Source organism: Pipistrellus kuhlii, unplaced genomic scaffold (assembly GCF_014108245.1).
Source record: "Pipistrellus kuhlii isolate mPipKuh1 unplaced genomic scaffold, mPipKuh1.p scaffold_m20_p_8, whole genome shotgun sequence".
NCBI classification, from domain to species: domain Eukaryota; kingdom Metazoa; phylum Chordata; class Mammalia; order Chiroptera; family Vespertilionidae; genus Pipistrellus; species Pipistrellus kuhlii.
Genome location: NW_023425584.1, coordinates 29193871 through 29338049, shown reverse-complemented (window position 1 = coordinate 29338049; position 144179 = coordinate 29193871). Strand labels below are relative to the sequence as shown.

At 46.5% G+C, this 144179-nt stretch overlaps 1 protein-coding gene across 26 annotated transcripts; it reads right to left on the bottom strand.

Annotated features, from left to right (window-relative positions):
- Nucleotides 1-51292: 51292 nt before the first annotated feature.
- Nucleotides 51293-117673, bottom strand: LOC118710716 (core histone macro-H2A.1). Of its 26 annotated transcripts, none has more exons than XM_045576728.1 (9): nucleotides 117490-117673; nucleotides 109021-109225; nucleotides 90372-90478; nucleotides 89744-89941; nucleotides 73223-73330; nucleotides 67809-67908; nucleotides 61354-61443; nucleotides 58957-59131; nucleotides 51293-52053 (listed from the first exon to the last, which is right to left on the bottom strand). In XM_045576728.1, the coding sequence occupies exons 2-9, from the start codon at nucleotides 109190-109192 to the stop codon at nucleotides 51888-51890; spliced, it is 1116 nt and encodes a 371-aa protein (XP_045432684.1). In that variant the 5' UTR covers nucleotides 109193-109225; nucleotides 117490-117673; the 3' UTR covers nucleotides 51293-51887. The 26 variants fall into 26 exon arrangements, 24 of the variants coding, with proteins under 24 accessions (XP_045432684.1, XP_045432682.1, XP_045432686.1 ...); XM_045576726.1 differs by having other exon boundaries at nucleotides 73223-73333; nucleotides 117490-117666; XM_045576730.1 differs by lacking the exon at nucleotides 67809-67908 and adding an exon at nucleotides 66029-66119 and having other exon boundaries at nucleotides 73223-73333; nucleotides 117490-117666.
- Nucleotides 117674-144179: the final 26506 nt, after the last annotated feature.

Here is a 144179-nt window from a genome sequence, read left to right as displayed (position 1 = left end):
TTTCGCCTAGGGTTTTAAGAGTTGCAAGATAACTTTGGTTAATAATAAGTCAAAGGGACAAAATTGGCAAAGGAAGTAAACAAAAACAAAGAACAATTACAAAACACAAACCAGAGAGTTTTAAGAATCATGTATTTTAAGTCTGCCAGAGAGCTGAGAATACACGACAGCGTGATGAATTAAAATTCAGAGTGCTAGCCCCTCTAAAGAGAGAGGGCACACATGATTGTTTCACCTGGGGCAGAGTGGCAGGAAGAAGCGGTAGGCATTGTGAAGCAAGCACCAAAAACAACAAACAAAACACCAGAAAAACTAACAGATGAAATTATATTGAATTTTTAAGAGTCCAGAATAAGCTAGAACAGTGGTCGGCAAACTCATTAGTCCACAGAGCCAAATATCAACAGTACAACGATAGAAATTTCTTTTGAGAGCCAAATTTTTTAAACTTCTTCTAACGCCACCTCTTCAAAATAGACTCGCCCAGGCCGTGGTATTTTGTGGAAGAGCCACACTCAAGGGGCCAAAGAGTGCATGTGGCTCGCGAGCCACAGTTTGCCGACCACGGGGCTAGCATAACAGTTTAAAATTCTTGAAAGCCCCAGATTCAAGAGGTGTCTGAATGCTCACTTTTGTCCATGAGCCTCCACCAAGAATTCACAAGGAAGACTGAGGACAGGGCAGGAGAATAGGGGGGGGGCGGGGGGGGGACTCTCAGTGGTCTGAGTATGCAGGATCTGTCCGAGTCTAGACTTAAGTAGGAGAACCTCTCATGCTCTGACCTTTCAAGAGTAAGAGGCACTGAAACCTGTTTGGCTCAGTGGATAGAGCATCGGTCTGTGGACTGAAAGGTCCCAGGTTCGATTCCGGTCAAGGGCATGTACCTTGGTTGTGGGCACATCCCCAGCAGGGGGTGTGCAAGAGGCAACTGGTGGATGTTTCTCATCGACATTTCTAACTCTCTATCCCTCTCCCTTCCTCTCTGTGAAAAATCAATAAAATATATTTTTAAAAATAAAAAATAAATAAAAAAGTAAGAGGCAATGGTTATTGCCACTGGAGGAGGATAGAAGTACTGAGAGAGCACTAACCCTGAGGCAGAGGCACACAGGCCTTCTTAGCTCTGAAATTAGAGCAGAAGAACCATGAGAAAATGACCATTGACTTCTTGGGGAAAAGTCAGTGGTCATTTGCTGCTGGATGAGGGCCAAAATCCTGCCCAAACTCTGGATTCTGTACGGAGAATGAGACAGTGTTCATCTGCTACGGGGAAAAGCATGAGAGCCGAGAGGGATTCTCTGAGGCACAGGTAGGTAGAGCTGCCTAGATAAATCCTCCCGGACATTGGGCTTTGCAGTGAGCACCAGGCAGCAGTGTGACACTAGGAGACGGGCAGGATGCTGAGAGAGCCTCTTCTGTAGCACAAAGCCCTCTGAAGCCATAGGTGGTGCAGGATCATTCAGAGAATCTCTATTATCTTAGGCTTCTCTCTACATATAGGGAATGACAATCCACCACTAAGAGGATTTGAAGCATGTAGTGCACAGACTATAAGTAAAGCAATAATGAAGTTCAAAGCCAGCTCGAATATAGACTCGATTGCAACTCCCCTTGTTAACAGACTGATAGAAGAAGAGAATTCTCCAAGTGTTGGAATATTTTCTTTTAGTATATACTATATTTTCACACACTGTCATATTCACTATAAACTTATGATACATACATACCCCAAACAGTGATAGATCACTTGCCAAAAGGTAAAATAATCAATAGACCCAGATCAAAGTTGGAATTATCCCAATCACTATGACAGGAATTTTTAAATCACTATGATGAATACATTAAAGGATCTAGTGGAAAAGGTGGGCAATATATATAAACAGATAGAGAAGTTCAGCAGAGTATGGAAACTATAAAAAGAGATCTTCATGTAAATGCTAGAAATGAAAACAGGATGTCATGCATGAAAAATATGTTGGTGGGCTTATCCAGAGATTGTACACAACCAGGAAAACAATCAATAAACTTAAAGACATGTCATTAGAAATTATGCAAACTGAAACAAAAAGGGAATAAAGAGTAAAAAAAAGAAATAAATCATCTGAGATCTATGGGACATACCAAAAGGTCTAACACACATTTAATTGGAGTCCTATAAGAAGATGGGAGTGAAAAGGGCAAAAAAAAAAAAAAAAAAAAAAAAAAAAAAAAAATATATATATATATATATATATATATATATATATATTTGAAGAAATAGGAACCAAACATTTTCTAAAATGAATAAAGGCAAAACAAACAAACAAAAATGACCACAAATTCAAGAAGCCCAGAGAACCACAAGCAGGATCATCATCAAATTGCTGAAAACAAAGTATAAAAAGCAAAACAGCTCTTGCTGGTTTGGCTCAGTGGATAGTGTCGGCTTGGGGACTGAGGGTCCTGGGTTTAACTGTGGTCAGGTGTACATGCCCGGTTGCAGGCTTGATCCCTAGTGGAGGGTGTGCAGGAGGCAACAGATCAATGATTCTCATTATTGATGTTTCTATTTCTCTCTCCCTCTCCTTTCCTCTCTGAAATAAATAAAAATATATTTTAAAAAACACACAAAGAAAAATAAACAAACAAAAACTAACTTGAAAATAGCCAGAAAGAAAAGAGAAATTACACAGAAAGGAAGAAATGATAAAGAATGACAATTGATTTCTCATCAGAAATAATAGTGATCAGAAGATAATAAAATGCCATCTTTAGAGTACTGAAAGGAAAAACAACCCCCCCCCCAACTTCGTCAACTTAGAATTCTGTAGCCAGTGAAAATATACTTCCAAAATAAAGATAGTTTCATACAGACAAAAACTGAAAAAAATCAACCTCCAGGAGAGCAGGAAATGCTAAAAGGAGCTCTATAGGCTGGGGGTGGGGGGGAGGTTTCAGATGGTAACTTGGTCCTATAGGAAGGACTTGTATAATGAAGAACACCAGAAAGAGTGAGTAGGTCTATAAATAAAAAGCACCTTTACAACTCTTTAAAGAAAATAAGTTATTTAAAGTGAAAATAATTACAAAAGAACATGGGAGTTTATAGTCTTTTTCTAAAAAAATATATTTTATTGATTTTTTACAGAGAGGAAGAGAGAGGGATAGAGAGTTAGAAACATCAATGAGAGAGAATCATCAAACAGCTGTCTTTTGCACACCCCCTACTGGGGATGTGCCTGCAACCAAGGTACATGCCCTTGACCGGAATCAAACCTGGGACCTTTCAGTCCACAGGCTGACGCTCTATCCACTGAGCCAGACCTGTTTCGGCGGGAGTTTATAGTCTTTAGAAAAAAACTGATGGCAACAAGAACACAAAGAATGGGAAATGTAGTGTCATGAAGCTCTTAAATTGTTCATGAGGTTAAAAAATATATTTTGAAAGTTAGCTATGATGAATTAAAGGTAAACATGTAATCTATAGAGAAATTGCTAAAAAATAATACAAAAACACATATCTAAAATGTCAGTAAAGGAGATGAAATGAAATACAACAAATATTTGTTTCATCCCCAAAATTTGGGATAGGACTAACAGTCGGAGAGGAGGGGAGGCGTAAGGACAAATAACCCCAAATTTGGTATGTTTAAAATAAAAAATATACAAATGATTGAATTAAATGTAAATGGATCCATCTTCCAATGAAAAGGCAGAGATTATCAGACTGAATAAAAATGTAAGACACAACTCTATGTAGTTTATTAATACAATAAATACACTTGAAACTTAGTCACAACAGGTTGACAAATGCTTATTAGTGATGCAGTGCTTCCCTCCAGAGATTGGAGGCAAAGTGAGGATGTCTGTCTCACACCTTTTATTCAGCATTTTACTGAAAGTCTTAGACAAGGCAATAATGTAAGAAAAATAAATAAAGGATATATCAATTGGAAAGGAAGAAATAAAATTGTCTTCACTTATAGGCTACATGATTTTATACAAAGCAATTCCAAAGGAGTTTTTGTTGTTGTTATTGTTTTGTGTGTGTGTTTTGCTGTTGTTAATACCCAAGGATATTTTTTACATTGATTTAGAGCACATGTGTCAAACACAAGGCCCGCGGGCCAAATCCGTACCGCCAGGCCTTGCAATGTGGCCCGCACTGCGCTGTCATCACTGCACTCCGCTGCGTTTCCATCACAATGACAGTTTATGACTGTTCAGTAAACCATTCGGCCTGCGATTTAGGCTGGATTTTAGATTTTGGCCCCTTCTCTGATTGAGTTCGACACCCCTAATTTAAAGAGAGAGAGAGAGAGAGAGAGAGAGAGAGAGAGAGAGAGAGAGAGAGAGAATATCATCAATGTGAGAGAGACACATTGTCTGGTTGCCTCCCTGCCTGGGACTGGGGAATGGAGCCTGCAACCAAGGTACATGCCCTTAACCAGAATGGAACGCAAGACCCTCTAGTCCCTGGGCCAATGCTCTGAACACTGAGCAAAGCCAGCTAGGGCTTAAGGAGTTTTAAAAAAAAGTAGAAATAATTTTTTTGCAGTACTGGAGGATATACCAAAGTTATGATCCATATACTAGCAATCAACAATCAACAATGAAAATTTTAAAATAACATTATAGTATAAAAATTAAATACGGATACATTTAATGGAAGAGGCATAAAACTGAAACTATGAAACATTGCTGACAGAAATTTAAGATCTAAATAAAAACATACTATATTTATGGATCTGAAGAGTCATTAGTAAAGTGTCAATTCTCTTTTCTTTTTTTTAAATATATTTTATTGATTTTTCACAGAGAGGAGAGAGGGATAGAGAGTTAGAAACATCGATGCGAGAGAATCATGGATCAGCTGCCTCTTGCACACCCCCTACTGGGGATGTGCCCGCAACCAAGGTACATGCCCTTGACCGGAATCAAACCTGGGACCTTTCAGTCCGCAGGCCAACGCTCTATCCACTGAGCCAAACCAGTCCCGGCTTAAAGTGTCAATTTTCCCAAATTGATCAATCTTAGTTGAGCCCAGCAAACCTTTTTTCTTTGATAAAATGATTTAAAAATTTATACGGAAAGACAAAGGGCCTAGAATACCCAAAACAATATTGAAAAGTAGAACAAATTTAGACTTACCCTACCTTATTACAAGGGTGACTACATAGCTACATTAGTCAAGACACTGTGGTAATTATAAAAGGATGGATAAATAGATAAATAGAACAGAATAGAGTCAATACTTAGACCCACAGATATATACATAATCCAATAATTTTTGACAAAAGTCTCAGAGAAATTAAATAGGAAAAAAAATATCTTCAACAAATGATATGGGAACAATTGGATATACATTTGGGAGAAAAAAACCTTGGCTCCTACTTCTAACCATATATAAAAATCAATTTAGTGTGGGTCATTGACCTAAATATAAAAGCTAAAGCAATAAAATTACTAGAAAAAACATAGAATATTTTTTCAACCTTGGGGTAGGCAAAGATTTCTTAGAGAGGTCAGAGAGCCCGGGCCATGAAAACAAAACTTGATAAATTGGATTTCATGAAAATTAAAAATTTATGCTCATCAAAAGACACTGTTAAGAAAATGAATAGGCTAACACATGTGTTAACCTATTGCTAACACATGTTTGACAAGGGACTCTCATAAAGAACATGTTAAAACTCTTTCAACTCAATAGTAAAAAGACAAACCTATTAAAAATGGGCAAAACAGCCCCAACTGGTTTGGCTCGGTGGATAGAGCGTCGGCCTGTGGACTGAAGGGTCCCAGGTTTGATTCCTGTCAAGGGTATGCATCTTGATTGCTGGAACATCCCCAGTAGGGGGTATGCAGGAGGCAGCTGATCGAAATCATTGATGTTTCTATCTATCTCCCTTCCTCTCTGTAAAAAAATTTAAAAAAAATTTTTTTTTAAATGGGCCCATGGACTGAAGAGTTTAAGGTTCTATTCCAGTCAAGGGCACATAACCTCAGTTGCAGTCTTGATACCTGGTCCTGGTCATGGCGCATGTGGAGGTAACCAATAGCTATGTCTCTCTCACGTCAATTTTTCCCTGTCTCTCCCCCCTCCCTTCCATTCTCTCTAAAAATCAATGGGACAATATCCTTGGATGAGAATTAATAACAACAGCAACAAAAAAGAATGGGCAAGACAAGATCACTATAGAAGATATACAAATGACCAGTAGACAAGAATATTCAACTTTATTAGGCATCAGGGAGATACAAATTAAAATTACAGAGCATTACTACTCGTTATCCACTACGAGTTATTTACTGGAAGGGTTAAAGTGCAAAACTTAGCAATGTGACATGTGGGAGAGGCATGGAGGAGCTGGGACTCTCATGCATTGCTGGTGAAAATGACATAACCACTTTGGAAAACTGGCAGTTTCTTAAAAAGTTAAACATATGTTTACCCTATGACCCAGCAATTCTGTTCTTTGGGTGTCTACCTGAGAGAAATGAAAATATCTTCACAAAAATTATTGCATGAGAATGTTCATAGCAGCCTGATTCATAAAATTCTGAAACGAGAGAGCAGTCCAGGTGTCCATCAGTAAAGGATGAATGGAAAGACACTGTGCTTTAGTCATACAACAGGATACCCGCTAATACACACAATGTCATGGGTGAACCTCAAAAACACTGAGTGAATGAGGCTAGATACTAACATGTGCACCATGTGGTCCGTCTACAAGAAATTCTAGAGTAGGAAAAACTAACCTATAGGAAAAACTAATCTGATAGACATCAGGTCCGAGGTTGATTCCGGGGGTAGGAAATTGAGTAGAGCGTGGGGGAATTTTGAGGGGGAAAGAAATGCTCTGTGTCTTCACCAAACTGAACCGAACACTTAAGACCTGAGCATTTCAATTTATGCAAATTATGCCTTAATAAAAAATGTGGAATAAAAAAATCATTTCTTTCACTGGACTTCAAATCACCATGAACAGAAATGAAGATGCTGTATTTAAATTATCCAGTGGCATACCTATTACATTATGATAGGAAAAGGAAACGATGAAACTATTGGAAAACTAACTTAAAATATTTAATGAATGGATGTTGAAATTTGTCCATTACTTTTTCTGTACCTATGGAAATATGCCTTTCTCCTTTAGTTAATGTGATGAATTATATTGATTTAATGGTATATCAATTTTACTGGGATAAACTCTATCCCTTTTTATAGATTGTTTCTATAGAATGAGTGCGACATACTTTAAACCTGTTCTCCGGCAGCATATGTTCTAAACTCATATCTGCCCATCCAGACTAAACTTTGGGGGAGTGCATGGGGCAGGTGAGAGGCGGGGCCCGCCTGCCTGGTGGTGACTGGGCAGAGTGTCCGCAGATAGGAGCACCAGTGGGATCTGCTTTTTATCTGCTTCTGAAGCTGGACTTTATGAAATGCTGTGCACCAGACTTCAAACGCCGAGCGTCATCTTGGTTATCTCTTTGAGGAACCCAGTTTATCCTTCTCTCCCAATCTGTGTCATCAAAGACTCGGCTTCATTGCAAAGTCTCCTGGTACAAGGGTGTCGGGCCGGCTCCCTGGGGGCAGAGTTTGGGAAGGGTGGTGACTCAGCTCCTCTGAGGGGCATCTCACCCACCTCTCTCCTCCACATGCCTCAGCCCCCAGGGACCTGGCTCCCCTGGGGAGGGGGCCCAAGGGCCATACTGGTAGGGAAGTGGGATCCTACTGAGACTTGGGGCTACACCGCTGCCTGTGGGAACAACCCCTCACATAGGCCAGAGAGAGGGGAGGGCTATTTGCTGGCTCGCTCCCTTTTAAACGTATGTGCACTGGTTAGTGGTAATAGGTTTGATTGACTGGGGAGTAAAACTTTCCTGAACTGAAGAGAACTGGCTGGTGGAGGCCAGCTGTGCTTCTGGTCTTTCCTTTTCCATCCTCTCCTTCTCTCCCAGGTCCTTAGCTGGCAGTCTGTTTCTGTTTGTTCTGCACCCCTGATTTTCCTAGAATAAATTTTGTTTTCCTAAAATAATAGAAATACTAATGTGTATACAGGTTTTTAAAACTAAAGATGTTTGTTGAATTGATTTAGAGACAAAACTGGAATGAAGGGTTGCTTCCCCTCTGGTTCCTCTACGCCCATATGAATTCTGGAAGTTAAAAATCTGGGTTGTTGCTTCCTGTGCTAGCAATTCCCTTCCCACGGAATCATGCCACAGATGCAACGTTTCCGTTTAATTTGGACCCTGGTATTATGCTCACAGAGGTACATAAAGACCCTGGCTTTATAAATCTTTTTTTTGTTGTTTTTCCACGTTTATTTTTAAATGTAGCTAGGCCCAAAGTTTATGTCCATTTCGCTGACCTTTTCAATAGTAAGAGCTGTTTTATAAGGCAGGAGAAGTGAAAGTCACCAGCGAGGCTGGGTAATGTAAAGTATTTATGAATGAATGTGCAAAAACCATTCTGGGGGTGTAAAATGTGGGGCTATACCCAGTCAGAACTGCTTGTGACTTGAGCCTTCTTTGCAGTAAAGCATAATTCATGCTGCTGTTAGCCCTTAAAACAGGAAATAATATACCCATTTAACTTAATCACAATTTATATTACATGTGCATATTTCTAAACAAACGTTGTAGATGGAGAGTTTGGTAGCAATAATATTTATGAATTACACTTTTAGTTAGCAAAGGAAATGTGTGACCTCTTACATTTGGTTTGACATTTGAATTTGGTGTTCAGTGTATTTGACAGGAGTGATGGATTCTCATTAGCTCAACGTATAAACAGGAAATGCTTCCTCGGGAACGGTTATTAATGTGGGACATCCCTGCTTTTGAATTTTTCGTTTCTGTTTCTGGCCCAGGCTGAAACTTACTTAATTTCTCTCTTTAAAAAAATAAATGGTCAAAAGCCAGGTTCTAATTGTGTGTCTAGCAAATCTGAACAACACGAAGACAACGCTCTGAGAAGGGGGGCGAAGGGTGGCAAGCGAGGCTGCAGACACGGGTCTCCGGTGCAAGGAGCAGGCCTGGCTGACACGGCCCCCACGTGGACGCTGCGTGCCTTCGTTTCTAAATAAGATAACCTACAGGAATTAGAACGTGACGTGGGGGCAGATTGGAGTAAGCTCATACTTAACCTTTAGCCATTCCAGGATTAAAGCTCTTCGTACAAAACGGGGATCATAACATACTTGCACCGCGGCTTAAGGCAGCAGTTTCATTTTGAGTTTCCAGCATTAGCTGGGTGCTGTGCTGTAATACCACACACCAGGAGCTGGGGGGAAGGGTTTGGGAAAGCTAGGGAGAGGCACCTGATGAACGATGGGGGGAGGGGAGAAGGAGGACCCCAGGCCCTCGGACCAGCGCCCACCTCGGCCTGGCCTGGGCTCTGCCACTTTAGAGTAATGCTTAGAATTTAATTAGAAGTCAGTTAGGAACCCGGAAACTGAAGCTGGCAGGTCCCTAATCTGAATTTCAGGTCTTCAGAGAGGGAAAGTAGCATTTTTATTGTTGGAGGTCAGAGTTTAAATTTAGTTTATATCAGATTACCAAAATATGCTTTGGGTAAGGTTAGATTCTCATGCTCAGAGGGAGTCGGACTGTAATGAAAGCAAACAGGGCGAGAGATAATCCCATTACAGATGAACTCTTCCCTGGAACCTCGAACATTTGGGAACCATAACAACACCACTCAGCTGGAAGATAAAGGCTGAGTCGGCAGGGGTGGGGAGGACTCTGCTCACCAAGCCCCCTCCCCACCCTGAAGCCCCGCCCTGCTGTATCTTCAGCACTTTGATAAATGACCTTTCAATTAATTAGTTTTGTTCTGCCCCCCCCCCCACCCCCCTAAAACTTAAGCCCCAAGAGGGTAGGGAGTTTTACTTGGTTTGTTCACTGGGGTATTCTCACCATGTAGATCACAGACTGTTAATAAAAAGCTGATTCATATGCCTTTCAGCATAACCATTATTGCTTATCTCATTTTCGATTCTTATATTTCCAGTAGGACATGATCTGATTCATCTGGGGGAAATGGTGAACAACATAGACTGATGAACAAGAACAGACCCAGAGATAAGGAGCCATGGGTCAGACTGTTGGACCTCAAAGGGAGGGTGGGAATAAAAGGGAGAGATCAACCAAAGGACTTGTGTGCATACATATGAGCACACAGTAGGGGGACAACAGAGGGTGGGGACATGCCTGGGGAGGTGTGGAGGATTGGAATGGGGGGTTGATGAGAAATATGTGATACCTTAAAAAATAAACAAAAACACAAAGCAAACAAAAAAACCCCTCTTACTAAACATTTCTTGAATGAATGAAGGAACCTCAGTTCCTCTGAGCAGAAAGCAAATATTTTTTAAAAATTGATTAAACTAGAGGCCTGGAGCAAGGATTTGTGCACTGGTGGGGTCCCTTGGCCTGGCCTGCACCCTCTCCCAATCCAGGACCCTTCAGGGGATGTCAGAGGCCTGATGCACAGATTCGACCCAATCCCTGCAGGTCAGGCTGAGGAACTTCACTGATGCACAGATCCAAGCACTGAGCCTCTAGTATTCATATAAGATCTGTGGTTAATCTTTTCCTGCCCTCCTTCTTCGCCCTTTCCTCTGAGATTCATCAGTCTGTTCCATGTTTCCATGCCTGTGCATTGAGCATCTGCCCCCTGGTGGTCAGTGCGTGTCATAGCTACAGGTTGAATGGTTGTGTAGGCTTTTATATATATAGATGTATGGGGTTACATTGGTTAAAAAGATTATGTAAACTTTAAGTGTACAGTTCTATAATACAACATCTGTATTCTGCCTTGTGTTCACCACCGAAACAAACAACTCGTAGATAGAAAGAGCAAATGCTTTTAAAACCAAGGCTTTTGAAGTGGAGACAGGGAGCCAGCCCCTTTGGGTGCTGGGAGAAGCAGTGATTGTTCCAGGAGGAAGGTGCCATCATTCCTGTGGGTTCTGGGAGGAAAGCCACAAGTCCTAGATTAGGGGCAGCCAAGCTCGGGGTGCCAAGGGTCTTGCCTGGGCTTAATGCCGAGCGGATGCTCAGTGGCCAGGGGTTGAGCTGGATAGAATTGATAAGGGGCTGGGTTGGAAGAGCCTTCAGTTGTGTGTCTGGGAGACAATGTCCTTTCCCCATGCTCTGGGGACAGTGCGCCAGTGTAGGTGGAGCAGGACCAAGTGAACAGCTCCAGGTACAGACAGAAATGGGTGAGGGACATGGTTCTGCAAGGTCCCAGGCTGCACCACGCAGGTCTGTGTCCCCCTGGATGGTCTGAGGGTGAGAGAAGGGACTGGCAGGAAGGGGTGCGTCTCTCTGAGCTGGCTTTGCTATTCCTGAGCTGTCCAGGAGTTTAAGCCTTAGACTTAAAACAAAGTGCCATCTACCCTTTTTTGTTTGTTTGTTTTTTTACTAAGGATGTGCTGTGGTTAAATTATTCTTTATTCCTTATTCCTCCTTTAGAAATCACATCAATTAAACCAGTTACTTATGTCTGCAATGAAAATAATGGAAAGAATTTGCAAACTGTCCCATCCTTTATTCAAATACATTAAGAATGTTGGTGTGGCCCCTATTTTCTTTTGGCCTCTGGTAACCCTCAGATCCAGCTCTTACCTCCCAGGCCTTGATGGTATTATGGCTCTGCCAGACACCAGGGTGAAAACTCAGAGCTTGTGCAGCAATGACCAGTCCTGTGAGCCAGGAGATGGGCCTGGTCCCTGCCCTGGATCAGCTTAGATACCAGCTGGGAAGAGAGCGTCTGGTTGCATGCCTCCGCGTTGACCTGGGGTGGGCTGCTAAGGTGGGGTGGTTAAGGAGCGGACCTGGGCTGGGCCCTACATGAAAGCTGCTCTGTGACCCCAGAGCTGAGCCTGCCTTGCAGGCCTGTGCTCCCTGGTGGTGCTCCCGGATTGAAGAGCCCGCTGTGGGCAGAGAGCCATCCAGCTGTGAGCCATTCCCCAGAGCACCAGACACTGGAAGGCGGACAGTGTTCAGATGGCTGTGCCGCCTTCTGAGGAGCAGGAGATGCCCAGGCGGAGCTCAGGAAGTGTCACTGAGCCTCTCCAGCATGCCAGCCCCTTTCCCAGACCCCGGCCTCTCATTATCAGGCTCAGGGGCAACCAGGAACCTTTGGTCCATGTTGTTCTACCTCTTGTACTTCCCCAAACCTCCATTCATCCAAGTCCTTCCATTTGCAAAGCCTCCACCATGAAGCCCTCCCTGAACACCCCGATTCTGTCCGCCTCCGAATGCCGGTGGTTTTCCGTTGTTCTCTGAGGGCTGAAGGCATGTTGTCTCCCCACTTGGCTGTGATGCTGTGAGTGCAGGGGCGCTGCCACTTCCCTGGCCTCTCTGTAGCGTTAATTAGGAACGCCATACTGTTTATCAAGCATGTCTTGAGGTTCAGCTACCACTTTGTTTTGTCAGTGAGCTTTGTTTTCTGGAGTGATAAAACCTTTTCTGCTTAGAAATATTACAAAACTAATGTATGTTGGCTGTAAAAACCCTCACCCAAACAACATAGAGGCATATAAAGAAAAAGTTAATACTTTGTGGTCCCCCTATCAATCCCGTTCCCCTGAGATTATCAATGTCCGTGGTATAGAGTAATTTCATCTACACCTTTCTCCATGTGCAAACTTAAAAATGTAGATACATATGTTGTGATTTTACCTTTTCCTCTTATTTAAAAAATAAAAATAAAAATTGGCACATACTAAACCCAGTACTCTACATCTTAACATTGCTTTTCAATTAACACCACGTCGTGGGATTGCATTCTGCAGTAGATTTGCTGAAAAGGAGCTCCCCTGTGAGAAGGGGCATAGGCAAATTCAAACCTTCTGATGTGCGTGGGGAACGTTTTTTAAAATGTTAAGCAGCATAAAGGAGAAATAAAGGAAAAGAGACTCATTAATAAAACCATAGATGTTAAAGGAGAACGCATTGTAACTGGTGAGTAATTAAAAAGAAAGAAAAAGGCCTTGTCTGGGTAGCTCAATTGGTTAGAACATCATCCTGATATGCCAGTCGGGGCACATCAAGAATCAACCTATGAATGCATAAATAAGTGGAATAAATTGATGTGTTCCCCCACTCCCCGTCCTCTCTCCCTTCTTCTCTCAAAAAACAAAACAAAACAAACAAACGAAAAAAACACCCAAAACAAACAAAAAAAAACCCCACAATAAAATAAGAAAAATAATTTAAAATAAAAAAAATCCATCTTGGCTTTTTTTCTGTGTTAGTAAAAGTAAACTGTTACTTAGCTGCATAACTTATATTCAAAACTTTAACTGGTAGACATTGGTTTTGATGTTAACTTTTTGCCCTAACAAACATTGCTATCATGCATGCTCTGTAGGTATGGCCTATAGGACGTATTTCTAGAAGTGAGGCTGCAGGTATTTCGGATGTTAATAGATGCTGCCACCGTCTTTTCTAGAGATTGCCGCAGTTCGCCGCGCCCTGGTGCTCCTGTTTCCCACGTGCACATCGCTCCGGCTTACTGTTTTCAGTTTGTCCATCCGGGGTTAGATTTGGCGTTTTAGTTTGTATTTCCCCGACTACCAGCAAAGCTGCATCATTGTTTGCTGGCAACTTACATTTCTTCCTCTTTAAATTGCCTTTTCATATCCTTAGTCTCTCTCTCTCTCTCTCTCTCTCTCTCTCTCTGCTGTTTTTTTCTTGTTCTTATTAATTTGCAGGAGTCCTTTATTAAGACAGCCTATAAACCCTTTGCCATATGTGTTGCAAATTCTTTCTCCCATCTATTCTCTTAATTTTGTCTGTGACAAAACCTGGCTACCTAAAAATTTTAAACTTTGTGTTGCCACGTAGTAAAACCTCTCTCTCTTTATAGCTTCTGGTTTTTATGACTGACTTAAGAAGACCTCCCCACGCTGAATTTATATCCCTGTTGTCTTAAATTTTCTTCTAATATTTTTTATAGTTTTTTCTTCCATTTAAGTCTTTAATCCACCAGGAAGCCACCTATATATGTGATGTGCAGAGGGGTCTAGCTTTTTTAAATAGAGGATGTCGAACTGACTCTTCACAGATGAGAAAAAAAAAAAAGAAAAAAAAAAAAAAAACCAAAACATCCTCCCCACTGGCTAGACCCGTGTCCTATGTGGAGTTATTCTGCCCTTGTGATAATATTTGGTTCCCAGGCTTTGCTTTCCAAGCTTTACCTTTGGGATGAAAGACAGCACGCATTGTCCACAGCGAACAAGCAGCCAACGTGAGCACTGGTCCGCTGCCCAGATAAATCTCTGCACTTGACATTGAGCTGTCAGCGGGGAAAGGAGAGGGTTTGGATTACACACTCTCCGGCTCAGGCCTATGCAGCCTCTCTGAAAGCAGCAAATATCCTTTCTTTTGGCTTTGGGGGGAAGAAAAAAAAAAAAAAAAGAACCAAATTTTGAGTTATGACAACCCCAGCGGTGTCTTAAATCACCCGGCTTCGTATGTGCTGGTGACAACAGGGCCTGGTGTAAGGGGTCCTGGTCAGAGGCACCCTTGTCCTTGGGCGGCTGGGGGGCGGGGTCTGTCTGGCCTTTTTGTCAGTATCTACTCCTGTGCCGAGATTTTCTTTAGGCCAAGTTTCAGCCCGGAGCAAATTTTTTATGACTGTGAGCTAATCCCCCAGCAAACCCTGGTTTATATAGAAACGCTGACACAGAGCTAGCTCTGGTGACTCAACGGGGGCGGCTAGGCTATTTACGGCTCCCTGATGCCAATAGGGGATAATTCTCGTTTAATAGTTGGAGTTTCTGTTGGGAGAGGGATCCCACTTTTTCTCCCCAGTAGAGGGGTGGAACTCTGTGCCCTAAGACCTGAGTGATGGGGCGGCTGCCCAAGGGCCTTTCCTGGAAGCGGCTCGAGCTGCAGTCAGTTACAGCTAGGGGGGAGCTTTTCATTCTGGGATTGCAAGAATCTTAGAAACAAATAAATATTTTCATCTCCTATTTTGTCTCTGGGCAGTGGGCCCAAAAAGCGTCTCAGTGAAACTTGGGAGAAAAGCTGAGGATGGCTTAATTCCTTTTTCCTCTTCCCCCTTTCTGCGCTCATGTCTTCCTAAGGAGGGTCTGGAGCAAAGGTCCTGAGCAGCCACTGTGCGTGGCGTGAGCCAAGCAGAGTTGGCCTGGAGGGCCTCCGGGGGAGGCAGTGGGCTTGGCAGGCCCTCCCGAGACCTCGCTGGCCTGTGCCCAGGCTGGCAGCTCCAGATGGGGGGCTGCTGGGAAGGTGGCTAGCTCTTGGGGTGGATTTCATGTCCCCTATCAGCAGGTAAGAATCTTGGATTTTGGTTTGAGCCCTCGGAAGAGCTAGGAAGCATTTTGTTATTCCTCTTGACTGTTTTCTCTACTTGAGAGTCAGACCAAAAAAAAAATGTGGCAATCTGTTTATAACATAAAATTGATCGCTTTAACCATTTTGAGGTGTACAGTTTGGTGGGCATTCAGTAAATTTATGTTTCTGTGCAACCATCACCACCATCCCATCCCAGAACTGTTCATCTTCCCGGACTGAAACCCTGGACCATTCAACACCGACTCCCTTTCTCTCTGGACAGATTCCTGCCGCCACAGGATGAGGGCGTCCTGATGGGTCTGAGGTCGGGGAGTTGGGAATGGAGCCTCCAGGAGCCATAGAACCTGGCTCCTTTCCTCACTCCTCTGTCCCGGTGCCACCCAATGCCCCAAGAGGCTCTCTCGGCCCCACGAAGCCACCGCCTACACCCAGGAGGGCACGCTCCTCGCCATGTCAGGCCTGTCCCAGTGACATGCGGAGGACTAGGAGGGCACATTCCACTATCCCCACTTGTCAGAAATGACACCGAGAACAGCATGTGTTATTACCAAGTGGTCGAGCTGGGACTTGAAGGAGGGCCGATTGGCTCCAGAGCCTGTGCCCTGACCCAGTTCCGCGTGTGTATTGATAAGCACTGGGGCTCCTGGAACGATCCCCACAGCAGCAGGGTCATCCCAGGAGCACCACAAATTGCCCTTAGCTCAGCAGGGCATGCAGATCAGCCCTGCCTAATTCGTGGTCTTTGAAGTCCGTGATGTCAGAAGTGGGGCAGCCTTGTCTCTCGCCAGCTTTTACAGGCCCGTCCTGGATGGAAGCACTTAGAGATGGCAGGCAGATAAAGGACGGGCTGGGCCTGCCCTGATAAGGTGGCCCAGGACAGGGAGACGCTGAAGCTGCCAGGGCTGTGGTTTCTGCATACGAGTAAGTGCGATTTCTGGCAGAGCGGGGACGCTGTGAAGACAGCCTGGCGGCCATGGGATTTAGTGGTTTAGCTTTGTTGAAATCCTCAACTTCAAGGACTTCCCCTGGTGACTGAATTTTGTCAGGCTAATTAAGAGCGAGCTCGGCCTGGTGTTGCAGCCAGCCAAGGAAGAGAGGAAAGAGAGAGAAAAGTGGGTGAGGGCCGCCCAGATGTCTGGGGAGGAAGGGCCTGGTGTCACCCTTAATGGCAGGGGCCTACCTGTGGCCAACAAGGTAGATGGTGGGGGGAAGTCTTTTGTGTCTTTCACAGTTCCTCTTCCGGGGTCCCCCTTCTCAAAGGCCCTGCCAGGCCAGGGAGCCCACTTGGGGCTGGGAGGAGTCTGGGATGGGATTCAGGGGTCATCCATCATGTCACCTCACAGGTGAGCCTGGCTGGAGACTAGAACTTGGGAGGTGTCTTGTGGGGGATCAGGGGCCGGCTCTGAGGGGAGGCACTCCTCAAGGCTCTCTGAGGGCCAGCTCGAGGCATCTGGCCAGGGCTGCCTGCAGCACAGGCTTAGGAAATAGGGTGTTTATTAACTAGTTTAATTGTCCCAGACCCCTGTGGTAAGAGGTGGGTACTATTATTATCCCCAATTTACAGATGAAGAAACCTAGGCTCGGAGAGATTGAACAACTTGTCCAACGTTACTCAGAATGCATTTGAACCATGTCTGGCTCCAGAGTCTAAGCTCTTAAACACAGATTACAGATCGGGCAGAAATGGCTGCCTGGCCCTCTGTCCAGATGGAAAGAGGTCTGAGACCCGGCTCACCTGTGGCCTGACTTCCATTCCCTTAGCATATGAGCCTATCTGGACACATACTGAATCCCTCAGCCAGACACATGGCAGGAAAGATGGCAGGACTTATAGATGCTCACTGGGGGACAGCTCTCCTCTAGTCTGGAGGGACCTCCAGGAACCCATTGCCCACCATACAGTGCGGGGTGCTGGGAGCAGAACAGAGGAAGCCATTCCCAGAAGCAGGGACAATGTGGGGAATCTGCTCAGACCCTACTTCCTGCCACGCCAAGAGCAGGAGCAAAGGCAGGGCCACTGAGGGGCTAAGGAAAGGAGTGAGAGCTGGGAGCCCTGGCCTGGGCAAGAGGGCAGAAAGCTGGGCGTGGGAGGTTGATTGGGACTTGGAGGGCAACCCTAGTTAAAGAACCTTGCTTTGGACAGAAGAGCCCAGTGGTCTAGTGGTGGGGGAGGGGGAAGAGTAAAAATCCTGGCTCTGCTGTTTATGACCTTGAACACCTTAATCTCTCTGTGCCTTTTCTCATCTATGGGGGATAATAATAGTACACGTGGCAGGCGGTTGTTTTGAAGACCAGATGAGTTAACACAGGTAGAAAGCCAGGACTATACTCAATAAACGATGAGGTGACTGCACGGGTTCTGGGCTGCTGCTGTTCTCCCATCTGAGAAATATTAGCAGCCACAACCTTGGGGCAGAGGTGGAGGAAGAGGGCCAGCTGCTCAGCCTGGGAGTGGGCAGGCCACCCTGGTCTTCCTGGCCTGGCTCCCTCGCCTCCTGCTCTTTCGCATGGGTCTTCCGAGTGTGACGTGTCAAGTGCTGTCAAATAGAACATTTCCCAGAATTGCTGGTGTGGCTCCAGCTTGACTAATAGTTGAAGCTTGTGGGGAACGTCACCAAACAGTGGAGAGGCTTACTTCATTCAACACGTGTTCTCTGATTGGCCTTTGTCCTCCCCGTGCAAGGCACGGAGATAGGCTCTGGGAGAACAGGCCAGCCATGGTCCTTGTCCCAAGGAGCTCATGGTCCAGTGAGGAGACATTCATTCATGTATTCACTCAGCCACCACTTACCGAGTACCTAATTGTGCCAGGGACCTTTCGAGACACCGAGAACCTAGCTGAGAACAGGAAGTCGACTCCTGCTAGGGTGGTGGCTTGCATTTCCAAGGTGGCATCAAGGTGCACACAGTCTGGAGTGACCAGCTTGATCCTCAGTCGAGGCCCTGGCAATCACATGGTAGATGGTATGGCAGAGCCAGCCGTTCATGGCTGGGGTCTTTGGGGTCACACAGTCTGTGTTTGTATCTTAGCTCTGCTCTTTACTGGCTGTGAGACCCTAGGCAAGTGACTTGACCTCTCTAAACCTGCTCGTGTGTGTGAAGTGGGGATACTAATGATACCTTACTCACAGGTGATGGTCGGGATAAATGAGGAGATGTATGAGAAGCACTCAGAGTCTGGCACACCAGCAGAACTTAGGAAATGTCAACCGGATAGGACCACGGTCATTACTGCTCTTCCGGCTTTTAGGTGCTCACAAGATATTCTGGGGGTGGGGGTGGGGGACTCTCCTCTGACTTGATTTTAGGATTGGCTACTCCAGTACCATTAGAAAAGTCAGGTGCAGAATTCTGGTTCAGAGTTAACGAATTTCCTTACTTTATAAGTACCCTTTAAAAATAAATTAGAAAAAGGAAGACAACCCAATGGAAAGATGGGTCAAGACTTGAGCAAGCAGCTCACAGAAAAAAATTTGAATAGCAATTATGAGCAAATGAAAAGAAGCTCAACCTTACTTGTACAGGCATACCTCGGAGATATTGTGGGTTTGGTTCCAGTGCATATAAAAGTTATGTTTGCACTATATTGTAGTCTATTAAGTGTGCAATAACATTATGTCTAAAAAAAAACAATGTACATACCTTAATCAAAAATACTTTATTGCTAAAATATGATAACCATCATCTGAGCCTTCAGCAAGTCATAATTCTTTTGCTGGTAGAGGATCTTGCCTTGATGTTGATGAAAATGCAGTATCAGTGAAGAACAATAAAACAAAGCATAATAAAACGAGTTTGCCTGTGTTTTAGAAAATGCCTATTAACACAGCAAGATGCAATTTTCACCTTGCAGATTGGTTGAAGGTTTTAAAAAAAATTGCTAATGTCTTTTGTTGGAAAGGGTGTGGGGAAACAGGCACAGTCTCACACATGGGTGAGGAGAGTGAATTGGTATAAGATTTTTGGAGGAAACTTGGGCAGTTTCTATTATAAATGCACCACCCTTCCAATTTAGCTTTCCACATTAGGAATATATCATATGGGTATATTCATAAATGAATGTACTGATTTGCATTAAGGACACTTATTACATGCCTATTTATTATAGAGAAAAATTGGAAAGAAACATAAAAGTTCACAGATAGAGGATAGATGACACAAAAATAACTTATACAGTGGACCTTTATAGAGAGTTATAGAGAACATGGTGGGTTTATAAAATATTTTAGAGGTTGTAGTATATCACCAAGATATATTAAGTAAGTACAGAAAAAGGAAAGTGCATATTAATATGCACAGAGTACTCTCATTTTGATTAAGATAAATAAAAGCTATATGCTGGCATATATGTTGTATGAATAGAATATAATAGGAATGCATAAGAAACTCTCACAGCGATTTCCATAGAGGTCCTGGGAACCTGAAGAAGGAAGGAGACTTACTGTTTATTATCCTGCCTTTTTGTATTGCCAGAATTTTTTATTATCTGCATTATAATTGCAAAGAAAAATCAGTCTAATTGAAGCTACTCATATGTAGTTAAAATGTTTGTATTTAAGAGAGGAGTTCCTGTTCCAAGTTGTGTGTGTGTGTGTGTGTGTGTGTGTGTGTGTGTGTGTGCGTGTGCGCGCGCGCGCGCTCGTGTGCGTGTGCACACGCACGCGTTTGGACTGATAGTGCTTTTCTTCTGAAATCCTACTAACTACCCAAGAAATGGCCTCCAGACATAGTCCTTTATTAGATATTTCAAGTATAAACTAGGGTCTTGTCACCCTTTGATCCAGGCAAAGCAGGCATCCAGGGCTCGGGTCTGAGCCAGCCAGAGGGTCAGGGGGCCCTGAGTGGGTGAAGAATAGGTGATCTGGCCCCATGTTCCTATCGTCCCTGTGGAGTCAGGATATTGAGGTTGATAGTGCACCCTCAGAAGCAGCTGCACCCTGTGCTGGTTAGCAGGTGCTCTCCAGGACAGAGGCCACACTGGGGTCCTGGGAGAGGTGTGACAAAATGAGTCTCCCAGTGGGCAAATACATCTGCGTATTTCCTAACGGTGAGGGACATTAGGACAGCTTTCATGTGTATGGAATGTGGGGCCCAATCTATCCTATCTGCCCCTTCATCCTTGATAGCTTCGGGGGCTCGGAAGGAGTGGGGGGGCACTTTGGAACAAGCAGCATGTGCAGCTGACCTGTGGTCTCTGATAAGTGGGCCTCAGAAATCAAGATGGCCATATTTTTTTCTCTCTCATTCCCTCTCGCCCCTTTCTCTTCTTTTCCTTCTCCTCTTTTTTCCTTTTTGTTCCCATTTAGAGTTTTTATTGCTTTTTTGTTTTAAGTTTCATTTTAAAATAAAAGTTATATTTGCATATAGTTTAAAGAGTCAAATAGTTCATATTCTCTCTCTCTTCTCGCTCTCTCTCTCTCTCTTCTGCCTGCCTCATTTTCTGCTTCCCACAGGGAACTCTATCTAGTAATTTAGCAGATTCTTTTCACATTTACCTTTGTATCTCAAAATAAGCTGCTTATATTTAATCTGAGGATTATAATATAAAAACATCTTTTAGCTGTTAAGTGGGTTTTGGAGGGAGTAGAGGTAAATGTATGTTTGTTTAATTCTCTATCTTTCTGTGAAAGCCAATGGAAACCCATCTGCTTTGTTAGCTTTGATTTCACGTTCACTTCTCCCTCAAATTTGGTGCTTTCACAAAATGTCTATCGCATCCAAATATGTTTGATTTTGATGCGTTGATTGTTTTTTTGAGGACTAATGGTATGACATCACTTGACCAAAGGATGGGGAGAACATTCGGAGCTTATCACAAATATGCAAAGCTTTTAAATAAACTCAGGAATTGATGTGTGCTTTAAGTTGAACAAAGCCTCCCCATTTTCCTGAACACCGTTTCCTTGCATTTTAAAACATGATATATTTCCAGGAGAACCTAATCCATATGTTTCTTATTTTTTATTTTTTATTTTTTTGCTTTTAATGCATCATAATATTGCTTCAAAAAGCTCTATTTAAGTCAGTATTCTTTATTAGCTTTTTCCTTAAGTAAGCCTTTCTCCTTAGCTTTTTATTTGGAACCATATTTTTTCAAAACTTCTCAACCACAAAGTTGAATTGAAGTCCCAAAGATCTGCGTTTCGTTTGAAATTTTGACTTTTGTTGAGTTCTAATTAGGGCAAGCTCCGGTTTTCTGTAATCTTGCGGATTCTATGTTTGGCCGTGGAGCATATCTGCACCCAGAACCCACTTCACAAAGCATCTCACTCCGTGGCACTTTGGGCCAGAAAGAACGCACGTACCTGCAGGTACTTCTCGTTATGGTCTCCTGTGCCACTGGGTAGACAGGGGCAGGATGTATGCCCCTGACCTGGGGAGTTCACAGCCTCATTAGGGAGACTGGGAGGGAAGGAGAGGGCCCATGGTTTCTTCACTACCAACTATGTGCCAGGCGATGAACTAGTCACTTTGCCATGATTGTTCTGTTAACCTAAGGATGAGCATGTATTTTACCTAAATTTAATCCTCATAATAAGCCTTCAGAATAAATACATTGATTATCTTCACTTATACAATAGGGTATGGGACTTGAAAGGTTACTTAATTTACCCAAGGTTGCACAACTAGTATGTGTTTGAGAGGCTGGCTTTGCACACAGGCAGGGCCCCAGCGTATAAAAAGCAGGAAAATGATTAGGTACCTGGCATGGAGTGAGTATCCGGTGATGACTGGGATTAATGTAATGGGGCCAACGGTACATACGGTGAGATTGGGAGGAGATGCATGGGAACTGCCACTGTTAGGACGATGTCTAGAGGAGGCTGTTACCTCAGATCTGCCTCAGCCTTCACTGCTGTCACATCAGTACGAGTCACTGCCGTCTCTTCCCTGAATACCTGCTAGATCCTGCCAGCCGTGCTCGCCACTTTCCTTCTGGCCCCATCACTGCCCATTCCTCACACAGCAGCTAGCATACTTCTTCAAAATTCAGAGTACCCTAGCCAGGTTTGCTCACTGGGTAGAGAGTTCGCCTGAAGAGTTGCAGGTTTGATTTCAGTCAAGGGCTTGTACCTCAGTTACAGGCTCGATCCCTGGCCCCAGTCAGGGCACATGCAGGAGGCAACTAATCTTTGTACCGTATCTCTCTCACATCGACGTTTCTCTCCCTGTCTCTCCACCTTCATTCCACTCTCTCTAAAAATCAAGAAAAAAAAATCCTTGGGTCTTAGGGGCTAGGCTGGCTCTTTGGAACTAGTGTCAGTCCTTTGGGACTAGATTCGGCTCTTAGTTCTTGGTGGGGCTCTTCGGGGCTAGGTTCCACCCTTTGGGGCTTACTTCAGCTGTTCAGGTCTGGAGGGGAATCGTTGGGTGAGGATTAATTAAAAAAAAAAAAAAAGTAAGTTTCAGACTAAAATTTACCTTCAGTGAAATGCACAGAACTTGAGTGCATAATCTGATGAATTTGACAAATGTATATACTAGAACCTGTATAACCATCACCACAACCAATACATAGAACATTTTCATCACCTCAAAGAGTTCCCTTACATTTTCTTATGGTCAACCCCCACCTCTGATAGGCAATTATTCTTATTATTATAACCATGGATTAACTTTGTATGTTCTTGAGTTTTGTATAAATGAAATCACACAATATGTGCTCTTTTCTGTCTGGTTTCTTTCATTCAGTATGTTTCATGATTGATCCATGCTGTTGTGTGCATTAGTAGTTCACTTTTGAGATTGCTGAATATTATTTCCATTGTATAAAAATACCACAGTTTATTGACTTTCTTGTTGAAAGCGATTGGGTTATTATAGTTTGGGGCTATTTGGAATGAAGCTGATACAAACATTCTTGAGCAAGAGATTTTGTGGACATGCATTTTTTATTCTTTTGGGTAAGTAATCAAGAGTGAAGTTGCTGGTCATAAAGAGATACATGTTTAATATTTCAAAAAAATGCCAAAATCTTTCCAAAGTTTTTTTTGTTGTTGTTTTTTGTTTGTTTGTTTGTTTGTTTTTACCATTTTATATGCCCACCATCAATATATGGAGGTTCTTGTTTGTTCTTCTTCCACTAGGTAATCTAACAGGTAAAAATGAAGAAGTCTGAGAATACCCAATGTTGGAGGGGCAGAGTAGGTAGAATAATTAGATAGGGATATGGGAAAAGTAAAGTATAACCCTATTATTCATTTCAAATTAATATGTGCATATGGTGAGAGGTAGGAGTCAAAGTTTTTTTTTTTTGCCCATGTCAATATTCAGTTGTTCTAGCCTTATTATAACTTCTTGTTATCTAGCACTATGGGTTTCTTTTTAAATATTTTTCAATTACAGTTTATATCCAACACTATCCTGTATTAGTTTCATATGTACAGTAAAGTGGCCAGAAAATCATACACTTTACACAGTGCCCCCACCCCCCAGGATTCAAATACCCACTTGGCCTCATACATAGTTAGCACAATATTATAGGAAATAGTATATTTTCTATACTGCAATCTACATCTCTGTGACTATTCTGTATCTATCAATTTACACTGCTTAATCTCTTCCCCTTTCCACCCAGCCCCTCTGCCCCCATCTCTCCTCTGACACAGCACTGTTTCTTTTTTTTTTCTTTTCTTTTTTAAGATTTTTTTTTTCTGGTTGAATTGCCTTGGCTCTTTTGTCAAAAATCACATATGTAGAGTCTATTTCTAGCACTATACTGTCATAATTATTCTAGCTTTATAACAAGTCTTAAAATCAGATGACGGAGTCTTCTGAATTTGTTCTTTGTTATGACTATTTTGTTTATCTACGTCCTTTGAATTTTTAGAATCAGCTTGCCAATATCTATGAAAGAGCTCGAGGGAATTTTTATTGGGATGGTGTTAATTTATAAAATAGTTTGAGGAAAATTCATAGCTTTACTCCATTGAGTCTTCCAATCCATTAACATGTTATAGCTTTTCATTTAAGATCTATACCATTTTATTTCTTTCACTTCTCTCCTTTCTGATAGTTTTCAGTGTAAAGGTCGTGCACATCTTTTATTAATTTACTAGTGGCCTGGTGTATGAAATTTGTGCACAGAAGGGGGGTTCCCTCAGCCCAGCCTGCACTCTCTCCAATTGGGGACCCCTTGGGATTGAGCCTAAACCAGCAGTTTTAGGACATCCCTCTTGCAATCTGGAACCGCTGGCTTCTAACCACTTACCTGCCTGCCTGATTGCCCCTAACTCATCTGCCTGCCTGCCTGATCACCCCTAACTGCCTCTGCCTGCCTGCCTGCTTGATCGCCCCTAATTGCCCTCCCCTACCGACTTGATCTCACCCCCAACTGCCCTCCCCTGACAGCCTAATCTCACCCCCAACTGCCCTTCCCTGCTGGCCTGATCTTGCCCCCCGACTGCTCTCCCCTACTAGCCTGATCACCCCTATCTACCTCTTCCTGCCTGATCACTCCTAACTGCCCTCCCCTGCCAGCCAATTTGGTTCTGATTGGTTGGTTTCTATGCAAGTCAGCATCTCCGGGCCTATCTCCAGGCCTGATCAGAGAGGCTGGGCTGATCAGCAGCCCCTAGGAGGCTGGGAGAGAAATAGAGGCACGGCTGCTGGCGAAGCGTGGGGAGAGAGAGAGAGGCAATGGCTGATCAACAGCTGCCACAGGGGCTGCAGACCAGACCCTGCCTCTCTTTCAGGCCTCTCACTGGGCCTGCTCCGCAGCCCCCTGGGCATCAGTGCTGGGTTGCCATGGCTGACTGCAGAACTGACTTCTGGTGTTTGGTCAAGCCTTTGGTCAGTCATTACAGACCCTGGATTTTTATATATTAGGATTCATAAGTGGGTTGTTTTTTGTTGTTGTTGTTTATTTCTGACTCTATTGCAAGTAGTATTGTGTTTTAAATATTTTTTTAAATGTTACTGTTGAAAGTATTACAAGTATTACATAAGTCTCCTTTTCCTCCCCATTGACCTCTTCTAACCTGTCCCTGCTCCCTGCCCCAGGCCTTCACCACCTATTGTCTGTGTCCATATGTTATCCATTATGCAAACAATTGCCTGGTACCAGGTTATAGCAATGCAATTGGTTTTGCATTCCTTATCTTACCCTATGGCTTTGTAAAATTTCTGAATGATTCTATTAGTATGAGGTTTTCCAGGGGGACATATTTCTTACAGTTTACCAGATAAACAATTATATCATCTTTATCTTACTATTGATCCTATCCAGTGATTTTGAAATATTCAGATGTTGTCTTTATCACTTTTAAATTTTCCATTTGGTTCTATTTGTTTGCTGAGCATGTCTATTTTTCCATTCATTTCAAGAATATTTATCTTTACCTTATCATGGATGATGACCTAGCTGCTTTAAAGACTGATCATTCTAACATCTGATCTGTCTTAGGGTTGACATCTATTGATTGTCTTACCCTTGAGATTGGTCAGATTTTCCTGGTTCTTGGTATATTTCCTGTTAAAATGTTCTTAGAGAACATAGATTTTATTTAGCAGGCCATTACCTGGCTACATTCAAATGGCAAGTTCTGTCTCGCCTCCTGTGGGCAGCGTTTCTGTTCTCTTTTTAAAAAAATATATTTTATTGATTTTTTTACAGAGAGGAAGGGAGAGAGATAGAGGGCTAGAAACGTTGATGAGAGAACATCGACCAGCTGCCTCTTGCACACCCCCTACTGGGGATGTGCCCCCAACCTACGTACATGCCCTTGACCGGAATCGAACCTGGGACCTTTCAGTCCACAGACAGACGCTCCAACACTGAGTCAAACCGGTTTCAGCCGTTTCTGTGCTCTTTGAGTGTGTTCTGCACGTGTGCAGCTCGAGGAAGTGCACTTGGGATTTGTGTTGGTTTATACATGGAATTCCGCCTTTCCTGATCTCTCCTCCATAGGATTTCCCTCACATTCTCCAGCTCTAGGGATCTATTTCCTGATCCTCTGGCTACAAAGCTGGGCTCTGTCAGTGCTTTAGCCACTGGCACTGTTGCAGTTTTGGATGATTTGGGTCATAGAATAGCGGTCACCAACCTTTCGGACCTCACAGACCACCAGAGGTCTGAGGACCACCAGTTGGTAACTGCTGTCATAGAAAATGGTAAAGTGGGTTTAGGAAAGAGGAAAAATACTGTGTTTTATACAATAAGACACCCCTTCCCAAACGGACAGGTTTCTTTCAGGGAGTTAGCTGCCTGCGTTGCCACCACTGGCATGTACTACATTTTTCAGACCAAAGCTGGCCTTGGGCAGAGCTGGGAGAGAAAAAGGAGATTCAGAGCCATGAGTACTCCTCCACATGCTGACTTTCAGGGGCCACAGTGGCTCACAAGAGGACGTTCCTTTGAGTGTTTACTCCTGTAACTACGTTAAAGTCCCCCAATTGGACTCATCCTTGCGTTAAAGCCAACTCATACAGGGAGAAAAGACAAAAAGCATATAACTCATCAGCACCATCCTGATTGTGCTTGAAGTTTTGCCTTCTCCAGTAATTCCCTTGATGTTACTTACTTTTGAGGATCCCAGGCAGCTGCCTCTCTGCATTCTGTCCAGCACTGTCAGGCTGATCCCTGGGATGGGCTGATCCCTGGGATGGGGAGGCACTTTGGGGACTTACCTTATGGTTGCTGCACCTCACCGCTCCCATATGGGTCCTTACACCTGCGTGGTTCCTGCAGACCCAGCACACTCGGGCTGGTGGGAAGGAAGATTCCACTGCCATACAATAAGCAATATATTCTTGCCTCCAGATTCCCACAAGCTTGGTTCTCTGTCTCACAAGCTGCCGGTTGCTTTGGTTCCTATTTGTGGTAGGGCACTAGAGGTTAGTCAGCATGGATCTCTTTGTTTTCTGGGTCAGATAGAGCCAGAGAGAGTAAGTATAAGCTAGTCTCTGGCACTTACTGGCTGTTTGGCATTCACAGAGCTACTTGACTTCTCTGAGCCTGAATTTCCACATCTATAAAGTGTTATGTAAAAATGCCTGGCTTGAAGGCTGTTAATTCATTTAAGAATGATTTATGTAGTATCTGCCATGTGATAGGCATTATTTTAAGCACCAGGCCTATGGTAATGAAGGAAAAAAAAGAAAGCAGGCAAAAACTCCTGTCTTTGTGCATCTCATATTCCAATGATGGATGGCGAATGATAAAAAATATGAGTGTGGGAATTAGGTATAATTTATTAAAAGCAAGACTAGTAAACGCTCAGTGTATGTGCCTCAGCGAGCTGTGAAGCAGTGACTGGCCTCTCCTCATTGTGCAGGTGCCAGCCAGTCTTCTTAGGGTCAGTCGTAAGAGTTACAATGAGCTCATCTAGATTCAACTTAAATCAAGTCCTGGGTTCACTTCGCTGACCATCTAGTATGCGTGTACCTCCTGTTTATGTCCAGATAGAGGCCTGGAATGAAATCAGAGATCACTGGGGATAATGAGGTTTGGTTTTGTTTGATTGTTTGTTTTTATCTTGTGGCTGCTGTGGTGAAGGATAGGTAACCTGTGTCCACTGACGGCTCAGGGTGGCAAAGTCACAGTAAGTTAGTCATTTGCTATGTGTACAGCAGTTTTAAAGCACTTTCCTGTTCATGGTCTTGTTTAACGCTCACAATATCTCTGGAAGAAGAAGGTGAGAAGGGAGGAGAGAGGGGAGAAGGAGGGAGAAGATGATGATGAAGCTGACGTGTATGGGGCACTCGCTATGAACTAAGCACTGTACGGGCCCTGCCTCATTTCACAGATGGGCAGGACCAAGATCATTATCTTCATTTTATTGCAAAGGAGACGGAGGCCCAGGCAGTCAGCAGCTGGGATGGGCCCAGATCAGGCCCAGTCCAGCTCTCTCTCCACCGTCCCCTGAGTTTGCCCAGAGGACAGGCAGAGTCAGGGTCCTGTTAGTCCTGTGACTACAACCACCTCCCAGAGCATCCCTAGCCTCCCTCCCACTCTCCCCACCCCAGGGGTGGCCCCCTCGTCCCCATTGCAGGAGCATGGCTGTGGGTGGATTAGTGTGTCCATCATACTGGCTGGTTAGCACTCTGGTTAGTGTTAGGCTGGCATTTTGACATGGCTAATTCAATGGTGCCATTCAAAGGCGTGACATGTTGACTTGGCTGTTTTGATACCGGGACATTTTGACAGAATCTAAAGAAAAAACATTTAAAATATGTTAACATTTCAGCTTACAGTGTTTGTTTTATTACCTAACTAGAGGCCCTATGTACGAAATTCATGCAAGAGTAGGCCTTCACAGCCCCGGCTTTGTTCAGAAGGTCATCCAGTTAGTCGTTCTGCTGTTTGGATATTCGGTTGATTTGCATATTATGCTTTTATTATTATAGATGACGTGAACAGTCTATGTCCTTGACTACACTCCCATCCTCTGAATATGAGGTTCTAAAATGGGGAGGCTCTGGGTTGGGATTAGGGGAGGAGTGAGGAGGAAGTGATTGAAGCAATACATAGATGATATATTATAGAACTAACTGTGCACTTGAAATTTATATACTCATATTAATCACTGTCACTCCAATAAGTTGAATAAGATTCTACGAAATTATTTCTTGGTGATAGGCAGATGTGAAAACTTGGCTGGTGTCTTTTTGGATGTCGCAGCAAAAGGCTTCACCTGCTTAGGAGAGTCCGTTTTCACTGAGTCACCAAAGGGCAGGCCTGGGGTCCAGGCACCAGAGGGAAGCAAGGCCAGAGTGGTCCCTGACACACCACTTGCTTTGTCCTTCTAGCCCCGACCTGTCCTTGTTCCCATCACCCTCGTTCCATGATCTCTGCCACCTCGTACTCCCAGGGCCTTCCCATAGGGTGCTGGGATGTGGTGTGTGGACAAGATACCGCGCTTTGTTGCAACTGCTTCTGTGGTGTCTCAAGGTTTTGCTTGCTCTTCTTTGGCTTTCTTGGTACATGAGCTCCATTAGTAAAAGGAGGAGCTCAAATCAAAAGGCCATTTCAAATCCCACCTTTATTAATGGGAGATTCTTTCTAATGAAAACGTGAGCTTTCAGGTCAGGTGAACTAGGGTTTAGCCTGGCCTCTACCACTTACTTAACTGATCAGGTTAACTTCTCTGAATCTCTTTGCTACAAACTGCATTATGTCAACCCTCCTCCCCACCCCCCCACCCCCAATTCATATGGTGAAGACTTCACCTCCAATTTGATGATATTTGGAGGTGGAGTCTTTGGGTGATAATTAGGTTTAAATGAGGTCATCAGGGTGGGGCCCTCATAGCAGACTAAGACACTTGGTTTCTTCATCTGTAAAGTGGAGATTATACTATCTACTTTGCAGACTTTAAAGAATTTGAACTAATTGTACATATCATCATTATGATCATTACTAGAGGCCCAATGCATGAAATTTGTGCAAGGGGCTTAGCCCTTACAGCCCAGCTTCATCCAGAAGGTCATTCGGCTGTCTGGTCTAATTAGCATATTAAGCTTTTATTATTATAGATAAGCAACAATAATTTTAAGGACTGGGATGTTCCACTGAAATAGATTATCGAGATAATACAAGTTTACTTTGTTAGGCAACAAACTCTAAAAACACATTTCTAGACAAAATAATGCATTTCACATCTTTCCTGCCTTTGTATCATGAAGATAATACCTCATAGTGCCTAACAATAGTAGGAGTATGATTTTATGTAAGTTTTGTTTTATGTATTTATACATAAAACACATGAGTACAGTGAAATGTATGGGAAATGAGGACTTCACATGACTACTATTTTGACATGAATTTTGTGCCACTCTGGGCACTCTCTTTAATCTGGTTGGTTCCCTGTTCTGAGCGGTGCTTCTGGAACAGGGAATTGCATGTTTAGTTTTAAGGACTCATCTTGCTTCCTGCAAAGGCAAGGTTGTCTTTCCGACTCCTGGAAATACGACCAGGGGCTGGCTTTTCATCCTGGGCCACTAAGTCCCTTGTTTATCAGTCTATGTCTCTTGCACACACAAGAAACTTGAAGCCATTTAGATAATTTCCATGGGGAAAAATTCTTTGTTTTAATGATCTAGTGAATGTAATTAAAAAAAAAAATGTTTTGCTTCATCCAGGTACTTGATCCTCTGGCCCACTTTGAGGGTGAGGGGATGTAGGTGTGCTATATTCCGAAGTGGACACTGTTGTTGAGAGTGGGGGACAGATACTTACGAAGTGCCAGTGATGTGCCAGGCACAGGGCTCAGTGCTTCATGGGCATCTTATTTAATTTTACCTTCTCAACCGTCATGTCAGGCAGCTCCCATAATCTCCATCTTTCACCTGTGGCTGAGAGTCAGCTCGGATAAGCAATGTGGCTTTTATTTATTTTAAAAATATATTTTTATTGGTTTCAGAAAGGAAAGGAGAGGGCGAGAGAGATAGAAACATTAGCAATGAGAGGGAATCATTCCAACACGGGCATGTGCCCTGACCGGGAACCAAACCATGATCTCCTGGTTCATAGGTCAACGCTCAACCACTGAGCCACACCAGTCGGCAGCAATGTGGCTTTTAAATTGTGAAATTGGGTTCAAACCTGGGGGCTTACTTACCCCCAAACACCTGGTCTTTCTGCTACATGCCACTATAGAAAATAATTATGATCCAAAGGTGGCCAAGGAAACAGTCCCCCTTTGATGAGATCTGAAATGCCCTCTTGCCTGCATTTGTCTGCAGCAAATCGGCTGCATTTTCCATGACACGTGAGTGGCTGAGGACCACAACTGGAGACAGGCCACTGCCACATCGCCGTCCTCCAACAGCCAGCAGGACTTGTCCCCGGAGTCCCTGAGAATCTGGCCTGATCTGGCTCCTCCTCATTTTGCAGAATGTGCGCCTCCCAACCTTCAGCCCCACCTGGAAGATGCTGCAAGTTTCTTGTGAATAGGCCAACCGAAAAGTTCTCAGGGGTTCCAGAGCTGGTGTTGTCCCTCCTCTGCCAGGCACATTCTACACCGGATAGAATTCCTGCTGTTTAGGCGGAAACTCAGCCCTGTGCACCAGAATAGCACCAGAGGCATGAATATTAGAAAATTTGTCTTTCATTTTTTCCCCTGCTGCCCCAGTGACAGTAACAGGCGGCAAAACCAGGCAGGTGTGTGATTCTGCACGGATCCCCTTGGGCTCCCCGTGGGCAGGGTGTGCGGCCTGGGTGGTGCTTGTTGCCGAGCAAAAGAAATGCTTTTGTGTGCGCTTGAGGCTGGGGGAGAGTTCATGGCCAGGTCACCGCGCCAGCATTCGTTTCTGGGCCACGGGCAGAGGCCCCAGTGGGAGAAGCCCAGGCGGGCAGGTCTTGGAGGCAGAGCTGCAGCTGCTGTGTTTGGTTTCCCTTCAGTCCCAGGGATTTAGATAAAAGGGCTGCTTTTATTGATTGGGGGCACTGGCGGACGAAAGCAGCTCTAGAAGTCAGCCTTCGCTTTTCTGGGTTTTCTTTTCTTTTTTCTTTTCTTTCTGAGCAAACATTTATTGAGCAGTTACTTTGTTCCAGGCATCGTGCTAAATGCTTTTCATGCATTATTCGGTCCACATGACAGCTCTTTGAGGAGGAGAGAAAGGCTCAGAAAGGTTAAGACATCTGCCGAGGTCATACAGCTTGTAAACGGTAAAGCCTGGGGGCCCTGGAGCCCTCTCGCACTGGACTGTTGCAGTAGCCCCCTCCTCTCCTCTTTCTGTCTGCACCCTTCTAATGCATCACTACTCTGCCACCAGAGTGGTCTTTTTGGAACCCAGCCCCACTCTGCTGGTGCCAGTGGCTTCCCTTTTCCCACAGGGCCAAGTTTAAGTTGATCTGAGCTCCACTTTTCCTTCCTGCAAGAGTCCCATGGAGCCGGGCCCTTTCCACCCTGGGCTCCCCTCTCTCACACCTTCCCATCCCCCTCTCTCCTTCCCATACCCCTCTCACACCTTCCCATCCCCCTCTCTCACACCTTCCCATCCCCCTCTCTCACACCTTCCCATCCCCCTCTCTCACTCCTTCCCATCCCCCTCTCTCACTCCTTCCCATCCCCCTCTCACACCTTCCCATCCCCCTCTCTCACACCTTCCCATCACCCCTGAGCTCAGGCCTCCTGCTCATCTCTAGGAGGCTCCGCCAATCACAAGTCCTCTGCCAGTTGCTCTGGCCCCTGGCATGATCAGACAGTGTTCAAAGGTCAGGGGGTATATCTTGTGTGTCTTCCCACCCTGCTGCCCGCACGGGAACTGGCACATAGTGGGTGTTCTGCTGATGCTTGTCGGTATGGGCCTCATCCTGAGAGAGGGCTGGACTGAGGGCCTTTTCCTAGAAGTAAAGTCACAGGAAAAAATCGGTGGGTGGTTTGTGATGAAGGCACTGCCTCTGGGCCATTGGGCTGGCAGGCTGAAGCGAAAAAAGAAAGATGAACCAAGGGGCCACCTTCCAGAAGGTCCTGGGCTGAGGGTCGGGCTGGCTCTGGGCAGACCTGGGAGGTGCCGGGGTAACACATGGGGATGGCTAGGCCAGGGGCTCAGCGAGAGGACAGGGGAGGGACCTCTGGGAGCACAGGTGTTACCTGGCCGGCAGGAAACCGGAGGGGCAGGGATTATGCAATGCGAGATCACAGAGACAGAAATGCATTGGATGTCATTTGCTAAAATGAATTGGGACCCAGCTGGGTATTCAGGTTGCAAAAGGCCTCAAAGAGGCATTACTGGGGATCAGTGTCACCCACTCTAGTTAATGAGCTGACAGTGCTTCCATGGGAACCTTTCACCGGGTCCTAAGGGGAATCTCTGGGCCTCAGTTTCCTCGCCTGAGGTGTGAGGCCCCGGCATTGCGGCTTTGCTGCCACAGGCGGTGCTGCCCAGGGAGAGAGGCTGTGCCTCCCTGTGGGCAGTGAGGAAGGGCTGCCCGAATGTGCATTGTTCTTGGGTCGGTGGCATCGGCAGCCACTCTGGACAGGATGGAGCATGACTATCAGACAGTTGCATCTTATTGCAGGTTATGTCAACTCTGAGTGTTAAGGAGAGTGTTTTTTTTTGGGGGGAAGCAAGTGCCTAACCTACATGCAGGGCACGGATGGCACAGAGCAGGCCAGGGGTGGAGGTTGGTAGTCTCATCTGTGAGCTGGAGTCCACGTGGCTCAGACAGGGCAGGTGACTGTTCCACGGTCACGTCGGCGAGTGGCAGAGGGAGGGTAGACACCAGGCGTGGCTCACTTAAGCCCTCCTTCCCTGGCTGTTGGGCCAGCAGGCCCTGCTCTGACCACTTGGGACAGAGTCAGGAGTCTTGCAGGTGTGTATCCTGGGACAATGGGCTGCGGCTCGCCCATCCATCCTCTCTCCCAGCCCCTCTTGGCACACACGGTCACAGAATGCACCAACCATGTTTCTTTGCATCCAGCCCTTGGTGAGGACTGGCAGTGTGTGGTGGGGATGAGCCTTCTGTTCTTCACCTTCTACCTGATGGCCCCCGGCGGGCCTGGGATGACCGATGGCCTTGCCCTCTGCACGTCACTCTTACTCCGTACGGCCTTGGTGGAGGCAGCTCAGGGCAGCATTGCTTTGTCTACAGTCAGCTCCCCAGTGGATGGTTCAGTAAAGACAAAAGCGAATGAGCCCTTTGGTAATGACACTGGCTCATGGGTGCAGGCTGCTGCTGACACCGCCTGTCCACACCCCTGGGTACACTGAGGAGCCCATCGGCCTGGCCTCCTCACTGAAGGACAGCGGGAGGTCATCTGGAACAAGGACCGGGGCCAGTGGCTTGCTGGCCGTGGCTCTGTGAGTGCCCAGAGGGAGGACTGGAGTGAGGCCAAGAGCTGAGAGTCCAGCTCTATCTCCTGGGTGAGCCCGAGGCAGGGCTCAGGCTCGGTGCCTTCACCTGTGAAGCAGGGAAGACGATGCTGTGATCGACCCTTAGCGTGGCCCCGGCAGGGACGCTGGGTCATGGACAGCAGCCGCTGAGGGCTGGGAGTGGTTGTGGGCTACTCTTCCGGTCCTGGGAGAAGTGGGTCCTCCCAGCCCCCTCCTCCCGCGGGCAGGGAGGAGGCCCGCTGGCCCGCTGACCCCGCTGGACAGGTTCCTCCGAGCCCCTCTGGGCGGCGGACACACGGAGATTGTGTGAAGGCCAGGCGTCCATTGTTCAATCAATCAGGCTAATCTGCTTGCACCTCGATAAGGGCCGGGATCGGGTTTCAGGGAGATTTTCCCGGGATTACTTCCAGTAGCCGCTCAGTCTAGACAGACCTCTCAGTTACAGGGGTGCAGACAAAGGCGAGGGCCGGGAGCGCTGGCCACGAGGCGGGCCCAGAGCCCTGCTGACAGCGCCTCCCTGCCCGCCAGCCCCCGCTCTCTTCCTGGAGCCCCTGCCGGGTGCCAGGCAGGGCACCGAGGCCCCAGCACAAAACAAGTGGTTGACGTCTGTAGAGCATTCACAGGTGCCATGAGGAGCACAGCCATTGGGTGCCTGCAGAGATACCAAGAGGCAGCAACCGTTGTGCCCATTTTAAAGACGAGGACAGTCGGGCACAGGAGGGAGAGGCTGGAAGTGGTGGAGCTGGGCATGCGTCCAGGCCTATCGTCAGGGTTGTTCTGGGAACGTGGGAGGGACTGGCTGGTGAGAGAAGGGCCGTCCCAGCACCGAGGGGATGGACAGGGAAGTCCACCTACGTGCCTCCCTCCTCATTTTCCCAGCCTGAGCCTGGCTTTGCTACTTCTTGCTCTGAGACCCGGGCAGGTTGCTTTTGGACATCAGTTTTCTCATCTGTAAAACGGGCATGATATCTACTCTGCCAAACAGGGGTGCCCGTGTGAGTCACCCGAGAGAATGTCTGTGAAATGGTTTTGGGAACCGTGAAGTGTTGTGCTAATGCTAGTCATTGGCACTTAGCATGCTGTCGGCCAGAGGTGGCCATGAATAAATGGATGGATGGATGGATAGATGAATTAATCAATTAATCTGAATAACCCTTCTTCTAAGATGGAATTAGTGAGTCTTGTTTGCTTACCTTCTCCACCTCCTTAATGCCCCCTGCCCTGGTTAATGCGGGGAGCTGCCCCTGTGGGCAGGGCTCTCAGTGGAACTGTGGGAGCAGCCCAAGGCCACAGGGGGCAGCATTGTGGTTATGCATCCTGTATGCTGTGCTCCTCATCCTGTGTGCTGTGCTCCTCAGCTCCGAGTGTGTATGGCCACGGGAGCACAGGGAGGTGGGAAGAGGAGGCTCTCTGGCCTGGGATCAGGGGAGCCATGAGGAGCTCATGGAGTTCTGACTCGGGGACCTGAGTTTGAGTCTGGTCCCACCACCTGCCAGCTGTGTGACTTAGGCAAGTCAGTTAACCTCTCTGAGCCTCTGGGATGATAGGATTATGTCTGGAGGCCACTGTGCAGGCCTGTCTGAGATGGCGGGCATGAAGGCAGGGTGGGAGGAAAACAGGCCCTCAGAAGGTTCACCTCAGGAGGAGGGCGCGGGGAGTTGTTGGCAGGGCTCTGGCAAGGCCTTCACTGTGGGCTCTGAGGGTGTTCAGGGTGCCCTGTGAGACCATTTCCATTTTCACAGATTCATTAACAATGCCACTGGGCTCAGAACAAATGCCAATTTAGTTCTATAATGGCGTTTTGAATGTCCACCAAGCCATGCATGGTGGCTCCCAGAAAGATGGGCAGGATTGTAATGAAATCAGCATGTGTTCATGGATGTGGACTGTGTTACTAGCATCTTTGGATGCGATGAACTCTAATCTCTTCCATGATCCACGAGTGAGCAATGTCAGTGAAAGGGAGGTGGGCCGAAACCGGTGTGGCTCAGTAGACAGAGCGTCAGCCTGTGGAGTGGAAGGTCCCGGGTTCGAGGCATGTACCTTGGTTGTGGGCACATCCCCAGTAGGGGGTGTGCAGGAGGCAGCTGATCGATGATTCTCTCTCTCATTAATGTTTCTATCTCTCTTTCCCTCTCTCTTCCTCTCTGTAAAAAATCAATAAAATAAAAAAATAAAGAAAAGAAAGGGAGGTGGGCACATGCCTGCAGCGGGAAACCAGGGACAGGCAGCACAACAAAGGAAGTGGCAGCAACTTGCAGCCATCTCTCTCAGCACCGAGTGAATCCCTTGACAGCTCAGTGCCTCAGTTTCCTTAGTCTGTCAAATGTGATGACTCCTAGTCTGTATATTCACTGGACTGTTTTGAAGACCACATGAAAATATGTACTGCAAAGATGTTCAAATGTATAGAACCTTGTATACATATAGAGTCGTTATTGATGGGAGGACAGGGTGGTGTATGAGTAATCACTGGCAACAGGCAACAGGTGATGGGTAAATTTCTGTAGCTAAATTTTAGATTTCTGAGCTCTATCCAGGGCTTGGAAAGTATGCCAAGCAAGCGAGTGTTTACGTTACTAGGAACACACACTGTGTTTTTGCAGTTAATTCCACGTCCTTCTGTCTTCTAAATGGAGCAGAGCGGATGCCATTTACTTCTTGTTGGCTTGGCCACTATAAACATTATCAACAAGGATAGCTCTTAGAGGCCAAGCACTGAGTGTGTGCTTTACCTGCATTATTTTCTCTAACCCTCACTGCAAACCTAGGTGACGCTGGTTTATAGTAAGGGAACTAAAGCTCAGAAGAGTGAGTCTTCGTGCCCCAAGTCATACAGCTGACAAGAAGTGCAGTAGAGTTCTGAGCCCCTAAAATTCATTGTCCCCTATGTTGCCAATAAGTTGATTAAAATTATTTGACTTTCCTCTCTTCTACCCACTTTCTTTCCTTCCTTCCTTCCTCCCTTCCTTCCTTCCTTCCTTCCTTCCTTCCTTCCTTCCTTCCTTCCTTCCTCAGTAACTCAGTCAAAAACACACTGGGTGCTGTGTGGTGGAGTGAGAAGCCTGGCAAATCTTTTCCCCAAATGAAAATGGGCAAACTAGTCCAAAACAACCACTTAGGCCTCCAGAGACTGGCCAAAATCGTACCTTTCTGATAAGAATGTGAAATGGTACAGTCAGTTTGAAAAATAGTTTCTAAAAAGTTAAATATAAACCTATTATCCAACCCAGTAGACGCTTTTAGGTATCTGCTGTATGTTTTCTCTCATCGCTGTAACAAATCACCACACACTCAGTGGCTGAACACAACACCAATGAGCTGTCTTACAGTTTGGGGTATTGGAGGCCTCACAGGGTCTCTGGGCGCGTTCCTTTTGGAGGAGAAACTCCCCAGCTTCTGGAGGCCGCCCTGGCTCCTGGCTCCCGTGTCTCTTCCTCCATCTGCAAAGCCAGCACCGGACGGCTGAGTCCTTCTCACATCGCATCACTGTGACCTCCTCTTCTGCCCTTTCCACTTTTAAGGACCCCCGTGAGCACGCTAAGCCTGCTCAGATAATCCAGGATAATCTTGCATTCTTAACATCAGCTGGTTAGCAACTAAATTCTATCTGTAGCCTTAATTCCCCTTTGCCACAAAGCATAACATATTCATAGGTTCTGGGGAGTAGGATATGGACATAATGTAGAGTAATCTAGGATAATAGTGCTTTCTTAAAGGCAGCTAATTAGCAAGTTGGACATGTTTGGGAGCCATTATTCTGCCTACCATACTACCCAGGATAAATTAAGATGTGTGTCCACAAAGGCTTGCACATGAATGTTCACATCAGCATTAAACACAACAGCTCCAAAACCTGCAACTATCCAAATGTGCATCGGTTGGTTAATAGATAAACAAGGTATGCTATATCCTTAAATGGAATACTATGCAGCAATAAAAAGGAAGAAACTACTGATACATTTTACAAGCTAGATGAACTTCTAAAAACATCATGCTAAGTGATATAAGTCAGGTACAAAAGATAGGTTATAGCATTTCTTTATATGAAATGTCCAAAAGAGGCAAATCTACAAAGAAAGGAGAACGGGGATTGGCTACAGATGGACACTGAGAAGTTTGTTGGCATGATGAAAGTGTTTTAAAACTGAATTGTGGTGATGGTTACGCAATTCTATACATTTACTAAAAAAATTATTGCATTGTACATTTAAAGAGTGGTAATTTTATGGAAGTAACTTACAACTCACTAAAGCTATTTGAAGAAAAGAAAGCATTTATACAATTCCAACATACAATGTTGCCTGGAAGAGGTCAAAGGCCACGTGAGAAAGGTGGTTGAGTATGGTGGCCGCCACATGGATTTAGGAATTTGGTTATACCAGGTACATGAGGGATTGAGCAGATAAGTACACATATTGAGGATAATGGAAGCTATTTTTCTCATTATTAGAGGAGGGAATTACAGATAAAGAAAGCATTGTTGAACTGGAATTGGAGATATTGGTGTAAATGCATAGTTTTCCATATCGATTAGTATGGGAATTAGCCTCTATGTAAATGTGATGCACACAAATATTCCTGAGCTCTTCCACCTAATAGTTGTTGATGAAGGGACCCCAGAGTCCATGGTGCTGGTGGCATTGGCTCTCCTCTTGAGTGGTGTGTGGTGAGTAGAAGGTGTGCTTTACCTGGCCCAGGGTGTCGTGTAGAAGCTGAGATGCGGAGTTAGGTGAGGTGACATCCTCCAGTCCTGGGAGGAAGACACCTGAAAGGCAGAGGGGGGTAAGCAGGTGGGGTGCGTGGGAGGTGCTCCCCACAGCTTCCTCAAGGAGCCAGGCTTGTACAGAAGCCAAACTGTGGTGGGATCTGTGGGCTTTCTCCGGAAATACCTTTGGCTTTGTCCTCTGAGAGTGAGCGCTAAACTAACATCTCCACTGCGTCTACTGGAAGAGAGTGTGCGACTGGCTTTGTTGAGAGGAGCTGTCAGTCTGTGGTGATGAGTGAGGGCGGGACGATGGGGCCGTCAGCACTGGTATTTTGCTTGTTTTAAGGCCTGAGGCATCTTCCTTGAACAGGCCAGCCTTCTTTTGTGGTGGGCCCCCTCCCGGAGCCTGAATGATCCACATTTCCCTGGACCTTTTAACAACTTAGAAAAACAAATCAGCTCTTTATCCAAAGAGGAATCTAGCACAGACAATTACCGTGGGATCTGGGAATTTCAAGGCTGTTATAAAGGAGGGCGAGGCAAAGGCAGACAGACAGAGACAATGACGCTGACCTGCCCAGCAGTGACACAAGACCCGTAGCTGGCTCTTGAGCAGTGCCTCTGCACCAAGGCCTTGGTTTCCCCGTCTGCCATCCAGATGTTCTACACGGCTCATCCACTTCTGACCTGTGCCACCGGTTGATTCCAGGCTTGAACATTATCCCGGGCCTGTTCTTTACGTGACTTCACGCTGAAGACTTAGTGGTCCATTCAAAACAAGGAGAAACTATTTCATGAATGAGTCCAAAATATTCTCCTAGAAAGTAAGGACTCTGCAAAGGTGGTTAGCAGACAGGTGTTCTGGATTTGCATAGAGATATTACGTTTTCAGATAATTCTAGACCAGGATGGGGCTGAAAAGTGCTAGCTCTCTGAGGGGGATGCCAAGTAGCCCTTATTCTTGCCTGTAATTCCTCCCCGCCCCGCCCCTCTCATGGGTGCACAGCCCAAGGACTCCCATTGGCCTGTCTCCCTGTCTCCTTTCTCCTTTATAAGAGTCTATATGATGCCACTGGAGCCACAGTTAGTTACCTGCAGATAATGAATTGGCCACATGCACTATAATGACTCCCCAAACCACTGAAAACACTATAATACCACCCCCTCTCTGCTATCACCAACTCAAACTACGAAACAACATGAGGGAGAGTCTAAAGTGGTGGGGGAGTAGATGGATGCTACACCGACATGCTCCCAGGGCCATACTGGAATTACAACTAAAATACAGATAAACCTCCTTAATAATCAACCGAAGACTAGCTGGAGAGAACCCTGATAACCAAGGACGAAAAGCGGAGACTGGTAGGAAGTGTGTAGGCATGAAAAAGCTGGCCGGGCTCCCACAAACGATGGCTGAAGTCCCGGAGGGATCTCTCCGCAGTGGGGGGTTCCCACTGAGAACTTGAGGATGCACAGAAAAGGGAACCCTCGTACACTGCTGGTGGGAATGCAGACTGGCGCAGCCTTTATGTAAAACATTATGGAGTTGCCTTAAAAAATTAAATATGGCACTGCCATTTGACCCAGTGATCCCACTACTAGGAATATATCCTAAGAAGCCTGAAACACCAACCAGAAAGAATGTATGCACCCCTGTGTTCATAGCAGCACAATTTACAATAGCTAAGATCTGGAAACAGCCTAAGTGTCCATCCATAGATGAGTGGATACAAAAGCTGTGGTACCTTTGCACCATGGAATACTATGCAGCAGTGAAAAAGAAGGATCTCTTGCCCTTTGAGACAGCATGGAGGAACCTGGCGAGTATTATGCTAAGCAAAATAAGCCAGTCAGAGAAAGAAAAACATCACACTCATATGTGGAATCTACTGAACAAAATAGATGCAGAAATATAGAATTATGGAACTGACTGTGGAATCTCAGAGGGAAGGCAGGGATGGGTGAGTGTGTGGGAAAAGATCAAGCAAAGAACTAGTGTGCATATATGCAGAACCCATGGACACAGACAATAGGGTGGTGGAGGCCTAGGGCATGGGGCGAGGGCAAGCTAGAAAAAGTCAATGGGAGAAAAAAGGAGACAGATGTAATTCGTTCAACAATAAAGATTAAAAAAACAAAACAAAATAAAACAAAAGAACACACCACCAAACCATGATGCTGAAATTAAAATAATTCCTTTGGAGATTTGCTGATTGTAAAGCTTTAGGTAAGTTCCTTGACATTGAGTTTTTCTCACTGATTTTGGGGCCTGCTTTGCTCCCAAGCTTGGGGTATTTTGTGCAATAGCAGCTACGGCTGTGGGCTTTGGAGTCTGAAAGGACTGGGATTTAAACCCAGTTCTCTCTCTCTTCCTGGTGACTTTGAATCCATCATCTAACCTTCTCCGCTCCCTTGTTTTCAAAAAGGAGAGAATGGCATCTTTCTCAGAGGCGCAAGGGCTCTCGGCTACCATTTACTCACTCTATCGGGGCGCATGCACTGCGGGACCTACCTTCACAGCCTCCTCATGCTGTGTGAGTGTCCGGTGCAGGGTCTATCTTACTCCGATTTAATGGGAAACCTTCAGCCTCAGGGAGATGAAGTGGCCCATCTGGGACCGGACCCAGATACTGACTCCCCCGTCTGCTTTCTCAGCCGCCGAGAGAGCAGAGCCCAGTCAGCAGGGACTGCGGTGAGCACCCCTGGTCTGCGCTGCGCACACCGTAAGTGCTCAGTGCAGAGGAGGGGACGGAGAGAGCTGTGCACGATGTCTGCACACCTGGCCCTGAGCTGCATGTAGCCTCTTGGGCGTGGAAGCTGGACTCCCATGACCTTGGCCTGAGGACGGCCAGGCAGATGGCGCCCTTGGGGACTGTCCGAGGTGAGGCTGGACAGGAGAGCCTCTCGGGGCGCCTGAGCAGCCTCCTCCTCTTCCTCCCGAGTGGGCGGGCGTCTCTGCAATGTGAGCCCAGGTCTGGATCCTGGAGGCGGACGCAGGGTTGCTTAGATTTAAGGGGTGAGTTCAGAGCAGAAAGGAAGCTCTCTTAAAAATGCAGGGCAGCCTGCGTGTTGGGGCCACGGGAGGATGGTTGGGAATTCCTAGTAAAACTTTACAGCTTCCGCCTTTCCCCTCCTCTAAATCTTCCCATGCAAACCGTGTGGCCGGGGGGTCGTCTCGGCTGAGTGAGGACAGGAGCCACCCGTTAGCTCCGGCTTCCTGCGTGCCTGCCCATGGCCTGGCGGACAGCGACCTGCCAACAGGGAGCCCTGCTCCAGGCCCGTAGTGATGGGGAGCAGCCACAGGTGCCCACGGAGCTGGGATGGCACCAAGGCTGCTCCCGGGCCTGCTGGACCACATCTGGGCAGAGGAAGCTCAGCTGTTGTCCCTTTTATGCGTATTGACATAGTGGAGTGTAAACATGTTAAAAGTTCCCTTTCTCCTTTATAAGAGTCTATAAAAAGGCTCTTAAACCGGAGTCCTAGGGCTTCAGGGAGACAAACGTAGAATTGGGCCTGGGGGAGGGTGCAGTCGGTCCCTCCGCCTTCAGTACAGAGGTGTGAGCCATGTAGGATGTGGCTTCCGCTTGGAGCCTGGCACCTGGGTTGGCTGGCACGACCACCGTAGACTCATGCCAGCAGGCAGAGGGTTCCGGAGGCGGAGCTGCCCAAGGCCTGCAGGCTGCTTCTGTGATCCCTGGTGAAGGCCGGTGGCCTGCGTGGCCCTCGGGGCTGTGAAATCAAGAGCATTCTCCTTGCCCAGGAACATTGCTCGGGACCTGTGTGTGTGTGTGCGGGGGGGGGGGGGGGGGGGGGGGGGGGCGGGGGGATGAGATCCAGGGGTCTCTGAACAAGCAGGTGCCAGCGAGAGGGTGTGTCCAGGTCCCCAGTCTGTGGCCAAGTGAGCTGAGCAATCCTGCCTGGTGACATGGGTTCTGGGGTGGCCTGTGGGGGAAGGAAGACCCTTCTTAGGCCCTTGATAGAGAGGAGGGCACTGGAGGTTGTGCCTTGGATGTTCTTGTTTGGCCTTTGAGCACAGAGCCCACGGTGTGTCTTGTCCGTGTGAAATGCTCCTTTTATTTATTTATTTATTTTAAATTTTATTGATTATGGTCTCACATAATTGTCCTCATCCCCCCATTCCCATCCCAAACCCCTCCCCACATATGCCCCCACCCTTCTGTTGTCCATGGCCACTGGCTAGGCCCATATGCATGCACACAAGTCCTTTGGTTGATTTCTCCCTTTTACCCCCATCCTCCCCTACTTTCCCTCTGAGGTTTGAGAGTCTGATCGCTGCTTCTCTTTCTCTGGGTCTGTTTTTGTTCATCAGTTTTTGTTATTCATCATTTCCTCTAGATGTGTGAGATCATGTGATCCAAGAAATACCCTTGTAAGAACCTAAACTGAGACAAACCATAATGGTTATGCTAAGAGGCAAATTAATCAGTCTGTAGTGAGTTTCTTTCTGGGCCAACAGTTCTTTTGAGTTCCAATTTCAATGTCAAACAGATCCTTAGGTGTACATGTCAGCCATGATATTTCAGATCTGGTTGGTGGACAAATGGTGGTAGTGCAGGTCCGCCCATCTCTGGTTTGGTCCTGGGCATCCTTCAGTAACATGCAGCTGCTGTCTGCTGGTATGGAGAGGTGTCATCAGTGTCTTCCATCTCTGAACTGAACTGTTTCTCTTCTGTTTTAAGTAGTGAGTTGTTTAGCAGGTGCTGAGCCCTGTGGGCAAGCCCCTGGAGGCATGACTGGCTTTGGGAAACTGTGTTTGCTTTACAAGCCTCAGTTTCCCCATCTGTTAAGTTAGGGGGCTGTGTCTGCCCTGCCTGCCAGTCTCTTGAGGTTGTCACAAAGGTTCAAGAGCACCAGATGGGTTAGGGCTGCTGACCACTCCAGCACCCTTAGCCACACACAGCAGAGGCTGCTTTGGAATGGCTCAGAGTACTGACAACCTCCTGGCCAGGAGCAATAGAAAGGAATGGGTCACATCTATTAAGCATCTATTCCCGATGCTGTGCTCCCAACTCTATTTTTGCAGACAAGGAGACACCTTCAAAAGGTGGGGTGACTTGCCTCACTCTTCATTTCCTACCAATCCCTTGGACACCCCCCCTCCCCCCAAAATAAAAGACCAGCTGGATTCCATACTGGTGGAATGCCGAAGGACAGAGGCTCAAGGTCACAGGCTTTTCCAGCCAGGGCACCTCTCTCTGTCTGGCCACGTCCATGTGCTTCCCCGATTATGAGACACCTGCCTCTGTCCTGTCATGCGTTTCTGACAGTGAGTGGCCAGGGCAGGGGTTACAGCTGTGGGAATGGAGGCTCCGAGGGGTCAGGGGACATCAGTCATTCCTCCGGGAGCCAGGACGGAGCTCAGGGGCTGGCCGTCTCTAAGCCCACTTCTTCCTCCACCGTGTCCTCCCCGGGGCCTCCTGGGGCCACTCTCCAAGGACAGGCCATCTCGGAGGGCACACCCACGCGAAGCTTGGGCAGGGCCGGAGTGGGGTGGTCCTGCCTCGGCAGGGCGGGGTGTGTGGGGGGCTGACAGCTGACAGCCTTAATAGGCACATTGTCCCCTCGCTGCCAAGCGCGCGCCCGGCCACTTCCTCACACGCCGCGCTGGATGAGCTCATGTCTGCGGCCCGGGCAGCAGGGCCCGCTGCAGGGAGGCGGTGGCCGGGCGGGCTGGGCCTGGCGGAGTCGTGAAGCGGAACGTTGTAATGAGCGACGCCGGCTGGATTTATGGGGCCGCGCACGTGGGCCCGGCCTTCCTGCGAGGCCTCCGCACGGGCAACACAAACAGTCCTGGCCCGGGGACGGCGCGACTGGGTCTTAACAGGAGCCCGCTAATTACTGGAGGGCCCGGGCCAGGTCCCCGGCCTCTGTCTGCTTGGGCTTCTCTGGAAGCCCAGGAGGAAGCCTGGCGTGCCTTCCCAGCTCTGTGGCCTTGCATACAGGCTGGCCCTCCGGCCAGGTTTCCTCGTCTGTAAATTGGGAGAATGCACCTGCCTTTGGGAAGCAGAACACCAGAACACCCAGGCTGACTTCAGCCCCTCATTCCTGACTTTAGATCCTGGTTCTGCCCGGTTCTTGCTGTGTGGTCTGGGCAAGTGGCTTCCCCCCTCTGATCCAAGCCCCGTCACAAAGAGAGCAGGCATACTCATGTTCACTCTGCAGGCCGTTAGGTGAATCTGCTGAGAGAGTGTGAGCAGACTCCTTAGTCTACCCCGTACTCACACCGCTGTGGCTGTTGGTGCTCGGTCACGGCTCTCACGGTTACTGTCATTTTCCACCTGAGCCTGGAGGTGGCAGGTGGCGTCTCAAAGGCCCTGTACCACTGTGACTCTGCTCCTGTGCTCTGGGGATGGGACATATCCCATCAGGGGCAGGCATGCTGGACATTCACAGCGGCACCTGCTCGTCCTTGTAGCACAGGCCTCTTTCTGCTGGCGCAGGAGCCTGGCGGGACAGGACCGGGCCTTGGCTGCACTGGCAGCAGACCCTGGTCCTCTGAGCTGGGCTGGGGCTGCAAGGGGAGGTTTTCTGACTCGAGCGTGTTGCATCACCCCTAAGGACACCTCCCCCGTGGCCTGTAAAATTGGTGCACCAAGCTGAAGGGCTTGCCAGCTGCCCTGGCCCACAGGTCTCTCTTGCAAACATTTGCCACTGTTTTTCCTTATTTTTTGATACTGTGCATTTAGCTTCTAGCTGTGTCCCATGTCCACACCCTTTTTGAATCAGGAGCCAGGGAGAGCCAAAGCACCAGATGCCATGAGATCCAGTCTGTGGTTAGCAGTGTGGCAAGAGGGTGCCGAGCAGGGACCCTGTGCCAACAGCAGACTCACTCTGAAGCCTCCATGTGGCCACGTGAAGCCAGTGATCAGCGGGTGTCACCCCTGGCTGACTTCTCCAGGGCTGATGTCAGGAATGACCACATTCTCCCTGACTTCCCTGCCACCCTCTCTGAGTCAGGCATTCTGCCTGGGGACTGGTCTCTGAGGACCTGGCAGGCTCGACTTGGCTAGGGACTCATGCAGCCACTGAGAACGCGCTCCCCTCCTGCCCAGGGCCCTCTGGATGAGGCACTGAGGGTGCCACAGGGAGCAAGAGCTGGGGCTCCTGGCCTGGGGGAGGGCAGGGTGTCCTTTGCTTGCCCACAGCTATCTGCCCAGAGCCTGGGGCAAGGCCTAGCCCAGAGGGCTCAGGGAATAGGTCTGAGCGAGTGACATTCACTGTTGATGGGTGGACAGTCATGTCAGCACACAGCAGTGTCCAGGAGGCACAGTACTATGACAGTACTTTGCAGCGTGTCCACAGTCTGGACAGCAGGCTCAGCAGGGAAGCCTTCGTGGACCTGAGGAGATGAGCAAGATTGCAAGTAAGCGGTGGCAGCATCATGTTCCAGGCTGGAGAACTGGGATATGGAAAGGACTGAAAGCAAGGCAAGAGCGGCCCCAAACAGGGGGTGGAAAGATGGGCAGAGGGGACGATGAGGCTGGAGAAAATGACCAGCCTTCCTCGAATCCCAGGCCTCAGAAGACCTCAGGAGACAGCTCTGAACTTCCACGGGCCCTCATTTCTTATCTGTTTTACAAATGGAGACACGAATGTCATCTCAGGGCATTGGGAGGACTGAACTGGCAGGATGCATGTGTGTATCTTACCTGCTGTACAGGCCTGAGTGGGCTGTGGGGATGGTTTTGGGGTGCTGCCCCTGAGAAGCCCTGGGGTGACTGGATACATGTGAAGCACCAAGATTCAGGCCAGGGCTCCCTGGTAAGTAAGGTCCCTTGGGTGTCATCTTAAAGGAAGTCATTGATATCCTTCCAATTGTTTGGATTTGCCCATAATTAAGCCCTGGAGGGGCTGGCTATCGGCGGCTGCTGACAAATATATCGTAAGCACCTTGGTTAATCGGAAGTTCCTCCGCGCTGGCCCAGCCTGGCCCAAGGTGGCACTTCCCTCCAGAGGATGTGTCGCCAGGCCCAGTGCGTTCTCCGCGGGACTCGGAGGCCGCCTCAGGTGGGAATCTGTAGCCAGGACGATGTGGGCCTAATGAGGAGCTGCCAGGGCTCAATTATGCGCCCAGCCCGGGCTCCTGCCGTTTGACTGACAGCTCATTACCCCGCTGCCATTTGGGGGCAGAGGAATTTAATCTCCCAGATGGGGAGCAAATCAATTTGCCCATCTGCCGCAGCTGTGCCGATGTGAACTCCACTCTAATTTATTCTCTTAAGCTTAGGAAGCTGCGTCATGTTTAGGTACAGAAATATCAGGTTTCCCAACCAGCCTGGCCAGGGCCTGCTCAGGTAGACATTTCGAGAAGGTCGAGTTAGGATGGTCAGCAGGGAGGAGCCATTGGCCTGCTGGGCTCTTGCCCAGGAGCCTGGGCTCGTTGGGAAGGCTGCATGTGGGAGGAGGGGGAACTCTGCCAGCCAGGCACACGTGGCCTGCCTGCATGCCTCCAGGGCTGCATTGTTCTGTGTAATGGTCATGGCTCTGGTTTCTGGGCTTTGGACACAAGAGGACTTGGAAGATGCTATTCTGAGACTTAGTTTTCTGCCCTCCGTGAAGTGTGGTCATCACCCACAGCCAAGGCAGTGACCTTTAGCCTGTGACACTGGGACAGTTTGCAGGAAAGTTTGAAGCTTCTTTCTTAGTGAGCGCGTTACCTGTGGCATCTGCTCTAGGGCATATCAGCAGAGCTCCCATCCCCCACTGTGGGGTGAGGCCCCTGCCGACTCCAGAAGTGGTCTGGGCTCCCCCTCTGAGCAGGTCAAGGGTAACAAGGACATTTCCCAGGAGAAAGGTCAGCTGTTTGGCAGGTGAGTTCAGGCTGACTCTGCTCAAGCTGGATGTTTCTTTGCATGCCCCTCAATTCTGCGCTCAGACACAGCGGGCTTCGAGTCTCTTTAGGTGTGTGTGTGTATGTGTGTGTGTGCACATGAGTATGAGTGAGTATGAGTGTGTGTGAGAATATGGGTATGCGTGGGTTTGCATAGGTGTGGGAGGGTGTGTATGTGTAAATGGATATGTGTGTGCGTGGGGTATGAATGGATGTGTATGCATGGGGTTTGCATCGATGTGCATGTGCATGGTGTGGGAGGGCCTGTGTGTGTGTGTGTGTGTGTGTGTGTGTGTATGGGCGTGTGTGTGTGCATGGGTGTGTGTGGGGGTGGGAGTCACTTTGTGGGGAGAAGTGAGGAGGAAAGTGCCTTCTGTGGAGAGAGTGTTTCTGAGACTCTCCTCAGAGTTGACAAAGCAGCCCCGGCTGGGTTAGTTTTCAGGGTCAGGGAAAGGCCAGTCTATTTACACACCTTAGCTGAGGAGCACAGAGGGGTGGTGATGGGGGCTGGGATTAATGAGCAGTTTTATTGCCTCGCTTGTCAGGAGGGTCATGTGATATTATTTTGATATGGGGGCCTCAAAAGCAAACACACAGGCCAGGCTATACATGGAAGTAAAGGGGGCCTCACCCTGGCCATTGAGCACTTCCCTTTCTTCTCAGTCCAGGTGAGTGGGGGGGGTGTGAGGGGTAGGACCCTCCTCCCACTGCCAGTGCCTGCAGGCCGGTCACGCCAAGCGGCACCAAGGCCAGCTCCCAAGATAACGTTAGCGTGTGGCGCCCGGCAGTGAACATTTAATATCCCAGTTGGTAATGAATACATTGCCAGGCCACCTCCCACCCACTGCTGTCTCTGAGGAGGGGGGAACGTGACAGCTCGGGGTGAGTGTGCAGCTTGCTCTCTTAGCCTAGAACATTCCAACATTTCCTACGAATTCCAGCTCTTGATCTGTTCCAAGAAGCCCTCCCTGAGCACCGGAGCTGGGGAGCACACCCCCTCCTCTGAGTGCATATTCAGCAGGCACTATCGGGGTCCCTACTCTGCTAGGCCTGTAAGAGGCCCTGATCTGAGGCTGCATTCATAGGAAGACCCAATAAATCCTGTTGGCCACGAGGTTGCTTTAAATACACTTTCTGTTCGCCTCTCGTCCAATAGGCTGTTTATGCTGCCAGGGCTGACCGCACTGGACACCTATCGGTGAATAGACAAGCGGCTCTGCCTCCCTGGAGCACAGCTTGGGGCTGCATACCAAAGGAGAATCCAGCCCCTGGGTGGGGAAGAGGGAGAGCTGTTTGTAGTCAGTCAGCTGGGTTCAAATCTCAGCTCCACTACCGATAGCTGTGTGACCTCGAAGACTATGCTTTACCTCTCTGCTGACATTTTCAATCTGTAACATAGGGATCATGTAACCGACCTGATATTGCTGCCAGGAGAAGCAGATGAGAGGATGGGTGTAGAGGGTTGGTGTTTGTGCCTGCACACACACGGTTATGACTGCCCGTTTAATCTAGTCAGAGCCTTGGTGCCGTGTCAGGTCTCGGATGATATTTAGAGTCTCCGGGAGGAGCAGTGCAGAGACTGTATCACTCAGGGCAGAGCCCTGCTGCCCAGGTGGGGTTGCTTGTCAGAAACAAGTGTGGGTGCAGGTGGGGGGACGCCGTCTGCCTTGTGCCACGGCGGGATCACGGAGTGCCTGACCATGGTCGGGCTGGGGGACAGCACACCGGCAGTGGGACTCATTGACACAACTTACAGAAGAGGGGAGGGTGGAGACAACCTGCATGCAGGTTTCCCCCTCAGAGAATCACTTCGTTGTTGGTAAATATATATTTTGGAGAGAGGCATGTGGCCTTTTAAGCGGTTCCTTGCAGCCACCCCAGTTTTCAAAGTAATGAGCTGTTTTCTTTTTCCCGTAAACATGAGGCTGACATCAGAGAACAATGTTTGATCCCAGTTTTAAAACGAACTGGGTGGTTTGGAGATGATGGGAATCCCAGGCAGCTGGTTGGCTCTTTCCCTGTTTCATTGAAGAGTATCTTCAAGGAGCCCACAGCTCAGGGGCATGATGCACTTTGGATTATTGAAAGTTTAGAAACATTTAGGTGATTATGGTAAATAATTCACGCAGACCCTGACCAATGCAATTTACTCTTTTGTGCCAGCACAGGGGGAAAAGCAGAAACCAGCTGTCCCTTTTTATTTCCCAGACCTGTTAGCACCATCTAGTGGAGATATGCACTAGGCACAGGATTTGCTTCTCTGGTGTCCCTTCTCCAAAGCGAGGGAAATACCACTCGCCTAGAAGCCTTTTAAACCTCAGTGCCATCTGTGTCTCTGCCTCTGAGTTAGAAATACCACCAAGGGCAAATGACTCTCTGGTTGCCGATGAGTGTGCCCAGGGGCCCTGCGTCACGGTGGTCAGCGTCTCCGCATTTGAACCTGGTGGTCACTGATTAGCAACGTTACTTCTGACACGGGCAAGTCACCTCAGTTCTCCCGCCTCCGTGTTCCCAGCTGTGAAATGGCCCCAATAACAAAACCTATCCTATGGGGTGACCACAAGGACAAAATGAAGTGATGCCCATAGGGGACTCAACACCGTGCCTGGCACTCAGTAAAACACCAGATTTCTAATCAAGTAAAAACGCGTAATCTAAACCCAGTAAAGATCTTGGCGGGAAGAGGGGGAGAATCCAGTCTCAATAACACCTTACATTGAGGAGGAACTTGGTAAGATTATATTTCAGGTTTGAGTTAGAAGTAGTTGCCTTTTCATTAAAGAAGCTAGGTGTGCAATGGCTTAGCACTCCCGTTCTGACTTCCACAGCCAGTTTGGAAAGCAGGAAAGGGTCCTTTCCATGCACCCATGATGTGCAGTGTGCTGCATGTGTCCTGGCTAACGTGTGCTTTAGAAGCAGGCACTTTTTTTTTCTAAACAGATAGAAGCAGTCTGTGTTTTAGACACATTTAGATGACAGCAAAAGTACATTTGAAGCAAACAGTGTCTGTGTTTTTGCTGAGTTTAGGTAATAAGAGTTTAGCTACTCTGGTCCAGCTGGGATTTTTCTAAATAATCCACATCCCTAAACATCCACAGCTGGGGGGAGGCATGTAAACACTGGCAGCACATCTTGGGGACCTCGGTGGTGGCACACTGCCCTCAGAAAGTTCCTGGTACCAGGGACCCCATCCTGTAGGAACAATAGGCTCAGCATGGCCTTGGCAGAGGTCTCAAGGCTTCTGCAGCTCCATCTGGTAAGTGGCCAGGGGCACGGGGTAAAGCCATGAGCCCCAGAGACCGGCAGGAGGGGATGGGTGGCAAGAGAGTCTGAGCTCAGAGTCTGAACACCTGGGCTCTGGGACCAGCCTGCCACTTGCCACCTGCTTTCAGTATATCTGCTTCCTTATCTATGAAATGGGATAACACCCTTGCCCAAGTGTCACCAGGATAAAAGCAGAGACTTTCTATAAACTCCCTCTACCAGCCATTAGGGCCTGAAACGCCCACCTGCCTATCCCATTGCCGTGGCCACTGTGGTGTTTGCTGGGGGTGGGCTGCCGCACCCAAGGCTCCCATCCTGTGACGAGAGAAGCTGACTTTGGACTCAAGGGCACAATAACTTCAAACACGCTAAGCAACAGTTTAACATTTTACTAAATCAAGTCACACAAATTCCAAATATATTTAAGGGCAACAGATTCTGTTCTGCCTTTTAAATCTTTCATTTTCAAATCCATCATTAAGACAAAAAGTAAACAAAAATTAAGCCTGCGGTATATTCATGATTTTTCTTCTTGGGGGGAAAAGGAACATTATAGTAAAAACGCCACTGGGTGTACAGTAAAGCACCACGACACACGGTCACAAAGCGGGTTTCCTGGCTTCTGCCGCCCGTGGTGGACGCTGCTCTCCCGGCTGCTCTGCGGCAAGCAGGGTTTCATTAAAATAAAACAATAAAATCTCCTAGGTTACACGAAAGTCAGACACAGTCTGGAACACAGTGCTTAACAACAGTAATGCCAACTATCAGTGCTAACGTGAAAACATTTTAGAAAGTCGAAACAATTAAACTGGAAACCAAAACCTTATTTTCCCTAGATGAGCAAAATTGGAAACGAAAGGGTTCCCGCCTCCCAATAGGAGTGAAGGGTGTTTATTTTTATTTTTTAATTTTTTTTCTTTTCTTTCAAGTTGGAGGCAGGGGGCACGGTATGGTTTGTAGTTTCTCGGCCTAGTTGGCGTCCAGCTTGGCCATTTCCTGCACATAGATGCCTATACTCTCGCTGTCAAAAAGCACGAAATACACTGTTTTGATGGAAGAGGACATAGTTGACACGAAGTAATTGGAGATGGCCTTCAGAATCAGTTGAGCTGCTGTTTGCTTCGGAAAACCGTTCCTGCAAGACAGAGGACAGGGCTCAGCAACTAGGGAGGCCAAGGGTCACTGTCACCACCCTGCCCCCAGGAGGCTCTCAAGGCCACGTGTGCCAGTATTTCCACAAGCTCACAGACAGGCATGAGGAAGCCCAGTGCCCACCAGACAAGGGAAGGACGAGTGGGCAGAGGACTGACCTGCAGGAGATTGTCCTGTGTGTGCAGAGGAGGAAGGCATGCCAGAAGTCTGAGAGACAATGAGCACACAGACAGATCTGTGCTCTGCGGCACGTGGTGTGCATTAAAGTTCTCCGGGCAGCGGGAGCTCCCATGTTTGTTTTTCCAGCATCACTGTGGCCAGCAAGGGGCCTGGGACAGAGTCCAGGCTCTCAAAGGCTCCCTGTGGATCTCAGCCCAGAGGACGGCTGGGGGCTGGTGCTTCTCCAAGAAGCACTCGTCTCCGTCCACACAAGATGGAGGTCACGCCCTTCACACTGATCCTTAGGTTTCTGGGTGCTGGGCTGCTGGCCAGGAGCCCACTCCAAGCACACAGCAGCCTGAAGCACCCCAAGGGCCAGGGCATTAGGGAGCTGTGGGTGCAGAGAAACAATGCTGGGCCAAGTGGGCTCTTCATTTCAAGGGACAGCATCCAAGTCTCTAAGACAGACTGGAGTGAATACACATGCATTTCCATTTAAAGTAAACATCACATGGCAATTTGGGGGGGAAGGGCCTCAGAACTTAAGCAAGAATCTGAAATCAGGACTCCTTGTTTCATGCGAGTCCAAGGCTATTCATGGTCAACACTGCACAGGCAGGACCGGTGACCCAGGGGGACACAGTAACATAGCAGCTTGCCTAGTCTAGTGGAAATACTATGGGCTTTGGAGCCACTGGTCCTACCTAGATTCAAATCCCTTACCCCGGTTTACACTTAAGGATGCCGAGAGGTAGTTTTCATGAGGTTTCTTTGTTCATCAGCAGATCTACAGCTGTCAAACTGCTCTGAGCCTGTGGATCCACTGGTGCCCCAAGGGCCAGACCAGCCTGCCAGTTTCAGCTGGACTCTCCATCAGACTGAATACCGGCTGCCAGGTGAGAGATGCCTTAAGCACGCCAGCGCCCCTCACTGGTAGCCAGGGTTCTGGCCGCCTTAGTTGTTCCCTTGGAGAGTTGCGCTCATTCTGTTGTCAGTGCTCAGAGTGCTTCTGATGCGCAGGAGAAAACCATTCCTGACTTGCTTTTAATCAAACGGGGCTTTATCCAGCTTGGCGATGGACCCTGTGGCTTCTGGATGAGTTAGAAGTGAAGCCTGATCCTACAAGACAGGGATGTCCCCAGGGCATGTCTCCAGCCTGTACAGGGAAGCCTACTGTGTTGCTCCCACAGCTTCCCGTCCCTCTACCTGGGACCCCTGAAAAGGGCTGTGATCTCAGCAAGGGGATATTTTCAACGTTAGTCAGGGCTGAGGAGGGCTTGTGGAAGCGGAGGCTGCTGGGCTCCATGCAGGGAGCTGACTCAGCAGGTGTGGGGACCCCCCCTTTGGAGCGACTGTTCTTTGTGGAGCCAACAGGACTTTCTCATCTGAACTTGCAGGGTAGGCACAAAGGTGAAGAACCTCAAGTGGGGACACAGGTAAGGATCAAAGGGTTTAAAGGTGCAGTGTCCACGCCTGCATGCCCTCCTATTGATGGAGTGCGGGCTGGGCTGGCCTTGTGCTTCAGGGTGGCTGTTGAGTAAATGTGAATCTGATTTATTTCCAGGAAAACGTCTTGCTGCTGAACCCGTCCCTCTGCGCTGGATAGCCACAACCACGGGAGGTGGCCACACTGGACCACCCAGGGCCAGGAATGGAGGTAACGGCTTTCCTAATGTTTTCTGGTGGGGTTCCAGTGTTTCCTAGAAGCCAGTTAGAGAATATGTAATGAAACGGTATGTTCAAATAGATGTTCTCACAGGAATGCTTTCCACAGAGCCCTGCACCATTGAGGGACCGCTGTGGCCCATGCGGTGACCTGGAGACATACAGGATTTGACTTTGGGCCCTGTCTCTGTGCCCCGTTTCCCCGTCTGGTGCAATGGGGTTGGTAATCAATGGGGTTGTTACCTGAGGTAATCAATCAGGTAATCTAATCAATGGGGTTGTTACCTGAGGAGGCTGTGAGGACGAGCAAGATGCTACACCGAGTCCTCCTCCACAGGTGTATCTGTGAGGCGGGTGGTCACGAAGGTCTTTCTGAAGGCTCACCCCGTGGAAAATCCCTCCCCACTCCAGACCCCATGATAGTGACGGGTGACAGCTGCTGTCGTCGTAACTACCCTGTGCTAATAATGTGGCATCAGGCCCCAGTCCTCTTGGAGGGCTGTCGGCCATGGCTGTTGGCATGCCGAAGCTTGGCAGGGGCACAGGTAGGGGTTCCTTGGTGTGGCACTGCCCAGGTTCCGGAGAGCTGCTTGCCTAAAATGTCTCCCTCGACTTTCGAGGGGTTACCCCTATTGGTTGCACAGACACAGCCCTTCTGCACACCAGTGCTGCGTGGCCATGCAGTTCGCCTTCTTCCTGCATCTCAGGCCTGCTGCCTGTTACCGTCACTCTGTCCTGTGCTGCACCGTGCGTGCCTTCTGGAGAGACCAGCTACACCTCCTCTGACACACAGTCAGGCTTGGATCTGACGTGGATGGGCATTAACCTCTCTAGGCAATAGTTTCCTCACTGGAAAACAATGCCTCAAGGATTCACATGGTGATGAGCAGGATGGTGGTGATGTGGACACTGCTGCCCTGACAAAGTGAAGGCGCCCCTCATTCCCATGGGCCTGACCCGGGCTGTGCTTACGGCATGTGTCCTAAGTTTCTCTGTGGCTAAGTGCTCACACCCCGCCGAGTTTATCTCAAACTCTTAGAGCTATTTTTTTTGTTTTGTTTTCTTGGTCTTGCCTTGAGCATACCCAGGACAGATATCTGAGCTTCCTCCGAAGTCACTCCAGTTATGTCTCGGACAGCCTTTCCTAAATGTCTTGGGCCTCAGTTTCCCTAGCCTGGTGCAAAGGGACCCTGTGGACTATCTTTTTGGTTCCCTCTTGGATCAGCCTGCTCAGTGATGGTTGGGGACCGGATGGCAGAAATGTGCGTTTGCAGGGCCACTTCACAGAAGACCCTGCTCCTTGCATGGGGCATCAACAAGCACCCCCATTCCTGGTGAGCTGTCCTCCAGTGCTGGGCAGGGCAGGTCCAGAGCTGTGCTGAGGAGGCCAATCAGGCACCAACGGGGAGAGGCTGTGCCCTGGGGGCGGGGAAGTGCAGGTGGATTTTCTGGAGGAGACAGACTGGGAGCTTGCCCCTGTGTAGCAGTGACGTGGATTTCAGATTGAGTCTGGTTTCCTTGCTGGGCCAGGCCACCTGTCTAGTTGACTTTGCTGCTTGGGAGATGGGTTGGGCTGGATATCTTGGAAGCTTGGGTGATGTGAATACTCATCTGCTGGGATTAGGTCTCCCTCACACTGTGATCCTGGGCTCCTCCATTTTTTCATGTTCTGTCTGGCTTTGAGTAACTGTCTCTCTGAAGTTGCCCATCGAGAGGCCACTCCACCCAGAGATAAAGATCAGGTGCTACAAATTGGAGAAGCCAAAATTTAGGAGGGGATGATGGGCCTCTGTCCCCCAAGGCTAGAGAGGGGTCCAGGCTCATATGTGGTGGGTTGATAAGTAATTCTCCCTAATTCAACGAATACCATACATGGTTACCTGGAAAAGACGAATTGGCTTTCTGTTTAAGCTCATAAACCTACGGAGAGTTTAATCAAAGCCCCAAACTAGCTATTCCCTATGAACTGCCTCTTTGGAAAGGGGTCACTCCCTAATGTCAACCAGAACTGAGGGAGTGGAGGTGTCCATAAATATTGTGACCGAGTGCCCAAGGGCAGGATGTCCAGACGCCAGAGGCTGGCTTATACCCCCAGCTCTTATTTATACCCAATGGCTTGGAGATTGGTCTGGGGGGCAATAGGTGGGAGGAAGGAAGTGTAGGGTCATGGTCCTCCTTCATCTGCCTGGGAAGCTATGCCTTGGCTGAGAGAAAGTGAGCCCACTTTACCATCATATTTGCATTTCTATCCCTTTAGTTACAACATGACTTTTATGCCAGGGACACTGGATGCCGCAAACAAGCTGTTTTATTTCCCCTCCTAAAACCCACTGTGATTTACTGGCCAGCTCTGGTGTAATCCCATTCTTTACTCATGAAAGAGAGGGTGGCTGTTTACACGGTGCTGTGGGGCAAGGTCTGCCTGGCAGATGTGGCAGCTGTGCACATGTGCTTACCTTAGGAATTCCACCCTCTTAAAAGCTTTCAATTGATTATTTCTTAAAACTTTTTACTCCATGAAAAATGTAAATGAGTTTGTAATAACAGATGCTCTTTTATGAGAATTACTTTTATGCTTCAATTAGAAATTCCCCAATAGCCATATGAAAGAGCATGAAATTATTACCTCCAATAATGGCTTCTATTCGGTGCTTCTCTTCGGAAGCACCTTTCATCAGAGCAGATCAAAGTGCCTCCAAAGCACTAATTAACTGAACCTCAGAACTGCCTATAAGGAAGGGCAGTCCTCAGACAGAGAGAGTGATTCATTTATCAAAGGTCACACAGCAGTGCAGTGTCAAATAACAGACTTTCTGTGGAGAAGCTGGCTATTTATGCTCTGATACAAAAGCATTTTATAAAAAAAACTAGAGGCCCAATGCACAAAATTTATGTGTGTGTCCCTCAGCCCAGCCTGTGCCCTCTCCAATCTTGGACCCCTTGAGGGATGTCAGACTGCCCATTTAAACGGGCAGTCGGACATCCCTCTCCCAATCCAGGACTGCTGGCTCCCAACTGCTCGCCTGCCTGCCTTTCTGATTGCCCCTAACCGCATCTGCCTGCCTTCCTGATCGCTTCCTAACCACTCCCCTGCCAGCCTGATTGATACCTAACTTTTCCCCTGCCAGTCTGTTTGCCCCTAACTGCCCTCCCCTGCAGGCCTGTCACCCCTAACTGCCCTCCCCTGCAGGCATGTTCACCCCTATCTGCCCTCCCCTGCTGGACATCTTATGGTGGCCCTCTTGTGTCCACATGGGGGCAGCCATATTGTGTGTTGGAGTGATGGTCAATCTGCATATTACTCTTTTATTAGATAGGATAGAGGCCTGGTTCACAGGTGGGGGCTGGTGGTTTGCCCTGAAGGGTGTCCCGGATCAGGGTGGAGGTTCCCTTGGGGTGTGTGGGGCAGCCTGGGTGAGGGGCCTGTGGTGATTTGCAGGCTGGCCACACCCCCTGGTGATCCAAGCAGAGGCCCTGGTATCTGGGATTTATTTATTTTCTATAATTGAAACTTTGTAGCCTTGAGCAGAGGCTAACACAGGCCAGGGCTGAGGAAACTTGGCTTCCTCTATTGCCTCAGGCAACTTGAGCTTCCTGCTCTCTCTAGCTCTGTGGCTGCTGCCATTTTGTTGGGATTTATTTATCTTCTATAACTGAAACTTTGTAGCCTTGAGTGGAGCCCTGGGCCCGCCAGGGTGTGCGGAAATCTTGGCTTCCTCCATTGCCAGGGAAACCCAAACCTCCTGCTCTCTCCGTGACTGCAGCCATCTTGGTTGGGTTAATTTGCATACTCATTCCTGATTGGCTGGTGGGCATGGCTTATGGAGGTGTAGTCAATTTGCATATTACTCTTTTATTAGATAGTATTTTTAAAAGTCTTAAATTGACTCTGGGACTGCCACTGGCACCGTATGAAGCCAGCTGCCTCTGCAGAGCCCTGACTTCCTTGGGCACTGAGAGAGGGGCTGGTGGCAGAAATCCAAGCAGCTCATGATCCTAATGCGAAGCTCAGGTGCAGCCACTTGCTGATATAGAGCCCTGGACTGTGGCCCCACTTGGGCCTAAGATGCCAACAGCTGCAGTCCTGAAGGCCAGTCTCCCTTTTCTCAGGGCCAAATTCAGACCGTGAGCCTTTGCAGGGAGGACCCTGGTGATGTGAGGGGCAGTGGGACCCCTCAGAGGTAGTATGGCTCCTACAGGCCCTCATGGCTACATCACAGAGTTCTCACAGTCCTCTCCCTCATTTCCAGAGCAGGCCTAGGAAATTGAGGTCTTTTAAGATTGTTATGAGGGATTGTTATGCCTGTTTTTCAGAGTAGGGATTTGGGCTCAGATTGGGGTCAATTTGTGTGCCAGGACTCAACCCCAGGCCTGCCCCCAGACCAGGGCACAGGGAGGTGGAGTGGTCACCACTCTGGCTGCCCCATCAGCTTTTCAAGGACAACCCGCATCCGTGCTGGCTCTTTGGGGAGTGTGTCTGTTGAGGGGCAGCTGTGCTGCTCCTCACAACCTCAGTACGCTCACCTGGGGATAATACAGGGCTGAGAGGTGAGGTAGGTTCAGCCCCATTTCACCCTCACACAACTGCCCGCTCAGTTCCAGCAGGTTCCACGGCCTCATTAGCAGGGTGATGAGGCAGAGCAAGCAGGTGTGGGAGGCGAAGGTCGCTTGGGAACACATAGGTACGAGGCAGAGGGCTTTACCCTGGAATGGTTCTGGAGGGACCCTCCTTTAATTAGATCCCTGCATCCACACCACCCCTGTCCTCCACACCCACTCTCTGAGCCATCATCTCTGACAGTCCCAGGACACTCTGAAGTTACCCTCTGTGGTGCCATTTGCTGTCGCAACACAAGTTCTATACTGACCCAGGCTTCCTGTCTCACTCTGTCTCTTCCACTGTCCCTCATCACTGCTTAATGTGTATATTCTTCCCGATTTTTTGCCTCTCTTCCCCTAGATTAAGGCCAGTGCTTGTACACAGTCAGAGCTCCATAATTATGGTCTAAATATGCAGAGAAATAAACCCGTGGTTGCCATGGTAATAGGCAGGTGCCCTTACCTGCCACTGCCGATGGATGGAAACGCAATGGACTTCAGCTTCTTATCATCTGCCAGGGCCAAGCAGTTTTTCACTGTCTTTTCCAGCAGCTCCTCACATTTGTCTGCACCCCAGACGGGGCTGTTACAGTGGATCACAAACTTGGCGGGCAGGCCATGTCCTGCACTGACAGCAGCTGGAAGGGATGAGACAGGAACAGTGAGTTTGTTCTTCGGCAAAGAGCACAGCACTAGATGCCAAACACAGACCCATTCTCCAGCCACGGCACTGCTGCCTGCTGAGTTGGGACTCCCACATAAGCGTGGGCTGGAAACTGCTCCTCAGTTAGTCCTCTTACTCTGGGAGGCCAAGCCAAGACCCAGCCTTGAAAAGTTAGTATTGGCTGCATCACCACAGGAATTTTAGCCAAGACTGTAGTAAGTTCTTCCTCTACCTTCCCAGAAGGCAAAGCCTTAACCATCTAACATGATGGACTGTGTCAGAATGTTTGCAGCCTCCGAATAACTGCCTTTTGGGGTCTCTAACCCCCTTTTCTCAAGTGCATTCATGTGCATATATAATTATGTATCTACAGGTCTCCCAGACACAGTTCAGGACAAACTTATGAGGGAAGCAACCCGACTAGCATGTTTGCTGCCCTGTTCTTCTCCCTAACCATCTAGTTTGGGCAGAATTAGACTGTTTCTAGGATGGAACTATTTTCTTTTGCCAAAAAAGGAGCCTTTTTCCAGCTACACATAGTAGACCTGCTCCATCTCTGCCACGTCCTCCCCCCCACTCCCCCAAGGAAATGGGACCAGCCAGCCTGGTGTCTCCCAGAGCACGTTTCAGGATTCCTGTTCCCTAAGATGCAATGCAAAGGAGGTGGTTCTCAGTCCCAGGGTTGGTGGGTGCTGCCTGCATGCTTCTATCCTGAAGTACCTGAATCCCCACACAACTGCGACAGGAAGACACCCAAACTTTCTGGTTTGACAGAATATTTCCTAAATCCATTTTGTGAGGAACATGTCATTAGTAGGTGATTTGTGGGTATTGTCTCATGGTACAGTAGAAATAGCTCTGGACCAAGATTCATGGGTGTGAGTGTGCATCTTGGCGAGGCTTACTGACTGGTTTTAGAAGGCTGAGCTGAAGTGTTGACCTATTAAAACCTAAGACTGGGTTTAGTTCATTGGTCTGTCCATGTGATTCATCACTGCTCAACTATATATGGAAAAGAGTGGAGAGAAATGTTAACAGTGATTATTTTTTAAAAAACCTTTTCTAAATTCCTAAAATCAAGAACAAAGTATGTTTTTGTTATTAAAACAAGCAAACAAATCTTTACCATACTAAATCCATACTAAAGCTAATGGGTTTGCTGAGTTTGGTGCATGGCAGCACCAGGGCCACCAAATAGGCTCAAACTGAGCACCAATGGGAGGACGCTGGGCAGGGGCTGAAGAAAGGCCAGGAACCCTGGTCAGGTAGATTACGCTGTGTGTGTCTTCCCTTGTTTGTCGGAACTGGCTGGGATAGCTTGGTCATTGTGCCCCTGTGCAATGCCATGCCCCTTGTAGGCAAACAACTGGCAGAACAGAGGTCAAAGGCACAGGGATGCATGACTAGCCTATGGTAACAAGCCAGATGTAGTCCCTGGGGGAGGGGGTTATGATAGATGGACCTTCTGAGAAGGATTTCTGTGGACATACAGTAGTTATTGATACCTGTATTTAATTAAGATTCATTTTAAAAGCAGGATTTGAAGAGAGATTGGGCACTGGGGACCATCTAGTAAGAAGGGAAATCAGAGTCTATCCTTGCACAGCTGTAGGCTAACCAGGCCGCACCCCTGTGGACTCCAGATCCTCAGGAGGTCTCTGCCCACCTAAAATTCCAATATCTAAGCAGGCAGCAGTAACCAGTACTTGGCCTCTACAGACCTTACTTGGCACTATTCCTCCCCACATCATATTTCCCCTATATCAGGAATGGTGTCATTGGTAGGTGAGAAATGTGTCTTTATATCTTCCCATTAAAAGCACAGATGGCTGAATAAAAGTGATTAATTTGCATCTCTCACCAGCAGTTTTACAGATGGCTCAGTAACACTGTCTCTAATTTTCAGAGCTTAAGTTTGCCAAACTCAACTTCTGTAATTCCTTAAAATTTGACATCAAACATCTAGAAGCTATTTTAAGCAATAAAGAAAAAAGATTGGAAGGGTGGTTTCCACAACCCTTCAGCTCTCCTAACCATCTGCATGTGACAAAAGTCCAAGTTGTAAAGCCAACAGGCTCCCCCTCCATCTCACCGACACACCTGCGCTGCCGCCTCTGAATCCCAAGCTGTCTCCAAACTGCCTTCCCTAACCCCCAGCGTCGCCACACCCACACATGCGCGTGCTTTCTTCCTTACCTCCAGCCACTTCCAAGGGTCCGTTCTTTTTCCGGAGCTCCAGGACAGCTTCCACAAAGTCCTTGCCTCCTTTCTTCTCCAGTGTGTTTCCTAGACAAGGACAGGGCAAGCTCAGGTTGCGCTTCAGTCTCAGGGCACACACAGACACTTAGCATGTCAGGTGATTACATACTTTATATATGATCTGACCCGCTCAATTCCCATATGGCTGCAAAACAGGAGCTAAGCCTCGGCTGCGTCACAAGAGTGAGATGCAGAAGGGATTCGCCATCGGCCGGATACCACTCTGGCACTGCAGACCCTTATTTGGGGGTGACTTGGGGTTATCCTGGATGAGCCAGAGATTCGAGAGATGGGAGATGCCTATTCTTTGTGAGCAACCTGCCCTGCGTGCTTTTTGTCGGCATGAGAAACCAGATGGCTTCCAAGGCTGATACCTCCCCTGGATTTTCTTCTCTGTCTCTGGGGGAGAACCCCCAAATAAGGAGGTTTTAGAAGAAGCATACCATGCTCCCATCAGGCAGCTAGCTCCCCTCCTGGCAGCAGGCCCAGAAGAAAGCATGCAGATTTGGTCATTTCTGGACCAATGTTATTACCATGCTTAGTTCTTATTTTGCAGCTTGGACATATGTGAATACAAAAAAAAAAAAAAAAATGGCCTCAGACAGAATTTCCTTAATCACACTTATGATTCAGAATCATTTCAGGTAAAGGAGAGCAACATCAGAGCTTAGAGATGAACTTGAATTATACAAAAGCCGAGAAGGAGGATGACATCACTGTTCAAGAGGTAGGAAGCACTTTTTCTTGTGTCTTAGGGTATATAATAATTTCTGCTATGAAAGCCAAGCTCTCAAATAAGATCCCCACACTGGTAAGGCCTGTGGGTTAAATGTCTCATGTGGGACAGCAAGCAGCAACCAAAATGAGAGACACGACACCACCCTATAAAGTTTGGCCAGAATGGGTCTTGGTCTTCCTTAAGCTCTGATTCCTCAGTTTTGCACATTTTAAAGTACTTTTCCTCACAAGAGGACAAAATACTCCCCTTAAGATTCACCACTTGTCTTGAAAAATTCAAGTATGGGTCGGTCAGGTGCATCGGAACGCACCAGCCCTAATTCTCTTGGGATTTACCCTGTAATGATTGGGGCTGGTTTTCTTAGAGAAATCTGCCTCATTTGAATGCTTGCTTTGGAGGGGCGAACTGACCCCAGGAAGTATCAAGAAGGAAAATAAGAGGGTCTGGGCACTGTCACCGATCAGAAAGCCCCAGGGTTAATGAAAGGTAGTGATCTGTGAGCCACCTGACTATAGAAGTCCGGTGTGCATGAATGAACGTGATGCAGGCCAACACCCACACGCACGCTCAGCTTACTATGAGGAGGCCTTGCTCTCAGAGAGATTAACTTGGGATCCTTGAGGAGGGATCCAGCATCCCTCCGCATTAACCCAGACTGCTCCCATGCCTTCCTGTGTCTTGGAAAGCAGTGAAGTAGGCATTTAAGTGGCAACTTCTATGTGTTTCTGACAAAGTTCAGCATCAGAGACACAAGCTGAATAGGCTTAAGGGGGCAGGTTCAGGCTTCATGGTTCAGAGACCGCACCCACCAGGAAGTGGAGGTTCTGAGGATACAACCCAGGTGAGTGAGACTCACAGGTTCACCTGAAATATCTGTGCCACTGAGAAAAATGAATCTGCTGGATCCCAAAACGCTGCTGCCTAGCTGCACCCGGTCTAGCCTTGCCTCCTTCCCAATCTCCAGCTTGAAGGAGGGAGACAGATGTACTCTAGGCAGGACTAGTTCAGATCCTCATTCTCTATCCTATTTACTCTTTGGGACAGCTGGTAAATTTGGAATGGAAAATAAAATCAGTACTATATTAATACTACCAACTCCTTTCTAAAACACTAAATATTTAAGAAAATGGGATGATTTACAATTAAAGATATTCTATCTTAGGAAGAGTGTTTACTTTAAAATTTTTACTTATAATTAAATCTTGCTTTAATTAGAAGTGAAATTTGCCAGTTAAATACACTTAATACCCAAACTTAAAAATTGAACCCTAGATTGCAGGCAATGCACCCAGTCAGGACTCGACTCCTACACACACATATGTATGCACATGTTCATGTAGACACACAGGTACTTTTTAACAAGAAACAGGCCCATTTCAACTGTATTGTCAACACTCAATGTCAGACTCTTGCTTTTTAGGCTTAACTTCAGGGTTAATCATAAAGCAATTGACTTATTTGCCCCCAAGCATAAACATGTGTTACTCCCATGAGAACAAGAACATTATTTTCATGCTTCGAAAGCAGGCATAAGTATCAGTGTTCAAAACAGCCTAAGCGAAAATTTAGGCTTGGACAAATGTCAGGCTAAGCCTGTGGTCTATTTCACTGTTAGAAAGAACTTTTGATGGGTAAAGTTAATCACTGGGGCTAAGCATTCCTGCACTCGCATTCCTTCTTCCAGCGGTCTCGGGATTCAGGAATTCACACCAAATATGAGAAATGGAGTGATTGTGTCCTAGCTTCCTTGTTTCCCCGCTCACACATCAAAAGTGGGAGCTGGAAGCAATTGAGAGTACGTGTGAATCTGGTTGATCATTGGTTTGGAATTAGAAAAGAAATCTGGGCTCAGTACTAGTTTGAACTGGTTCACCAAGAAAAAGCACTGAGGTGGGCTTTTGAAGACCTGGGTTCGGATTCCTCCTTAGTCTGTCAGGCGGTCTGGACCTGCTGAGGTTCTTTTCCAGCTGTGACAGTGTGAGTGAGCGATGTGACCTTGGGCAAGCTCTTGAGCCCAAGTTACTTACATGTCCCTGAGGCTATCATGTTTACTCTGTGCACACTAGGGGGCTGAGGACAAGCAGGCCAGGGGGAAAAGGATTGGCACTGTCATTATTCAGGAAGGACTGGGTTCTTGACAGGGCTGAGTTGACTGCCTGGGATCCTCTCAAAGCCTCCAGCTGTACTCCCTTCCCCCAACTACACCCCCCGCCCCCCCCCCGCCCCCCGCCCCCCGTTCCCCATCCCTGGGACTGATCCTGCTGCACACAGGCCTTCCACTGCCAGCAGCTCAGTAGCTCATCTCCTCTCCTTGGGCCCAGGAAGTATCATAATTCCCATTTCACTAAAATTCCTGGGTGGCAGCTGTTTGGTTTATTTATTTTCCTTCAAATAAGTATTTTTCTCCCACCAAGTTTTCAATTGGTTAAGAAAGAAAGTATCTCTCTCTTAAACTGCCCGACTTAGGAGCTCTTAAACTCCTCTAAAATCTTGTCAAAGGGGTGTTTAATTACCTACAGTCTGGTTTCATTTTGACCTGACAGACTTGGCAAATCCTGACTTTCCGTCCGGTTTGTCTTTCCATCCATGTCCGAAATTCAGAATGCCCAGGAGAGCAATTAGCCCAAATCACAGAGGCTAGAGCAGGCTGAACAGCAGGCTCTGCTAGTGACAAGAAACAGAGCTGGGCCACCAGACTATACTAACTGTGGTGCCTCCAGAACCAGGACACTCACGAAAATCCCGATAGTCTCATCCTTCAGGATGACCTCACCTTTGCCCCAGTTAGAGATGTCTCCATTCTCTCTGGAAGCTGGTGTTTGAATCTACACTCAGAATGCTCCTCTCAGCATATCTACTGTAAAATTCACACACAAGGGAGCGAGCACCAATAGGTCAGCACCAATCACGAGCCAGGTGCAAAACACGGTGCTTTGCTGATTAGTTATTTAACGTAATTTTCATTATTTAGCACTATTTTTAAGATAGGGAAACTGAGGCATCAGGGAGTTAAGTGACTTGCCCAGACCTCATAACCAGTAAATGGTGAGATTAAGATTCAAGCCCCTGTACTTAGCTCCAATCCTGCTGTATTTTTGCCATCGATGCCTCATCACATAAATGCCTCATCACATTCTTAAAGCAGGGCACTGCCTGGCCCACTGTGGCAACACGTTGGCAGCCACAGGCTCAGCACCCCCAGTGCTCTCTGCTTCACCCCATTCTCAGTTATTTAGCACCAGAACCAACCAATGATGTGTGTCAGCTGCTAGGGAGAGAAGGGGCTTTCTGGGTCTAGGAGAGTGTTTCTCGAGACACATCAGAATGAGGTGATTTTTGTTCCTGGAAGGTCTGAGAACCCCCGAGTATGGAGAGTGTTCTGAAACTGCCCCAGTGGGCACTTGAGCCTTTAAGGCCATTTTCAGGAAGGAGTGTGCTTCTGATGTGGAGAGAGGGGTGGGGTTGGGGGCACGGAGACCTGAGCACAGCTTCCCTATATGTCTGGTGCACAGAGGGCACACAGGTAGTCTCAGATGCACCTTGGCCTATCTGGTTGCATTGCCCTTGCAGCTGAAGTCATGTGTGAACCCAGTCTCCATCAACGCTGTGCCTTGTGAAGCAAATGAAAAAAAGAGGTTGCTGAACCAGTTTCTAAACCAGAAGTGTGCCCATTGGTGAACTGCAAGATACACCTAGCTGGCAGCTAGCTGTATTTTTCATGTTCACAACCCGGGGATGGGCGACCTTGGGAAGGTCAGGACAGCTGGAAGTGTGAAATGAAGGCAGCCCTGCATAGCTGTCAAAGATCAAGCTGTCTGCGACGGCCAACTGACCATGCACACACACACTCGGCAGCACCCAGCTAGGCATTACCTACTTCACCACCGGTGTAGAAGTCATTGTTTGTCGGGTGAACGACAGCATCACTGTCGATCGAGGCAATGTCAGCCTGTACAACTTGCAACTATAACAGGTAAACAAATGTATATCAACTGTGTTGGACCGAGACCCACGCACAGGCACATTCACTAACGCCCCATGGCAGGGCTGGCCTACCTGGTCGATTCCAACATAGGAGCCCAGGGGGCACAGTCCACGAAGTGTGCGCACACGTGGATGGGGGTGAGGAGGAGGAATATCAAATGTGACATGTTGAAATTAAACATTTGAATGACAAGTCCCAAAAAAAGAGAAACACACAGATGAGATCATTTCAAAGTTAAAAGAAATAAAACAACGAATGCCCCATTTCACTTCGCAAAAACCTGTATAACTGGAACCCCACTGAAAAGGCTACTAAAATATGGCATGTTTTTGTTTTTTCTTAAAAAGTGGTGGACTATCAGGCCAACCAAAACAATCAGTTTCTCCATTTTATCAGCAGCACTCAACTTTCCAGGTTTGATATTCATTCTTGTAACATTCATCAGTTTATCTACCTTCTTGAAAACCAAGAAAACAGTATAGGTATACATAGAGGACTATATTTTTCTGCTTCAATGAGTAAGAATATTCTTCCAGGCCTGCCACTTGTTCAAGGAAATCTTATTTATATAAATATATATATTAGTATATAAAATAGGATAGAATCCTTGCTTTTTCTAGCTTGGAGCCTTTGCTGTTTTTAGAGATAGTATCTGGTAAAGGCAGTTGGAAAACAAGCTCAAGCAGGGCACTCTTGAGTCCCAGTCCCATGTCCGCAGCCCCACTGCTGCACCTAGGTTGTGTGTGTTGGGCCTGCACTCTGGAACAAGCATCTCTCCCAGCCAGGAAATCTGCCCAGTGTGGGAGCTAAGGCACACAAAATGCATGTAAGTCAGCGTCAGGCAAGATGATGCCTGGTGTGGACATGTGCTAGTCCTCTGCCCCTGGCAAGGCTCACAGCTAAGAGGACAGGAGCCTTTTTGGCTGACAGCTCCTCTATACAAAGGTGAAGCTACAGATGGACACCTGAGGGCCACTCTCAGATGGCTCAGACCCCTCAATCCTCGTGAGCAGGGAGACCCTGTGGCTAGGGGGGCAGTGCCTTCATCTGTAGGAACTCACTTAGGAATAAATATTGTTCCTCTGTTTGATATCATCTTCTAGCCAAATAATTCATGATGGTGGCACTCAGCCATATACTGTTTTCAGTTGTAAAAAACAGTTGAACAAGTGACAATAGGCAGTAAATTTGGGGAAAACCAATTTGCTGGTGGATTAAAGACAGCTTAATTGTATACTGATGCAGCTTGTCTCCCTTTTCAGGTGCTTTGAAGCTTTGAGTGTCAAATTAAGGCTTAAATGGAGAAACTTATCATTTTGTAGTTACCTGAGATTTTTCCATTCTAAAAAAAAAAAAAAATACATTTTTTTAATCCCCCCCCAAGTAACCAGCAGTCAGTGTGATCATTATGGAAGAGAATTTAGACGGCAATATATCTACTATCAAGGAGAAGAAAGTGGCCAATGGCATTAAGTGAAACACCATCAAATCATTTCCATTTGGAATGGCTCCGAGTAAGCAGACATTCAATGTCTACAACCAAAAGTTCATCTTGTATTGGGGGATTTGGCTTGATTATCTTAAGTTTGAGAAGATGAAGAGCCTAAATTCTGGGTTCCATAACTTTTCATCTGACAGCTGGCGGCGCCAAACCCCATTCCCAATTACCTAGGTCATCTTTAAGGTCAATGTCAGCATTGGTAGGATTGATTATGGCCTCCACCTCAAAGCCGGCTAAATTACTGATTTCACTGTGAATAAGGTTCAGCTGAAAAGAAAAGCATGAGGTGGGAAATAACAGGACAGCCGGGAAGTCACAGAGAAGTGAGCCTTGGCACATAGATGAAGGGCAGTGAACACTTCAAGGGCACTGGGCACAAAGGGAAACAAGGAGTTACTGGCTAAAACAAATCCATTTCTAGCAAAAGACTCAAATGTCATTCAGGATGCTGAAAGGAAGCAAGCTAGCTTGAGGGTCCAGAACCTGTTGGGTGATGTTTAGGGCAAAAGAAAGGCATGAGCCAGATCGGACTGGTGGATCCACTTCCTTTGAAAGAACTTGTGATCTGTGGCCAAACAAAAGCAGCTGTCAGGACCCAGAACCAGAGGGCTCATTGCTGGGGGGGGGGGGGTGGGGGGCTACATGTGACTGCCTTCTTCTCTGAGCAGTGGGGTGGGGTGAAAGCCCAAGCTAGTCTGGACAAAATCCTAGTCGCTCTGCCGTTCTCCTCCAAGTGGCCGTGGGCTTTAAGGCTGTCCCCATCACCGTGACTACTACTGGCTGGCTACCCTGCCCTGCTCAGGGGTGGCAAGGAGGAGAATATTTGTTGCTTAGTAACATCTAATTTGACATGTCCATTAGTCGTGTAATGCTGAAGATCTGGTGAAGCCTAGGAAGAAAACGGCAGTTCTCCAGTGAGACAATGAGTCTTTTAAGTGTTTTTCGCCTTGTTGTGAGGTTACTCTGAGGCCCCATCGGTCGAGCATTTTCCTTGAGTTTTATGAGCACCCAACCAACCGGCTCTTTCTAAAGAGTCACTAAATGTCCCCCTCCCCACTGTTATTCTGTTTTCATAGCAACCGTCAGTATGAGAGGAATCTAGTTCTAGATTCAGCTGTGAAAGCAGCCAAAGGACTTAAATTAGGTGGCTCAAGACTACTATCCTGTTTGTATTCTTCCCTTTCCCATTCTTAGGTACAAGTGTCTGCAGCAAAGCCAGCTCTAGCTCACGCTCCCTCTCTCTGTCTGTCTCTCTCTAAAGATGCTCATTCTTCAGTGACATAAATTTCTAACACTGAAGCAAACAGCAATGCCTGAGAGCCCCCAGAATAGCACCCCAGACATGCTGACTGCAGCCCTTTGTGCAGGCAGAGGCAGAGCCAATCTGGCCATCTGGAAGGTAGCTTGGTGCCCAGTATTTAGGGAACATCAGGCCTGACTTTGACAGGGAAGGAGCTGATGGTCTTGGATCTAATGGTTAGATGCCCAGGATGCTTGACATAACCTACTTGGCTATAGGAAACAGTACAATCCTTTTTTTTTTTTTTACATATTATGATAAAAAATTCAATCTTAGGAAATCAAAGTGATTGTTAAAGATATGAGTGACATGTTTAGTCTAGACTAATTGTCAATTTTTGGTGTTTCAGTCCCTCAAAATGGACAAGGAAGGAGAAAACTGACTAGTCTTACTTCCCTTTGCTAGTCACATGAAATGCAATTCTTTTCCTGTCCCCAAAGTCTGCTTAAACGAAGGAGGATGGAAAGAGCAGTGTCTCCCATAGAACTCCTTGTAAATTCCTCATGGAGAACCGCGTTTTCTCTGAGGCCCACCCTCCTGCCCTTGCTTATGGGATAAAAGGACTCCATCATCTCTACTCTGCTGTCCACCCTGCACGCAACCTGGCCTGACTTCCCCAGAAGCCTCAGGTCTGTGGTGGCTTCTGGTGTTTCAGGCTAGAATGTGTCACACAAAGGTCAGGACACATAAGGGCACTGCTGGTGGCCCAGGAGCTGAGTGCCCACTTTTCATGGATTTGTCAGTTTTCACTCATCCTGGATTCTCAGAAGCCAATCATCAGCCCCAGTATAGAAATGGGTAACGGCCCTTTACTCCTCGATGCTGCTTCAAGAGCTAATCTCCTTATAGTTTTCCAGCCCCAGGAATAGGGTGTCTGGCTCTGGAGGAGCAAAACCCTGGAACCCCCCTACTTTTAGTGACCTATAAGTGCTACAGCTGCCATGCTGATAGTTAGGGATGGGGAAGACTCACTCATACCCCTTACACTGCCTTCCCAACTGCTTCAGATAACACTGACCCTTCCAGGAAGCCTCATACTACACTGACCTGGATTTATAGAGATGCATACTGGAGTATTCTTTTTAAAATAAAACCAGTTTTTTATATCTCTAAAAAGGGGCTGCAAATCTCTATTGAGCCACAGAAGAAAAATCTTTTAGTTGATTCAGATTCCCAGCACTGTGTTCTCTTTGAAAACAGTTAAGCAATGTATGTGTGTGAATAGTAGGTAAAATCACAGAGTAATAAGAGCAATGACTCTTGAAACTTCAGTTTGTGAAATTCCTTGTCAACACCAATTAGATCCCAGCTTCCTAAAACCAGCTGCCTTCTCCCGTGAGTGGCTTAGTAACTGTGCCTTACACAGTTGTAGGGAGCACAGTATCACCTTTCTCCATTCCAGCTTGCTTGCAATATTCAAGCCTTGGTTTAATTGCCACAGATGGAAAAATAAAGACTCATAGGATGTGGGGTACCATATAGTCATTGTTCTCAAATACGCTTTTTGAAACATTTCCTAAAATCCAACTCAAAATTAATGTCTTTAATAACATTTTAACATGCTTTTGTATAAAATGCTCTTGTGCTTTGTGTAAAAATCCATGTCAGTTTTGTGACTCTTGCCTTTCTTGCACTATATGCCATGACTTTCACCTGACAGTAATAGCCAATAATGGGCCAAAAGTACTGCTTCAAAATAGTGCTCTGAACTATAAACTGTCAATTTCCTGCTACAGGGAGGGCCACAGCGTGCCAGGAAGAGCTGCTAGCTCACTAGCTTCCAACACTGGTGCCCATGCTGACTTGAAGTGCCACTTTACTCTGTGATGCCATGTTTGGAGGGGACAGTTTACTCTGCTAAAAAGCATCTGCAGTGATGGAATTGGGGTCCCTCGTCCTGGAGGTGGGAGTCTTGAATTATTAAGCACATTTAACACAAAGGGCAGCCTCATGGTTTTGTTTTCACCACTAACACGTAGCTATGTACTATGAGAAAGAAGCGGGTGGTCCATCTGGTCCTGCACTCAGCACCTTCTCCTATAGCTGACATTCTACACTGAGTTCCAGCTCAATCTTCCTTTCAGAGTCTCCCTCCAAAGGTCAAGATATCAAACAGGCAAATTAGTTCCATTTGTCAAACCTTCAGTTTTCCTCTATGTCTTAAATAACATCAGGTGACATGTCTATAAATGATTACAGAGTATCGATACTTTATAGCTTTTGGATTCCCCCTCTCCGGCCCTGAGGGGGGTGCAGTCAGTATTAGCTGGATTTCTGGTACTTTTGTGCCTGGGGCTCCTGGTCCTGAGACCAAGTGTGATCAAATGGAGGAGAAGGTGGCACTGCTCGGTTGCAGAGGAGCCAGCAAGGTGTCTATAGCCTTTGCTGCCTCCCTTCCAGGGCTCACATGCAGCGGAGCTCATACAAGATCCAGATCCCAAGACCAAGGAAGGCATCTCCATTTGTAGGGCTGAGTGCTGCAATTTTGGAAATATGTGCAATCATCCAGCAAAGGGTGTGGTGAGTTCTGAGCTGAGGTTGGCTCTGGGGTAGTCAACAGGAGCTGGCCGCCCAAGTCCCCATTACTAGATGAGTGGATAAACAGCTATGGTACATTTACACAACAGAATACTATTCAGACATAAAAAGGAAGAAAAACTTTGCCCTTTGTGACAGCATGGATGGACCTGGAGAACATTAAAGTGAAATAAGCCAGTGAAATATAAGCCAGTCAGAGAAAGACAAATACCATATGATTTCACTCATGCGTGGATTTTAATGAACAAACTGAACTAATAAGCAAAATAGAGACTCATAGAGAACAGGCAGACAGCTCTGGTGGAGGCGTGGGGGTGGGAAGGAGTGATTGATGAAAAAAAAACTCATGGACCTGGAAAACAGGACAGTGATTGGATGTGGAAGATGTTATAGGAAAGATAAAGAAACATTGAGGAAAAAAAAAAAATTCTGGAAAGGGAGATTCCAGGGTCAGGGCACCCAAGGGTGGGGTGGGTAGGGTAAGGAGTAAGGGCAAGGGTGACTTAACTATCCTACCTGCTTAACAGGCTTCCAAGTCCTGGATAATTGTCTGCATAAGGGAACTGAAGCACATATGAGCTGGTCCTAACTTACAGGGGTTTTCATCCTTTCATTCAAACTTATGCAATTTGGATGACAGTTCACATTAACTTTCAATATATTACCCAAAGGATGTATTCAAGAGTGTGCATGAAGACCCAGGTGGTGCCTTCACTACTGAGTTGAAAATTTTTAAATATGTAAAAAATATTTTAAACAAAAATTTTCAAAGTCCCAGACCTTAAGATGACAACTAGTGCTGCTTATTTTTTTTCCTTTGAAAAATGCATACAGAATATAGACAATGGTTATAAAATGTAAGCTGAAATGGTTATTTGCTGGAACACAGAGTCCACCACAGGAACTGCACCATGAGAGCCTGAGTGCACTGAGTGACAGGAAGGGGGAGGGGAAGGAGCACTTGCAATGAATGACGTGAGCAGGAGGACTGTGTCACTGAGATGCAAAAGAAAATCGACAGTGAGGTTTTAAAAATGATGCAGTTGCAGAACCAAGTTGTTAACCATTCAAACTACACACAATTTACACAAAAGGCCAAATTTGTACTTTTAGCTTTTTAAAATGTATGAGTTAGAAAATTAAAAGTTTCATTCCCTTTCTATCTACCCCCCCTTTTTTTTAGTGTTAATAGAGAAAGATTAATTAACTCTCATTCTCAGGTCTTAAAAGCCTATGCATCATTTTTATGTTCAACAAAAGTGAATCATTTTTTACAAAACCATGGCATCCTGGCAAAGGTGCATCACTGGGGCAGCTGAAAATATATTGCCCATGGTTAACAAAAGCAAACAATTGGCTCGAGGAGTCGTCAGGTGGCTCCATGCCCCCCTTACATACTTCCAAGACCCAGTTTTAACTTGTGGCTGTTTTTGTGGCCAGAGCTATATGAGGACCAGGTTATCCCAAATAAGCCGCTCCTTCTGAAGACTAACCCCACAGAAGCCTTTCCCTTTTCTTTACCACCACCTCTTTTTCCTGCCTGCCAGTCTCCTCCCAGCACTCCCACCAGGCCCTCCTGCAGGCCACTCCAAAAGACCCACCATCCCCACTCCACACTCTCCCCCCATAACCCCGAAACCAGAAATGGCCTCTGGGAATCCCCAGGCCTGCCTTCTGGTGGAGGTGGCCTGTACCCCTCTTTCCCAGGGCCTGAGCGCAGACCAAGGCCACATGTTTGCCTACCTTCTGGCCGAGGAAGAGGCTCTTGGTGGAGAGAACTGTGAAGCCGTCAGCGGGCGTGCCTTCGGTCGTGCTGTCGGCACTGGCTGCCTTGCTGACTTCTCCCTGCTTCTTCTTATACAAATAGAAGAGTCAGTATGTGGCCTGCACAGGCAAAGATGGCAAAAATGTGGGCTTTTCTAACAAAAAGGCAGCTCACAGGTCTTGCCCCTAATACTTAAGAGAGAACAGGAAAATAAACCTCCAGCACATCTCAGCTTTTTTCAAAATGGGGGCCACAGGCTTATTTTGAAGTACAAGAAAATGTTAAAATTGTATTTTTAGCACTTTATACTAAAAATTAGCTATTCAAAGGCAAAACTTTACTGTGATAATTTAAAATAGAACCATTTTCATAGATTTAGACCAAGTAAATGTCTCTTGAGGGTCATCACTTTCTAGATGTCTGTACATTATTTAAGTATTAGGGGCAAAACAAATTGTTCTAGGTCATTAATTCTCAAAGAGCCAAAAAGTAGACCAAGGACCATAATCTCCCAACCCTCCCCAGCCCAGGAAGACTTTTCAACTCTCCATTAAAACCAGCCCTGGAGAGGATCCATAGGGTGCCTATTGGTGAACTCTAGAGACGCCACTCCCACCCCCTATAGTGTGCATGATCTTGGCATGCTCAGCATCATTCAATCTGAAATATGTGTACTCTGAGGTTCCCAAGAGCCTTTCAATGTGTATGTTACATGGAGAGGTTTAAATCCATTTCCAGATCCTCAATTTTCTAATGCACTTTCCCCCCCAAAAAAGGTCTATGTCTAAGAGAGATCTATGCCTGTGGTCAAGGTTTCATGCTGAATCTCCTTGTACAACCACCCTTCTCCCACTTCCCAGGCTCAATATTAACATGGCACACCCCTGGAGGAGGAATGCGTGTCTTTCCAAGTCTTTTATATATTTTGGCTAAGGATAAGGATTGTATTTTTAAAAATGGGTATTTTGTGTCAGTTGAGTTTTTGCATTCAAATATATTATAGAGTGAGGACAGTGGAAACAATGGAAACTTTTATTTAGACACTAAACCTTTTCCCTTCCCCTAATTATTATAAAAATATATATATCACTGCCAAGGGAGGGTCCAGTGGAAGCAAATAAAAAAAGTAGAACTTCTCTGCTGTAGTCACCTTCAGTCCTCACAGTCTGTCATATTAAGGGTCAATCCAACCCACTGATGTGCCAACAGCAATCAAGGCTCAACTACAACAGGAGGATACAAAAAACCCACACAAGGACACCTGGCTCACATGATCAGGGAGACAGTGCCACTGGGCCCCACAGGACGGCTACTAAGTAAGGCCACTCTGCCAAGACTGGGAGATACAGGAGATTTACTTAATACATAGACACAAATGAGAAGGAAGACAATATGAGAAGACAAATATGTCCCAAATGAAAGAATAGGCAAAAGCTACAGAAAAAGAGCTAAATGAAATGGAGGCAAGCAATATATCAGATACAGAGGTCAAAATACTGGTTAATAAGGATGTTTAATGAACTTAGGAGAAAAATGGGTTAACTCAGTGCAAACTTACATAAAGAGATAGAAACTGTAAAAGAAGAACCAGTTAGAAATGAAGAATATAACTGAAATGAAGACTTCATTAGATTGACTTAAAAGCAAATTAGATGAAGCAGAGGATCAAATCAGTGATCTGGAAGACAAGGTAGCAGAACACTCCCAATCAAAACAGTAAAAAAAATATATATATATAATAAGGATACTTTAATAGACCTCTTGACAACATCAAGCATACCAACATTTTCATCACAGGAGTACCTGAGAGAAAAGCAAGCAAGAAAGTGAAAAACCTATGTGAAAAAATGACTGAAAACTTCCCTAACCTGGTGAAGGAAACAGACATATAAAGCCAGGAAGTGCAGAGAGTCCCAAACAAGGTGAACCCCACACCAAGACACATCATAATTAAAATGTCAAAGGTTAAAGATAAAGAGAAAATCTTAAAAGCAGCAAGAGAAAACCAATTAGTGATATACAGGCATCTCCCATAAGACTGTTACCTCATTTCTCAACAGAAATTTTGCTGGCCAGAGGGATTGGCATGAGTTATACAAAGTGATGAAAAGCAAGTATGTACAATCAAGTCACTCTATCCAACAAGGCTATCATTTAGAATTGAGAGAGTAGAGTTCCCCAGACAAGAAAAAAAATAAAAGTTCATCACCATGAAATGATTATTACAAGAAATGTTAAAGGGACTTCTTTTAAAAGATCAAAAATATGAATAAGAAAATATAGGAAAGAAAAATTTTCACAAAGGCAAACACATAACAAAAGCAGTGGATCAACCAACTATAAAGCTATTACAAAGGTTAAAAGGCAAAAATAAGATCATATGTAATTACAACAATAAATTAAGTGACAGACATACACACACACACACACACACACACACACGAAGTAAAAAATAAAGACAGAAACATAAACATGGAGGGGTAAATATTCTGGTGCTTACAGATCATGTTTAAATTTAAGCAACCAACCAAAAATAGACTGCTATAAACATAACGTTTTATATAGAAAGCCCATAGTAACCACAAACCAAAAATTCAGAGATGTAAAAATATAGAGTTAGGAATCCACACACACTAAAAAAATTCATTAACATACCAGAAGATAACAAGAGAGTAAGAAAGGAAGAGAAAAACTACAAAAACAATTTTTTAAAATTGTTTTTTTAAAAACAAAATGGCAAGAACTACATACCTATGAAAATAAAGAGATGAAAAGTATTTCATGCAAATTTAAATGAATGAACATAAAGGAAGAGACTGATAATAAGATAGTCATAGTAGTTGATATCAATTGGTAATATAGTCAGTAAACCTATCTAGAGAGTAATATACACGTTGACTGTACCTCTGCTACACTCACAAGCCATGCCTACCAGCCAGTCAGGAGCCAGTATGCAAATTAACCCAACCAAGATGGCTGCAGCCACAGAGAGAGCAGGAGGGTTGAGTTGCCCCTGGCAATGGAGAAAGCCAAGCTGTCCACCTGCCCTGACAGGCCCAGGCCTCCACTTAAGGCTACAAAGTTTCAATTATAGAAGATAAATAAATCCCAACAAAAATGGCTGTGGCCATGGAGTAAGCAGGAGGCTTGGCTCTGCTCAAAGCTATGAAGTTTCAATTGTATAAAGATAAATAAATCCCAGATACCAGGACCTCCGTTTGGATAGCCGGGGTGTGTGGCCAGCCTGCAAACCACCACAGGCCCCTCGCCTAGGCCACCCCATGCCCCAAGGGAACCCCATCCTGATCCAGGACATACTTCAGGGCAAACCAGCCGGTTCTCACCCATGTACCAGGCTTTATCCTATCTAATCCTATCTAATAAAAGGATAATATGCAAATTGATAATCACTCTAACACACAAGATGGCTGTCCCCATGTAAACACAAGATGGCCATCACAAGATGGCCAGCAGGGGAGGGCAGTTGGGAGGGACCAGGCTGGCAGAGGAAGGAAGTTGGAGGGCGACCTGGCCTTCAGGGAAGGGCAGTTGGGGGGGATCTAGGCCTGCAGGGGAGAGCACTAGGGGAGAACCAGGCCTGCAGGGGAGGGCAGTTGGAGGTGACCAGAACTGCAGGGGAGGTCAGTTTGAAGTGACCAGGCCTGCAGGGGAGTGGTTAGGGGGTGATTAGGCTGGCAGGCAGATGCAGTTAGGGACAATAAGAAAGACAGGCAGGTGAGTAGTTGGGAGCCAGCAGTCCTGGATTGTGAGAGGGATGTCTGACTGACTGTTTAGACCCAATCCTACCGGGATCGGGCCTAAGCGGGCAATCCAACATCCCTTGAGGGGTCCCAGATTGGAGAGGGTGCATGCTGGGCTGAGAGACATGCCCCCGCCCCCATGCATAAATTTTGGGCACTGAGTCTCTAATACTGTAATAACTATGTATAGCGTCAGATAGCTCTTAGACTTAGTCGGATGATCATTTCATAAGTTATATAAATGTATAATCACTATATTGTACACCTGAAACTAATGTAATATTGTAGGTCAACTAATTGAAAAAAAAAAAAAAACTTTCAAAAAAAGTAGGAGGAAAGACATATTACAGATGGCCATGCCTTTCTGCAGGATGAGTCTGGACAGTAAACTCAGGGTAAGACCTATACCCTATCCATTTGCCTATTTAGTATTCAAATTCATTAACACATTAATGTTTTTGGAAAAAGGGAGCCCAATTTTTTGCAGAATCGGCCATTGGTTAGCTTGCTGCTGGGGCCCTAACAGCCCTGAATATGGTTAACCCACACCCCGGACCCAGACAGCAGGGAGGAAGGAGACTGATTTCTTGAGGAACTGGTCGTTGGTTAACTTGCTGCTGGGGCCAACCTCCTGCAGTCCCTCCCCTTGGCCGGCTTGCCCCCCCAATCACCCCAATGCGGGGAGGGGGTGGCCAGCCTCTCCATTGGTCCCAGCCACCGGCCAAGCTGAGGAGCTCCACCCATGCATTAATTTGTGTACCGGGTTTCTAGTAAAAATATATTTTTAAAAATAGGCTTCATGCCGAAACCGGTTTAACTCAGTGGTAGAGCGTCGGTCTGCGGACTAAAAGGTCCCGGGTTCGATTCCAGTCAAGGGCAAGTACCTTAGTTGCGGGCACATCCCCGGTGGGGGGTGTGCAGGAGGCAGCTGGTCAATGTTTCTCTCTCATTGATGTTTCTGGAACTCTATCTGTCTCCCTTCCTCTCTGTAAAAAATCAATAAAATATATTTTAAAAATAAATAAATAAATAAATAAATAAATAAAAAATAGGCTTCATTTTGCTGATTTTTTTTTTTTCCCCCTCTCCAGAGGATATATCTTCCACTGTTTTTCAGAGAGAGTGTAAGGAGTGGAGGAGACAGAAACATCAATGTGAGAGCAGGGCAAGGATTAAGCCTGAAATTGAGGCATATGCCCTTGACTGGAATCTAACCTGCAACCCTTCAGTCCATGGACTGACTCTCTAACAATTGAGAAAACCATCTAGGACTAATTTTACTGAACTCTTTAACAATAAGGACTGCTTTGGCATGTAGGTTATGTGGCTAACCTGGAATCTTTTCCATAAATTAAATGAGAGAAATCTGAAGCTCCAAAGTTGTAATATAAATAAGACATAAAGCATTTTATAAAAAAAAAATATGGTAACAGATATATTAAAGTTATTATTATTTTGGTTTTCCTAATTCATCAAGAGTATCAGATTTGATACATAAAAGAGAAACAGGTATAATCAACAATTACATATAAGTCTTGGTAAAGCTTTTTTTATACACTTCCAAGGAAACAAGAAAGGGAAAGGCTGGATGACAAATCCTTTTGCAAGTCAGATGTTTCTAATTCTGTGCTTTCAACAAAACAGAATAAATATCAAATTGAGTTAACAACTGATAGATCATTAAAAAAAACAGATTGATGGGAGTTAATCATAATGAACCAATGCTAGTTTCTTAGTTGTGACTAATGTGCCAGGGTTATGTAAGATGTTAGCAAGGAAACTGGGTGAGGGGCATTTACAAACTCTCTGTACAGTCTCTGTACCTTTTTTTGTAATTTAAAACAACTCTAAAATAAAACATTTATTAAAACAAATTGATGACAGATTACTATGTGACTGTTGGCATATAATTCAGAGTTCAGAGGACTGAGTAGTGTTGCTATTACAAAATCTTTTCCATTCCTATTTAATTATTTTTGTGAACAAGCTTTTCCAGGCACTTATACTTCTAAATATAAAAAAAAGGATGCTAAATCGTCTCATTTTAGCAATAAGTAACATTCATCTTAGAATACTCAAGTTAATTGAAAAACTATCTCCATCCCATGCAGTTCCAAGAAATTTTTACTTTTAAGTTACTAAAATTTATGACGTATCTGTCATTTTGATCAATTGTGTATTATTAATAAACTAGAGGCCTGATGCACAAAATTCATGCAAGAGTAGGCCTTTGCAGCCTTTGGTGAGCTGCCTGGATACCAAAGGCTTGCAGCCGCTTGGATGAGAGGGGATGTGGGGGGGAGAATTCCTCAATCCCTCCCTCTCCGGCTCTGTCCGGGAGGACAGCCAGAAGGATGTCCAGTCTCATTAGCATATCACACTTTATTATTATAGATGTGATAATTATCCAAGCCTGTAAAATCCATAACATTTAGTATTTCTATGAAATATTTTCAAAATAAATTTAAATGTACATTATTATTGTTGTGAGATTCAATAAAATACTAGAAGCATTAAAATGTATAACATTAGGATAAAATTTGTGGGGAAAGGAAAGGGAAATAATGGTTTAAGAAGAAAAATAGGGTCAAATTTCCAAATGTAAAAAAAAAAAAAAAAAAGGCTGTTTGTGTATTTTTTAAAATGATGGTAGCTCAAACCATCACAGCTATTTAGCTTTCTTTGGATACACTTAAATGAGTGATGAAACCTTTTCTTTTTAAATGTCAATTTTATTATATATCTAAAATTATACCCTTTGCAAATATTTATTATGAAAAGTTTAGCTGTCAATTTAAAAAATACATATTTTATTGATTTTTTACAGAGAGGAAAGGAGAGTTGGAAACATCAATGAGGGAGAAACATTGATCAGCTGCCCCCTGCACACATCCTACTGGGGATGTGCCCACAACCAAGGTACACGCCCTTGACCGGAATTGAACCTTGGGACCCTTAGTCCGAAGGCTGACACTCTATCCATTGAGCCAAACTGGTCAGGGCTGGCTGTCAATTTTGAATGTGTGAGATACGATTTTTACAACTATTTAAGGAGGTATGCAACCAAAATGTTTGAAAATCACTTGTATTCACTTCTATCAAGTGAATATCAGACATACAGAAAGTAAACATTGAGGAGTTGGATTCACTTGATAAGAATTTAGCACTTCTGCCCAAGGACACTTGGATTTTAAGAGGTGAAAAATCTCTAACAGAATTTCAGGTCTGGGCATTAGAGTTGGTTTTATGGGAGGAGAAGAGCCTGAGAGCTTCCATGTGTCCTGAGAGAAGTCGGTAGCTGTCTATGCAGGCAAATTATAAGCTTAATCTGTGATAATATTGATGATTTTCAGCAGTATATACAGGAAAAGGCAAAAGTAGGTTTACAATTGTTCATACTGAAAGACATACAGGTTATGATTATTACAGTTGCTTTATTATCTTAAAAGAAATGTCACAATGGCAAGGGAAAAACACTAAAAAAGAAGAAAATCCTGCCAGGAAGCCCAGAGAATTGCAAATAAGATCAAGCCAAACAGACAGACACACATTATAGTTAAGATAGGAAAAGTGAAATATAAGAAATCTTAAAAACAACAAGATAAAAACAACTTTTTGCATATAAGGGAATCCCTATAAGAATATAAGCAGGTTTTTAAGCAGAAATAGCAGGCCCAAAGAGAGTGGCATAATATATTCAAAGTATTGAAAATAAAAAACAAAACTAAAAACAAAACACTTCTGACCATGAATATTCTACCACCCAACAAAGTTGTCCTTCAAAACTGAAGGGGACATGAAGGAGTTCACCACTAAATCAGCCTTATAAAAAATGTTAATGGGACTTCTTTAAGCTGAAAAGAAAGGGCACTAATGTGGATGAAAGGGGCCATAGGCTAACCCCATGGTCAGCAAACTGCGGCTCACGAGCCACATGCAGCTCTTTGGCCCCTTGAATGTGGCTCTTCCACAAAATACCTCAGCCTGGGCAAGTCTATTTTGAAAAAGTGGCGTTAGAAGAAGTTTAAAAAATTTGGCTCTCAAAAGAAATTTCAATCGTTGTACTGTTGATATTTGGCTCTGTGGACTAATGAGTTTGCTGACCACTGACTTAGATCAATCTCTCAAACACAATATTAAGTGATAGAGCAAGACAAAGAAAATATACACCCTTGCAGAACTGAATTTACTATGAAGATAACAAAGGTCCTTTAATAAGTTGTGCAGATTATATCTAAGGCCCTGAATTCATTTTATACTTATAATTTTGTATTTTATTTAAGTGGGGTCCTCAAAATTGTTCAGACCCCCATGATTCTCCTCTTTCCTCATGCTGTACCCAAAAATAAAGTTGTGGTGTGTGTGTGTGTGTGTGTATATATATATCTATATATATTGAGTATATGTATATATATAGATATATATATATATACACACACACACACTCACATATATATATATATATATATATATATATATATACACACACAAGCACACACACACACATACAATGAAATATTATCTATATACTAGAGGCCTGGTGCACGGATTCAAGCATCGGTGGGGTCCCTCAGCCTGGCCTGTGGGGACTGAACCGAAACCAGCTCTACAACATCCCCCGAGAGATCCCAGATTGTAAGAGGGCAGTTCTTGGGTGATGCACCCTGGAATCGGGGTCCCTCCTCTTTCTCTGGTTCCGGGTGCATCACCACAGCTCAGCAGCTCCAGCATTGAGTATCTGCTGCCCCCTGGTGGTCACTGTGTGTCATAGCTACCAGTCAGATGGTTGCTTAGGCTTATATATCTATCTATGGCATATGCAATAGAGGAATATGCTAATTAGCCGGGATGTTGTAACCTCACAACTGAACAGCAGGGACCTGAGGCTGCGTGGTGCCTGGCTGGAGCAAGGGACCTTAGACGGTGCCCCCCACCCCACGGGGCTTGATGGTGACCTCAGGCCACGCCCCCAGCACCTGCCTGCCAGGGGCCTCAGGCCATAGCCCCCACCCGGCAGGGCTTGATGGGGGACCTGAGACTGTGCCCCCCCAGCCTGGCTCTGGGCTGGGGAACCTAAGGGTACACCCCCCGCACCCAGAGTGGCTTGACGGGGGTGGGGCCAGCTGGGTCTGGGTCTCCTGCGTTTTTGAAGCGCATGTGGGTGGTGGGCAGGGACTTGACTCTAGGTCCTGTGGCGTGCCCCAGACTGACAGGAGGGAGATTTTCATATAGATTTTACTAATTTCCTTTCATCTCTGACACTTCTATTAGAGAGAAAGGGCAAATAGCAATATTAAAATATTTCCTCTAATCCCTTTTAATGTACACAAATTTCATGCACTGGGCCACTAGTCTATAGTAGCCTACACTAATAAAAGAGAAACATGCAAATTGACTGTACCTCCGCTATACCCACCAGCATGCCCACCAACCAATCAGGAACTACCATGTTTCCCCGAAAATAAGACATCCTCCAAAAATAAGACCTAGCGCATGGAAAAATAAGACATCCCCTGAAAATAAGATCTAGCGCATCTTTGGGAGCAAAAATTAATATATTAATAAGACACTGTTTTATTTTCGGGGAAACCGGGTAGTATATAAATTTACCCAACAAAGATGGCTGCTGCCATAAGCTGGAGTGAGCAGGAGGCTTAGGTTGCACCTGGTGATGGAGGAAGCCAAGCTTCTCGCCTGCCCTGGCTGGCCCTGGCCTCTAGTCAAGGCTACAAAGTTTCAATTATAGAAGATAAATAAATCCCAGATACCTGCTTCCAGCCAGCCCTGGCCTCCACTCAAGGAGGCGATGAAAAAAAATAAAAGAAAAAAAGGAGGGGCTGGGAGCCTGGACCGCTGGGGGTAGTGGCCAGCCTGAAAACAGCCCTCATCTCCTCACCTAGGCTGGCCACATTCCCATGGGGTGAGGGTCCCCGCTGAGGGGCTTGGCCAGCCTGCAAACAGCCCTCAGCCCCTCACCCTGCCAGGGGGGTCAGTTGGAGGTGATCAGGACAGTGGGGAGGCAGTTTGGAGTGAGCAGGCCAGCAGGGGGGCAGTTGGGGGTGATCAGGCTGTCAGGGGGCCATTTGAGGGAGAGCAGGCTGTCAGCAGGAGGCAGTTGGGGGTGATCAGGCTGGCAGGAGGACATTTGGGGGGAAGCAGGCCGTCAGCAGGAGACAGTTGGGGGCAAGCAGGCTAGCAGACAGAGTCGTTAGGGGCAATCAGGCAGGCAGGTCCTGGCCTGATTAGAGCTAGCAGTCAGATTGTGAGAGGGATGTCTGACTGCCAGTTTAGGCCTGATCCCTGTAAACCAGCAGTAGGACATCCTTTGAAGGGTTCTAGATTAGAGAGGATGCAGGCCGGGCTGAGGGACACCCCCGACCATGCATGAATTTCATGCAGCAGGCCTCTAGAATAGCTATAAAAGGTAATATGGCCCTAGCTAGTTTGGCTTAGTGGATAGAGCATCGGCTTATGGACTGAAGGGTCCCAGGTTCAATTCTGGTCAAGGGCACATGCCTGCGTTGTAGGCTCGATTCCCAGTAGAGGTTGTGCAGGAGGCAGCCAGGCTAGCAGACAGAGTGGTTAGGGGCAATGATTCTCTCTCATCGTTGATATTTCTATTTCTCTCTCCCTCTCGCTTCCTCTCTTAAATCAATAAAAAAAATATATTGTAAAAAAAGGCCAATATGCTAAGTGTCTGACCATTGACTGGTTGCTGTAACACTCACTGACCACCAGGGGGAAGACACTCAATGCAGGAACTGCCATAATGCCCACAGAGAAAGGGCATTGCAGACCTGGGGGGCACAAAGCAACACTCGGCTTCCCCCAAGTGGGACACAGGCCTACCACTACCCTGGAGTGACAGCCCACCAAATCACTGCTGAGATCCCATGGCACAAAATGCAGCCCACAGCCCAGCCTGTAAATGGTGACTGTGGGCACCAGGTAATGATGTCCTGTAGCAACACCCAGCTTCCTCTCCCTAGTGACAACTAGCCTGCTTGCAGTTTCTCCAGCCCAGGAACACAACTTGCTTTACAGCCAGGTGCAAACATTTCACACTTTAACCAAATGTCTGTGAAGCATTTTCCCATGCCTCATTTCATTTGATCCTCACAGAAGTCCTGAAGTAGGTAAAGAGACTTGGTGGAATCCTATTTTCTTTTCATTCGCCAGAAAATGGAGATTTAGAAAGCTTAGAAACTTGACCCGACTGAAAATAAGTAAAAAATGGTGGACCTTGAAAATGACTTCAGGTTTTCTCACTGCCCAGAATATTGTCAAACACTGCTGCAGTTAAATATTTTACTCTTTGTTCTCCCTGAGTGATCTATAATAATAATGATGTTGGTATTTACTGCTAGGTTGCTGACAATTACCTGAAAGAGAAGTTGGGGTGTTTCACTGGGCTGGAAAAATTTTAGCTACATCAGAAAGCAGGTCTAATTAAGCATGTTTATTCAATGTATATTAAAGGCTAAGTTTACTGGTGCATGTACGATACACATAAAACTTTCACTGGTGTGCCAATTGCACGCATGTGTTTCAATCTGTCATTGTTGATCACAGATTCAGCTGAGACTTCTATTATAGAGAAAGGGTGAAAAGCGATATTAAAATATTTCTTCTAATTAATTTCCTTTCAATGTGCATGAATTTGTGCACTGGGCCTCTTGTTCAGCCATAAAAATGAAGGAAATCCTGCCATTTGTGACAACATAGACAGCTTGAGGGCATTATGCTAAGTGAAATAAGTCAGAGAAAGACAAATAGTGTATGGTCTCACTTATATGAGGAATATTAAAAAAACAAACCAAACATATAGAAAAAGAAATCATATTTGTGGTTACCAGAGGTGAAGGGTTTGGAGAAGAATTACATCAAGTTGGTCAAAAGGTACAATCTTCTGGTTATAAAATAACTAGGGATATAATGTAGAACATGGTAACTATAGTTAACATTGCTTTATGATATATTTGAAAGTTGTTGAGAGTAGATCCTAAGAGTTGTTCTCATCACAAGAAAAAACACATTTTTTCTTTTTAAAAATGGTTTCCTTTGAATCTTTGGAATTTTATGCATTTGTAACCTTATCTTAGAAGGATCTGGGGCTTCTCTGACTGCAAAAGGCATCCATTATAGACATGTCAGGGACCCCAACTGCAGATCCTGTCAAGTTATCTCTGGGAGAAGACAGGCATGCTCCTCTGCTAGAAGCTTTCCTTCCAGTCACCTGAATGCTCAATACCTTAATCCGTCAGGTCTCCATTCAAGTGTCACCTTACCAGAGAGGGCTCACCTGACCACCTATGTAAAATTACTCTGCCCAAGTCATCGCTCCACTTTATTTTTGTCCTTGCACCTGCTCTGCCCCCCACCCCCAACCTCTTATAATGACCCTGCCCCTCTCACTAGACCAAAGCTCACTAACATGAAGAGAGGGCAAGGGCCTTTCATTCACTGCTACTGAGAACAGTAACAAGCACATGCAGACTTGATTAATACTGATCACATGTATACATCTTCTTTAACAGCCCAGTGTTAAAAGTTAAAAGAATGAGATAGCTTTTGAAATTTCTTAATGGGATAAAAATGCTCTATATATGAGCAATTGCCATTGAAGTTAAAAAAAAAAAAATACAATCTACCTCAGCAAGTTCACCTTGAGGATGTTTATCCTATAAATATTCTTGCACTTGAGCACAGAGACCCACATACAGTGATGATCACTGTGCTACTACTGTATGTCAGAATGAATGCTAGAAACAAACAAAGTCCATTCATAGAGATCTGGGTACACTGGTCTTGCATACTATATAAGTAACTAGAATCATACATGAAATACTGAAGCAGTTCTACATGCATCAATATGAAAGCACTGCCAAATTAATAACAACAGCGGCTAACATTTGTGCCACAATGCTATAAGCACTTACATAAATTCTATTTTAAACCTTCCAATCATCCATTTTACAGATGAGGGAACTGATGATACCAGAGAGGCCAAATCACTTCCCAAGATCACAAAGCCAGAAAATGACAGGATTGTAATATACAGCCAGATAAGCTGGCACCCTTACACCCTTAACCACCAAGTTACACTGCCTAAACAGTGGATAACAAGATTATATATAGTTATAGTTATATAGTTATATTTAAAGGCAGGTAGGGGGGGGAAGACTTTAAATATCTACTAGAGGCCCAGTGAACAAATTCGTGCATGGCAGTGGGGGAGGATGGGCCCATGGGAGGTTGGCTGGCAGGGGGGAGGAATGGGGGAGGGACCATGCGAGATTGGCCACTGGTCCTGAGGAGGGAGCCAACCCTCGGCCCCCCTGGGAAAGGGGCCACTTTTGCCGCCACCCCCCATCCCAGCCTGGACCCAAAGGCCCCGGAGGGGTAGGGAGAGGAGGCAACAGTTGCTGGACCAGGCACAGAAGGGATGGATGCTGGATGCCGCCTCAGCCCTTGGCATCCCACCACTGCACACAGTTCCCCGCCTCCCATCCTCCTCCTTCCCTCACCACCCCCGCATGGGGGGCGGGAGATCCCCAAGGAAGGGAGAGGACAGGTGTGAGACAAATCCTGTGTGGAGGCCTGACATTCAATAAATCACAGGGAGGGAGCCGCTCTGCTATGCACAAAAGCCTGTCCCAGAAGCAGGTCTCCACAAATGGTTTAGCACTGGGGGCGATGCGAGAGGAAGGGGCCACGGGAGCACACTGACTACCAGGGGGCAGCTCCTGCATTGAGCATCTGCCCTCTGGTGGTCACAGAGAGACTGGTCAACCAGTCATTCCAGTAATTAGGTCATAACAGTCACTTAAGCTTTTATATAGATAGATATGCTCTTATGTGCATAGACTTTGTAAAAAAAAACATAAAGACTAATTACAGAGACACATCTGAGGGCAAGTGGGGGGATTGGTGGGATTGAGATTCTATTACTGCATACTTTTGCACCATCCCGATTCTTACACGTATTACATTGTGCAAATATTTATTGAGTCACTAAATTTTAAGTCTGGGATGGACCTCATCATTTTATTGGAAGGGGTGTAAACTGAGTCACCGACTTGCCTGAGGCCACCCAAGTAGGAAGGAGAAGCCCTAAGGCAGTTCCAATGCTCCAGACTCCTAGCCCTGGTGGGTTCTGCTGCCTTCTCTATTCTCTATTTCCACCATAGCTGACTCAGCTGTCACAACTGGAGACTTTTAAAACGTCCAATTATACAGAATTGGGGAGAAAATTATGATTTGGAATTCAAGTGTTGACATTTGAAAAATACCAACTCCCTTTCTCTGCAAGTACTTTAGCATGTTACTAAGGCTTTCTCTGCCTGTTTTTGGAAAGGTTATTTTCAGAACATTCCACTTAAACCTGGAGTTGCAGGGTTCTCTACTGTTTCTGGGAGCTGACACCACAATTTACATTAAACAAATGTTTTGAAAATTAGCTGTTCACAGTTCCAATTTCAGCTTCCCCCAGGGTTTAATGTTAGCCAAATATTCGTACAGTAAGCAGACAATGTGTTTTATTGTATGGAAGAAAAACAGACCACCATAACAGATTTCCTGCTTTTGTAATCAAGGGAAAAGTGGAGTGTTCTAGTGATTATTGGCATATGGTTATTCGAAACACTGAGTTCCAAATATAGCTACTAGGAGCTAAAGACACACACACACAGCTATATTTCCAAAAAGAAAGAAAAAACCTTCTTAGTGTTTGGTCAATTGGAAAGTTCAGAAAGTCATTGGCAAAACTACCAGGAAGGAATCAGAGTGACAGATAGCAAGGTTCAGCCCACTGCTGCCAGACACACTGGAATCAGAGAGGCTCAAACATCAAGGACCAACAGACCTGCAGGAACAAGGGCCATGGCTCTGGCCACAGCCTGAGGATGGCCAGGCTGAGGATGTAGTTCTGCCCTGCTGGTCCCAGCTCCCTGGGGCCCATGATCATGAGATGATGGATTTGGCAGTTTTGTCTTTACACAGCCCTGGCCAGTGTGGCTCAGTTGGTTGGAACATGGTTCCATACATCAAAAGGTTGCAGGTCTCATTCCCAGTTAGGGCACTTTCCTCGGTTGTGGGTTCGATCCCCGGTTGGGGTACATATAGAAGGCAACCAATCGATGTTATCTCTCACATCCATGTTTCTTTCTCTTTCTCTTTCTCTCTCTCTTCCATCTCTCCCAAATCAATAAGCATATCCTTGGGTGATGATTTTAAAAATAATTAATCAATTAATAATTAATTAAAAAGGGTTGCACAGGTGCTTTTCTCCTCTTTCCCATCTTGCTCTACCTACCCCATCCCCCCAAAACCTCATCTTGGCCCAGCTGCAAATGTGAAAGGGGGAAAAGAAAATGTTCAATCTGCTAAATTTATGGTTAGCAGGAATGAGAATGAAGCATTGTGTGAATTCCCCCCTGACTCTAAGCCTTCTCCAGGACTTGTGAGCTAGGTGCAGTGCAGCGTCTGGAAATAAACTTACAGGATGCTCTTCAATACTAGGTTTCTCTCTCAAAGAGCTGGGAGCAATTCAGAACCGGGTGGGGTAAGGTGGGAGTGGGAGGGATGGAGTGGGTGGTCTGTTAGAAAGAGGAATTTAGATTCTGATGTCTTCAGGAAAGCATTCGTTTGCACCCAGAAGGAGATACTAAAAATACAGCCTTTTCACCGCAACTACATAAAGACTGTGGCTGGGAGGTTAGAGGTCAGGAAGGTGCCCCATGTGGTGAGAGCCAATCTGTCTGTGGCACAGACAGGCCCGGGGCCTGATCTTTGGACAGGTCAGAGGAGGGGATATGCAGGATTGTGGCTCTGGGTCAGGGCCCCTGGAGCCCATCCTAGGAGGTGACCTCACCATCACTCTGGTGAGAAGTGTGGGCTCAGTAGGAAAAATGTCCTTACCCAAGAGTCATTTCTAAAGAGTTCTTATTGAGGATCTTACAAAACAGGTAGGCCACCTTCTGCCAGAGGTATTCCCTCCAGTGTGGCTGGAGAAGGATGACTCCTGGGGGCACTGCAGGGCAGCACAGCCTTAAAATTCCACTTATTTAAGATAGAGCTTTAACAGCACTGCGCCTTATTTATTGGTTCTCAAACCAACTGTGACAACTGCTGAGAGGCAGGGCCCAGTGACAAAGGAACACACTAATGATCATTTACCACAAAATGATCAGCATCCAGGACCTAGTCTCAGTCCAAGTTTGATCTAGCAGGAGGGCCTGAACAACGTGTTATTATTAACGAGGCAGTCATTCTAAAAAGCAAACTGTCTGGACTGTCCCTGCTGGAACATACTCAGAGTAGGACAAGTAGCCATGGCAATGCAACATCAGTTCTGAGATTGCAGGAGCGAATGGGCAGCTGGCACCTCGGGCAGGACTCATTGGTAAGCTGTCTAAGCAGCAGGAAGATCCTGTACACACAGGTCACTTCCCACAGGCATGGACATCCCCTTGAAAGACCAGGCATGAGGTCCTTCCATCCTTATCTTCCCGGAACCCACCTCACATACTCCTTGCCTGCAGGAATCCAGTCCCCCAACTGTGTCCAGACTCTGGCCACTTGAGCAGGACTAGCCCCTCTGTAACCAGTTCCCACATGTTCCTCTGTAGAGCTGCACCCCATTGGAGGGATGAGCGCTCAGCAGGAAGGGGGCTCTCCTGACAACCACCTATCTGCACTGTCCAGCCCGATCCCACATGCCCCTGCCAAGTCACATACCTTGGATTTCCGGGCCCCTTTCTTGCCTCCAGCTTTCTTTGACACTGGCTTCTTCTGGGATGGAGACTTGGCCTTTTTGGCTGGGGGTGGCGTGATGATGGCTTCCAACTTCCCTTTGGATCCTCGTTTCTTTGCTAGCAACTCAGGGTGGATGTTGGGTAACACCCCACCACTGGCTATGGTGACTCCTTTTAGCAGCTTGCAGGAAAACCAAAGTAGCAGATGGTGAGCTAAACCAGCCTGCCCCTGACCTTCAAGAAGTCAGCCCTGCCCGTCTATGCTTTCCGTTTTGGTTGGTAGAGTTCCTCCCTCCATGGCATCTACAAGGATGCTGATAGGACTCAGCTCACTACACAGGGAACAAGTCCTCCGAGTCCCTCAGTGGGACGGGAGGGGGATTCATTTGAGAGCCAAATACCTTGTTTCATCCCTGCCCCCCAATCCCAATAAGGCCTTTAGGAAAAAACACCCAAGGTGGGCACGGAAGCTGCTAACAGTCTAAAATGCAGTCCATACCTTTGAAAGCCAGTAACATGCCAACCTCCCTCTGCACAGACAGTTCTATCTCTCAGGCAGCATGACTGGCTGCTCAGGTGTCTGGGGTAGGCTGGCTAGGAGAGCCCCGTACCTGATTTAGTTCTTCATCATTGGCCACGGCCAGGAGGATGTGCCGGGGTGTGACCCGTCCCTTCTTGTTGTCCCTGGCTGCATTGCCAGCCAGCTCCAGAATCTCCGCTGTAAGGAACAGAGAGGAAGAGCATATGGTTGTGTTAGAGCAGTGGTCGGTAAACTCATTAGTCAACAGAGCCAAATATCAACAGTACAATGATTGAAATTTCTTTTGAGACCCAGATTTTTAAAACTTAAACTTCTTCTAACACCACTTCTTCAAAATAGACTTGCCCAGGCCGTGGTATTTTGTGGAAGAGCCACCCTCAAGGGGCCAAAGAGCCACAGTTTGCCAACCACGGCGTTAGAGCATCAGAGGCTCACATGCATCCTCCTTACCCCCACTCATGGAGCTGGGAATGGACACAGGTATCAGTTCACAAAGCAGCTACCCTGAGGTGGGAAGCACACTTTGAGCTAAGTCACAGGGGTTGATGAGGTGAAGACAGAGGCTTACAGAGGAGAAGGGACTGGTCAAAGGTCATCAGTAAGAAGTGGTAGAGCTCAGATCTGAACTTATTTGCCAGAACAGAGCTGATGTCACCACGACCAACCCTGATAAGTCAATAGTGTGGTCCCTAAAAGTGAACCGCATGAGTTTAGGGGCTTCAGGAGGCGGTAGCATTTTACAGTAAGTCTGTCAGTGGAGTTGATGTTGACCGCCTGCACACTCAGATTCAAAACTGGAAGATGACTGGACTCTTTACATAAAGTCAATGTCAAAAATACTGTCAAACCTTGGTTCTCAAATGTCTCCCATCTTGAACAATTCAGTTCTTGACCAAGTTGTTCAAAAAAAAAGGAAAGAGGAAACAAGGTCTCTGTTGTCAAACCAAACTTCAGTTTTCCACCTGATAAACCTTTCATGCTGATACCTCAGCATGACAAAAAGTGTCTCTCAGTCAACAAACTAAGGAGAAAATGCTTTCATTGCTGGTGAAATCAATGCTTAGCACAACTTTAAAAAAGAGGCCATCAAGAGTGCTAATTGCCAGCCCTAGCTGGTTTTGCTCAGTGGTTAGAGCATCAATCTGTGGGATGAAGGGTCCCAGGTTTGATTCTGGTCAAGGACACATGCCTGGGTTGTGGTCTCAATCCCTGGTAAGGGGTGTGCAGGAGGCAGCCAATCAATGATTTCCTCTCATCACTGATGTTTCTCTCTCTCCCTCTCCCCTTCCTCTCTGAAATCAATAAATATGTGTGTGTGTGTGTGTGTGTGTGTGTGTGTATATATATATATATATATATATATATATATATATATAATTTTTTTTTTTTTTAAAGAGAGTGCTAATGCCTAGCGCAGATGGACCTATCTTGGCTAAATTGAGAAGAGAGCTTGGTAAGCCTAAATGACCTTAGGCCTCAGGTGCCATGAATGCACAACTGCCTTCCTGGCCAACCCAGCTTGCCCTTTGTTCTCCCATGTTCCTGGAGGAGGTGGCACATCTACATGCTATCGCCCTGACTACGGCCTGGGACGGAGCCAAAGCAGGAGTCTGACCTGAGCAGACCCTAAGAGTAAGGGCACAGGAAGGAGAGCTTGTTGCTGGGCTGGAGCCTGTGCAGCAGGAGGGCCGTAGAGGGGCAGCTGCAACATGGAGCTACAGCCCACGTGGCTGGCTTCCTGGCCTCCATCCCTTCCTCTCCCCAGCCTGCCCCCACTTTCCAAGGCCACAGGGAAGCCCAGGCCATCATCAGTGTCTGCAGATCCAGAATATACAGGAGGCAGGTGGATTACCACCTTTTCCCCATAATGTGCTAAGAAGTCTAGAGCAAAGAGGGGCAAGAGAGAGAGAGACAGAGACAGATAGAGATAGTCAACTCACAGTGGTGCCCTAAGCCCATCCCTTTGGCAAGAAGATCGTTTGAAATTGCGGTTTCTCAGGAAAGTGGAGGGGGCCTGGTTCCTCTTCCTGCCTGGATGTTAGTGAAAGGTCTCCCTAAGAGAAGGCACAGAGGCCGTTGGTGGGGCAGGAGGGGGGAGGGGGGATGTGGTCTTTTTATTTTTGGCAGTGCTGCTCTCTTGGTGCAGGGAAGATGGAGGTGATGAATGCAAAGCCCTGAGGGTGGGAAGGGGTGATGTGGGTAGGGGACAGGCAGTATATAACAGAGAAATAAAGCAATGGAATGACTTATAAGTAGCACCCATGGCTGAGAAATTTGAAGATCAATTCTCCAGGAATTCCTCTTGACTTCCATGAGCTTTTTCCCCCAGGAACTCTCACACTGTGAATGAAACTTCCAATGGCCTAAGCTTCTACACTTGGGAAATTGCAAGGACTGGGCTCACTTACATCTAATTAAGCAATGGATTCTGTGAGGACAGACTAGATCCACCTGAGAGTGACAATGAGGTGGAGTGGAGGGCCGGGGAGAGGTGTGTGCATGGGGAGTGTTTGGGCTCCTTAGAAAGAGCTGGGCAGGGTGTCATTCTGTTGCCTTCTTCACCAAGGAACCAGAATATCCAGGACTCCATCCTTTTTGCAAAACTCTAGCTCACCTTTGAACTCAGCCCTGTGGGGCGGGAGGGAAGCTGTATCAAGTGGGGACAACAAAGAGGGGCAGAAATCCACACCCCAGCTAGAATTGAGCAAAAGCCTTATCTGCCATTCACTCCTGCCTGTTTGCCAGAGGAACAGTTACCATAGTAACCCCTTCATCAAGGGACACAAAAAACAGAGCACCTGGGACACACACCTTTTATGAGAAGTGGGTGCCCTGCCCCACCCCTACACTGCAGTTCACAGAGGGCTGGGCATTTTACAACAGCCAAGGAAGAAGGGGGAGAAATCTGATAACAAAAGTAGGAATCCAGTGCACATATTCCCCTGGCCAAGTATTCAGTAAACCCGTCCTTTGTCCTCAGTCTGACTGTAGAAGCCCAATCACAAAGGGCTTTCCTGGCTAAGAGAAGCTGCCTGCTGCAGGGGAGAGGAGGTCTAAAATGACAACTGGACAAGATGGAACAGGTCCTCCAGGGCATGTTTGGGAAGGAGAGGGTGCCCGCTGCTGAGGAATTGGGGCAAGGTGTGAACCACCAGGAGGTTTCCTGATTAGGTTTCCTTCCTAGTAAGTGACCTGGGCTTTGCATATGATAGAAAAGCTAAATTATGGAAGTCCAGCTCAGCTAGGCATGGATTCCTGCCACTGCACCCTGAGCCACGGGGATGCCTGCCCCTACACATACTGGCTGCCTCCTCCGGGGTGAGGGCAGAGCCAGCATCAGGGGAGGGTTTCCTGCCCTTGATGCAGCCTGTGGTTTGGAAGGTTCTGGGAAATTCTAAAAAAAAAAAAAAAATTCTGCTGGTTCAAGAAAGAGAACCAAGAGAACACCAGATCTACAGATGCAAATCCTTTTCTCCAATTACCAGAGCTCAGTGCTTGCACCCTCTCTTGGAGGTAGTTTCAGGAGCCACAGCTCTGGGGGCTGTAACCACAACAAATGGAATCCATAAGAAACCCGGGAGGAAACTGGAAGGAGCAGTTAGGAGAAGAAACAGTCCTCCCCTTACCAGGTTCTCCACCCCTCAAGTCAAGTCTTCCTGCCAGTGACAGTTTCATTTGTTTACCACTGACCAACTCTAGTTTGGGGCCCAAAGCACTTGTGGTCAACTCTGGAGATAGCCCTAAGTGTGGTAAGGCTCCCTAACTATAAACACTACGAAGGGGACATCCTGAATGAACATCATAAGCCAGCTCATGTGTTATTTTTAAAACATATTTTGTTTATTTGTTTGAAAATCTAGTTTTAAGACACCCCAGCAGCACTGCTCCCACTCTACAGCCTTTGTGTTGCCTGGACCATATCCTCTCCTCAGAGCAGCAAGCAATGCAAAGGCACCTTTGGGCCCAACTTTCCCCAGCCTCACTGAGCACGATCATTTTAAGGCCACTTGACAAAATTCTCACAGCCTTGAATAACAGAATTATCTGGCAGCCTTTCCAGCTACAGACCAGCTGTCTGAACATGAATACCTTTGACAGGTCTACTTTCTAAGTTCACCCAGAGACCAAAGGCTTAGAGTCTTTTTTTTCCCCCCCTACAAACATCTTGAACTGAACCATATCTGCTGGATTGAAGCATTCTGTCTATCTTTCTTTAGGGAGATGACATCATGGTTTGCAGAATTAGACTCCTAACAGCTAACAGGTGATGTGTGGGGGCTGCGCCAAACTCTAAACACAAGCCTTGCAAAGCAGAGAGTTAGGGGCTTCTACAGAGCAGTTTGAAGCAACTCCTCTAACAAAAGAAATATTGAGAACAACAACTAGAAATCAAAGAAAAGCCAATGTTCACGTAATCCCAAGGAGAAAACAGATATTTGCTACAAAGCCAACCACATGACAAAGGAATCTGTTTATTGTCATTTCTTCCCAGTCACCAGGCTTCCATCAGCAGTTCGCTGAGTTCAGCACTGTTTTATTCCATCCCTGAAGGCCTTAACCCATCAACCCCAATTGGAGAGTGCTGCTTAGGGTTTCCTGCACCCTAACTGCACCAGTTTCCTCCAATTCCCTCCACGGCCCAGAGTCCACTGGCTTACATCCCGCCTTTTCAGGAGGTGAGTGGCAGAGTCTGAAACCTGCTGAGCCATCGACCCAGAGCTCCAGGGCCTCCCTTGTGACCAGAGCAAAGCTCTCCAGATCTGCCTATCCCAGGAGCCTCAAAAGGAACCAGGGATTCCACAGAGAAAAATAAAGACTACAGCAGTAATTGAAGGTGGTATTTTCTGTGCAGAGTATAAGTTATTTTATAAGAATGAGTCATTCTGTTGCTTTTCTGCAGATGTTCCAAATCTGACACAAACTTGTCCTGCTGTTAAGCCCATGTCACAGGCCTCTCATAGGGCCAGGGAGTCTAAGGGTCCAGGTGGCAGCATCTGTCCAGTCTCTAACCTTCCCCACAAATTTTCCCAATAAGGCAGAAACACATTGCGGAGTTTCTAAAGTCAGCTAATTGTTTTTCATATTTCAAAGTAAAAAAAAAAAATGCATTATACACATTAACAAAGAGATAATATGATTCTTGGCAAACGTTACCTTCTTCTAAGCCACCAACACAGCCCAGTGCATGAATACCTTCCCTTTCCGGAAAGCCTTCCTCTACCTTCCCAAATCTCAGGAGTCTCTGTGTCAGCCACCTCCTCAGGCTGTCTTTGGTGAAGGGCTGAAGCCACCAGCACACTGTGGTTAGAGCTGGGGTCTCCTTGGTATACATCCCAGCTCCTGCACTACGCTGTGAGACGCGTCAAGACATAGCTGAGCCTCGATTTCCCATTCTATAGATGGGGGATGATAACTGAGGTTATCTCTAGGTTTGTGAGGATTAATGAGTTGCCAAGTTACTTGCTGAGAACAAGGGTACATGTAAGCTACTATAATTGAGACTACAAGGAGACTTGATCTTTTAAAAAGTAGAGCAGGCTGATTTCTAGGGGAAGAAAAGTAGATTTCCCCCATTTTCCTTTATCAAAATAAATGGCCAACTGGCTGTGGCTCAGTTGGTTGGAGCATTGTCCTGTGCACCAAAAAGGTTTTGGGTTTGATTCCTGCTTGGGGCACATATCTGAGTTGCAGGTTTGATCACAAATCAGGAGCACGGGGGAGGCAGTCAATCAATTAATCTCTGTCTTTCCCTCTCTCCCTCCGTTTCACTCTCTCTAAAAATCAATGGGGGAAGAAATCCTCGGGTGAGGATTAAAAAAATAAAAATAAATGGATGGATGTATAGATAGATGTGGATGACAGCTAAGCAGAGGAAAAAGCAACATAGGAAACTGGTGTTTCCTCCCCCAATAGTTTACTCTGCTGTTCCACTTAACAGTTTACATGTGCTTGAAAAATGCACTTGAACCTGATTAACCTCAGTGCTGCCAGACTTGCCTTGATAGAATGCAGCACCCAGGGTGGCCCCACGGGCAGTCTCTGCTAGGGGATGGGGTTTAGGGCTTTTGTCTAACCCAGCAGGGTATGCTATGGCAGGGGCAAGACCAAAGCCGCTGAAACAGCACAAGTCAAGGTCCCAAAAAGGAAGGTGGGAGATTGGATTGGAGAAACCTATTTCAATCTAGGGCCTGGCTAACAGCTGAGCAGGGCCCTCTGCCCCCATCAGTCACTTGCTCTCAAAGTCTTAAATTAAAATACAAGGAAATGGTTAATAGGAATGTTTGTTTTGATATGGAAAATCATAGCCATTTGTTCTTCATTCATCTCAGGAAGGGGTGAACAATCAGAAATGTCCGTTGAAATGAAATGATTTGAAGAGTGTAATGTAAAGAGAAACTCATTTAAAGAGTCCTGACATGGTGCCATTTCCCAGATGGATGTTTAAGGGGGAAGCAAGTTACAGAACAGAGGCTTCTGTGGTGGGCTGCCATGGTGTAGGGAGCAGAGGCAATGCCCGTCATGCACACTGACACACACATTCATTGGGACCTGTAATGCTTTGTCTCCTGGAAGTGGATTGGGGACTAAATCAGATGGGACATTTTGCTCTACTCTGTGTGTGCTGTTTGAGTTTATATTGTGCACAGTTTATTTATTCCAAATGTGAAATGAAAACACAGTATAAATGAGAAGAGGCAGCTATGCTACATTCCACCTCACTCGCCTTCTCAACTCCATTATCACAAGCACCCTCCTGTCCTGACACCTGTCCCAGTCTGTTTAATCCTGCTTCTCTAAAAAAGACTCTGAAGTGTATGAAGATTTTTTAAGTTATTCTTATGGCTGATTGTTTTTAGAATAATCTGAGTGTTTTATAGTCAGAAAGGTCCCCAAGGGGCTGCCACTCCTGGGATCATCCGTACCAGCCCAGGGCCGGCTTTGTCTGCCCAAGCGCATTCCGATGCTGAGGGCCACTTTTCTAACTTAGCCTAAACTCTATCACCCAGAATTTCACCTTCCCTTCACTAAAAGAACAACGAAGGGACATCAGGCAAAAAGTTTCTGGCCCTACAGTCAACCTTCAATACTACTTAGCGATACAACCCCTCAACACCTCACTGGGCACTGCCCTCTGTGGCTCCTGATAGCTCCCTCAGGCCACCGCTGATCATGAGTGCTTTCCTCCTGGGACCTCACTACAGCAGCCCTTCCAATACTGATGAAACCTCTTCTTCCCTACAGCCAGCACACGTCACTCCAACCGCCATCACCCCTCCTATGCTCATACCCATCTCATTCTTGTTAGCCCTTGACTTTCCTCCTTTCTGTCAGTAACAGACTGTCTCCAGCCTTTACAGATCATACCATGTGCCCTTTGGTGATCCTCTGGGGCCCTCAGGACCTGCACTCTCAGGAATATATGGCCTCCTCAGCCAGGCTGCAGCTCCATCTTGGACAGGAGACAGGCTTGGAGACTAGGCATATGCCATACTCTTGAGAGGTCCACTGAAGACAAGGGAGATGCAAAGTGGGCTGAGTGAACCTGAGTCGCAGCTCTCTCCTTCTAACTGCTAAGGTGTCAGCTCCAGTAGGAAGCCTGTAGGAAATGCTCTTTAAGAGATGGGTTACTGTGCTGAGTGACCCTGGAGATGTGCTTTAAACTCTCATAACCTCAATTTCCTCCTAAATAAAATAGTTGGTTTGAGGGTTCAGTGAGTTACAAAAAGTAAAGCACTCGGCCAGTGCTTGGCACGGGGTAAGTACTCAACAGATGGCAGATCTTTTGTTAAACTGCTCTGCTTTGCCTAGCCCCGTGGTTGGCAAAATGCGGCTCTTGAGCCACATGTGGCTCTTTGGCCCCTTGAGTGTGGCTCTTCCACAAAATACCATGGCCTGGGCGATTCTATTTTGAAGAAGTGGCATTAGGAGAAGTTTAAGTTTAAAAAATTTGACTCTCAAAAGAAATTTCAATCATTGTACTGTTGATATTTGGCTCTGTTGACTAATGAGTTTGCCGACCACTGGCCTAGCTCTCAAAGTACTGCCACAATTATAAGTTACAACCTGAATCTGGAATAGAGACTGTCAGAACCTGGGGTGGAGGTGGGAAGCAAAAAAAAACCCCCACAATGCTGCTCAAGCTAAGTACCCTCATTTTCTGAATGAACAGCAGATACTGCCTTTCAGCAGTCAATATCCAGCTTTACAAAGGCAGCAGATAAATGTTAACCAAAGGCTACTACAGTTAGCACAGGGATTATCTATCAGGATTATCGATGGCCAGGGAGGCCGATGGATTAGCCTTTTCCAGAGGCCCTGGATTTCCTAATGGTTCCTCCAAGCAAGAAATGTGAGCTCTGGCAGGGAATGAGCTTCCTTCTAGAAAGTGGACATTTACAAATGTCTTATATAGAGGCCATTTGACAAATGTCTCCATCTAGACAAATGGGAGTGCTGTCAATCCCAGGAAGGACCCCTCAGTGTCAGGTGTCATTGCCAGCCTCTGAAGTGCCAGGAAACACACGATTTCTGTCCACTAAAGGGAAGGCACTTGCTTAAAAATGAGGAAGGTGGGTGGGAAATGAAGGAAGAAAAGGAGGAAGGGGGAAAGGTGGGAGCTAGAGTTTGAGCTATAGGCTAGCTGAGCAGCTTGGCAAATCTGAGGAGAGTTTTTGTCATCTTCTTGGCCACCAGAACCAGAAGAGGCTGTGGGTAGAGACAGGGAGGTGGAGGGAGCCTCGCTGTCATTAATGCCCTTTGGGTTTGTGGCTTTTTCATATTTTATTATGGGTTGATTAGACAGACACAGGAGCCCTTTCGGGCAGGGAAAGAAAGCTAGAGAACTATAAATGTTTTATTAGTTGCTGTTATTTTATCCAGGAAAATATTGGGAGAGAAGGTATTATATTTGTAGAATTCTTACCCATTTCCTTCTTCTCTCAGTAAGCTAGATCTTTTAAAGCCATTCGCGATGGCCATCACAGAGGGACTTCAGGGTATGGTTATTTTAATCAGGTGGGCGGATCCTGGCCTCTGCTTCCCAAAGTATAGCTGAGACATGCTCAGTGGCTCTTGTGGCACTTCCAACACCATCCTGTTTGCCACAAATGCTGCCCTTCCACTTGCCTCTCCTCAGGCAGGTCTGGCCCACTCTGCCCTGATATTAATCCTAATTACACTTCATTAAAAAATCCAGAGTCTGATTCAGCCCTCACTCTCATCAATTTCCTAACATTAGCAACACTCCTCCTCCTGAAATGCATCCTCCTCTGATTTTATTCTTCAATAAAAGATAATAAAGAGGGAATATGCAAATTGACCATCACTCTATTACAAATGTGGCTGCACCCACAGCTGAGGCCAAGTTCCCATAAGGAGCCTTAACAAGCAATCAGCAGGGATCTGAGGCTATGCTGTCCCCTGCCCCCCTGGGGCTTGACAGGGGACCTCAAGGTGCGTTTCCCATCCTAGTGCTGGGCTAGGGGACCTCAGGCTACTCCCCCTGCCCTAGCGCCAGGCTGGGGTACCTCAGGCTGTGCCCCCCACCTGGTGGGGCTTGCCAGGGGACTTCAGGGCTTGAATTGTGCACCCTCACCCGGCAGGGCTTAACAGGTGGGGTTCCCATCCTGGTGCTAGGCCGGGGGACCTGAGGCTGTGCCCTACCCCACCCTCCACCTGGCGGGGCTTAATGGGAGACCTCAGGCCATACCCCCACCCAGCAAGGCTTAACAGGGTATCTCAGACCGTGTGCCCCACTTGGTGGGGCTTGACGGAGGACCTCAAGGCACGCCCCCCGCCCCAGTCTGGGGAACCTCAGACCACACCCCCCACCCTGGCACCAGGTCAGGGGACCTGAGGCCATGCCCCCTGCCCGGCAGAGCTTGACAAGGGTGGGACTGGCCGGGTCTGGATCTAGCCCAATGTGGGGAGGCCAGCCGGGTCTGGGTCTCATGCGATTTTGAGGTGCATGTGGGTGGGCAGGGACTTGACTCTGGGTTCCGTGGTGAGCCCAGACTGTAACAGGAGGAATATTTTCATGTACATTTTACTAATTTTCTTTCATCTCTGACACTTCTATTATAGAGAAAGGACAAATAGCAATATTAAATTATTTCCTCTAATTAATCCCTTTTTAATGTGCATGAATTTCGTGCACCGGATCACTAGTTCTTCAATAAAAGACTATTCACTGAGCAGCTGTGAAAGGTCAGTCCTCATGCAGGAGCTGAGTACAGAGTGGTGAGGGAGGGGTGGAGAAAGTGCAGCCCCAGCCCTGGCGTCACTCATATGGCCTCTGATATGTCTGGCCCACCACAGACACTGAATACAGATCTGTTGAAAACAACAATGATTCTTTCAACTCCCAACATCAATTTGGCACCTTGCACTTGGTCAGAGCTTGCTAACTTTCACAAATAGGTCATTCAGAAAAATCTCTAAACAAGTGAACCAGACATCACAGCATTCAGGCAGTGATGGAGGGAAGTGCAGGAAGATCCTCCGAGGCACTGGCCTGGTTTCACATATTAGAACACTCAGGACCATGGCAGGCAGTGTCATCGCAGGCAAAAGCAGCCCCACGATGGCCTAAGATCCAGGCAAACTTGACCTCAGTCTCAAGGTGACAGAGGAAACGGAGATCAATGATCCTCAGATTCTCTAAAGTAAGGTTTTGGCTCAAATACGTACAAATGTCAGTCTCTGCATATCACATATACCCATTATCCTGATTTATTATTTTTTGAGATTAAATTTTCTAGATTTATTTGGAAATGAAAAGGGGGAAAAGATTATCTTTAGAAGGATATATAACATATACAGCACAGAGAAAACAGTAAATATTCAATAATATTTTAGTAACTATGTATGTTATCTTATGGGTGTGAGATTTATTATGATGATCAAACTTAGCAAATTATATAATGTCTAATCACTGGGGTCTATACCTAAAACTAACATAACACTGAATATCAACTAAAATTGATTACAAAAAAGAGTAATTATTCAGAAAGAAGGTCAAAGAGATAAAAAGTTTATCACCAAAAGACCTCACTAAATGAAATTCTAAATGATGTACTTCAGTCGGAAGTAAAGTGATCCCAGATGGAAGGTCAGAGATAAAGGAGGCATACTTAGTTTTGGTCACATCTTTTTCCTTTCCTAAACTCAGAAATAGACTTTATAGTGCTGTGTACTTTTCTATTGGAGCAAGCAAAAACAGAACCTTAATATGGAACTTGTTTATATATGTGCAGACCCAATGGCAGAAAGTTGCATCTTATCCTTCAAAGGGAAATTGTGAAGCAACAGAGAGACTCCTTGACCACTGAGGATTCCTGGACAACACAGTTTATCTTCAAGAAAGAAGAAAGGTTTTCAACATATGGTGCTGGAGCAACTGGACATACACGTGCAAAAAAAGTGGATCTAAACACAGACCTTATACCCTTTGCAAAAATTAATTTAAAATGAATCATACATATAAATGTAAAACGCAAAACTGTAAAACTTCTAGAAGATAACAGAGAATATCTGCATGACCTTCAGTTTGGTAACAATTTTTTAGATACAATATTAAAGGCTCAATAAATGAAAGATTAATTTGACTTCATTAAAATTAAAAACTTCTGCTCTATGAAAGACACTATTAAGAGAATAAGATGACAAGTCACAGATTAGGAGAAAACATTTGCAAAGAAAGCACTGAGGCCTTCCTTTTCTCTGATCCCAGTGATACAGTGCAACCCTGGCCCTGGGAGAGGAGGGAGAGAAGGGGTCGTTGTTTTATGAAGTGGGCTCAGGTCACATATATATGCTGTCCGGACAATATCATGGATTTTTCAGAAGGACTAGATAAAAACTTTTTTAGCTTTACAGCAGATCCATGTGCTCCTGGGAGAAGTGTCCCTCAAGCTGTGATGCCACCTCCACATCTCAGGTAGGGTAGTGAGGTACTAGGGAAGTCCACTCTTTGGTGGTTTCTACACTCCAGCCTCAAACCCTGAGGTCTGATCCATTTGAGTCTGCTAACTGGTTAGCCATCTGACACCACACCATCAGGGAAATGTCAAGGCATACAAAATGCTAAACCACTGCTTTTTCAAGCACTTCTTGAAGTCATTACCATGGAGTCATCTATTCCTCCTAGGAGACTAAAGAAGGGTAGACAATGTAACATATGTGGATAGCACCTCCTTAATTATGCCATGTTTTGCTTTGACAGTGATGATTTTCTGTGATTGGCTAACAATGAATATCAACAATAGCAGATATTAATAAAACAAATAATTATATTAAAATCTAACTCTCTTTCACGAGTGTACACATACATACAAAAGACATTCGGTGCCAGCTGTTATATCTCTGGGCAGCAGAATTATAGTGAGTTTTAGCTTCTTAAATTTTCAAAGACAAATTACTCATATAACCACAAAACGGAATATGCATTTAAATACAGTGTGCACATACTCAGTACCCAGCATACTGGAGCTTTAACTTCAGTGTTTCCAACTCTTTTCTAGTTGCAACCCTCGGGTTTGTTAAAATCCTTAGTGGTTTTTAATTTCCTGTGGTTTTTATTTTTAAAAGAAAATGAAGCTGGTGAAGGACTTTCCAGAACAATGAGAACTATGGGGGTGCTATGAGCCTCAGGGGAGCATGAATGCTCCTGAAGGTGCTAGCAAGAGTCTGAAGTGTTAGGTGGTCATAGAAACTAGCAAGAGATGAAGGGATTCAGAGGGCCTCGAGCATCAAGGAAGCAGCCTGACTGTTCTCCTCTTCCTGCCCTAAATTTAGCTGTGAGTACAGGACACACTTGAGTGTCCTGGATAGGAAACTGGTTAAGAGGCCGGGTAAGTGACAGAGCCAACTGCAGGCTCTGCTGCACTTACAGATGGGGACAGGATGGAGTGGTGTGGCCCAGCGCATATGCAACATACGACCTGAGTTACAGATCAGAAATCAAACAACTGAAACTTGGGATGAGGATGATCTTTTATTAGCCAAAACCAGGCAGCAAGGTGTATTTTTAATAACCACCCTTTTCCTTGGGGTTCTATTGCAGGATGCAGTCAGCCTGAGCCTCATTCAATCTGTAAAGGTCATGGAGGGGACCCAGCTTGTTCCTCAGGTCAGGAGCTGGCCCTGTGAATTTCACCAGTTAGTGAAATACACACAAGCAGCTTCAGACAAGACTGCCTGCTGTGACAGGATGTCAAGGGCCTCCTGGAAGACTGAGGAGGTTCTGGTCACAGACAAGGGACAGGAGAGAGAAGACCAAGGTTCGAAATAAGGGGGATGGGAGGGGAAGAGCTTGGGAAAATGGAAAAGGAGTAGGGGGTTAAGAATATGCAAATCCCAATGTCATCATCATTTGTGGATTAGATCCAAAAGAAGACAGAAGAAAAAACTCTAGCCACAGCCTTAGCTTGTGAGAGGTAGAAATGCACTAACTACTGTGACAATAGGTTTTCAAACAGAGCAGAGCTTAGGTATCCAAATCAGCAGACCTCTTGCAGTGTCACCATGGGAGGGCTTATGTTTATTACAAAATATCAGACATCGGCCTTGAGAGCTGGTAGCCAGGGCATCTTTCTAAGGTTGATAAATCCTCTGAAAGATTTGATTTTTTCAAGCAGGCTTAAGTCCTAGGAGGTAAGTTGTAGAATAAGGTGTGTGATCAGGCTATGTAACAGGGTTTCTGGACCCCCAAAAAGAAAAAGATATCTTTTTGGACCCGATGAATGGCAACCAGGCCTGTTCTCTCAGAAGTGGAGTAAAATGGCTCCAAAGGCACATCCGCCCAAGGTAAGTTCCTTGGGCAGGGACTCTTGTCATGTATCTCAGTGTCCAGCACAGGCCTGGAGGGTGATAGGCCTTCCTGAGTCAGTGCCTGAGTGACTCAGCCTAACAGAAAAAATGCACAGCTTCCCAAGTCTCTACCTCCCCTAGCAAATATTGAAGTGAATTCTGTGTCTAGAGATGTGGATGGAGGAGGAAGATTGAGGTTCCTTATCCATGAGTCAAGCTTTGTACCTCTGCCACCGAAGCCAGACCAAAATTCATTCTTTATAGTTGCTCTCGATTTTATTTCTTCATTAGCATTGCTCATAGTGCCATTCCTCATGAGCTTAACCCACAACAGTGTCCCCTACACTGTACTGTGTGCATGGCGTTTAAAGGTATCTCTTGAAAGACTTTTGTGATATTAGTTTGGGAACCAAAACATATCATATTTCCTTTCCTTGAAGATTCAGGATGATACCAGTCTGTTAAAAGCTCTGAAAAGTCCTACAGTAAGAAAAGCTGTTTCTTGGTGAATCCCAAACTAAAACAAGTACCTTTACTGAGGAACTTATCAAAAGTCATTCATATATCCATCTCAAAAGAGGAAATGAGAGTCTCACTATCTCCTCACGTCAGCCATAGAGCCCTATTTTTTGGTGTACTACCTCTTCAATTTCACCAAACACCATGGTTTTGTTGAATATAATCTGAGCAATATTGACTCAGAATGTCTTGGACTTGTGACTTGAGAGCATTGGATCACAAATGTGCTTGCTCTTTCCTCTTCCACACAATTCTCATTTACCCCTCCACTCCCCCACTTCCCCACTCTGAGACTCAAGTACACTTACCTTATCGCTCAGATCTGCCTATTCCTTGCTGTTCTATGGGAATGTATGTCCCCCATCATCAATGGAAATTTCACTGGGGCAAAAGCCATGTCATGTTTCTTAGTTCACACCTCCTATATCTTCCAGCATGTACAGGGTTGTGCTAGGCATAGGGAGAGACTCAGAGGACTGAACTAAACCAAGTTGCTTTTAAACATCAGTTAAGAAAAAAGGCCACAGAACTATGAAGGCAAAGATGATTCCTCAAAGAAACTGCCTGTTTCCCCGTAACATTATTTTTAGCTATCATTTATTGAGGGTTTACTATGGTTGCTGGCTAAATTTATGTGATGCAATATTAATCTGCACAGCAACCCCAAAAGGTGGGGGGCTATTATAACCCCTTAGGCTAGAAGGTAGAGATGGCATGAAGCCCACATAGTCCTAGGCCTGAAAAGACAGCAGACAACCTCACATTCCTCAGGAAAAGCTCTGGGCAGAGTCCAGCAGTGCTGCAGAGCCAGGCACACAGAGATTTGGGGAAGGAGCTGTGTGGTCATCAGATTCAACCTCGTTCCAAATGTTGACTTTTCCTTTTAAGTTCAGTAGATGACTGGGTTCTGGACCCAAGAGGAGAAAGACACCAGCTTCAAGTTTCAGAGCTAGAAGCTAGCCCTCCCATCACCATCCCTAAGGGAAGTGGCAACCCCTAGTCACCTCAGCAGCCAGAGCAAGATGACTAGGGACTTCCTGATTCTCTTTAATTTAACCCTAATGTATAATAATAGCATGTGGGCATGGACACTGTGCCGGCAAGGCAAAGCTACTCACGTGCATCCACTCATTTCAGCCTCATGACAACCCTATGAGTTGTTGTTATCCTCAGTTGACAGACAATAAAACCACAGCTCAGAGATGTGATTTGCGTGAAGCCACAATTAAGAAATGGCAGCTCATACACCAAGGTCCACACTCCTAACTGCTGAGCTCCACTGCCTCCACCTGATTTCCACTGAACATCATGGCACCCCAAGTGTTCCCCAGGGCTGGCCACCTGCTCGAGAGCTGCCTAGGCCTAGGCGGGCCCTTAGTTCAGCAATCCTATTAGAAGCCCCTAAGCATCCAGACCCCCCACTCATTTCTCCATGGGGGCCTTCTGAAGGGAGGAGACATTGGCCCAGACATTCCAAGAGCCTTGTGTTGCATACCCCCATCACCATACCTGCAATTGTCTGCCACCTGTAAGGGTCTGGGCCTTGCAGACAAGAAAACAATCCCTCCATAGCACCCCTTAGGTGAAAACTAGACAAGCAGGCCAATCTGGTTAACTGATTAATACATATCCTCCAGGAAATGTTTCTTGACACCTTTTCATGGAATAGGTGGTCCTGCATCACCAAGTTTCTCTTACCTGGTCTTATCCCTGGACAGACACCTCTTTGGGGTGGGGATAGGTCTTGTTTGGGCTTATACTCCAGTGCCAGACACATCACAACTCTTAGTGAGGACCTGCTAAATGATGGTACTTCCCTCACATGCCTTGTATCTGGCCACGATCTTGATTAGGTCCTGAGCTACTTAGGGGTTGGTACCCTGGCTTCCCCCTCTTTTGATATCTTCCCCAAGCTCTCACAAGAGGCTGGCTGGCACCCAGGAGGTGTATCCAGCACAGATGAGCAGATGGCAGAGCCCCTCTCCCATCTCTCACAAGGCTGGTTGCCCTTCACTGCACTTATCAAAGTCCGTAAACATCTGGGTTGGTTGGTTCTTTCTCCCAAATAAACTGTGAACTTGAAAAAGCAGAGACCATTTCTGCCCCCAACATTCCTAAGCTCTCATACAGAGTCTAGCATGGTGCCTGGAACACATTAAGTACTCAATAAATATGGGAATGAATGGGAAAGGGTCTTCAATAAAGCAAAAGCAAATAGCAGAATAGAGATTAGAGATCTTGGTCACCTTTCCTTTTTCTTAAGGACCAAAACCGAAGTTCTGAGTGGGCAGATGCCCAGGATTTCCAAATATCCACATGCTCTAGCCTAAGGGGCTCAGGGTAGGTCACCTTCTGAGAACAGTGAGTATGGGTGTGCAGCACTGTTCTAAGAAGCAGAATGAAGCCGTGTTTTTACTGGACGTGGCCCCAGAACTCAGCTCCTATCCTATCATCAGGACACAGGACATAAGCGACCACAGCAGTGACCAGACACAGAACTGCTAGCTCAGGATGTCTCTTGAGGTGCCAGTCATGAAGGCCCGGCACCATTTGGGGACTGGCTATTAGACAATGGTCATGCCAGTGACTCACCACTGTGTGCAGACAAAAAAAATGGTTCAGATTCAGCTAACTATAGCTTTATGGAAGGTCTTGTTAAAACTTACTAGGTGTACCAGTTAACAATGCAGATTTTTTTTTTCAGTAGATGGAGCTACACATATGTTGATATATATGCAATTTGATATGTACACTATTTTGTTGTATGGACAACAAGCTTCAAAACTTCATTATGTCAAATTTTCTGAAGGTATTAACATCATAGATATTTTTACGCTTAAAAATGTCTAATTTCGTGCTAAAAAAAAAAAAGAGCATTTACGGTAAGTTTTAATTCATTACTTGAAAGTGCTGCTGAAAGTTATCATATATACTTCGGAAAGCTTATGGTGAACATTGCTCCATCTCAAGATACTTGTGAACACTGGTTTAAACGCTTTAAGAGTGATGATTTCAATGTGAAAGACAAAGAATGTCCAGGTCAATTTGAACCATGCTTTGATTGTAAAACGACCAGAATGGGCCGGAAGACACAGCAAAGTAACTTTGCTTCATGATAATGCGCCATCACACATTTCAAAACCAGTTAAAGACATGTTAAAAGATCTTGCCTGGGAAGTATAAACCCACTGGCCGTATTCACCAGACCTCGCTCCTTCAGATGACCACTTATTCCGCTCGATGGCATATGCCCTTTCTGAGCAGCACTTCAAAATGTACGAAGAAGTGGAAAATTGGGTCTCAGAATGGTTTGCCTCAAAACAAGAAAAGTTCTATTGAGACGATATGCATTAATTACCTGAAATATAGGGGAAATGTGTAGCTAGTGATGGACAATACTTTGAATAAAGCACTTTTGATGTTTCTCTTGAAATTATCGTGTTTTGATTACAAAGTCTGCACTATTAACTGGTACACCTAGTAAATATGTACAAGGGGTTAACTTGACTAATATGAGAGTAAGGATTTGCTGTAAACTACTTTTCCAGCTCTAGTAACAGGTTGCCCTGGCTGTTCCCACTCCCCTATGTTACCACTACCAAACACCTATGGTAGCTGGGGACAGGTGTGATGGATGTGGGTGCAAACAGGATCAAGGTCTCTGGACGCCATGAGAACGGACCCGCTAACTGTGACCTCATAACCTCAGTTTTAGAGCCAGCCAGGCACAGACAAGGAAAATGTATAGGTTTGCTGTACAGACACTAGTTGTCTCAGAGATGATGTAGCTGTGGTATCCCCCATCCCACGCTCTGAAAACTAAAAAGAGGAAGCTTGATGGAAGAAATGAATCTGATGTTGTACTTGGCCTAATGACAGTGTCTATGAAAACCCCAGTGATAGGGGTACCATGGCATTTGGAAACCAGAACAAACAGGCTGGCTGTTTTGCACATCACATCGGCTTTCCCAATGGTCAAAGCCCCTTGGGCTCTCACGGCAGTCTGGAGCTGGTGGAGCAGAACTCTTGTATCCATTTGAGTTGTAAGGAAACAGGTCCAGGAGGTTAACTGGCTCACTCTAGGTCCTACAGCATGTAACTGCCAAGCCAAAACTAGAAAATGTCCTCTGATTCATATCCAGTGACTTCTGTGGTCTCTGCATGGCTGCCAGCACGTGCCACATAAATTCTGGACCTCTGTTTATCTCTATAGTGAGAAGGAAGAATCATGCCTAGTTCATGCTACCGGGCATGTCTCCTCTAAGAGTCTCCAATGTTCAGAATACTATTCTTAGAACTTTATTGTAGGTTTGAAAAGTTTTAAAATAAAAGAAACGAACAAAAAAGCTGTCAGAACTGCCAGTGGTGTCACAGTTGATTTGGGTACTCGCCTGTCAGGTACTCCAGGACAGCGGCCATGTACACGGGCGCCCCCACTCCAATCCTGTACTTGGGGTGGCCTTTCTTGATGTACCGCAGCATCCGCCCCACAGGGAAGATGACTCCTGCCTTGGCGGACCTGGAGGTTTTGGTGGACTTCTTCTTCCCGCCTCGGCTTGACATGGCGGTGGTCCTGGAGCTGGATCAGTAAGCACACTGGGGAAGCAAGGGGACACCATCAGGATCATTGGGACAGCGCCATTTCCCTTTCCCCTTATACTCTGGCCCCTGGGAGAAATAGGTCCTGCCAGCAGCAGCCCTCCAAGCCCTGTTGATACTCTATACTGAGGTGCTGCAGCTCCTGAAGAGAGAATGGCTTAGCTTTTTACATTTTATACCATGACATCAATTTTATCAGCCCCTTCCATTTAAAATGACCGTTCTTAAGTGTCTTGCTTTTATACCGCATGATATAAAAGAAAACGGGAATTCTTGGATGTGTTTTACACACTTGTTTAATAATTGCATTCTCATATCCTGGAGGCCAGAACTAATAAATTTGCTGAAGTCTTCATAAAAGAAAACAAAAACAATGTCAGTGGTCCTAGAATGAAGCTTTAAAGCCAGTGACCTATGCTCTTTGATGAAAGCAGCATCTGTACCTTACAATCCTTCATCTGTGAGAGGCAGGGCAGCTCACGGGAGCTCAGTGGGTGGCCACATTGGAATGAGAGGCCCTTGGACACTTCCAGTCTGCTGAACAGGCCTGCCCTTAGAAAAGCGTTTTTCCTTCCCCGCTCCTCCCATTCCCATCCAAAATGACTCTCAGTCCAGAGGATGTCCCCTCTTCAACACCTCTGTGGGGGTCCTCTCCTCTCCACCCAACTATGACAAGATCCAGGTCATCACTATCTTAACTGAATGATCACAAATGTCTCCGGAAAAGATCTCCCGCCACTGGCCCCCTTTCCTGTAATCCACCTCCTTCCATGGACAGGGTTATCATTAAACACACAAGTCTGAATATATCATAACCCTGGTCTTAAAGTGTTCACTGGCTGCCAAATTTGCAAGATAAAAATCGGGACCCTTGGCCTGCCAAGCAATGCCCTAAAATCTAGGCCTGGCACACCCATCCAGCTTTATTTTGTGCTTCTTGTGGTTGTGTGTAGTCCCCCCAAATGCCTTCCTCTGCAGTAGTTGTGCTTTGGCTAGGATCTCCTCCATCCTTCATACTTGCTTCCTGCCCTCTGCCAACCCTTCCCCAAGGACTCGAATTCAGATGCTCCACCCTCTAGGCTCCCATGTGCTTCATGCATGATGGGCACATACCCCCATCTCTCCCATCAGACTGCAAGTTCTTGAATCTGCCCATGACTGTGCTCCTAGAGTAGCACCACACAGTAAAGTCTGAAATGCTTGCTAAAAGCATTCAGGTCACCATGCATTCTCTTCAGGACCTATGCTAGGGAATGGAGATAGCAGTGCACAACACAGTGTGGTCCCTGTTCTCGCAGAGCAGGTGGGGGATAGAGACAAAAACCCTACAGTCATTTAAGTGGTAGTGGTGAAAGGCCAGCGCAGGGTGCTAGGAGAGGCTGTGATGAGGCCTTTGCCTATTTAGGGGCACCAGGCAAGCTTTTCCTAGAGGACATTTACTAGTATGCTCTGACCATTGAACCAAATGGGCAGGTCTCCCACTTACTGGTAAACTGAGGTTAGGCTTCAGGAGAGGCCTGTAGTCAGTGATGATTAATGCAACTCAGCCCGTTCTTATTGGTGCTTCCCTCTGAATCTAGCCAAGAGTGGTTACATCACGCTGGGCAGTTTGGCTCAGTTGTTAGAGCGTTGGCCCTCAGACCAAAGGGTTTAAAGTTCAATTTCAGTCAAGGGGCATGTATTATGGTTGTGGGCTTGATCCCAGGCCCTGGTAGGAGGCAACCAATCAATATGTCTCTTGCACATCAATGTTTCTCTCTCTCCCCCTCTTCCCTTCACTTTTCTCTATAAATAAAAAGAAAAAAAAGTCAATGGAAAGAATATCCTCGGGTGAGGATTTTTAAAGAGTCATTGCATCATCCACATGCTGGTAACTCACAGGCCTCCATGCCTCCAGCCCAGTGCATATCTGGCTGTTGAGTCCCAGAGCTCTGTTCTGATTGCCTGTGGCAAGGGCTCACTTGGAAGTGCCATAGGTGCCTTCAACTCTTCTCAAGAGTTTCTCAGCTCCATCACCGGCAACATCATGCATCAAGCTACCAAGAGAGAGTCAGCCTGGCCCCACTTCTTTGCTCACTTCCCAGCACCCAATCATTAGCCAAACTCTGCTGAGCCCACCTCTGGAACTTTCTAAGCCTCTTTACCCCATCCCCACCTTGATTCAGCTCTATTACTTACCTACTTCCCCAGCACCAGTCTGGTCCCATAAACACTAGAGGATTCTTGCCCACTTTGCTAGTTCTTCATTGCCTAAGCCAGCCACAAACAGCATCCTTCAACTGCTTCCGCAGCACTGCTTCCTGCCACCCTGCCTGGATTCAGATGCCCCAGGCTGCCCCTGACTTCCTGACCTGTGATGCTGTGCCCAGAATGTCTTTATACATGCTGTTACTGCTGCCTGTTCTCCTGCCAACCAAACTGTGCCCACATGAACCCTCTTCTTGGACCTGGCCATGGACTGGAACTGCTATCTGCTTCATGTTCCCATAGTACATATCCTGGCACAGATCTGTGTGCCTCCCTCCCCAACGTTACCTAATTGCAAGCTACTTGATGCCAGGCACTGTAGTTAATTCATCTCTGGTTCTCTGGGTCCCAGGAAAGATCTAAAAATTCATGGAACCTCAAGTGCCACTCTGCTCAATGAAGATCTTCAGGTCTCATTTGAGTCCAGTTCTCTCTGATAAAGCAGATCTAAGTCTTTATTCCTTCCCCAAGGGAGGCTATCCTGCAAGATTCTATTGCTCATCCCTCCCCATGCTCTTTTTGCAATTCTAACTATAGATCCCCAAGCTGCAGCCACAGCTATGATAATTCTAAGCCATGCAGCCTCATGACATCCAGCTGTATTTGGGAATATCAACTTATAACTTGCAGTCTCCAGATAAACCCATGAATGTGCAGGCCCATCCTGCTCTTTAGAGGGGAAGGAAATATGGGATGGCCAGGATCCAATGTGGGGATAGTGGCTGATGAGCACTGAGGTGAGTAACTCAAATTCCAAAATCAGACTGATCTGGTTCAAGTCATGGCTCTGCTCTTCACAGCCTGTGTCCTCGGGCACATGATATAGCCCCCGAGTCTATTTCCTCATCAGTCAAGTAGAAATGATGATAGAATAGACCTCAAAGAGTTGAATAAGAGCATGCATATCCTATATAATAAAAGGGTAATATGCAAATTGACCCTAACGGCAGAACCACCAGAATGACCGCTCAACCAGTCACTATGAGGCACACTGACCAGCAGGATCAAATGCCAGATAGTGAACAGAGAACCGGGGGGTGGGGAGTGGCAGAGGATGGGACCAGCTTCGGGTAGCCAGGGAAGATGGCCCAAATTGCAAGCCAGCCCTAGGGAACATAACTGTGGATGAATTTCATGCTCGGGCCTCTAGTAAGAATATAAGAAAATTAAATACAAGGTAAAGGCCTGACACCCACTGAGTGCTCAGTAAAGTTAATAAAAATGACAACAATGTGCATAAGATGCAAAAAGACCACCACCTTGAAGAACTGGCAATGGATATTTGTACTGATGAGGGCAGCACTAGCTGCCATAATAAGCCCCCCTATAGCTTATTTTTTACTCATGAAAAGTCCCAAGTGGGTTTCCATGATTGGCCAATGCTTCTCCACAGGATGATTCATGGATCCACACTCCCACTAATCCATCATAATTCCCATGGTTACCATGGAAGGAAAAAGGCCATGGAGGAAAACACATGGAGGTTTTCAGGGCCCAGACCTGGACATGAGGCATACTACTTCTAACCATGATCCGTCACATAGTACTTGATCACATGGCCAAGAGAAGTTGAGAAATGTCCTCTACCTATTTACTCAGAAGAAAACAGGCAACAGCCTGTCACATGACAAACCAACTTGAAAGCTGACCCTGAATCCAAGTCTGGATGACCAACCAAAGCCTGCTGGGCCCTGTTTGACCCATGACCTGCACCCAGCCTCTTCTGAGAAATGGATAGTTCTCATCATAGAAAAAGTAACTTCTGATGCACTCAGCTTCTCTTCAGGGGACAGACGGTGCTCACAGGAGAAACACCAACACTCTCTTATCAACAGACAAAGCTGTGTTCTTCCTTCCTGGACTCATCGTCCAGGACACCTCATTCAGTGAACTAGAAGCCCTTACCCCTGCAAAGGGCTGCACATGCTCAGAAGGTAAGAAAAGATATTCAGGCAACCTTAGCTGTGTCCTTCCTTCCTGGACTCATCGTCCAGGACACCTCATTCAGTGAACTAGAAGCCCTTACCCCTGCAAAGGGCTGCACATGCTCAGAAGGTAAGAAAAGATATTCAGGCAACCTTAGCATCCATATATCACGTTATGTTCATATACATTAGCTTGGCCACCTTTTTTACTGTTATCAGGTCAGGAAATGAAGACTCTGCGGTTGATCCTGCAGGGGTCTCTGTGGTATTTATCTCTGCAGCTCCTCTAACTATAAATCAATCACGACAGAAAGGAAGCTTGTTTGCAGAAACCCAAAGTTTACTCAAGAAATACACTGTTGGAGAGGGGCTATACAGAGGGATGAGCCAGGCTTGAGGGAGATGCAAGTCTCTGGCAAACATGATCTGTTCTCATAGCACAGACTAATTAGAAGCCTGGCTGTGAGGACCCATGAGTAAGATGGACATGAAAAACCCAAGCCTTCTACTACTGAGGAGGGCAAAGGGCCATCCTACCTACCATACCACTCCACTCACACTTCTCCCCAACAGGGCCCCCTAACAGGCTTCTCACTCCATGGCAAACCACCTCCATTCCCACCTACTGTTTGGTACATGCTCAGCCTGGAACGCTCTCTCCGCCTTCTGCCTGGGACTCTCCTACTCCGTGGTTCCCAAACCTTCTCTGCTAATGCAGACCTATCAAGGATCTTTCTCTTCTACATTCCTGCCTTGTCCCCCAATCAGAGTCTAGTTTTGGGCAGCCCATACCCAGCTCCAGCCTTGCACACAAGGCCCTGCTTACGTCCTTCCCTATTGCTAGCAACCAGGGCTCCACCAGGCTGGGTTGCTCCCAGTTTTCTCAGTGGACATCCCTGCTGTAGCCCCTGAACCCAGATAAAAAGCCCGGATAATGCCCCTAGGCCTGCCACCATTCTTTAAAATGTTCAATTGCTTTCTCAATCATATATAAAGTACTCTGCAAATACAGTCTCAGGCCTTCCTTCCACCCTAATTGCCCCTCTAGATCCAATTTATATAAACATTCTAAAACCAACTACTACCTCACCCTCAACACTTATTACCCTGAATCATCGCTGCCTATTTCCTTACCTTTTGTCAGCTCTGCTCACGACTATCTCTCTGCCTGCTACCTGGAAGGCTCTCAAATGCTGGCTGGATGTTTGTTGATTTGTTGGCATTTACTGTGGAGGAGTCTCCTAACAAAGATGAGAGTAGCATTTCCAAAGGTCACCTGACTCAGAGATCTGGAAGTGGGACACCGACTGGGGACCTTCTCTAGGACCAGTCATGTACACTTATCTGGCTAATCCCTGTGGGATCCCAGGCTCTGGAAATCCGGGGATCTTGTGGAACTACTTTGGGGATTCCCCAAGAAAGGAACACAATTGTCCTGATGCCTGAGGTGGGAGCCATGCAGAAGCCTTCCACTCCCTGACAATTCCATGGCTCCAATGACCTCCCTTCTTGCCCCTGGACCAGCTCATTAACACAGAGTAGAGGATACTATTTATCTTCCTCATATCTATAAGAGACTGACCTCTGTTAAAGATGCAGCAGGGGAAAAAATCTTAGATAGGGCACTCACAAAACCACTGAAATGATCAGTCATGAAGTATTTTATTATCTAAGCAACGAATTCATGCATATTGATCCTGAATGAATATTATAACTGCTCGGGAGCTGTTAGTTAGACATCCCTATCTTCAGTACCTGAGGATAAAGGAATCTGAGCTATCAGTGCTCAAGTCACTGTGGCTGAGGGAAGATTGCGCCATCCTTTCCCTGCAGCTGGACAAATGCCCATGTGTCCACATGCATTTATCACCTTCCCATCAACTCCATTCACAAAGGCTAACCTGAGATACTCAATTCTGAAGTATAGGACATTAATCCTATTGACAGCATTCTCTTTTGTTTACTCCTATCACATCAAATGGTTAACAATGTTGCTGCTGTCATATCCCCAGAGGCCTGTGGATATACTACACAAGCATCATTCACAGAACTGGGGTTCACAAGCTATGCTCTGATTGGTTCAGAACAGAGACCTGTTCTGGTACTCTAGCCAATCAGAAAGAACATCTTTCTCCATTTATAAAACACTACATCATAAAGTGAGCCCACTGGTTGGTGACGGCTGTTCTAGACAACTCGCAAAGTTTAACAAACTATCCCTTCCTCATATTGAAGGGATATGCCTCAAACTACCTTCACTTAACTCCTTCTGTCTTTTTTTTTTATTTCATGTCCTTTTTATTTATTTATTTATTTTATTAATTATGGTCTCACATAATTGTCCTTATCCCCCCATTCCCATCCCAACCCCCTCCCTACATATGCCCCCACAACCCTGTTGTCCATGGCCACTGGCTAGGCCCATATGCATGCACACAAGTCCTTTGGTTGATCTCTTCCTCTTACCCCCACCTTCCCCTACTTTCCCTCTGAGGTTTGAGAGTCTGATCGCTGCTTCTCTTTCTCTGGGTCTGTTTTTGGAAATAATGAACAACATAAACTGATGAACCTTCTGTCCTTTTTAATACCTTTATCACCATACAATGAAGACAGGTTAAAACAAAATGGAGAGATTTCCGTCTACTAAAACGTTTTTGGGGAAAAATTTTAAAGTCTTGGCGGTACTTGTTTAAAGAAAAAAAAAACAGATTTACAAATATGTAATTTATCAAATAGCCTCTTGTGCAAGATTGAGATGCCACTGCCCAACTTTGGTTAGTTGTGTACGGGGGTATTCATTCCAGTTGCAGAAGTTAATGACTCCTCTGGCCGCAGAGAGCACTCTAAAGGTGGCCCATAGTAGGTGGATTCTACCTAACAGAACTGGAGCCTCCCACACAAACCTAAAGCTGTTCAAAATTCCCCCGAGGCCCTGGAGCAGAGAGCCCTGGAACAAAGCCCTGCCCTGCTCCCCCCTTTAACGGTAAAACCTCAAACCACAAAGGTGGAAGAAAAAGAGAAGCTAGCAGGGGCGCCCCTCTAATTGTCTCTTCTTATAGGCTGTTTATTGAGTCATTAAAATCTTACAGGGACATCACGGTCTTTGTAATTAGCGAATTCAAAGTCTGCCTCAGCGGAAGGCTTTCGCTTTCAAACTCAGGAATCTTTTCCCTAACATCTTCTCTCTAAAAGAACCTTCCAAGCAGTCTATTCACAAGATCCTGGAGTGATCTGTGGCCCCTGCTGGAGTGGAGGTGGGGCGCACCATCCGCACACCTGTTGTCAGGTGACCCAGCAGAAGCATCCTTAGAACTCGCCTGGAACTCCACCCCACCCCACCCCACCCCCAACGAGTCTCTTCCCTCCTGGCCTTCTCCACCAGGGGAGCCTGCAGCCTTCTGGAGGAGTTACCTTGAAAACTCCCAACCCAGAGCAAACAAAAGGCCCGGAGCCCAATCAGAACAGCGAGGGGGAGGAGGGGGTTCGTGGCCCCTTCTCAGGCCAGTCTCCAGACAGCCCTCTCCCTGCCCAGCCCGGCTCCAGCCCCGCGAGGGTCCTCCACCCGCCCCCACCTCACCCGCCCTCCCAGCAGGTAGAGCCAGCGCCTACCCCGCGGCTACCCAGTTCTCGGTCCCGACTTATTGTGCCGGGGCCGCAACTCGCGAGCCGGCGGGGCCCCGCCGAGTCCAACTCCGTGCACACCCGCTGCCAGGCGCCCAGGCCCAGGCCGGCCAGCCGGCGCCGCAGGGCCTCCCCCGGCCTCAGGCCGAGCCGCCGGCCCGCCGGCCCGAGGCAGCAGGGTCGCTAGGAAAGGGGCCCCGCTGTCTGCTCCGCACAAAAGCGCCGCGCGCGGGCAGGAGGACGCGGCGGTGAGGAGCTGGCTTCCGGGTTTGCTTTCTGAACAAAACCGAAGGGAATCCCGCGCGGCCCGGGAAGGCGCCGTGCGCGCGAGCCCCCGGCGTGGGCCGCGCCGAGCCCCGGAGGCTGGAGCCGGACCCGCGCCCCCCGGAGCGCGCCGGGCCGGGCCGCTCCCGGGCACCCGCGGCCGGACCGGGCAGCCGGGAGCGGGGCGCGCGGCGAGGGCTCCGCGCGGCACTTACAGGCGGCGCGGCGGCGGCGGCGGCAGCAAGGTGTCCGGTCGGTGCCCTCGGGGCCACTCGCGCCTTTTCTCTCCGCGCTCCTCGCCGGCCCGCCCGCCCCCTCGCTTCCCGCCCGCACGCCCCGCGCTCGCCCCCTCCGCCCGGCTCCGCTGCCGAGTGAACTGGAACCAGTCGCGGCGGCCCCAGGACTCCCACAATGCACAGCGCGCCGCTCGTCACATCCCATCCGGTCCGCGCGCGTCCGGCCGCCCCCCCTCCCGCGCCGCCCCGGCCGTGACCCCCGCCTCGCCGCCGCGCGCCGCGGCTCTCCGCGCTCTGCCGCCGGACGTCGGCCGGTCTGTCTGTCGGTCTGTCCCCGGCTGCACCGAGGGCCTGGCGCCCGGCCCTCCGCCCTCAGGCACCGCGCACCCACGCCGGATGCCGGACGCAGGTCCCCGGAGCAGAGACGCCCCGGCAGGAGCGCTTCTCCAGCGCGCGTCCCAGGCTGAGTGTCTCCAGCGGCAATGACGGAGCGCCCACTGTGTTCCCGGCCCTCAGCCTGGGGCTTTCGCCGCCTCCTCTCTGGAATCCTTCCCATTAACCCGCAGAAGGAGGCCCGATTGCTGTTGCCACTTTTCCTTTCCCAGCCAGTGCCAGCCTTCCGCGCGCCCCAAAGCCTCCCCCACCCCCTCGTCCCCGCCGCTGTCTTTAGATGAGAGCCCCGGAGTTTTGGTCCCTTGACCAACTATCCTGCTTCATCGTGACCATCAGAAGTTTGGGCCGGCTTTGCACACGAAAGCCGTTAGCTACTTCTTCCATTGAACAAACCCAGTTGGGATTCACCAGTGTAAACAGTGGTTTTTTATCACCACACGCGTGTTTTAAAAACTGTAGACAGGCAGAAAGCGGAGGAGCCCACCCGAGACTCTCCAAATTAGGTTCCTCTCTCGAAGGCGGTAGGTAGTGCCCTTTCCTGGGTAAATAGGGCCCTACCCCTATTCCACCTGCCCAAGCACCTGGTTGTAGACCAAATTTAAATAACAATACACACCCAGCAGGGCTGATGTGCTGTTTAAGGTACCATCCCTCTCATCAAATCCCTCCCGCCCTCAGGCTGACTTTCAGAGCAGCGGTGCTAACCTCTTCCCATCACCAGGGTGTTTTGCACTGGACTCTGCAAAGCAGTGTCCAACCCATGTCACTCATGCATCCATTGATTCAGTCAAGTATGGAAGTCATCCTTTGGGCCATGCACCAATCTAGGTGATTAAGATAAAGCAGTGAACAGAACAGGCAAATTTCCCTGCCCTCCTGGAGGTTTCAACCTAGGAGGGGAAGAAACACAATCAGCAAAAGCGATGATGTGGTGGATGATATAAATGCTGTGGGGGAAAATAAGGCAGGGATGAAGGATTTGGAATGTGATGTGAGATGGGGTTTCAAATGTTAGAGAAGACCTCCCTGACCAGGTGACATTTAAGCAAGGACCTGAGGGAATTAATGGAGCAAGCCATGCTGCTATCTGGGGGAGGAGTGTTCCAAGCATGAGGAACAACAGCAAGTGCAAAGGTCCTGAGGCAAAGGAACAGTGTGTTCTCACCACAAAAAAGTAAATGTTAATTATGTGATGATAACAATGTTAACTAAAGGGAAAAGGATAACATATCGCAATACATAAATGTGTCAAGTCAACACAATGTACACCTTAAACTTAGTACTGTGTCAGTAATATTTTGGTTTTTAAAAAAGGAATAGTGAGTGTGAGGTTGTTGGAATGGAATGAGTGAAGGGGAGAGTTATAGCAGATGAGACTGGGAAAATGATGATTCTTTGTGTCCAAAAATAAAGCATTAAGGATGTGTGAGGACCCCCAACCCCCGGGGAAGTTGCAGAAGGATGTCAGAGGAAGGTGCAAAGACCACCTGCCTTATTACTCTGTCCTTCCCTGGTCCTGGAGCAGGCCCCTCAGTTCCGCAGGGGCCAGCCACCAGGTGAGGTTTCTGTGGGCCACAGCAAGTCAGGGGGATGCTAGACTTCCTTTATTTGTTCAACTGACACTTGCTGACCACCTACTGGGCGCCAGGCCCATGACAGGCTCCTTCCCAGGGAGAGCAACATTCTAGGTGTGTTTTCACCCCAGGCCTGCCTAGAGAGGAGAAGATGCCTGCAGCCTCTGGTGCCTTGGTGGTGGACACACCTGAGGCTTCTTCCCCAAGTCCTCAGTAATGGCCAAGGCCAGGCACAAAGGATGATTGTCCAATAAGTGTCAAACTGCAACCCCAGGGGGCCACGAAGGAACTGCTCACCTCCACCCCAGCATTGGTTTCTGGTGGTGACTTAGAAGTAGGTAATGTTCAAAAGGCTGCCTTTTGCTCTCCGTCTTATTGTAAACTCACCATGTGCAGGTCACACACATCCCATCATTTCACCCTCTCAACAGCCTCAGCAGGCAGGCTATTTCTGATACATTTCTATCCTCATCTTACAGATGAAGACACTACAGACTCGGAAAACCGAGAAATATACCTGACATCACAGAGAGGCGAGGCTGGTGCTAGGATTCAAACCCAGTTCATCTGAGTTCTCAACTCTCATTCATGGTTCAGAACTGAAGAGAGCCTTTCCAGGGGCCTGGCTTCCTCTACACCCAGCATCCATCCCCTCCCTACCCCCCACTCAGTCATGTATCGCTGTCCTTGGGTTAGAGTCCACACTCCTCCAAGAGCTGATCTTGATGCTCTGCCCACCCCTTCATGCCCATCCTCAGTGTGCCATTCTCATAGAACTCACTAGTGATATTGTCCCCTGGAGCTGTCCAATGCAGAGACCCTGTCTCTACTTCTCCAGAAGGCTCCACCCTCCCATCCACAACTCCCACCTCTCACCACCCTTGGGCCTTCGGAATATTTGCCTTCATGGGCCCCGTCCTCCATTAAAAAACAACAACACAACAAACAAAAACCTCCATTGGTACTAAGGCAGGGCAGTAAGAAGCTAGGAACATTCCTTGGCAAGTAGAGAAATTGAGACAGATAGCTGAACAAACAGGCCAAGCAATTTACAGCAGATACAGAAGGTCACCTCCCTAAAGTGATATGTAGGCCTACATTTCAGCTCCAGGCCCAGAAAAGCTGCAAAACCAGATGGATGACACCAGGACCTGCTGCAATGGCTAGTTAACCCCTGCCCTAACATTGACCAATAAGCAGCGACCACGAACCTGAAAGAGCATACCTAGAAAACTGATGAATATTCTGTTGAAACATGCCCCTGAGATCTCCCTTGAGATTTCCACCTGCACGAGAGAAAAACCCTCAAGACAAAGGACCTAGTTGGTGCCTATTCTTCCCTCTGGGGAAGCATACCCATGCCCCCCCCCCCACCTTTTCTTCCCCCACAGGCACGCATCCCCTGAACTCTAAGGGACCCCAGGAGATTGGAACTAGGGGAGCAATGGGCAATACAGCTCATCCCAGACCAGCCCCCTGAACCTGTCTCCAAGGTCCCCTTTTCTCTGACTTTCCAGTGAGCTAAGGCAGCCCAGCCTACACTCTCCTGTTGCTTTTTCTACGCTAAGCCCTTCCTTGTCTCACTGTCCCCAGCTTTAATAGACATTCCCACATGGTCACATGTGAAATATTTTCTACACTAAGTCAGCAACACACATAAACTACCAGTTGGCCCGAGGCAGACCTGCTCACGGCAAGGTTCCCTATCTGGCAACATTTTTAGATCAAATAAAATAATTTAATTAAATTAATATATTTGTCTTTATACCAATGCAGTCATAAATGTAATTTTTAAATTTTTTTTAATTTTATTTTATTGACTTTTTACAGAGAGGAAGAGAGAGGAATAGAGAGATAGAAACATCGTGAGAGAGAATCATCAATCAGCCACCTCCTGCACACCCCCCACTGGGATGTGCCCACAACCAATGTACATGCCCCTGACCGGAATCAAACCCAGGAACCCTTCAGTCCGCAGGCTGATGCTCTATCCACTGAGCCAAACTGGTTTCAGCATAAAATGTAATTTTTAATCATGTTATAGAGGAAAGACTCACAAAGGTGAAAGTGTCTAGGGCATACAAAAGTGTTAACATAGCCTTGCCATTTCAAGTAAAAATGATGTTGGGTGACAAAAGTAGGACCTTTAGCCCACAATGCAATCACAACAAATGCCTTTTCTCAGGGCAGCCATCCTACTTGTTACATAGCAGCATACTTCCCATGAGGTCACATAGAGTATTTAAAAATGTGTCCAAGATTAAAATTAATTCTACTGCTTTATCAAAGACATTCTTGAGGGAAACGGTTTGGTTTTTTGTTTTGTTTTGTTTTGTTTTAACCCCTGCAAGTGCTTGGCAATAGAGGTTAAATGCTTATTAGTACACTTTGGTGCCAGTGCTGATCTGTGCCAATTCACCAGCAGCTTTTTCCACTTTTGTTTTTACGCCAATGGTGCAAAGATAAAGACCATGAAAAAGCTAAGTAATGTCTTAGCATTACTGTGAACATTTTGGAACGTGTGGATCCCGGAGAGGGTTTCAGTGACCTCAGAGGGTCCTCAGGCCCCACTTTGGGCACCACTGTTCCAAACATCCTGGGGTGGTACCATCATTTATTTAACCAGCTCCTTGTTGTCGTTTTTCCTTCAGGCTATTTTCAATTCTAATGCCACACAGTTTGAGAAGTTCAGTGATATATTTTTAATATAAAGACCTGATGAATATTCTTAGTTATACATTTGTGGACATCTGACTGTTTAGGGTAAGTTCTTAGAAGTAGAACTTCTGGGTCAAAGTTTAAAAGCTTTAACAAAACCCCTCCTGCCTCCCCCCTCTGCCCATCTCTCCACCCCTGCCTGAGAAGTCAGGGCAAGATGAGGCCAGTGGGCAGGGCAGACCCCAGTATTCCTGCATCTCTCCAGCACCTTTTTGCCCCTGAGTGATCATCTGAGAGCCAAACAGTGAGGTGTCACTGTGTCTCTTGCTTTAGCGTGACCTTGTTTGTAGAAGGGCAGGGAATGGGTCTCCAGTTAGTTCCCAAGCTTTGATCAACACACATCAAGCCAAGAGGAGTGAGTCTGTGTGAGCGAGTCGGGGATTCCAGGGAAGAAAGCCCCCGGTAAACCTTTCTCTATCATCCTGCCTCACAAACCAGCAGATGCGCTCTTTTCCATGGACAGACGCTTGGGTCACCTCAGCAGGTGCAGCCTTTCTTTCAGACTCGATTACTTCAGAGATAAGTTCTTTCTCTTTGATGTGCAATTGGCTGAAACATCTGACACCTGACACTGCCTCCTTTGCAACAACCCCCAACCCCTCTCTCTTTTGTTAACTTAATGCCCTCCTCTGGAGAAGAGCAGGTGAATACTTAACATTGATGAGGAATAACAAAGGAACCAATCCTAGGGTTTATGTAGGAGGAAGGAGGGTCTGTATTACAATTTTCAGGCCTATAGGCACCTCCAGATTGAAATATCCCCCCCCCCTAAAGTTAGAGCTGAACTGAAAATGTGGTTTAAAGGATTTAGACTACCTACAGAGCAGACGTACTTTGGCTGTGGGGTCGGTAAGATCCTTTCATGGGGCCTGTGGGCCTCAACTACTTTCATCATCATAATACTAAGATCATATTTGCCTTTTTCACCATGTTGACGTTTGCTTTGGTGGATAAACTATAACACACACACACACACACACACACACACACACACACACACACACAGCTAGTTTCAGTTAATAATTTTTAAACATCCTTAATGAAGCAGATTTAAAATATTTTGAAAGCTTGTATTTGCCACCATGAGCTTGACAACTTCCCATTACTTAACAACTTTCCTGATGAGATTGGTGGTAGTTTTAACTAATAGTATTTTTTGATGTTGTATAATAAAACATTAGGCCTAAAGGCACCTTAGTATAAGATAGTGAACCAGTGTTTTCCAAATGATTAATGTAGGATGCTACAACATCATGCATAGGACTAAAAAAAATCCATTCAAAGTGCAAGATAAACCAATGACTTTAATGTCATAGAGTATGAGAAGTTCAGTGATATATTTTAATATTCTACATAATTACTAATATTTAAGAAATTAACTCCTGTCAAGTGTTGGCATTGTGAGTGAAACAAAGTATTCTATGGAGAGTAACCTCACAGGGTGAATCATAAATTCCTAATTTGACAGATCATAATGAGTAGTCACAGCTCAGGCACATAACATCTTTAGTAAAAGATTTATCTTTGCCTTATTCAATTCTTGTCCATTGTTTCTGTGCATCTAGATTAACACACCTTTGAAATAACCACCTTCATGAGAGCACATAGTCTTATTAACCATCCTGTGATCCAATCGCCACCTTGCTCCCCCCCCACCTCCATGCAATCTTCTTTACATGAATTCCTTAATTTCAAATGCACAAAAGAAGCTACAAAACTGTTATTCTTCAGAGCATTTGAGATCTTGTTCCCCAATATATGTCATCAGTTTGGCTCAAATAAACTCATAAAAATTCTCTACAGGTTTGGGTATTTCTTACTTAGAATCAGATAGCAATAACCACAGTTATCTGCAACAGTTATTGTAACATTTCCACCTTGACTACATTAAAAACAAAACTTTTGCATGAAGGAAAAAAACACCATAAATAAGTTAAATGAAGACTAACCAAAGAACTTACATGTATATATGCATTACCTATAGATACAGACAATAGTGAGGGCCTGGGGTGGGGTGGATATTGGGTGGAAAGGGGTAATGGAGGTGAGAAGGAGGATATCTGTAATACTCTCAACACATATTTTTTTTTAAAAGGAAGTCAAATGACAAACTGGGGAAAAAAATAGTAGCAAAATATCACACAGATAAAAGTTAATATCCCTGGCTTAATCTATTTTGACTGCTGTAACAAAATACCATAGACAGGTGGCTTAAATAATAGAATTTTTCCACAGTTCTAGAGACTGAAAAGTCCAAGATCAAGGTTCTGGTACAGTTTAGTGTCTAATGAAAGTTCTCTCCCAAAGCACGTGGCCAATTATCCTTTCAGAACCTTTCTTCTGTGCCTGTGTGTGTGTGTGTGTGTGTGTGTGTGTGTGTGAAGAGAGAGAGAGGGGGGGGGAGAGAGAGAGAGAGAAAGAGAGAGAGAGAGAGAGAGAGAGAGAGAATGAGAGAGCAAGCAAGCACTCTCCCATGTGTCTTTATAAAGACACTAATCTTATTGGATTAGGGCCCCATCCTTATGACCTCACTGATGGCTAGGGCTTTAATATGAATTTGGGGGACATAATTCAGTCCATAGCAGATATGTATATTTTCAGAATATATATATATATATATATATATATATATATATATATATATTCTGAATTATTCTGAAAATGGTGCTTAAAATGTGAACAGATGTTTAACTTCACTCATAAGAAAAGTACAAAAAAACAAACCCACAGCAACTATACCTAAATATAACTTATGGCAGTCTGGTAAGTCATTTCTAACTTACCAGACTGGCATAAGTTCAGAAGCTTGAAACTACACTCTGTTGGCAAAGCTACAAGAAACAGGATCTCACATTACCGGTAGGAGTACAAACTGGCATAGCTGTATAAAGAGGAATTTCACAATATTCAATAAAACTCTCTGCATTTACCTGTAACCAAGGAATTCTGCTTTTAGAATTTATCGTAAAACTATACCCCAATAATATGAAAATGTATGCCTTGCAATAGTCTTCACTGCTTTATTATTTGTAATTACAAAATATTGGCAAATGCTTAAATATTTAAGCAAAGGAGATTGATTGAATAAACTATGATACATATGCACAATAAGTACTACACTCTGTAAAAATGAAGGATGATCTCTATGAATTGATTAAGGAGTGATTTCCTGGAGCTATTGTTAAGTGAAAAAAGCAAAGTGAAAATGAGCATAGTTTGCTACATTTTGTGTAAGAAAGAAGGAAAAATAACATAGCATACATACATCTCTACAAATAGAAAATAATGAAGATAGTTACCTATAAGGAATGAGGGAAAGAAAGAAAGAAAGACAGGGACATTTCTTTGAGTATATATATTTTTCATACTTTTGGCCATTGCAAGCATGTTAATGTTCTACAGATTCAAAAATTGAAATTGCATCTATAAGAATGAGTAAGAAGAAAATTCCTAAAACTGAACTCAAACTGAAACCAATGATCCCTACTGTATTTCAAATGAATACCATAATCTTAACAAAGGCAACAAAGAGGTAATCCACTTTATTTATAAGCACAATATTTCATACTTTCAGTCTATGCTGAGAAAGGAAATTAGGGAAGAATTACAAACAAATCCTGAACCATTTTTACTGATCTAAAACAATTTTGGATTTATTATAGGTTTTATCCCACGTTCTGACTGTGGGAAGAAGGGAATGGGGGTAGGCAAGAAAGAATTCTATGGTTGTGAACTGGGATTGGAGGTATTGGTGTGAACTCATTTCTAATTTTATATATATATATATATATATATATATATATATATATATATATATGTGTGTGTGTGTGTGTGTGTGTGTGTATGTGTGTGTGTGTATGTATATGTATGTATATGTATATATTTGCATACTTACATATATATGTGTGTATATACATTTTTCTAGCTCTATCTGAAAGATGTCAAGAAGAAAAAGCACTCCTGTAGCAATAAGCACATCTAGCACCCAGATGTTGGTTTCTAATACCATTTCCTACTCAAAGGAGCCAGGACTCCTTTGGTCTGGGGCAGGAAGTATATAAGATGAACCCGGGTATCTTTATTTGAGAAAGTAGGGGAATACACACACACACACACACACACACACACACACACACACACACAGGTATACACATCTCCTTCTGTTCTAACTCACTCCCCTTTCTTCTTTACTCTAATTTACCTGCCATTGTGTTTCCTAGGAAAGTGTCAGCATGCAAGCTTTTGCCTCTGAACCTGCCTTCTAGGAAGTCTGGGCAAAGGCTCTCTTATTCTAGCTTCTGGATCTTTGAGATCCAACTGGAAACCTGAGCTGCTCATCATAACCTTTCCTAACTGGCAGGCCTCATACTCCATTTTTTATTTCTGCAACTTGGTGAGAAGTTGTCACAAGCTCTGTTCAGCTTCTCAGTTGCCACTTTCTGAGAGCTATTCCACTAAAAAGTCTGAATTGGCAAATATCTCAAGGAGAAAAGGGATTCCAAAGATTGGGCTCAGATTACTGGGTTCTCCTTCTCTCTGAGAATTCTTGGTTGCTCTTTAACGGCAACTGAAAGATGACAGTTGTCTTCTTTTTTGGTTGTTTTCATCTACAAGCTGGGTCTGGAAAAAAGCTAGCTCCCTATTCAAGGAAACAGAACTCACCACCCTGGGTTTTAATAGGAAACCACAGGGTATTGCTAGAGAAACTGCTGTTTTCTTATAGATTCTTGCAGGCCTCCAGCTCTACAGAGAACAAAATGGGCTCTGTCCTCTCTTTATTTGTGTTTTTCATTGTCTTTCTTTTGTAACAGCTCTACAAATTTTAAATGTTTTTGTGAATGTAACTTTCAGCTCAATTTTTCCTTAACTCCTGCAGCTGGATCTTACAGCTGGAGACCTTTTTTAAAAAAAATCCTCACTTGAGGATATGTTTTTATTGATGAGAGAAAGAGAGAGGAGAGAGAGAGAGAGAGAGAGAGAGAGAGAGAGAGAGAGAGAGAGAGAGAGAGAGAGAGAATGTCATTAATGTGAGAAACATCAATCAGTTGCTCTCCATACCCATCCTGACCCTGACCTGGGATCAAACCTCCACCCTTTCAGTACAGGAACAACATTCCAACCAACTGAGCCACTCAGCCTGGGCTCAGCTGAAGACTTTGTATACATGTAGGAAACATACAAAATACAGGCCAACTTAGTATTGGAACAATTGCAAGGGAGATGGAGGTGGGGCATGCATCTCAAAGATGCTTTTCTCCCTGTCCTCCATCCATCCCATCACCCAGGGACCTTTCCATAGTCCTGGTGTCTGCCTCCTGCCCCTTCCCACAAATGCTGACTCCATTTCTCCCTTTCATGAGGATTCAAAATTATGTGCATCAGCTATTATATAGTATTGCCCTCTGGTGGTACAGAACTGTTAGCCCCTGTACCAAATGGGCCAAGAATGCTGCTGTTTTGAGCTCTTTGTCAACAAAGGAGGAGACAGAACAATTATTTTTAAAAAGGCCTGTCAACTCACACATCTTATAACAGTGATTCTGTCTCCCTATCTCACTTGGGAAACTTGTGAATCATACCTGTTACAACTTAATTAAGAGTTAATAGGTAACAGGCAAGAAATTACTTTGGCTACTTGGATTTTTGTTGTTGTTAATCCTTACTTGAAAATATTTTTTTCCCATTGATTTTTAGAGAGAGTGGAAGGAAGGTGGAGAGAGAAAGAAAGAGAGAAACATCAACAGGAGAAAGAGACATCAATTGGTTACCTCCCACATGAGCCCCCATTAGGGCCTGGGATCAAGCCTGCAACCAAGGTACATGCCCTTGACTGGAATCAAACCCGTGACCCTTCAGTTTGCACATTGACACTCCAACCAATGAGCCCAACTGGCTAGGGCGGCTAATATATATATATATATTTAATGCTAACTAAGGAAGCTGACTCTAGGTTGAGAAGGTAGGGTTGATTTAGAGATCAGGATTTGCCTAATTTTAAAATGCAGTAAACCCTCAATTTTGTGGGCCTCAATTTAACAGACTTCAGATTTAATGGACAAAATGTCTGGTCCATATGTCATATGTGAAAATCAACACCCTGTTAATTTTAAAATGCTTTTAACCAAGATTTGCTTATAATTAAATTAACAGGTTATTTTTTGTGTGTGTTATTAATTCACTGTTGTCTTTAGGAAATTTTAGCGAATAGGCCATATGTTGGAAAAAAAACACTGTAATAATTTTGCTGACATAAATAAATATTACATAGCTATATTTAAATATATAAGATACAACTAAATATATAAGACACAACTATAGTCTTATATATTTAAATTCAAGAGTCAATGCTCATAAACAATGTTTGGCAAAAGATTAGCATGTGATCACACCTCATGGAGTGCAGTAATTGGTTCTGTTGTCACGTGGCTTGACTTTTGCAGCAGTTTTAGTCCGTGGGGGCCTATGTTCTGAGACTAAGGCACGCCCCACCCGTGTCCATTTAACTCATGGTGACTGGTGAATGCACGCATTCACTAGACCTATTCAGCACACATTTAAAATTATTGTAATAACATAGAAAACTTTTCTGTGAAATTAAACTTTTCATACATACTTAATTTTAATTACACAAACATGTTTAGATTAATAAAAACAGATAAACTAATTTTTCAACTTTGTAACAAGCATTCAGAAAACCTATTTTATTATGTAATGGACTTTTGGCTTTAATGGTTACCCTCTTGCCCAAATTAGTCCATTAGATGGAGATTTTACTGTGGCTCTATTCAAGATAGGCTAACTTTTGAGACAAATGAGCTTTGCACAATGAAGTTTATTTTCTTTCTTGTGCAATATCCCATCGCAGGTTTTCCTGGTTGGGTGACTCTTCTACTTGGTTCTCGCAAGGTGATGTCCCAGGGACCTAGGCTCCTTCTTTCTTATGGCTCCTCCCTCTGCTACACTCTCAGAGGACTCGCCAAATGCTCTCCGGTAGAAAGCAAAACCTAATCAAAGGTTGCACATTCGAGGGTTGATGGACCAGACTTGAAATTTGTGTCCATCACTTCTACCTACTTTGGTCATTCCATTGGCCAGAATCCAGTCATATGGCTGCACCTACCTGCAAGGGAGACTGGGAAGTGTAGCCTAATGGTTGTCTAGAATTAATACATAAATAGTTTGTGAACAGCTACAAGTTTCTGCCTCAGGTCTCGTGTGTGTGTGTGTGTGTGTGTGTTTCTACCTTCTGAAGAGGAAGTAAAAGGCTTTTGCTGAAGAGCCCTCAGACCTTCTTGGCTCTTTTATTCCTTAGTTTTCTCAAACTCTGAGTTGACAGCAGCATTGGATACACTGTGTCAGTCTCTTACCTTTCATTAAAACGTGGGATATTTTTCTGGTCCTGGGGGAGGTCTAATTAGCCAACATTACTGTTAATAAGCTTTTTTTTTTTTTTTAAGTTTGACATAATGTAAAGAAATAATAAATAAATAAATAAATAAATAAATAAATAAATAAAGCCCATAACTGATCAGCTTAATGAATTTTCACAGAGTCAATATAGATATGTGACTATTATATATTCAGGAGATAAAACATGACCACTATCTCAGAAGTCAACAAGAAAGGGTGTGTGGGGAGTACTTAGTGATGAGGGAGGGTATTCTCAGGATGCTGAATTGCTGGCACATCCTTTGAGCTATGGTGCTTTCTCCTTTAAACATTAAAGATCTAATAATAGCCATCAATGTAACTGTAACTAATAAGAGAGCTTAGAATATGTGGGGTGATTTTTCTCCTTTGGTCCCTTGAAAGCAGTGGGTAAGAATAGGCTTCAGGGGCCTGCGTATGTGGGCACAAGTAATGGCTCCAAGGCACTAGCTGTGTGACCTTGTGCAAGTGACTCAACCTCTCTGGACCCAACTAAAAAATAGGGATGAGAAGGTACTCATATTCTCAATTTTACCTTCTTTCCTTGGAGAGCCTGGAAAGCTCTGCAGACTCTTTTGCAGCTAAATTCTGGATGGGAAAAAGCTTCCACGAGTTGGTGGTTTTCATGGGAGGTTTGGCAGGTGGAGCTCCTCCTACTGAGGCGAGCTTTGTTGTAGTGTGTTAACAGGCAGCCAAGAAAGATGGTCACCAGCTTCAGAGTGGGAGAGGTGGTCGTGACAGTAGCTGTAGCGGCAGCGAAAGCAGTTTCCTGGTGGCTCAGCTATGTAACGGGCCCTTGTATTTAACTAGAGCCCCAGTGCACAAAATTTGTGCAAGGGGTTTGGCCCATGCAGCTGCGGTGGCTGCCTCAGCCCTTGAAGCCCTACCTTCATCTAGAAGGTCTTCCAGAGGATGTCCAGAAGGTTGTCCAGCTGTCTGATCTAATTAGCATTTCACCCTTTTATTATTATAGATAGCTCCTTGTCACCTCCTCCAGCCCTTACCATAACCTTGTAAGCATTTGATTCTTTATACAACAATCCCCTTTTGCTCAAAATACCTAGAATAACTTTTGTTTCTTGCACCCAAACTGGCACAGGATGATGGTACTGCTAATTTGGGGGGGATCACGGTATTAGGCACGTTATGATTCCGGTCACAGAAGAAGCGCTCAGTCCATGATAGTCACCAGTGATCACCATAAGACTAACTGCTAGCTGTTAAAATGTGGGGGAAACCAGTTCTGTTAAACTACATCTTGCTGCCCACCAGTATTAGCAGGATTCCCCCCCCCTCGACCCCGTTTTGCTTTTTTCCAAGGAGTCAGCAGGCATCTATAACAAGAGGAAAAAATGATCCTTGCCTAATGTTGCTTTCCCCTTATGTTCTCGCCAACAATTCATGTTGCCTTAAGAGATTAGGCCTTTTTATGGCTCGCCTCATTGCCCTGCTGTCTGCACCGAAGTTACGTCGTGACTGGCTGGGCATGTCCTTCTGATGGAGTCCAGGCCTGTTGCACAGAGAGCAAAGGGGGTTATTTGATCTCTTGACTATGGTTCCTACAAGTCCCACTGAGAGTGTGCTTACCCACAGAGCTCTGCTAGGCTAATTGGCTCAGTGTAGCCAGAGAAGTGAAATTCCACCTAAAGCAATGAGTGTTACTTCTGGCAGGATTCGGCATTGGGGAGAGGGCAGCCTCTATGGGGGCTCGGGGGTCAGCTCTGGGTCCCATCCAACCCTTTCAGAATCCCCACAGCTAGTGAGCAGCAGCTTCTCGATCTGGGAGATGGAGGGTCACGAAGGGCATCCCCTGCCTCTGGAGAGATTTTCACTCAGTCTGGACTGAAATCCTGGGACACAAGAAACCCCTCTGATTGGAAGTTTGTCAAGATAGAGGCAAAGCCAGATACCTTGCCCACTGATGCTGTTCCACAGACACTACTAGTGGGAAGGCAGAGAAGTTACTCTCTCCACCCCTGACTCACATGCTTTTGTGAGGTTTTTTTTATTATTATTATTAAAAAGCTGGATGGAACTCTTCCCACTGTGCATTCTCATTATAGTTCTTCCTGAAAGGCAAAGTTATCCTATGAAGCCAGCTCGTTAAAATCATTAGGCCTTGGAGAGAGGTTTGGACTTAATCCTTCCACTGGCAAAAGCTTCATGAGAGTGGAGCCCCAGACTGTAGGCTTCCACAGCATCATTATCACCAACCCTGGGCCTCTGCCCCCACCTCAGTCACACTCATCTGCGCAGTCTTCTCAGATCTCAGATCTCAGCCCAGCCCTGCCACTTCCAAACTCTTCAAATTCACTCCAGAACTATAAGTTGGACTACTGAACTCCATGATGGACTACTGAACTCAGCACTAAGAACCAGTATTTGTGAGGAGGAGGAGGAGGAGGAGGAGGAGGAGGAGGGAAGGGGGGGGAGGAGGAGGAGGGGGAGGGGGGGAGGAGAGGAGGAGGGGAGGAGGAGGAGAGGAGGAGGAGGAGGAGATTTACTTTTTGAAAAATAACTAAAAAAAAAAAAAAAAACCCAAAACTTTCCCTTTAAGTCCCTGTCTCTCTCTCTCTTTGTTGAATGTTCTTTCTCCTTACACACAGCAGAGTTCTCCAGCGTTAATGTGCATGAGAATTAGCTGAAGAAACCACAATGAGACACCATTCACACCTATCAGGATGGTTATAATAAAAAACATGAGAAAAAAAAAAAGTATAAGTGTTGGCAAGATGGGGATGGAACCCTCGTGTGTAAAACGTAAAACAGTGTAGCTGTTGGAAAACACTTTGGCATTTCTCAATAGTTAAAACATAGGCTTATCACATGACCCAGCAATTCCACTCCCAGATAGAAACAGCAAAAATCTGAACACAGGGACCTGAGCAGATGCTCATACTTCCATGTTCATAGCAGCGTATTCACAACAGCCAAAGCCAGAAACAACCCCGTGTCCACTGACAGAGAACTGGTGAGCAAAATGTGTTCTCTTCATGCAATGGGACAACATTCAGCCTTGACAAGGAATGAAGTTCTAATACATACTACATCTTTTCTTGCAAGCAAGTAAGTAAGTTACTGGTAAGGAGAGTGACCCTGGACAATTACAAAACATCTCTGGGTGGTTATTTGAGAGTTTGTACTTGCCTAGCAACTCCGATGTTCTTTGACCTTGGTTTACTCCTCCATCCTGGTACCCTAGGACTGACTTTCAGGAACTGTTGCAATAGGTCCCATCCAAAGTAAAGCACAGGAAAAGCCCAGCTTGGAGACTCAGATAATAAGGACTGCCCATCTTCAGAAGGGAAAGAGGAGGAAGGAAGAAGGCTCAGTCTTTCATCCACTGAGTTTTATTGAATCTCAACCTGGTGCTACAACAGCCCCTTGGGAAGTGGGAGTGAACAAGGCACTGCTTGTGCCCACAGGGAAGCCAGCCCAGGGTGTATGTGGGGATTGGGGGGGGAGGGAGAGGGGGTCGAGAAGAAATGAAAACTGGCAACTATAAAATAGTTGTGGCCATTTTGGGGCAGGACAGGTGTGTAGAGGAAAGGCCAGTGGCTATCTGAAGGGTCAGAAATGAAAGGACTCAGGAAAGAGTTCAGAAACAAAGGCACACTTTGAAGAGATTCTTAAAAGATGAATAAAGTTTTGGAGGCAGAGAGGACAGGGTTAGGCTCCCCTGCTTTGCAAGGAGAGTGAAGATGATGGTCCATTTGTATGAGTCAGTGAAGATGATGGAGGGAGGACAGTGGAGAAGGTGAGGGGGAGATAAGGCTGGAGAGTGCTGGGTGATGGTCACCTGGGCCCTCGGAGGCGGGCAACCCTAAGGTTGGTATGACATATTTACAAGTCTGGACTAGGTCTTGATGGCAGTAGGAAATACCATAGAATTCATAGCAGAGGAGCAGTGTAGTCAGATTTCTGGGAGTTTTGAATGTCTGAAAAAAAATTTTTAAGTGAACCTCTGCACTGACCAGTTGCTCGCTCAGTGGTTAGAGCATCAGCCTGTGGACCAGAGTCAGGGGTTTGATTCTTGGTTAAGGGCACATACCTTGGTTACAGGTTTAATCCTCAACCCCTGGGTGGCGCAGGCAGGTTTAATCCTTCCCCCTCCCACTTTCTCTAAAAATCCATGGGGAAAAGTATCCCCAGGTGAGGGTTAAAAAAAAAGTGAACATCTATGAACCCAAGATTAAATTAAATAATTACTAATGTTCTTTTTTCAAGTTTGCTTAATGTATTTCTTTCGATCTAAAATATTTTAAAGCAAATCTAGATATTCTAACCATTCCCCTCTAGAAACTTCAGGCTACATGCTTTACAAACAAGGATTCTTTTTTTTTACTACCATTAATTATCACACCTCACATAATTAGCAGTAATTTCTTAGCCTCTATCACCAAGTTCATATTCAAATTTCCCTGGTCATCCCCCAAATGCATTTGTCTCAAGATTGATTTGTATGCATCAGGATTCAAATCAAGTCTACACACTACAGTTGTGATTTTTGTTTTGAGAAGAGCCCCCGGAGACGGTAAAGTTAGGAAGGCTCATCTCCTGGCTTGGGAGATAGGCCAAGTCACATTGTTTTGGTTGGAAACTCAGGTCTGGAGTTCAGGAAAACATGAGGGGCTCACATCATATCATATCTGCCTTCCTGGGTGAGAAAAGGAAAGGGTGGGGTCTGACCCTGAGGTGGCAATCCCCGAGGGGTGGGACACGGGTCCTTGGCAGCCTCCTGAGAGATGGGAGCTTGCCTGTGGCAGATGTGGCTGAGGGCAGGTCAAGCAGTGACAAACAACCTTGATGTTTTGTTCAGGGCGCCCTGAGGCTGTGTCAGTGGAGTGGTGGGAGTCCTGCAGTGCCCAGGGTGATGGGGTGGGGTGGGGTGGGGGGGACGCACTGCTCTTTAGGAAGCTCCACAGAGAAAGCATGAGACAGAGAGGGTCCAGGTAAAGAAGAGTGTCTTCAGGGATGGGCAGTCTTTGAGTCTCTAAAAGGCTGAGGGGCCAGAGCCCATCATTAGAGAAGGTGGGAGGTGAGGGGGGGGGGAAGGACTGGGGATGGAGGGTAAACAGAGAGCACTTTCTGGAAGATCGTCTAGCTGTATGTAAAAAGCTTTAAAATGGCCTGAACATTAAGCTTGCCTGCAGAAACCAATGCTAAGGAGAGAATTGAAGATTCACAGAATGCTTTATCTAGGAGGTTTATTGTTGCCTTATTAATAATAGGAAAAGCTGAGAGTAGCTTGCTTATATAACAATAAGGATATGATTCTATATGGACTAGGGGCCCAGTGCATTAATTTGTGCACCTTGAAATGAACTGTGGGCCGCAAGAGTGTGGTGGGCACAAAGGTGGGTCTCGGCTCATCCTCCGTGCCCCCGCCAGGCCCTTCCTGCTGAGGCCCTGGTCCCCTGCCTGCCGACAGCCCTCTTCCCATGACCACCATTTCCACACATTGATGGCACTGGCCCCACTTGCACCTAATGTCAGAGTGGAGCCATTGGGGCCGGCACCAGAAACAGGTGCAAGCAGCGCTGCCAGCCCCAATCGCCCCTCAGAAGCAGGGGGAGGTGGAGAAGCCCTTGGGCGATCGGGCTGGCAGCCGCCACTCACATCCACTGACGGTGCCCAGCAATCTGGACCAGTGCTGGGCACCGGATGTGGGTGGGGGTGGGGCCAGTGCCAACAGTGGGTGTGAGTGACAGCTTCAGCATTGGCAGTGGGTGCAAGAGGTTGCTGCCAGCCCTGATCACCCCTCAGGAGCAGGGGGAGACGGAAAAGCCCTGAGGGGCGATTGGGGTCAGTAGCCACTGCTGGCACCCGCTGATGGCACCAAGTAATCTGGGTCAGCGCCAGGGAACCACAGCAGATGTGAGCGGGGCTGGGAGGCGCAGGCAGCAGGTGTGAGCACCAGACAGGATTATGGTGTGTGGGAGCAAACACTTTTCAGTAACCACCAGAGGTTTGCCCCGATGACAGCGACCAGAGCCCCACTTTGGTCTGGCGGCTCTCACACACCTGCTCCAACATCCTGCTGCAGCTGCTGCTGATGCCCGCCATGTTTCACCTGTGCCCCTGGGAGTCAGTGCACATCATAGCAACCAGTTGTTCTATTGTTCCATTCTTTGGTCTATTTGTATATAAGGGTTTCATATGTATAGATTCTCAGCCTTAACACCTTTGACATGGGGTAGGATAATTCTTTGTTGTGGAGTCTGTCCAGGGCACTGTGGGATGTTTAGCACCCTGGCCTCCCTCCACTAGATGCCAGTAGTTACCACTCCCCACAAACTATGACGACCAAAAATATCTCCAGACATTGCAAAATGCCCTGAGGGAGGAGCAAAACCGACTCTGGTTGTGAAGCACTAGGTTCAAGCATTATACCCATAGGAGGGCAGATTGGAGTCATGAGAGAGTTTTCTAGAATTATTAAGGATGTGTGCACAAGTTTTATTTGTTTTTACATACAGTATTGCTGTGCATCCAAAAATTTACTTTAAGAAAATTTATCTTTTAATATAAAATGCACGCAGAAAAGTATACATGTTTTAAGTATACAGCTCAGTGTATTTTCACTAAGTGGACATACCTGTGTAGCCACATGCAGATCAATAAACAGGATATCAGCCCTAACTGGTTTGGTTCAGTGGATAGAGTGTTGGCCTGTGGACTGAAGGGTCTTAGATTTGATTCTGGTCAAGGGCAACATGCCTGGGTTTCAGGCTTGATCCCCAGTAGAGAGAATTTGGGAGGCAGCTGATCAATGATCCTCTCTCATAATATATATATATATATCCCTTCCTCCCTGAAATCATACATATATATTTAAAAAGAAACAGGACATTACCAGCCTTTCTAGAAGTTCCCCTTGGGTCCACTTACAGTCACCCCTTCCCTCTAAGGATGATCCATTTCCAGAGATTCCATTTGCCCATTTAAAATCTTTATATAGGAATGGAATCATGTCATGTGAACTCTTTTGTGTCTGGCTTCTTTTGCTCAGCGTTGTCGGTGAGATTCATCTATGTTATGATGTGGAGTTGTAGTATATCATAATGAGCATATATTACTTTTAAAATCATAGAGCAATTTTTAAAAGATGGCAGATGGCAGCTATTAAAAACTGGGATGCTTTCCATTTCCCGATGAGGGCGCTCCAGTCCTGCTGGGGAGCTGGTCCTGGCCTCCAGCCAGGTGGCCTGGCCTCTCCCCGTTGCCTCTCCAGGATGAGGGAGGATCTGAACTGATCCCACCAACCCCTGGCTCACCCATGATGGGTATTTGTGGCTGAGTCCCTTGATGAGACCAACAGACAGGCAGAGGGGGGCATGTGTGCATCTTGCACACGGCTGACTGGGAAGTGGGGCTGTGTCCAGGGTGGATTCCTTGACCCTCTTGACCCTCCGGAAGGGAGGATGTTTCCATGGTGATGGTTGCTGACATGCCCTTGGCAGAGAAACAGAAGTTTCCCCCGCAAAAGTTGCCTCCTCTGGTCCCCTGGTTGTCACATTCCTTAATATAATGTCCTTGTTCATTCTTCATAACAGCCTTATAAAGGAGGGGCTTCCATGGGCTCCCGTTTTAGGCACTATGAGACTGAGACGGAGAGAAGTTAATTTGCAAGAGGGCATAAGCTGGGCTTTAAGCCCTGATCTCTGTGACCCCCAGTTTCACCTCTCAAGGCCCTCTCCCTGTCCCTCCCATCGCCAGCTGTGATGGGGAGGTGGGGGTCATGACTGAGTTTTCAGGGAGAGACTCAGCCAGCTGTGTGGTCAAGCAAGTCATTATCTCAGACGATGCCTTTGTTGGTTTGACCAGAAAATGGACAATTCAGTCTTTTTCTTCTTTCTGCTCTAGGCCCCTCGTCCTCTAACCAGCAGGAATCTCTGGGAAAATGTTGGGGGGGGGGGGGGGGGGGGGGACGGAGGCACTTTTACGACGCTCTCCTCACCTAACGTGCTGGGCCAGGACAGAGCGCAGACCCTGGGGCTCTGACCTGTTTCCTACGCGCTTTGGACCCGGGTGCCCCCGGCTTTGATGTTGTCTTGGTAAATGTCCCTGAGTCACCGGTGGGCTCTGATCTCTCCAGCACCTAATAATTCAAACAGCCTGGGGTAGTGAGCAGCCAATCAGCTGGGCAGCCCTTGCAGCTGCACAACGAGGCTGAGGGGAGAGAAGTCCCTTTTATTCTTAGGTCTCATTCCGCAATCTGATGGCCAAGGCAGACACCACCGTCCCTCCCTCCGTCCGCTGGCCCCGTGGGGAGGTTAATGCCTGCAAGAACTGGGGCGGGGTCTGCCCGGCCAAGGCGGCCGGTTGCACGTTTTGAATCATGGCTGTCCGGGCCGGGCCATCGGGTGGGAATTAAAATTTAATTTAGAAAGTCCTGTCTCGGCGGCCCTGGTGGCCGTCGTCTGGGTGATTGACTGGCTGGTTTCTTTCACCTTCACACGCCTTGGGTTTTTACTGGCGGAGGAAATGAAGGCTGAGCTGGAGCAGGAAATTCCATGTACACAGGTGTTTCTGGTTAGCCCCATGCACCGCGCCCAGGGGCACGACTGGGGGCCCGGGATGCCTGTGTGAGCTCGGGGCCTCTCTGGCCCCGCAGCTGCCACAGCTTTGCATCTAGAGAATGCTGGGCAGGGCACTCAGGCTATGGCAGGACAGACAGAGGTACCAACGGGAACCCAATGAGCATCTGTCACTGACACAAGATTGCACAGGCCACTGGGCGAGGTCGCCCCAGCCTCCGTGCCTGCAGTGGGCAGCTGGTGGCGCCAGGGCCTGACCTGGGAGATTAGCAGCGCCCTGAGGTGGTGTTTACACATTGTAGCTGGCACTTCATGTGGCTGACCTGCCCCCATTTTCACATTTTTGGAAGGGCTTAGGGATCCAAAAAGCATGGCCTTCCTGCTTAAAGGGTCTCTAGAGAGGTTAGGGAGGCAGCCTTAGGCTTGGCCTGAGATGGCCATCTGCAGGGCTTGTTTCAGAGGCTAAAGAAGCAGCTTCCCTCATCCCATTATGTTCCAGGACTGCCATCAGGGCATTCCTATATACATTTGTTATTCACTGCCCTGGGCTCCTGTTAAACCCTTAGCGTAGGGTGGGGCATGTTGAGAAATGTCACAGAGAGCCACATGGGCAAATGTCCACCCCAACCCCACCCACCTCAGTTTTCTCATCTGTAAAATGGGAATCATAGGAATGAACACTACTGGCTTGGCACACAGAAATGGGATACCATCTCTAAAACACTGGGACCACACAGAGAATCTTCACTTAGCTCTCAACTGGGCATCCAGCTCCTGGGAACATCCCCAAGGGAATTGCTCAAAAGAAAAATTATTTTATGAATAGTTTAGGGTATACATTTAAACACAGCAAAAAGAAGTGTAATCAAATGAAAATGCCCACCAGTTAGTTATAGACTGAGGTGTGTCCTTGATGTCACAGTGAATAACTAATAAAAATCAATATGACAAGTTTAAAGCCGTGTAAAATGCCCAGGAAATAACTGAAAAATCTATGCACCCAGATCACAACTGCGAGAAATATATATTCTGATGAAGGGAGATGTAAGTAATTATTTCTTTAAATCATTTGATGTTTAAATGCATAATTAAAAATGAAAATTTAATAATAGAGATAGATATGAATATATCTAAGTTATGAAACTCCTACTAGGATGAGAAAGAATCTGTGTCATTGATCTAAGACAGGGTTTATGTGATCCCAGAGGCTGGAGAAAAACCTGTGCCTGGGACTCTTCCCCCGGGGGGACATAGAAGCAGGGTCATCAGAGTGAGGGTGCCAGCCCAGTGAGGTTCCAGGGTATTGTAGGATATCCTGGGGGAAATGGAGGGCTGAACCCTGGTCATAGCCCATGACCCCACAGTCTCCCTCTGTCCAGCATACTCCCTCTGAACTGAGCCCTGAGGAGGGGTGTCTAGCTATAGAGTGAGAGAGAAATGTTTTCATTGCTGTGAGGCATTCCAAGGCTGAGCACCTGAGCAGCACTGTAGAAAGGATCTCTTGCTCTTCTCGAAGCATGATTGAATGGCTGTGTAGGTTGGGAGGTGGAGGGAGTCTAAATTGAGCCTCCTGAGAGCAGGCTGATTTGTCCTCAGACCCCTGCCTTGGGCAACAAGGCATATAGCGTGGGCGCCTCCTTCCTCAACAGACTTCCCATCATTCAAGGCACAGCTTTGTCCTCCTCCTGCCGGAAACCTCTTCTGACCAGCCCAGCCCTTGCTGCTCTGAGCTCAGAGCCCCTCTAGAATTTAGATGCAGTCCTAAGTCCCTGGAGAATAGGGACAGGGCCTCACCCTTTCTCTGCTTCACCCCCACCAGGCTTGCTTTCACTTCCTTTTCTAAAACCACTTCCAGATATTTCTGTTGCATTCCTCCCCACTCCTCCCTGACAGGGATTGTGAGACAATAACTCACATCCCTCCTGCTGCATCTCCCATTGCTCGTGTGGTTATCAGTGTGGTTACTTCCAAGAGTAAGCCTGGCTCTTACCCAACTCCTAGCTCCCCAGGCCCCACAGCACATCAGACCGGGGGCTTGTCATCCTGGAGGGAAGGGAACTTCCAAACATGGAGCCCTTGTTGTAGGTCATCTGTGCTAAGTACTGCACATGCATCACCACACTTCATCCTCCCAAACACCTTTGAGACAGGCACTATCCCTGCTTTACAAATAGGAGAAACCAAGGCTGAGCGAGGTTAGTCTCTCGCCCAAGGTCACTGAGCTAGTAAGTGGAAGAGCTGGGATCCAGACTTCAACGGTCAGATTCCGAAGTCTAGGCTTTTCTTTGCTCCAAATCCCTCCACTCAGCCTTCTCTTTTGTCTGCGGAATCCTAGGAAGTGTTAGTTCTGTTTCTCATCAGCTGGGCCTCGTGCTCCCCGTGGAGCAGGGTCTCTGGGCATTTGCACATCATCTCTAGAGGCAAAGCTTGAGTGAACAGTGCCTCCTCTCAGGGTCCAGAGTGTCCAGAACCAGCTGAAATCAGAGGCCTTCTGGCCTCTCTCCCTGTCACATGGAAATGTCATTTGTAGTCAGTCGGCTGTAGTTGGGGGGCTGCCTTTTAGGTTCAGTGAGTCAAAGGACCACATGGAAACACTTTAGCCTGAGCCAGCGCTGGAGGAGCCCTGGCTCATAGCCATGAATGGCGGCAGGTCCAATAACGCCGAGCTCCAGGCATGCGTATTGCCAAGAAGCCAGAGGGGTATGGAGGCTGACCAGCTCCCCCAGCCACGCAAAGGCCCTGCACGGTGCTAGGCATGTGAGAGAAGGGCCTCAGTTGTTCGGGCTGTCTGGGTGATGAAATGCTCTGCTATGGCTACCTTGTGCGTGGGGGGTGGGGGGGGAGGGAGAAGAACATGTGCCTCTGAGGTTGTATGCAAGTGTATGCATGTTTCTGTGTCCAAAAAGGAGCCATCGCTTTCTCTGCATGTTCAGGTGTCCAAGGCTCACAAAAGGCAAAAGACCCCACTCACTACCCATGAGCCTGCAGCAGGAGACAGGGGATTAAGCCATTCAGCATGTCCAAACATCCGGGATCAGCCATAGGACTGCTGGCTGGGAGGGTGAGGAGATGTGCCAGGCTGTGCAAGTATGTGCGGGTGTGCAGGTCAGATTGGCTCTTGAGACAGAACGGAGCTCCTCTTGATTCCCCTCCCACCCTGACCTCACAGGCTGCGGAGAGCAGTCCCCCCAGGCCTTCGGGGAAGATGGCCCCCCCAACCATCATCTGTGAACCTTATCTCCAAGTTTAGAGCTTCCTCCCCAGGTGGGGGTGCCCCTCTCTGAGCTGCAATTTCCCCATCAGCCTAGGGCCGTATATCTTTTCCTCTTTTCTCCTGGCTGCTTTATAGCTTGCTGGAAACACCTTCCCTTAGCCCTTCGAAATGTATCACTTGAAAGCATCTTAAAGCTAACCAACGTGATTCTTTTTTAATTTGAAAGGGCTTATTTCTCAGAATGGCTTTCCTGATCATATAGGAGGGCATGCTCCCTAATATTAAACCTTTTCTTTAAAAAAGAGGGGGGGAAATGACTCACATCTGTTTGATATTTAATTCAAATTGAATGGCAGGACAGGAACAAAATTACACTGCAAAAGACCATAAAGCGTGAGGTAGAAAAGAGCCAAGCATACCAAACCTATATGCCAGAAAATTTGAAATGCCACAGGGTTGAGGGGACGTGACCTGGGCATTGGGGTGTCTCTGACCCATAAGCCAGAGGGTAGTCACCGAGCTGAGAGACACTGGGAGGTGGAAGAGGGGCTCACTTTGCGCTGGAGCATTTTCTAGGGACTGGTTTCTAGCTACACGTGAGTTTGGGGTTTGGGATCCAAGCCTCAGGCAGGGGTTCTGTTCTTGTCTGGAATCCAATGCCAGTTGCTCCAGGCTGTGGGGAGGGGCCTATTTGGGTCTCCCTGAGGGGCTTCTGGGTAATGCTCACACAAAGCCTGGGTGGTCAAGCAGGGACTGTTCTGTTCTCAGTGTCCAGGGGGCCTTGGGGTTTGGCTATGGCTCAGGGATTGAGTTGAAAGCCTGTCTGCTCCCAATTCATCAGCGATTCCAACATCCCATGTGCAAGCGGGCAGAGAGATGGGGTGGGCCCGGAGAGCTGTGCTTTCCTTCCTTATGAGAAGGAAGGTGGCCTTGAAATGCCAGGTGACCTGTCACTGCCCAGAGCTCTGAGAGAGAGGTCCCAGGGAAAAGGTGGGTGTGGTCTCTTACTTAACTCCCCGGTTGCATATTTTAAGTCAGAAGACTGATTCCAGGGACCAAGCACAAGTACTCCAATTGTGAACCGTTACCTGGTAACACCTCTAGATGGGCATGGACAGTGGGGCTCTGCAGCCCAAGTTTAGCCAGAGCCAGTAGGCCGCTCCTCACCAGGTGTGCACGAAGAGGAGGGGTGAGGAGAAGAGCAAAGATCTAGCAAAATCACATGCCGGGCCCCCCACTTACAGGCTGGTGAATCTGGGCATGCTTTCCCTCTCTGGGCCTTGGTTCCCTTATCTGTAGTATGGGATGGTTTAACATTCTCATAAGGTTTTTTTGAATCTCTAATGTTTTAAATATAAACACATTCACTTCTCAATAGCAAAATATTATACAAATTTGTGTGTGTTTCTTAGAATGGTTACTCTGACCTCTCCAGGGCTTCTGTGCAGGCACCACCTTCGTTTCCACATTGGTTATTTTGCACAAGGAGCTGCGACTTTTTGAATACCGTGGTGTGCTGGAGCTATCTCACACTGTCTTGTAAGAACTGATTGTTAGACAGCCCACTATTAAAAACTAAATTGTGTAAACATAGTTAAATTCTATAATTTAACTCACAGTTTCCGAATTATGTTCCTATATTTTATCATATCTGTGCTCTTGAGGTCATTCCCATGTTTACATGCATATCTGTGTGGTGGAAATGCTCTGGAATGGTGTGGTCACTGTGCTTCTCTTTCCAACTCCAAGTTCAGTGATGTCACCTTGGTGCCTTAAATTGACCGTGGTGGGAGAATTTACACCACCGAAATTGGAAATCAGTAAACACTACAGCCAGAGCTGTCCCAGCATTCCCAGGATCTTGTTTCCAGGGTTTCTTTATTCAGAACATTCTGGCCTCCTCCAAATGCCCCCCACCATTTCTCTAATGAGATCTCTCCCAGGCTTCTATTTTCCCCCTGAGCTGAGCCAAAACATTCCCTCTGGTTTGTAAAGCGTGCTGAGAATCTCAAGTGGAGCTATTTTCTTTCTGTAACTGAGGAGCAGGTCTCACAGCTCATAATTACCCTGTGGTTTTCTAGCCGGCACTTTACCTGGGGTGCTTGACAGAGCCTAGAGGCAGGCGCGCACGTGTGTGTGTGTGTGTGTGTGTGTGTGTGTGTGTGTGCATGTTGGTGTGCTGGGGATGAGGGGCTGGGGAAGGAGAAGTCAGACCACATGAGGCTTTCCTGAGGTTTCAACTTGAAATCCGCATAGCAACCACAGGCCTAGGGGAAGAGGAGCATAAAACTGAAAGATGGAACCTCCTGGTTATTAGCTTCCCTGCTTGGCTTCCCATGAGTGTCCCCAGGGGACCATGTGCTCCTCAGTAATGAGGCCCCGCGCTGGGTGTGGAAGTCTCCGATCTCCAGCATCCAGCCTCCCAAGGCAGAGCTCCAAGTCGGGGAGCTCGGCACCTCATGTGAGTTTCTGAGCGGTAAAGGGCTGGGTGGTCATGCTGCATCATGGAGACAGGACGCATCTGGAAACAGGAAAACCTGTTGGTGGATGGTGAATCGGGTGTGTGGGCCTTGCTTGGTTCTCCTGGGGTTTGACCATGGCTTCTGGGCTCTAGGTCCTGGGCATATAGTGAGTCCATTCACTGAGCAAATCACCCAGCCCCAAATGTTCCTCCCTCCAGGATGCTTCCCTGACTTTTTCCACGAAGGAGCCATTCCCTCTTAGCTCCAAGCCAGTGTTGGGATACTCAGGGATTTCCGGCCAGTGATTCATAGGACAAAAGTTTCCCTCA

Excerpts from the sequence above, each read along its gene's own strand:
- LOC118710716 (XM_045576726.1), bottom strand. The coding sequence starts at position 109,192 with ATGTCAAGCCGAGGCGGGAAGAAGAAGTCCACCAAAACCTCCAGGTCC. Across the intron at positions 73,334-89,743 it reads AAGGGGCCCGGAAATCCAAG|AAGAAGCAGGGAGAAGTCAG; the intron begins GTATGTGACTTG and ends TATTTGTATAAG. Across the intron at positions 52,054-58,956 it reads CCATCCATCGGCAGTGGCAG|GAACGGTTTTCCGAAGCAAA; the intron begins GTAAGGGCACCT and ends TCTGTCTTGCAG.